Consider the following 130081-nt stretch of genomic DNA (forward strand, 5'->3'; position numbering starts at 1 on the left):
ACTGACCAGTAGTGTTATACTGCCCCCTGCTGCTGCTGCTGGTATAACTGTACACTGACCAGTATGTGTTATACTGCCCCCTGCTGCTGCTGCTGGTATACTGTACACTGACCAGTAGTGTTATACTGCCCCCTGCTGCTGGTATAACTGTACACTGACCAGTAGTGTTATACTGCCCCCTGCTGCTGCTGGCTGGTATAACTGTACACTGACCAGTAGTGTTATACTGCCCCCTGCTGCTGCTGGTATAACTGTACACTGACCAGTAGTGTTATACTGCCCCCTGCTGCTGCTGCTGGTATAACTGTACACTGACCAGTAGTGTTATACTGCCCCCTGCTGCTGCTGCTGGTATAACTGTACACTGACCAGTAGTGTTATACTGCCCCCTGCTGCTGCTGCTGGTATAACTGTACACTGACCAGTAGTGTTATACTGCCCCCTGCTGCTGCTGCTGGTATAACTGTACACTGACCAGTAGTGTTATACTGCCCCCTGCTGCTGCTGCTGGTATAACTGTACACTGACCAGTAGTGTTATACTGCCCCCTGCTGCTGCTGGTATAACTGTACACTGACCAGTAGTGTTATACTGCCCCTGCTGCTGGTATAACTGTACACTGACCAGTAGTGTTATACTGCCCCCTGCTGCTGGTATAACTGTACACTGACCAGTAGTGTTATACTGCCCCTGCTGCTGCTGCTGGTATAACTGTACACTGACCAGTAGTGTTATACTGCCCCCTGCTGCTGCTGGTATAACTGTACACTGACCAGTAGTGTTATACTGCCCCCTGCTGCTGCTGGTATAACTGTACACTGACCAGTAGTGTTATACTGCCCCCTGCTGCTGCTGCTGGTATAACTGTACACTGACCAGTAGTGTTATACTGCCCCCTGCTGCTGCTGGTATAACTGTACACTGACCAGTAGTGTTATACTGCCCCCTGCTGCTGCTGGTATAACTGTACACTGACCAGTAGTGTTATACTGCCCCCTGGCTGCTGGTATAACTGTGCACTGACCAGTAGTGTTATACTGCCCCCTGCTGCTGCTGGTATAACTGTACACTGACCAGTAGTGTTATACTGCCCCCTGCTGCTGGTATAACTGTACACTGACCAGTAGTGTTATACTGCCCCCCTGCTGCTGCTGGTATAACTGTACACTGACCAGTAGTGTTATACTGCCCCCTGCTGCTGCTGGTATAACTGTACACTGACCAGTAGTGTTATACTGCCCCCTGCTGCTGCTGGTATAACTGTACTGCCCCTGCTGCTGCTGCTGGTATAACTGTACACTGACCAGTAGTGTTATACTGCCCCCTGCTGCTGCTGGTATAACTGTACACTGACCAGTAGTGTTATACTGCCCCCTGCTGCTGCTGCTGGTATAACTGTACACTGACCAGTAGTGTTATACTGCCCCCTGCTGCTGCGTATAACTGTACACTGACCAGTAGTGTTATACTGCCCCCTGCTGCGCTGCTGGTATAACTGTACACTGACCAGTAGTGTTATACTGCCCCCTGCTGCTGCTGCTGGTATAACTGTACACTGACCAGTAGTGTTATACTGCCCCCTGCTGCTGCTGGTATAACTGTACACTGACCAGTAGTGTTATACTGCCCCCTGCTGCTGCTGCTGGTATAACTGTACACTGACCAGTAGTGTTATACTGCCCCCTGCTGCTGCTGGTATAACTGTACACTGACCAGTAGTGTTATACTGCCCCTGCTGCTGGCTGCTGGTATAACTGTACACTGACCAGTAGTGTTATACTGCCCCCTGCTGCTGCTGGTATAACTGTACACTGACCAGTAGTGTTATACTGCCCCCTGCTGCTGCTGCTGGTATAACTGTACACTGACCAGTAGTGTTATACTGCCCCCTGCTGCTGCTGCTGGTATAACTGTACACTGACCAGTAGTGTTATACTGCCCCCTGCTGCTGCTGCTGGTATAACTGTACACTGACCAGTAGTGTTATACTGCCCCCTGCTGCTGCTGCTGGTATAACTGTACACTGACCAGTAGTGTTATACTGCCCCCTGGCTGCTGCTGGTATAACTGTACACTGACCAGTAGTGTTATACTGCCCCTGCTGCTGCTGGTATAACTGTACACTGACCAGTAGTGTTATACTGCCCCTGCTGCTGCTGGTATAACTGTACACTGACCAGTAGTGTTATACTGCCCCCTGCTGCTGCTGGTATAACTGTACACTGACCAGTAGTGTTATACTGCCCCCTGCTGCTGCTGCTGGTATAACTGTACACTGACCAGTAGTGTTATACTGCCCCCTGCTGCTGCTGCTGGTATAACTGTACACTGACCAGTAGTGTTATACTGCCCCCTGCTGCTGCTGCTGGTATAACTGTACACTGACCAGTAGTGTTATACTGCCCCCTGCTGCTGCTGGTATAACTGTACACTGACCAGTAGTGTTATACTGCCCCGCTGCTGCTGCTGGTATAACTGTACACTGACCAGTAGTGTTATACTGCCCCCTGCTGCTCCTGGTATAACTGTACACTGACCAGTAGTGTTATACTGCCCCCTGCTGCTGCTGGTATAACTGTACACTGACCAGTAGTGTTATACTGCCCCCTGCTGCTGCTGCTGGTATAACTGTACACTGACCAGTAGTGTTATACTGCCCCCTGCTGCTGCTGCTGGTATAACTGTACACTGACCAGTAGTGTTATACTGCCCCCTGCTGCTGCTGCTGGTATAACTGTACACTGACCAGTAGTGTTATACTGCCCCCTGCTGCTGCTGGTATAACTGTACACTGACCAGTAGTGTTATACTGCCCCCTGCTGCTGCTGGTATAACTGTACACTGACCAGTAGTGTTATACTGCCCCCTGCTGCTGCTGGTATAACTGTACACTGACCAGTAGTGTTATACTGCCCCCTGCTGCTGGTATAACTGTACACTGACCAGTAGTGTTATACTGCCCCCTGCTGCTGCTGCTGGTATAACTGTACACTGACCAGTAGTGTTATACTGCCCCCTGCTGCTGGGTATAACTGTACACTGACCAGTAGTGTTATACTGCCCCCTGCTGCTGCTGCTGGTATAACTGTACACTGACCAGTAGTGTTATACTGCCCCCTGCTGCTGCTGGTATAACTGTACACTGACCAGTAGTGTTATACTGCCCCTCTGCTGCTGGTATAACTGTACACTGACCAGTAGTGTTATACTGCCCCCTGCTGCTGCTGGTATAACTGTACACTGACCAGTAGTGTTATACTGCCCCTGCTGCTGCTGGTATAACTGTACACTGACCAGTAGTGTTATACTGCCCCCTGCTGCTGCTGCTGGTATAACTGTACACTGACCAGTAGTGTTATACTGCCCCCTGTTGCTGCTGCTGGTATAACTGTACACTGACCAGTAGTGTTATACTGCCCCCTGCTGCTGCTGCTGGTATAACTGTACACTGACCAGTAGTGTTATACTGCCCCCTGCTGCTGCTGGTATAACTGTACACTGACCAGTAGTGTTATACTGCCCCTGCTGCTGCTGGTATAACTGTACACTGACCAGTAGTGTTATACTGCCCCCTGCTGCTGCTGCAGCTTGGTATAACTGTACACTGACCAGTAGTGTTATACTGCCCCCTGCTGCTGCTGGTATAACTGTACACTGACCAGTAGTGTTATACTGCCCCCTGCTGCTGCTGGTATAACTGTACACTGACCAGTAGTGTTATACTGCCCCCTGCTGCTGCTGGTATAACTGTACACTGACCAGTAGTGTTATACTGCCCCCGCTGCTGCTGGTATAACTGTACACTGACCAGTAGTGTTATACTGCCCCCTGCTGCTGCTGCTGGTATAACTGTACACTGACCAGTAGTGTTATACTGCCCCCTGCTGCTGGTATAACTGTACACTGACCAGTAGTGTTATACTGCCCCCTGCTGCTGCTGCTGGTATAACTGTACACTGACCAGTAGTGTTATACTGCCCCCTGCTGCGCTGCTGGTATAACTGTACACTGACCAGTAGTGTTATACTGCCCCCTGCTGCTGCTGCTGGTATAACTGTACACTGACCAGTAGTGTTATACTGCCCCCTGCTGCTGCTGCTGCTGGTATAACTGTACACTGACCAGTAGTGTTATACTGCCCCCTGCTGCTGCTGCTGGTATAACTGTACACTGACCAGTAGTGTTATACTGCCCCCTGCTGCTGCTGCTGGTATAACTGTACACTGACCAGTAGTGTTATACTGCCCCCTGGCTGCTGCTGGTATAACTGTACACTGACCAGTAGTGTTATACTGCCCCCTGCTGCTGCTGCTGGTATAACTGTACACTGACCAGTAGTGTTATACTGCCCCCTGCTGCTGGTATAACTGTACACTGACCAGTAGTGTTATACTGCCCCCTGCTGCTGCTGGTATAACTGTACACTGACCAGTAGTGTTATACTGCCCCCTGCTGCTGCTGCTGGTATAACTGTACACTGACCAGTAGTGTTATACTGCCCCCTGTGCTGCTGCTGGTATAACTGTACACTGACCAGTAGTGTTATACTGCCCCCTGCTGCTGCTGCTGGTATAACTGTACACTGACCAGTAGTGTTATACTGCCCCCTGCTGCTGGTATAACTGTACACTGACCAGTAGTGTTATACTGCCCCCTGCTGCTGCCTGCTGGTATAACTGTACACTGACCAGTAGTGTTATACTGCCCCCTGCTGCTGCTGTATAACTGTACACTGACCAGTAGTGTTATACTGCCCCCTGCTGCTGCTGCTGGTATAACTGTACACTGACCAGTAGTGTTATACTGCCCCCTGCTGCTTGCTGGTATAACTGTACACTGACCAGTAGTGTTATACTGCCCCCTGCTGCTGCTGGTATAACTGTACACTGACCAGTAGTGTTATACTGCCCCCTGCTGCTGCTGGTATAACTGTACACTGACCAGTAGTGTTATACTGCCCTGCTGCTGCTGCTGGTATAACTGTACACTGACCAGTAGTGTTATACTGCCCCTGCTGCTGCTGCTGGTATAACTGTACACTGACCAGTAGTGTTATACTGCCCCGCTGCTGGTATAACTGTACACTGACCAGTAGTGTTATACTGCCCCCTGCTGCTGCTGCTGGTATAACTGTACACTGACCAGTAGTGTTATACTGCCCCCTGCTGCTGCTGGTATAACTGTACACTGACCAGTAGTGTTATACTGCCCCCTGCTGCTGCTGCTGGTATAACTGTACACTGACCAGTAGTGTTATACTGCCCCCTGCTGCTGCTGCTGGTATAACTGTACACTGACCAGTAGTGTTATACTGCCCCCTTGCTGCTGCTGGTATAACTGTACACTGACCAGTAGTGTTATACTGCCCCTGCTGCGCTGGTATAACTGTACACTGACCAGTAGTGTTATACTGCCCCCTGCTGCTGCTGCTGGTATAACTGTACACTGACCAGTAGTGTTATACTGCCCCCTGCTGTGCTGGTATAACTGTACACTGACCAGTAGTGTTATACTGCCCCCTGCTGCTGCTGCTGGTATAACTGTACACTGACCAGTAGTGTTATACTGCCCCCTGCTGCTGCTGGTATAACTGTACACTGACCAGTAGTGTTATACTGCCCCCTGCTGCTGCTGCTGGTATAACTGTACACTGACCAGTAGTGTTATACTGCCCCCTGCTGCTGCTGCTGGTATAACTGTACACTGACCAGTAGTGTTATACTGCCCCCTGCTGCTGGTATAACTGTACACTGACCAGTAGTGTTATACTGCCCCCTGCTGCTGCTGCTGGTATAACTGTACACTGACCAGTAGTGTTATACTGCCCCGCTGCTGCTGCTGGTATAACTGTACACTGACCAGTAGTGTTATACTGCCCCCTGCTGCTGCTGCTGGTATAACTGTACACTGACCAGTAGTGTTATACTGCCCCCTGCTGCTGGCTATAACTGTACACTGACCAGTAGTGTTATACTGCCCCCTGCTGCTGCTGCTGGTATAACTGTACACTGACCAGTAGTGTTATACTGCCCCCTGCTGCTGCTGCTGGTATAACTGTACACTGACCAGTAGTGTTATACTGCCCCCTGCTGCTGCTGGTATAACTGTACACTGACCAGTAGTGTTATACTGCCCCCTGCTGCTGCTGCTGGTATAACTGTACACTGACCAGTAGTGTTATACTGCCCCCTGCTGCTGGTATAACTGTACACTGACCAGTAGTGTTATACTGCCCCCTGCTGCTGCTGGTATAACTGTACACTGACCAGTAGTGTTATACTGCCCCCTGCTGCTGGTATAACTGTACACTGACCAGTAGTGTTATACTGCCCCCTGCTGCTGCTGCTGGTATAACTGTACACTGACCAGTAGTGTTATACTGCCCCCTGCTGCTGGTATAACTGTACACTGACCAGTAGTGTTATACTGCCCCCTGCTGCTGGTATAACTGTACACTGACCAGTAGTGTTATACTGCCCCCTGCTGCTGCTGCTGGTATAACTGTACACTGACCAGTAGTGTTATACTGCCCCCTGCTGCTGCTGGTATAACTGTACACTGACCAGTAGTGTTATACTGCCCCCTGCTGCTGGTATAACTGTACACTGACCAGTAGTGTTATACTGCCCCCTGCTGCTGCTGCTGGTATAACTGTACACTGACCAGTAGTGTTATACTGCCCCCTGCTGCTGCTGGTATAACTGTACACTGACCAGTAGTGTTATACTGCCCCCTGCTGCTGCTGCTGGTATAACTGTACACTGACCAGTAGTGTTATACTGCCCCCTGCTGCTGCTGCTGGTATAACTGTACACTGACCAGTAGTGTTATACTGCCCCCTGCTGCTGCTGCTGGTATAACTGTACACTGACCAGTAGTGTTATACTGCCCCCTGCTGCTGCTGGTATAACTGTACACTGACCAGTAGTGTTATACTGCCCCCTGCTGCTGCTGGTATAACCTGTACACTGACCAGTAGTGTTATACTGCCCCCTGCTGCTGCTGCTGGTATAACTGTACACTGACCAGTAGTGTTATACTGCCCCCTGCTGCTGGTATAACTGTACACTGACCAGTAGTGTTATACTGCCCCCTGCTGCTGCTGCTGGTATAACTGTACACTGACCAGTAGTGTTATACTGCCCCCTGCTGCTGCTGCTGGTATAACTGTACACTGACCAGTAGTGTTATACTGCCCCCTGCCTGCTGCTGGTATAACTGTACACTGACCAGTAGTGTTATACTGCCCCTGCTGCTGCTGGTATAACTGTACACTGACCAGTAGTGTTATACTGCCCCCTGCTGCTGCTGCTGGTATAACTGTACACTGACCAGTAGTGTTATACTGCCCCCTGCTGCTGCTGGTATAACTGTACACTGACCAGTAGTGTTATACTGCCCCTGCTGCCTGCTGCTGGTATAACTGTACACTGACCAGTAGTGTTATACTGCCCCCTGCTGCTGCTGCTGGTATAACTGTACACTGACCAGTAGTGTTATACTGCCCCCTGCTGCTGCTGCTGGTATAACTGTACACTGACCAGTAGTGTTATACTGCCCCCTGCTGCTGCTGCTGGTATAACTGTACACTGACCAGTAGTGTTATACTGCCCCCTGCTGCTGCTGCTGGTATAACTGTACACTGACCAGTAGTGTTATACTGCCCCTGCTGCTGCTGCTGGTATAACTGTACACTGACCAGTAGTGTTATACTGCCCCCTGCTGCTGGTATAACTGTACACTGACCAGTAGTGTTATACTGCCCCCGTGCTGCTGGTATAACTGTACACTGACCAGTAGTGTTATACTGCCCCCTGCTGCTGCTGCTGGTATAACTGTACACTGACCAGTAGTGTTATACTGCCCCCTGCTGCTGCTGCTGGTATAACTGTACACTGACCAGTAGTGTTATACTGCCCCCTGCTGCTGGTATAACTGTACACTGACCAGTAGTGTTATACTGCCCCCTGCTGCTGCTGCTGGTATAACTGTACACTGACCAGTAGTGTTATACTGCCCCTGCTGCTGCTGGTATAACTGTACACTGACCAGTAGTGTTATACTGCCCCCTGCTGCTGCTGCTGGTATAACTGTACACTGACCAGTAGTGTTATACTGCCCCCTGCTGCTGCTGCTGGTATAACTGTACACTGACCAGTAGTGTTATACTGCCCCCTGCTGCTGCTGCTGGTATAACTGTACACTGACCAGTAGTGTTATACTGCCCCCTGCTGCTGCTGCTGGTATAACTGTACACTGACCAGTAGTGTTATACTGCCCCCTGCTGCTGGTATAACTGTACACTGACCAGTAGTGTTATACTGCCCCCTGCTGCTGGTATAACTGTACACTGACCAGTAGTGTTATACTGCCCCCTGCTGCTGCTGCTGGTATAACTGTACACTGACCAGTAGTGTTATACTGCCCCTGCTGCTGGTATAACTGTACACTGACCAGTAGTGTTATACTGCCCCCTGCTGCTGCTGGTATAACTGTACACTGACCAGTAGTGTTATACTGCCCCCTGCTGCTGCTGGTATAACTGTACACTGACCAGTAGTGTTATACTGCCCCCTGCTGCTGCTGGTATAACTGTGCACTGACCAGTAGTGTTATACTGCCCCCTGCTGCTGGTATAACTGTACACTGACCAGTAGTGTTATACTGCCCCCTGCTGCTGCTGCTGGTATAACTGTACACTGACCAGTAGTGTTATACTGCCCCCTGCTGCTGCTGCTGCTGGTATAACTGTACACTGACCAGTAGTGTTATACTGCCCCCTGCTGCTGCTGCTGGTATAACTGTACACTGACCAGTAGTGTTATACTGCCCCCTGCTGCTGCTGCTGGTATAACTGTACACTGACCAGTAGTGTTATACTGCCCCCTGCTGCTGCTGCTGGTATAACTGTACACTGACCAGTAGTGTTATACTGCCCCCTGCTGCTGGTATAACTGTACACTGACCAGTAGTGTTATACTGCCCCCTGCTGCTGCTGGTATAACTGTACACTGACCAGTAGTGTTATACTGCCCCCTGCTGCTGGTATAACTGTACACTGACCAGTAGTGTTATACTGCCCCCTGCTGCTGGTATAACTGTACACTGACCAGTAGTGTTATACTGCCCCCTGCTGCTGGTATAACTGTACACTGACCAGTAGTGTTATACTGCCCCCTGCTGCTGCTGCTGGTATAACTGTACACTGACCAGTAGTGTTATACTGCCCCCTGCTGCTGGTATAACTGTACACTGACCAGTAGTGTTATACTGCCCCCTGCTGCTGCTGCTGCTGGTATAACTGTGCACTGACCAGTAGTGTTATACTGCCCCCTGCTGCTGGTATAACTGTACACTGACCAGTAGTGTTATACTGCCCCCTGCTGCTGCTGCTGGTATAACTGTACACTGACCAGTAGTGTTATACTGCCCCCTGCTGCTGCTGCTGGTATAACTGTACACTGACCAGTAGTGTTATACTGCCCCCTGCTGCTGCTGCTGGTATAACTGTACACTGACCAGTAGTGTTATACTGCCCCCTGCTGCTGCTGCTGGTATAACTGTACACTGACCAGTAGTGTTATACTGCCCCCTGCTGCTGCTGCTGGTATAACTGTACACTGACCAGTAGTGTTATACTGCCCCCTGCTGCTGGTATAACTGTACACTGACCAGTAGTGTTATACTGCCCCCTGCTGCTGCTGCTGGTATAACTGTGCACTGACCAGTAGTGTTATACTGCCCCCTGCTGCTGGTATAACTGTACACTGACCAGTAGTGTTATACTGCCCCCTGCTGCTGCTGCTGGTATAACTGTACACTGACCAGTAGTGTTATACTGCCCCCTGCTGCTGCTGCTGGTATAACTGTGCACTGACCAGTAGTGTTATACTGCCCCCTGCTGCTGCTGCTGGTATAACTGTACACTGACCAGTAGTGTTATACTGCCCCCTGCTGCTGCTGCTGGTATAACTGTACACTGACCAGTAGTGTTATACTGCCCCCTGCTGCTGCTGCTGGTATAACTGTACACTGACCAGTAGTGTTATACTGCCCCCTGCTGCTGCTGCTGGTATAACTGTACACTGACCAGTAGTGTTATACTGCCCCCTCCTGCTGGTATAACTGTGCACTGACCAGTAGTGTTATACTGCCCCCTGCTGCTGCTGCTGCTGGTATAACTGTACACTGACCAGTAGTGTTATACTGCCCCCTGCTGCTGCTGCTGGTATAACTGTACACTGACCAGTAGTGTTATACTGCCCCCTGCTGCTGCTGCTGGTATAACTGTACACTGACCAGTAGTGTTATACTGCCCCCTGCTGCTGCTGCTGGTATAACTGTACACTGACCAGTAGTGTTATACTGCCCCCTGCTGCTGCTGCTGCTGGTATAACTGTACACTGACCAGTAGTGTTATACTGCCCCCTGCTGCTGCTGCTGCTGGTATAACTGTACACTGACCAGTAGTGTTATACTGCCCCCTGCTGCTGGTATAACTGTGCACTGACCAGTAGTGTTATACTGCCCCCTGCTGCTGGTATAACTGTACACTGACCACTAGTGTTATACTGCCCCCTGCTGCTGCTGGTATAACTGTACACTGACCAGTAGTGTTATACTGCCCCCTGCTGCTGCTGCTGGTATAACTGTACACTGACCAGTAGTGTTATACTGCCCCCTGCTGCTGCTGGTATAACTGTACACTGACCAGTAGTGTTATACTGCCCCCTGCTGCTGGTATAACTGTACACTGACCAGTAGTGTTATACTGCCCCCTGCTGCTGCTGCTGGTATAACTGTACACTGACCAGTAGTGTTATACTGCCCCCTGCTGCTGCTGCTGGTATAACTGTACACTGACCAGTAGTGTTATACTGCCCCCTGCTGCTGCTGCTGCTGGTATAACTGTACACTGACCAGTAGTGTTATACTGCCCCCTGCTGCTGGTATAACTGTACACTGACCAGTAGTGTTATACTGCCCCCTGCTGCTGCTGCTGGTATAACTGTACACTGACCAGTAGTGTTATACTGCCCCCTGCTGCTGGTATAACTGTACACTGACCAGTAGTGTTATACTGCCCCCTGCTGCTGGTATAACTGTACACTGACCAGTAGTGTTATACTGCCCCCTGCTGCTGCTGCTATAACTGTACACTGACCAGTAGTGTTATACTGCCCCCTGCTGCTGCTGCTGGTATAACTGTACACTGACCAGTAGTGTTATACTGCCCCCTGCTGCTGCTGCTGGTATAACTGTACACTGACCAGTAGTGTTATACTGCCCCCTGCTGCTGCTGCTATAACTGTACACTGACCAGTAGTGTTATACTGCCCCCTGCTGCTGCTGCTGGTATAACTGTACACTGACCAGTAGTGTTATACTGCCCCCTGCTGCTGCTGCTGGTATAACTGTACACTGACCAGTAGTGTTATACTGCCCCCTGCTGCTGGTATAACTGTACACTGACCAGTAGTGTTATACTGCCCCCTGCTGCTGGTATAACTGTACACTGACCAGTAGTGTTATACTGCCCCCTGCTGCTGCTGCTGCTATAACTGTACACTGACCAGTAGTGTTATACTGCCCCCTGCTGCTGCTGCTGGTATAACTGTACACTGACCAGTAGTGTTATACTGCCCCCTGCTGCTGGTATAACTGTACACTGACCAGTAGTGTTATACTGCCCCCTGCTGCTGCTGGTATAACTGTACACTGACCAGTAGTGTTATACTGCCCCCTGCTGCTGCTGCTGGTATAACTGTACACTGACCAGTAGTGTTATACTGCCCCCTGCTGCTGCTGCTGGTATAACTGTACACTGACCAGTAGTGTTATACTGCCCCCTGCTGCTGGTATAACTGTACACTGACCAGTAGTGTTATACTGCCCCCTGCTGCTGCTGCTGGTATAACTGTACACTGACCAGTAGTGTTATACTGCCCCCTGCTGCTGGTATAACTGTACACTGACCAGTAGTGTTATACTGCCCCCTGCTGCTGGTATAACTGTACACTGACCAGTAGTGTTATACTGCCCCCTGCTGCTGCTGCTGGTATAACTGTACACTGACCAGTAGTGTTATACTGCCCCCTGCTGCTGCTGCTGGTATAACTGTACACTGACCAGTAGTGTTATACTGCCCCCTGCTGCTGCTGCTGGTATAACTGTACACTGACCAGTAGTGTTATACTGCCCCCTGCTGCTGCTGCTGGTATAACTGTACACTGACCAGTAGTGTTATACTGCCCCCTGCTGCTGCTGCTGGTATAACTGTACACTGACCAGTAGTGTTATACTGCCCCCTGCTGCTGCTGCTGGTATAACTGTACACTGACCAGTAGTGTTATACTGCCCCCTGCTGCTGCTGCTGGTATAACTGTACACTGACCAGTAGTGTTATACTGCCCCCTGCTGCTGCTGCTGGTATAACTGTACACTGACCAGTAGTGTTATACTGCCCCCTGCTGCTGCTGCTGGTATAACTGTACACTGACCAGTAGTGTTATACTGCCCCCTGCTGCTGCTATAACTGTACACTGACCAGTAGTGTTATACTGCCCCCTGCTGCTGCTGCTGGTATAACTGTACACTGACCAGTAGTGTTATACTGCCCCCTGCTGCTGCTGCTGGTATAACTGTACACTGACCAGTAGTGTTATACTGCCCCCTGCTGCTGCTGCTGGTATAACTGTACACTGACCAGTAGTGTTATACTGCCCCCTGCTGCTGCTGCTGGTATAACTGTACACTGACCAGTAGTGTTATACTGCCCCCTGCTGCTGCTGCTGGTATAACTGTACACTGACCAGTAGTGTTATACTGCCCCCTGCTGCTGCTGGTATAACTGTACACTGACCAGTAGTGTTATACTGCCCCCTGCTGCTGGTATAACTGTACACTGACCAGTAGTGTTATACTGCCCCCTGCTGCTGCTGCTGGTATAACTGTACACTGACCTGTAGTGTTATACTGCCCCCTGCTGCTGCTGCTGGTATAACTGTACACTGACCAGTAGTGTTATACTGCCCCCTGCTGCTGCTGCTGGTATAACTGTACACTGACCAGTAGTGTTATACTGCCCCCTGCTGCTGCTGCTGGTATAACTGTACACTGACCAGTAGTGTTATACTGCCCCCTGCTGCTGCTGGTATAACTGTACACTGACCAGTAGTGTTATACTGCCCCCTGCTGCTGGTATAACTGTACACTGACCAGTAGTGTTATACTGCCCCCTGCTGCTGCTGGTATAACTGTACACTGACCAGTAGTGTTATACTGCCCCCTGCTGCTGCTGCTGGTATAACTGTACACTGACCAGTAGTGTTATACTGCCCCCTGCTGCTGCTGCTGGTATAACTGTACACTGACCAGTAGTGTTATACTGCCCCCTGCTGCTGGTATAACTGTACACTGACCAGTAGTGTTATACTGCCCCCTGCTGCTGCTGGTATAACTGTACACTGACCAGTAGTGTTATACTGCCCCCTGCTGCTGCTGGTATAACTGTACACTGACCAGTAGTGTTATACTGCCCCCTGCTGCTGGTATAACTGTACACTGACCAGTAGTGTTATACTGCCCCCTGCTGCTGCTGCTGGTATAACTGTACACTGACCAGTAGTGTTATACTGCCCCCTGCTGCTGCTGCTGGTATAACTGTACACTGACCAGTAGTGTTATACTGCCCCCTGCTGCTGCTGGTATAACTGTACACTGACCAGTAGTGTTATACTGCCCCCTGCTGCTGCTGCTGGTATAACTGTACACTGACCAGTAGTGTTATACTGCCCCCTGCTGCTGCTGGTATAACTGTACACTGACCAGTAGTGTTATACTGCCCCCTGCTGCTGCTGGTATAACTGTACACTGACCAGTAGTGTTATACTGCCCCCTGCTGCTGGTATAACTGTACACTGACCAGTAGTGTTATACTGCCCCCTGCTGCTGCTGCTGGTATAACTGTGCACTGACCAGTAGTGTTATACTGCCCCCTGCTGCTGGTATAACTGTACACTGACCAGTAGTGTTATACTGCCCCCTGCTGCTGGTATAACTGTACACTGACCAGTAGTGTTATACTGCCCCCTGCTGCTGCTATAACTGTACACTGACCAGTAGTGTTATACTGCCCCCTGCTGCTGCTGCTGGTATAACTGTACACTGACCAGTAGTGTTATACTGCCCCCTGCTGCTGCTGGTATAACTGTACACTGACCAGTAGTGTTATACTGCCCCCTGCTGCTGCTGCTGGTATAACTGTACACTGACCAGTAGTGTTATACTGCCCCCTGCTGCTGCTGCTGGTATAACTGTGCACTGACCAGTAGTGTTATACTGCCCCCTGCTGCTGCTGCTGGTATAACTGTACACTGACCAGTAGTGTTATACTGCCCCCTGCTGCTGGTATAACTGTGCACTGACCAGTAGTGTTATACTGCCCCCTGCTGCTGCTGCTGGTATAACTGTACACTGACCAGTAGTGTTATACTGCCCCCTGCTGCTGGTATAACTGTACACTGACCAGTAGTGTTATACTGCCCCCTGCTGCTGGTATAACTGTACACTGACTAGTAGTGTTATACTGCCCCCTGCTGCTGCTGGTATAACTGTACACTGACCAGTAGTGTTATACTGCCCCCTGCTGCTGCTGGTATAACTGTACACTGACCAGTAGTGTTATACTGCCCCCTGCTGCTGCTGGTATAACTGTACACTGACCAGTAGTGTTATACTGCCCCCTGCTGCTGCTGCTGGTATAACTGTACACTGACCAGTAGTGTTATACTGCCCCCTGCTGCTGCTGCTGGTATAACTGTACACTGACCAGTAGTGTTATACTGCCCCCTGCTGCTGCTGCTGGTATAACTGTACACTGACCAGTAGTGTTATACTGCCCCCTGCTGCTGCTGCTGGTATAACTGTACACTGACTAGTAGTGTTATACTGCCCCCTGCTGCTGCTGCTGGTATAACTGTACACTGACCAGTAGTGTTATACTGCCCCCTGCTGCTGCTGCTGGTATAACTGTACACTGACCAGTAGTGTTATACTGCCCCCTGCTGCTGCTGCTGGTATAACTGTGCACTGACCAGTAGTGTTATACTGCCCCCTGCTGCTGCTGCTGGTATAACTGTACACTGACCAGTAGTGTTATACTGCCCCCTGCTGCTGCTGCTGGTATAACTGTACACTGACTAGTAGTGTTATACTGCCCCCTGCTGCTGCTGCTGGTATAACTGTACACTGACCAGTAGTGTTATACTGCCCCCTGCTGCTGCTGCTGGTATAACTGTACACTGACCAGTAGTGTTATACTGCCCCCTGCTGCTGGTATAACTGTACACTGACCAGTAGTGTTATACTGCCCCCTGCTGCTGGTATAACTGTACACTGACCAGTAGTGTTATACTGCCCCCTGCTGCTGCTGCTGGTATAACTGTACACTGACCAGTAGTGTTATACTGCCCCCTGCTGCTGCTGCTGGTATAACTGTACACTGACCAGTAGTGTTATACTGCCCCCTGCTGCTGCTGCTGGTATAACTGTACACTGACCAGTAGTGTTATACTGCCCCCTGCTGCTGCTGCTGGTATAACTGTACACTGACCAGTAGTGTTATACTGCCCCCTGCTGCTGGTATAACTGTACACTGACCAGTAGTGTTATACTGCCCCCTGCTGCTGCTGCTGGTATAACTGTACACTGACCAGTAGTGTTATACTGCCCCCTGCTGCTGGTATAACTGTACACTGACCAGTAGTGTTATACTGCCCCCTGCTGCTGCTGGTATAACTGTACACTGACCAGTAGTGTTATACTGCCCCCTGCTGCTGCTGGTATAACTGTGCACTGACCAGTAGTGTTATACTGCCCCCTGCTGCTGCTGGTATAACTGTGCACTGACCAGTAGTGTTATACTGCCCCCTGCTGCTGGTATAACTGTGCACTGACCAGTAGTGTTATACTGCCCCCTGCTGCTGCTGCTGGTATAACTGTACACTGACCAGTAGTGTTATACTGCCCCCTGCTGCTGCTGCTGGTATAACTGTACACTGACCAGTAATGTTATACTGCCCCCTGCTGCTGGTATAACTGTACACTGACCAGTAGTGTTATACTGCCCCCTGCTGCTGCTGCTGGTATAACTGTACACTGACCAGTAGTGTTATACTGCCCCCTGCTGCTGCTGCTGGTATAACTGTACACTGACCAGTAGTGTTATACTGCCCCCTGCTGCTGCTGGTATAACTGTACACTGACCAGTAGTGTTATACTGCCCCCTGCTGCTGGTATAACTGTACACTGACCAGTAGTGTTATACTGCCCCCTGCTGCTGCTGCTGGTGTAACTGTACACTGACCAGTAGTGTTATACTGCCCCCTGCTGCTGCTGCTGGTATAACTGTACACTGACCAGTAGTGTTATACTGCCCCCTGCTGCTGGTATAACTGTACACTGACCAGTAGTGTTATACTGCCCCCTGCTGCTGGTATAACTGTACACTGACCAGTAGTGTTATACTGCCCCCTGCTGCTGGTATAACTGTACACTGACCAGTAGTGTTATACTGCCCCCTGCTGCTGCTGGTATAACTGTACACTGACCAGTAGTGTTATACTGCCCCCTGCTGCTGCTGCTGGTATAACTGTACACTGACCAGTAGTGTTATACTGCCCCCTGCTGCTGCTGCTGGTATAACTGTACACTGACCAGTAGTGTTATACTGCCCCCTGCTGCTGCTGCTGGTATAACTGTACACTGACCAGTAGTGTTATACTGCCCCCTGCTGCTGCTGCTGGTATAACTGTACACTGACCAGTAGTGTTATACTGCCCCCTGCTGCTGCTGCTGGTATAACTGTACACTGACCAGTAGTGTTATACTGCCCCCTGCTGCTGCTGCTGGTATAACTGTACACTGACCAGTAGTGTTATACTGCCCCCTGCTGCTGGTATAACTGTACACTGACCAGTAGTGTTATACTGCCCCCTGCTGCTGGTATAACTGTACACTGACCAGTAGTGTTATACTGCCCCCTGCTGCTGGTATAACTGTACACTGACCAGTAGTGTTATACTGCCCCCTGCTGCTGGTATAACTGTACACTGACCAGTAGTGTTATACTGCCCCCTGCTGCTGCTGCTGGTATAACTGTACACTGACCAGTAGTGTTATACTGCCCCCTGCTGCTGCTGCTGGTATAACTGTACACTGACCAGTAGTGTTATACTGCCCCCTGCTGCTGCTGCTGGTATAACTGTACACTGACCAGTAGTGTTATACTGCCCCCTGCTGCTGCTGCTGGTATAACTGTACACTGACCAGTAGTGTTATACTGCCCCCTGCTGCTGCTGGTATAACTGTGCACTGACCAGTAGTGTTATACTGCCCCCTGCTGCTGCTGCTGGTATAACTGTACACTGACCAGTAGTGTTATACTGCCCCCTGCTGCTGCTGCTGGTATAACTGTGCACTGACCAGTAGTGTTATACTGCCCCATGCTGTGAGGAGGAGGGGCTAATTCTTCTGGGGGTGGAGTCACACATACGGTGTGGGTGGGGATTGGTCTTTGGTTTGTAATTATTCTTCATTATTTTCTTCTTTCATTTTGTGCTGCAGCGACGATTCCCCAGACGCCAAAATAATTAACTTTACAAAGAAATCTGGTAACCGGGGGTCATCCTACGACACAGGGACCCCCAGACGCATTGCACACATCATATCATTACTCAAGTCACCTCCAGAGCTGCAGGCACATATCACATTACTCCAGTCACCCCCAGAGCTGCAGGCACATATCACATCATTACTCCAGTCACCCCCAGAGCTGCAGGCACATATCCTATCATTACTCCAGTCACCCCTAGAGCTGCAGACACATATCACATTACTCCAGTCACCCCCAGAGCTGCAGGCACATATCACATCATTACTCCAGTCACCCCCAGAGCTGCAGGCACATATCACATCATTACTCCAGTCACCCCCAGAGCTGCAGGCACATATCACATTACTCCAGTCACCCCCAGAGCTGCAGGCACATATCACATCATTACTCCAGTCACCCCCAGAGCTGCAGGCACATATCACATCATTACTCCAGTCACCCCCAGAGCTGCAGGCACATATCACATCATTACTCCAGTCACCCCTAGAGCTGCAGACACATATCCTATCACTACCTCAACACACATCACACTGGTGACACCGGACAGAGCGGAGTCGAGGACCTCCAGGAATTGTTACATTTTGTCATTTCTGAAACTATTAAAGAAACATATAAATTACCTGAATATTATATGTCACTTTGTATTACTGTATTTTGCTTGTGGAACTTGTGGTAAGCTGGGTTAATATTTCTTCAGAGTCTATCTACAATGGGCCCTCGGGCCATTTGTTAACCCTTTAATGCTTGTTAAAATATAACTTTTAATTTCTCATCTAAAATTAGATAAATTGTGTGCTCTTTCTTTGACTCAGTGTCTATTTTAAAATTATCAGGGATCCGTGGTCAGTCCTCTTATTTTTCCTCTGTCAGTTCTAGCTGTATTTCTTAGTGCTATCCACTATTGTTCAATTTTAACCTATAGTTGCACATTCAGCAATCTGACATAGGATATTTATAGGGTTGGGGAAGATTTAGGATTGGGGTAGGGTAACTCTCATCATTCATTCCATCAATTCATTCATTCCCTTCACCTCCTCTATTCCCTTTGAAAGGTCTATTTTTCCTTCTAGTCCTCTTTGTCTTGAACTAGACTGATTCACTGATCGGCTGATCTCGTTCCCTGTTCTAAAATCCTAGCGTCGCCCCCCCGACATGTTTCGCCACCTAACGTGGCGTCCTCAGGGGTTCGGGGAGAAACTCATATCCAAGGATGAATTCAAATATCTTCTAAACCCAAAACCAACCATCGCAACGTTCTATGCCGTACCGAAAGTACACAAACAAACAACTCCAATTCCAGGTAGACCGATAGTTTCCGGGACTAACAATCTTAATCAGGGTATTAGTGAGTATACCGACATAATACTTAGACCATTTGTCACAGCCCTACCCTCTTATCTAAAAGACACAAAGGATGTAATATCCAAACTACAAGATGTGACAGTAACATCACATACCTACCTGGCGAGCCTTGACGTCGAATCACTATACAGCAACATCAAACACGAACTTGGAATCCAAGCAGTGGAATACTATTTGAACACGAAAAGCACACAATACTGTAAACACAATCAGTTCACCATAGCACTACTACGGTTCTTGCTTACACACAACTATTTTCTGTTTGACGGTGCCTTTTACCAGCAGGTAAAGGGCACCGCCATGGGCACAAATTGTGCACCCACATACGCAAACTTATTCCTAGGGTGGTGGGAAGAGACTACAGTTTTCACCGAAAAAAATGCACATTTCACCAACAAGATACTATATTGGGGAAGATTTATAGACGACGTCCTCATCCTGTGGGAGGGAGATGAGGACGTCTTCCACCAATTCGTCAGGGAACTAAATCAAAACCAGATAGGCACGAGATTCACACCCGAGATACACAAAAATCATATCTGCTTTCTGGATCTTAAGATACAAGTAGACACAGATGGCCACCTCCAAACAACCATATACAGAAAGGAAACATCAACCAACAGCCTCTTAGACTGGCGAAGCTGGCACCCCGAACCCCTCAAAAGAGGAATACCGGTAGGCCAATACCTTCGCGCGAGAAGGAACTGCTCCAACGAGGAAGAATTCACCAAAGAATGCGAATTACTGTACACACGATTTATAAAGAGAGGATACCCTAAAAAAGTCCTACATAGGGCATACAATAGGGCAAAATCAACCAATAGGGAGAAACTCCTGTGTAACCAGCCATCCCGACCGGAAAAAAACCTAATAAGATGCATTGGAACGTTTGACGGACAAACTGAACAAGTACAAGATATTTTCAAAAAATACTGGCCCCTACTAACAACGGATGAAGATATCAAAGAAATAATAACACCACATCCCAGTATAACATACAGGAGAGGGAGAAATCTTAAAGAAATGCTAGTACATAGCCACTTTCAAGAGAGAAGTGTGACTAATCCAAACAAAATCCAACCCAAAACTACCGGATCATACCCATGTGGAAGCTGCACACTATGCCAATACATGTTAAAGAAAAAAACATTCACAGATACAGAGGGACAAAACACCTACGAGATAAGGAAATATATAAACTGTAAATCAACAGGAGTAATATACATAGCGCAATGCAAATGTCCGAAACTTTACGTGGGAAAAACCGTACAAGAACTACGTAAAAGAATTTCATCTCACCTCAGTACCATACGCACTGACAAAGAAACGACACTAACAAAACACATGAAATTGGCACATAATGGTGACCTAAGACAACTCAAATTCTGGGTTATTGATCAACTCAAGACAGGTCCAACACGAGGGAATATAGACAACCAACTAAAACAAATAGAAGCCCGTTGGATCCATCGACTCCACACACTCAGCCCAAAAGGCTTAAACGAGGGTTTCACCTTCGCACCTTTTCTATAAACCAAAACAGACTAAATATCAAGAAAGTTGCTATCCAACTAAAAATTAGAAACATGCCATAAGGGACACACCAACAAACCCCTAAAAGAATAAAAAGAAGAGATAGGAAATCCTGGAGATAAGTAAAAGAAGTATGAAAATAAGAAAATCAAAATAATGACTCAGTGCCAATGCAATACTCGGCTGTCCAAATTTTTAAAAAAACACAACAACAACCATTATGACTACAAAAATATAAACAACCGAAATCAATAACATGCGCATAATCCAAAAGGAAATATGAGACACAAAAGGGGAGATATAAAATACCTCCCAAATCCGCCCTATAAACCAATACAATACAAAGAGTTTACCCCCCTTGAGAACAGATCCACCCACCTATGAACTGAGAAAAAGATCTGACCAATTCACAATAGCATAAAACAGATGGAGATAAGTCCTACACCGGCAAAAAAGTACTTACAACGCATCTACGCATGCGCACACAGAGATAAAGCAGTAAGCGCGACAATACGAGAGGACGATTCACTCCAAGAATGAGCGCATGGAAATCTGGAACGCGCATGCGCAGAAAATCAGAGATGACGCATGCGCAGTGTATCAAAATCCAACTACACATCGGAACCAATAGAAAAGAGGGGGAGGTATACAACCAAAGACAGGGATTGGCGGAGAGACACACACCCACAGGATAACGTCATCAGAAAACCACTTAAAAGGCGCGCAGACGGCAACCGAGACTGCTATTGCCCCGAACCCCTGAGGACGCCACGTTAGGTGGCGAAACATGTCGGGGGGGCGACGCTAGGATTTTAGAACAGGGAACGAGATCAGCCGATCAGTGAATCAGTCTAGTTCAAGACAAAGAGGACTAGAAGGAAAAATAGACCTTTCAAAGGGAATAGAGGAGGTGAAGGGAATGAATGAATTGATGGAATGAATGATGAGAGTTACCCTACCCCAATCCTAAATCTTCCCCAACCCTATAAATATCCTATGTCAGATTGCTGAATGTGCAACTATAGGTTAAAATTGAACAATAGTGGATAGCACTAAGAAATACAGCTAGAACTGACAGAGGAAAAATAAGAGGACTGACCACGGATCCCTGATAATTTTAAAATAGACACTGAGTCAAAGAAAGAGCACACAATTTATCTAATTTTAGATGAGAAATTAAAAGTTATATTTTAACAAGCATTAAAGGGTTAACAAATGGCCCGAGGGCCCATTGTAGATAGACTTTGTATTACTGAGCGTCACCTGCCTGTCATACAGGGGGAGGGGAGCAGCACCCCCATCATACACAGTGTATCACCCCCATCATCACAATCTAATCTCCCATCACACAGTGGGGCTTATTTACTAAGGCTCGCGGATCGCACTTTCGTAGGACTGTTCGCCTTTTTGGTGGATTTGCGCAGCTTTCACTATTGTGCCGCATGCAATTAGTTTTTGGCGAAGCTTCTTCCATGTGACACTAATGGGGGCGCGACCCGACTGATTCACACTGAGCATCCAATGCACTTACATGCACCAGGAGGAAGAAGATGAACTCCTCAGACCGGGTAAGTAATGTATCACTCCCATCATCCCTGACCCCTAGAGCTCACTACATACAGATTATACACCACCACTAGGAGGAGATCACTACATACAGATTATACACCACCACTAGGGGGAGATCACTACATACACATTATACACCACCACTAGGAGGAGATCACTACATACACATTATACACCACCACTAGGAGGAGATCACTACATACACATTATACACCACCACTAGGGGGAGATCACTACATACACATTATACACCACCACTAGGAGGAGATCACTACATACACATTATACACCACCACTAGGAGGAGATCACTACACACACATTATACACCACCACTAGGAGGAGATCACTACATACACATTATACACCACCACTAGGGGGAGATCACTACATACACATTATACACCACCACTAGGGGGAGATCACTACATACACATTATACACCACCACTAGGGGGAGATCACTACATACACATTATACACCACCACTAGGAGGAGCTCACTACATACACATTATACACCACCACTAGGAGGAGCTCACTACATACACATTATACACCACCACTAGGAGGAGATCACTACATACACATTATACACCACCACTAGGAGGAGATCACTACATACACATTATACACCACCACTAGGGGGAGATCACTACATACACATTATACACCACCACTAGGAGGAGATCACTACATACAGATTATACACCACCACTAGGGGGAGATCACTACATACACATTATACACCACCACTAGGAGGAGATCACTACATACACATTATACACCACCACTAGGAGGAGCTCACTACATACACATTATACACCACCACTAGGAGGAGATCACTACATACAGATTATACACCACCACTAGGAGGAGATCACTACATACACATTATACACCACCACTAGGAGGAGCTCACTACATACACATTATACACCACCACTAGGAGGAGCTCACTACATACACATTATACACCACCACTAGGAGGAGATCACTACATACAGATTATACACCACCACTAGGAGGAGCTCACTACATACACATTATACACCACCACTAGGAGGAGCTCACTACATACACATTATACACCACCACTAGGAGGAGATCACTACATACACATTATACACCACCACTAGGAGGAGATCACTACATACACATTATACACCACCACTAGGGGGAGATCACTACATACAGATTATACACCAACACTAGGGGGAGATCACTACATACACATTATACACCACCACTAGGGGGTGATCACTACATACAGATTATACACCACCACTAGGGGGAGATCACTACATACACATTATACACCACCACTAGGAGGAGATCACTACATACACATTATACACCACCACTAGGAGGAGATCACTACATACACATTATACACCACCACTAGGAGGAGATCACTACATACAGATTATACACCACCACTAGGGGGAGATCCCTACATACACATTATACACCACCACTAGGAGGAGATCACTACATACACATTATACACCACCACTAGGAGGAGATCACTACATACACATTATACACCACCACTAGGAGGAGATCACTACATACACATTATACACCACCACTAGGAGGAGATCACTACATACACATTATACACCACCACTAGGAGGAGATCACTACATACAGAATATGCACCACCACTAGGGGAAGATCACTACATACACATTATACACCACCACTAGGAGGAGCTCACTACATACACATTATACACCACCACTAGGAGGAGATCACTACATACAGATTATACACCACCACTAGGAGGAGATCACTACATACACATTATACACCACCACTAGGGGGAGATCACTACATACACATTATACACCACCACTAGGGGGAGATCACTACATACAGATTATACACCACCACTAGGAGGAGATCACTACATACACATTATACACCACCACTAGGAGGAGATCACTACATACACATTATACACCACCACTAGGGGGAGATCACTACATACAGATTATACACCACCACTAGGGGGAGATCACTACATACACATTATACACCACCACTAGGGGGAGATCACTGCATACACATTATACACCACCACTAGGAGGAGATCACTACATACACATTATACACCACCACTAGGAGGAGATCACTACATACACATTATACACCACCACTAGGAGGAGATCACTACATACACATTATACACCACCACTAGGGGGAGATCACTACATACACATTATACACCACCACTAGGAGGAGATCACTACATACACATTATACACCACCACTAGGAGGAGATCACTACATACAGATTATACACCACCACTAGGGGGAGATCACTACATACACATTATACACCACCACTAGGGGGAGATCACTACATACAGATTATACACCACCACTAGGGGGAGATCACTACATACACATTATACACCACCACTAGGGGGAGATCACTACATACACATTATACACCACCACTAGGAGGAGATCACTACATACACATTATACACCACCACTAGGGGGAGATCACTACATACACATTATACACCACCACTAGGAGGAGATCACTACATACACATTATACACCACCACTAGGAGGAGATCACTACATACACATTATACACCACCACTAGGGGGAGATCACTACATACACATTATACACCACCACTAGGGGGATATCACTACATACAGATTATACACCACCACTAGGGGGAGATCACTACATACACATTATACACCACCACTAGGGGGAGATCACTACATACATATTATACATCACCACTAGGGGGAGATCACTACATACACATTATACACCACCACTAGGAGGAGATCACTACATACAGATTATACACCACCACTAGGGGGAGATCACTACATACACATTATACACCACCACTAGGGGGAGATCACTACATACACATTATACACCACCACTAGGGGGAGATCACTACATACACATTATACACCACCACTAGGAGGAGATCACTACATACACATTATACACCACCACTAGGGGGAGATCACTACATACACATTATACACCACCACTAGGAGGAGATCACTACATACACATTATACACCACCACTAGGAGGAGATCACTACATACACATTATACACCACCACTAGGGGGAGATCACTACATACAGATTATACACCAACACTAGGGGGAGATCACTACATACAGATTATACACCACCACTAGGGGGAGATCACTACATACACATTATACACCACCACTAGGGGGAGATCACTACATACACATTATACACCACCACTAGGGGGAGATCACTACATACACATTATACACCACCACTAGGGGGAGATCACTACATACACATTATACACCACCACTAGGAGGAGATCACTACATACACATTATACACCACCACTAGGGGGAGATCACTACATACAGATTATACACCAACACTAGGGGGAGATCACTACATACACATTATACACCACCACTAGGGGGTGATCACTACATACACATTATACACCACCACTAGGAGGAGATCACTACATACACATTATACACCACCACTAGGGGAGATCACTACATACACATTATACACCACCACTAGGGGGAGATCACTACATACACATTATACACCACCACTAGGAGGAGATCACTACATACACATTATACACCACCACTAGGGGGAGCTCACTACATACACATTATACACCACCACTAGGAGGAGATCACTACATACACATTATACACCACCACTAGGGGGAGATCACTACATACACATTATACACCACCACTAGGGGGATATCACTACATACAGATTATACACCACCACTAGGGGGAGATCACTACATACTTATTATACACCACCACTAGGGGGAGATCACTACATACACATTATACACCACCACTAGGAGGAGATCACTACATACAGATTATACACCACCACTAGGGGGAGATCACTACATACACATTATACACCACCACTAGGGGGAGATCACTACATACAGATTATACACTACCACTAGGGGGAGATCACTACATACACATTATACACCACCACTAGGAAGAGATCACTACATACACATTATACACCACCACTAGGGGGAGATCACTACATACACATTATACACCACCACTAGGAGGAGATCACTACATACACATTATACACCACCACTAGGAGGAGATCACTACATACACATTATACACCACCACTAGGGGGAGCTCCCTGCATACACATTATACACCACCACTAGGAGGAGATCACTACATACACATTATACACCACCACTAGGAGGAGATCACTACATACACATTATACACCACCACTAGGAGGAGATCACTACATACACATTATACACCACCACTAGGAGGAGATCACTACATACACATTATACACCACCACTAGGGGGAGATCACTACATACACATTATACACCACCACTAGGAGGAGATCACTACATACACATTATACACCACCACTAGGGGGAGATCACTACATACACATTATACACCACCACTAGGAGGAGATCACTACATACAGATTATACACCACCACTAGGAGGAGATCACTACATACACATTATACACCACCACTAGGGGGAGATCACTACATACAGATTATACACCACCACTAGGAGGAGATCACTACATACACATTATACACCACCACTAGGAGGAGACCACTACATACACATTATACACCACCACTAGGGGGAGATCACTACATACACATTATACACCACCACTAGGAGGAGATCACTACATACACATTATACACCACCACTAGGAGGAGATCACTACATACACATTATACACCACCACTAGGGGGAGATCACTACATACACATTATACACCACCACTAGGGGGAGATCACTACATACACATTATACACCACCACTAGGGGGAGATCACTACATACAGATTATACACCACCACTAGGAGGAGATCACTACATACACATTATACACCACCACTAGGGGGAGATCACTACATACACATTATACACCACCACTAGGGGGAGATCACTACATACACATTATACACCACCACTAGGAGGAGATCACTACATACACATTATACACCACCACTAGGGGGAGAGCACTACATACACATTATACACCACCACTAGGGGGAGATTACTACATACACATTATACACCACCACTAGGGGGAGATCACTACATACAGATTATACACCACCACTAGGAGGAGATCACTACATACACATTATACACCACCACTAGGGGGAGATCACTACATACACATTATACACCACCACTAGGGGGAGATCACTACATACACATTATACACCACCACTAGGGGGAGATCACTACATACAGATTATACACCACCACTAGGGGGAGATCACTACATACAGATTATACACCACCACTAGGAGGAGATCACTACATACACATTATACACCACCACTAGGGGGAGATCACTACATACAGATTATACACCACCACTAGAGGGAGATCACTACATACACATTATACACCACCACTAGGAGGAGATCACTACATACACATTATACACCACCACTAGGGGGAGATCACTACATACACATTATACACCACCACTAGGAGGAGATCACTACATACAGATTATACACCACCACTAGGAGGAGATCACTACATACACATTATACACCACCACTAGGGGGAGATCACTACATACACATTATACACCACCACTAGGGGGAGATCACTACATACAGATTATACACCACCACTAGGGGGAGCTCACTACATACAGATTATACACCACCACTAGGAGGAGATCACTACATACACATTATACACCACCACTAGGGGGAGATCACTACATACACATTATACACCACCACTAGGGGGAGATCACTACATACAGATTATACACCACCACTAGGAGGAGATCACTACATACACATTATACACCACCACTAGGGGGAGATCACTACATACAGATTATACACCACCACTAGGAGGAGATCACTACATACACATTATACACCACCACTAGGGGGAGATCACTACATACACATTATACACCACCACTAGGGGGAGATCACTACATACACATTATACACCACCACTAGGAGGAGCTCACTACATACACATTATACACCACCACTAGGAGGAGCTCACTACATACACATTATACACCACCACTAGGGGGAGATCACTACATACACATTATACACCACCACTAGGAGGAGATCACTACATACACCACCACTAGGAGGAGATCACTACATACACATTATACACCACCACTAGGAGGAGATCACTACATACACATTATACACCACCACTAGGAGGAGATCACTACATACACATTATACACCACCACTAGGGGGAGATCACTACATACACATTATACACCACCACTAGGGGGAGATCACTACATACACATTATACACCACCACTAGGAGGAGATCACTACATACAGATTATACACCACCACTAGGAGGAGATCACTACATACACATTATACACCACCACTAGGGGGAGATCACTACATACACATTATACACCACCACTAGGGGGAGATCACTACATACACATTATACACCACCACTAGGGGGAGATCACTACATACACATTATACACCACCACTAGGAGGAGATCACTACATACACATTATACACCACCACTAGGGGGAGATCACTACATACACATTATACACCACCACTAGGAGGAGATCACTACATACACATTATACACCACCACTAGGAGGAGATCACTACATACACATTATACACCACCACTAGGGGGAGATCACTACATACAGATTATACACCACCACTAGGAGGAGATCACTACATACACATTATACACCACCACTAGGGGGAGATCACTACATACACATTATACACCACCACTAGGGGGCCCCGTTAATGATTTCCAGCTCTTCTCTCACTGGACCCCATTTCGTCCGCCCTTGTTTATTGGCTATTGATCGTCCCGTCGCTCTCACGTTTGTACATTTCAAGGTCTGTGTTCTGGCTGAGGTCCAGGGAGGATTTGGGTGCTGACTGTGCAGCGACCTCTGATCGGCTTGTGGGGGGGATCTGTCCACTTAGCGTCCATGTAGGATTTGGTTGTGTGTGTAATGCGCGGTGTCAGCTCTAAGCCCCGGATTATCCTGGAAGGGGACTCTCCTCAATCTCTTATGTCTTAGAAAGCCCAGACCCCGCAGGACACCATGCCGCTCAGCAGGTCCCTCTCCGTCACCTCCCTCAATGGCCTCCCCCAGTGGGACGAGGAGGGTCTCCCCATAGAAGACCTCCTGCTCTTCGAGATCGCATGGGAAGTCACCAACAAAGGTAAGTAACCACAAAACACAGAGGGGCAAGGGTTAAAGGGGCGCTCCACCTAAAATCAACATCAGGAGGCTCCAAGCACTGGAGAAACAGAGGGGGCAGGGACAGTATAACACAACCTATCACTCCCTATCAGCCCCCCACCCCCCGGGTGTAATGGCTGAAAACAGAGAGTAATAGATTGTATCCCCCCCTGTACAGTCTCCTCTCCCCGGGATGTAATGGCTGATAACAGAGAGTAATAGATTGTATCCCCCCCTGTACAGTCTCCTCTCCCCGGGATGTAATGGCTGATAACAGAGAGTAATAGATTGTATCCCCCTGTACAGTCTCCTCTCCCCGGGGTGTAATGGCTGATAACAGAGAGTAATAGATTGTATCCCCCTGTACAGTCTCCTCTCCCCGGGATGTAATGGCTGATAACAGAGAGTAATAGATTGTATCCCCCCTGTACAGTCTCCTCTCCCCGGGGTGTAATGGCTGATAACAGAGAGTAATAGATTGTATCCCCCCTGTACAGTCTCCTCTCCCCGGGGTGTAATGGCTGATAACAGAGAGTAATAGATTGTATCCCCCCTGTACAGTCTCCTCTCCCCGGGGTGTAATGGCTGATAACAGAGAGTAATAGATTGTATCCCCCCTGTACAGTCTCCTCTCCCCGGGGTGTAATGGCTGATAACAGAGAGTAATAGATTGTATCCCCCCTGTACAGTCTCCTCTCCCCGGGTGTAATGGCTGATAACAGAGAGTAATAGATTGTATCCCCCCCTGTACAGTCTCCTCCCCCCGGGGTGTAATGGCTGATAACAGAGAGTAATAGATTGTATCCCCCCTGTACAGTCTCCTCTCCCCGGGGTGTAATGGCTGATAACAGAGAGTAATAGATTGTATCCCCCTGTACGGTCTCCTCTCCCCGGGATGTAATGGCTGATAACAGAGAGTAATAGATTGTATCCCCCCCTGTACAGTCTCCTCTCCCCAGGATGTAATGGCTGATAACAGAGAGTAATAGATTGTATCCCCCTGTACAGTCTCCTCTCCCCAGGATGTAATGGCTGATAACAGAGAGTAATAGATTGTATCCCCCCTGTACAGTCTCCTCTCCCCGGGGTGTAATGGCTGATAACAGAGAGTAATAGATTGTATCCCCCCCCTGTACAGTCTCCTCTCCCCGGGATGTAATGGCTGATAACAGAGAGTAATAGATTGTATCCCCCTGTACAGTCTCCTCTCCCCGGGGTGTAATGGCTGATAACAGAGAGTAATAGATTGTATCCCCCCTGTACAGTCTCCTCTCCCCGGGATGTAATGGCTGATAACAGAGAGTAATAGATTGTATCCCCCTGTACAGTCTCCTCTCCCCGGGGTGTAATGGCTGATAACAGAGAGTAATAGATTGTATCCCCCCCCTGTACAGTCTCCTCTCCCCGGGATGTAATGGCTGATAACAGAGAGTAATAGATTGTATCCCCCCCTGTACAGTCTCCTCTCCCCGGGATGTAATGGCTGATAACAGAGAGTAATAGATTGTATCCCCCTGTACAGTCTCCTCTCCCCGGGCTGCAGTGGCTGATAACAGAGAGTGTGAACTCTTGTGTCCCCCTGCAGGCTGTATACACAGTGGGTGCCCTCCTCCTCCTCCGGGGGGCAGTAGTGGTTAATGATTGGCAGATGTGAATATTTACAGAATAGATGAAGAGAAGGATAGGAAAAAAAGAGAAAACAGGAGGTGACACGGGGGTCAGGGGTCAGGGTCAGGGTCGGGGCTTTGCTCCTCTGATGAGTATTCTAGTCCCGTACACTAGGTGGCGCAGCACTGTGTAAGTGTAGAGATTGTAACCATGTAATAAGTAACTATGAATCTCTGTGCATCCACCTCTCTCGCTGATATACCGGGGGTCAGGGGTCAGTGGTAGATGATGCCCCTATATTTCCTATAGGTCCTGTCACACCGGTCACTGCTGCCCCCCCCCCCCCCCCCCCTAAGACTTCGAGGAATAGACAATCCCCGGATGACTCCCTCCTGTACGGACACAACTGCTGAGGAAGCTGTTACTCCATAAATCCTGTGATTAGGTCACAACCGACATCTGCCCGAGCGCAAGGTGACAACCACTGAGAAGACATGGGCAGCTGCCACCACTAGGGGCAAACACAGGGCGGCAACCACCAGAACTACAACCACCAGGGGCAAACACAGGGCTACAACCACAGAGGGGCAACCACAGGGCTACAACCACCAGAACGGCAACCACCAGAACGGCAACCACCAGAACGGCAACCACAGAGGGACAAAACCCAGGGCTACAACCACAGAGGGACAAAACCCAGGGCTACAACCACAGAGGGACAAAACCCAGGGCTACAACCACAGAGGGACAAAACCCAGGGCTACAACCACAGAGGGACAAAACCCAGGGCTACAACCACCAGAACTACAGCCACAGAGGGACAAAACACAAGGCTACAACCACCAGGAGATGATCACTACCAGAACTACAACCACAGAGGCACAGCCATGTGGCTTTGACCACCAGGTGATGAACCCCTACAAGAACTGCAACAAAAGTGGAACAATCATGGGGCTACAACCCCCCAGGTGATAACCTCCTAGAAATGCAAAGTCACTGAGGGACAACCATGCTAGCCGCAGCCATGGGGATACGATAGCCAGGTGATGACCTCCTACAAGGGCTACAATCTCTACAAGCACCAGCTGATCACCCACCAAAATATCCCAGCCATCAGAGGGACAACCACAGGGCTAAAACCCACAGATGATGACCTCCTACAAAAACTAAAGCCCAAATGGGCAACCATAGGGTGATGACCCAATACTATGGGGAAGATTTACTTACCCGGCCTATTCGCGATCCAGCGGCGCGTTCTCTGTGGTGGATTTGGGTCCCGCCGGGATTTATTAAGGTAGTTCCTCCGCCGTCCACCAGGTGGCGCTGCACTGAAAAGCATCGGAACGCACTGGAGTTCACCGAGCCGGGCTGAGTGAAGGTAAGTGCAAGCTCCGCGACACATTTTTCTTTTCAAAATGCGGCGGTTTTTCTGATTCCGTCGGGTTTTCGTTCGGCCACGCCCCCCGATTTCCATCGCGTGCGGAAATCGGCGCAAATCCGAAATATTCGGGTAACACGTCGGGAAAACGCGAATCGGCCCTTACTAAATGACCCCCAATGTCTTCAACCACAGAGGGACAAATATGGAGCTACGACCAACTACGACGTCTTAAACCCAAGATGGACATCTACAGGAATTCGACCACTATAATCACAGAGGGTAAAAAAAGAAAGCTATGGGGATATCATCAGGTGATGCTCACTACAACATATTCAACTTCTGAGGGCTGTGACCACTAGATAATGACCCCATACAAGATCTGAGGGCCAGCACCGGGATCACAGGACGGGGGGGGGGGGGCCATGAGGGCCAGCGCCGGGATCACAGGACGGGGGGGGGGGGGTTCGGGCGATGAGGGCCAGCGCCGGGATCACAGGAGGGGGGGGCCATGAGGGCCAGCGCCGGGATCACAGGACGGGGGGGGGGGGGGGGCGATGAGGGCCAGCGCCAGGATCACAGGGCGGGGGGGCGATGAGGGCCAGCGCCGGGATCACAGGACGAGGGGGTTCGGACGATGAGGGCCAGCGCCGGGATCACAGGAGGAGGGGGGGGGCGATGAGGGCCAGCGCCGGGATCACAGGACGGGGGGGGGGGGGGGGGTCGGCGATGAGGACCAGCGCCGGGATCACAGGAAGGGGGGTGGGGGTGGGGTTCGGGCGATGAGGGCCAGCGCCGGGATCACAGGAGGGGGGGTGCATGAGGGGCAGCGCCGGGATCACAGGAGGGGGGGGGGGCGATGAGGGCCAGCGATGGGATCGCAGAGGGGGGGGGGGCAGCGATGGGATCGCAGAGGGGGGGGGGGCGATGAGGGGCAGGGAATGAGCTGCTGATGTGGTATTTTTCTTTTCCGCGCAGTCGGGGGCATCTATACAGTTATACAAACCAAAGCGAAGATCACGGTGGATGAATGGGGGGAGAACTACTTCATGATGGGTCCGTACTACGAGCAGAATGTGCGGACGCAGGTGGAGATCTGTGACCCCCCGCTGGGGGCGCTGCGGAGGGCCATGGACACGCTGCAGGCTCAGGGATGTCAGGTAATCTCATCGTCTCCGGGGATTAACACTTTGAGACCTCTTTTTATTTTCAGCAGGTAAATGAAATCAAGTGGCGGCAGATCCTATTAGAGATCCTGAAACCTCTGACAAGTATCCAATTACCGGGGGCAGCCGCCGGGTATCCGAGCTACAGCTTAAAGGGGCCACGTGCTGGTGCTAGTGTTCACCCTGCGATGGACAGACTGTGCAGCAATACTGCTCTGCTGCTTGCTGTCAGTGACTGGAAACCCTTTCCAGTGTAGAAAGTCCTTGATCACTTCATGTAACAGCTGCACCAATCTCTCCTGTGCTGATCTGAGGCTCTTACTTGTGCTGATACATTGTAACAAACAAATAAGGATGCAGCATGACAAACAAATAGGGATATTTGGCAGTTTGACCTCACCTGTGATTGGCTCCCCCCCAGGTTTACTTTGGCCGGTGGCTGATTGAGGGTAGTCCGTACGTCCTGCTCTTTGACATTGGCTCCGCTGCTTGGAACCTGGACCGGTGGAAAGGAGAATTCTGGGAGGCCTGTAACGTGGGGATCCCCTTCCATGATCGGGAGGCTAACGATGCCTTACTCTTTGGGTCTCTGTGCTCCTGGTTCCTGAAAGAGGTAGGTCCTGATGATGTCATTGACACACTACAACCCCCAACACCCCACAACTACTATCCCCACCAGTACAGAAACAGCTATGAAATTGTCGCCATTACCTTTATCAACCAATCACAGAGTAGCTTTCATTTTACAAGAGTAGAATATGAAATGAAACCTGCACTGTGATTAGTTGCTATCGGCAGCGGCGATGGATCTCATCTCTAGTATTGTATCACTGTGTACATCTCCACGGTATATGGTAGCGTTATACAATCATCAGAACCTGCTGAAACACTGTAACGAGTTCTGCATCTGTGATGACATTTATACCTGTGGCGTTCCCTCCAGCTGACCGACCAGTTCCAGGACAAGCCCAATGTCATCGCACACTTCCACGAGTGGCAGGCCGGCGCCGGCCTCATCCTGTCCAGGTTCCGGAAGCTTCCTGTGGCCACCATATTCACCACCCACGCCACCCTACTGGGGCGATACCTGTGTGCCGCCAGCGTAGACTTCTACAACAGGTTGGACCAGGTGAGACTGACCAGCTACATCTCCCACAGTGCTATGCAACATAACTGCCCCAGCAGGGGGCAACACTGAGCTACAAACCCCTGCAGCCTGAGAGACTGACATCCTATAAATAAAGTTTATTGAAAGGGACACTTTATACTAGGCCTTGAGTAGTGCACATCTGCAGCCAATCAGATTAATGCTTTGTTTTTCAAGCCTTCACTATTGAAATGAAAGGTGGAACCTAATTGGTTGCCATAGGTGACTCTTCAATAAACTTTGTTTAAATTGTTAAAGATGGTACATACAATATAAAATATATATTTATCTCCATATTTGTCCCCAGGGGGTGGGTTTGTGTAAATGTGTCACAACATGGAGGTACAATTTCCCTTTTCGTGTCTGCGTTTGTCTCCATCACTGTTAAATTTATAAATAAAGCTAATTGAAGGCCTCCATTATACCAGGGCTCTGTGGAGCTTCAGCCAATCCGATTACTGGTGCAAATGAAAGCTATGGATGATGCTTCAATAAACTTTATGTGTAAATTGTCACAGATGACACCTTGTAATGTGTAATAAAGTATTTATTGTCGCATGTATACCATCCTGCGGGGGGTGGGGAAATGCAAATGTGTCGCAAAACGGGGGCGGGACTAAAAGTTTCCCATAAATCGGGGTTCAGAAGTTGCGTCTCCGTTCATGGGTTATCATTGTGGACACCGCTGTCCGTGGGTGGATCATCTTCACAAACGTGAAATTATTCTGATCCGAAATGAGAGGTTTCTGCCCTTTGTAGGATTTCAGCCTGTAAAGGTTACATCGGGAGCAGGCGGGGAGGCGGGGCACGCCTCGTGCCTCGCAGATGACTTGTCTGACCTTCGCCGTGTAGACCTCCTATCACTCAGCCGCTCCGGCCGCAGCGCTTGCTCCCTCCATGCCCTTTGGGCTGCGCTGACCTTTCCGCCGCCCCGGACGCCCCTCATTAGGACATCTAATCGCTGAGGAAATGTTAACATCTGTCAGAAAGTTACCTGACAAATAGAGGAACATGGAGCGTCCGGCATCACCGCGCGTATTACTGCTCCGCAAATGTCAGGAGTATTGTAAGGGATGAGGGAGACACTTGTTTTACTATCGATCCCCAGTGAGCGAGGCACGAGGGACCCTGCGCCTCACTGATGTCTCCCGCCTCATCGTCCGTAGATGTTGTGTCAAGTTGTGTTGTCTTTTAGTTTGATATAGATAAAGAAGCCGGAGAACGTCAGATTTACCACCGCTACTGCATGGAGCGCGCCGCCGCCCACTGCGCCCACGTCTTCACCACCGTCTCACAGATCACCGGCATCGAGGCCGAGCACATGCTGAAGAGGAAGGCTGGTAGGACGCACGCCATGACACCAGGATCACAACACCATAGGACACAGTGATGTCATACAAATGTGTGACCAATGATGTCATCTCATGACCTATGGGGGGGGAGGATGGTAATGTAATAGTATGCATAGTATGGGGTAGATGATAATGACAGTGATGATGGTGAAGATGATTATAAGACTCATGGAAATGGTGATGATGATGATGGCATGGGAGGAAGTAGATGGGGCTGATCATAGATATGATGATGGGAGTGATGGTGATGATAGATACGATGGGGGCGATGATGATAATTATAAATCTGATGGTGTGGTTGATGATGAGATGATGATGATGGTGGGGGTGATGATATGTATGATGATGGGGGTGATGGTGATGATAGATATGATGATGGGGGCGATGATGATAATTATAAATCTGATGGTGTGGTTGATGATGAGATGATGATGGTGGGGGTGATGATATGTATGATGATGGGGGAGATGGTGATGATATGTATGATGATGAGGTGATGAGGGGTGATTATTACCCATTCCTTATCTCTTACAGATGTCATTACACCGAATGGTTTGAATATTAAGAAGTTCTCGGCGATGCACGAGTTCCAGAACCTTCACTCTCTGTACAAGTCTAGGATCCAGGAATTTGTCCGCGGCCATTTCTACGGGTACCATGAAACCCAACTCCATAATTCTATTGTAGAATACTCCAGTCACAGACAAAGCTGCATGTGTTATGCTCTAGTCACAGCCTGAGCTGCATCGCAGTGGCTGTATGTGAAGTCCCTTAACTCCTTCTTGTCATCCCCTCATGTAGACACCTCGACTTCAACCTGGACAAGACTCTCTTCTTCTTCATTGCCGGCCGCTATGAGTATTCCAATAAAGGGGCAGACATATTCCTGGAGTCACTGTCCAGACTGAACTTCCTGCTCCGGGTATGTATGTCACTATAACACTGACTACACGGGTCATAGTATATCAGGGAACTCACCGGCAGGAGGCGGAGCTGTGACTACCTCTCACACAGGATATACAGGCAGGGGGCTGGGCTGTGACTACCTCTCACACAGGATATACAGGCAGGGGGCGGGGCTGTGACTACCTCTCACACATGATATACAGGCAGGGGGCGGGGCATCACACAGGATATACAGGCAGGGGGCGGGGCTGTGACTACCTCTCACACAGGATATACAGGCAGGGGGCGGGGCTGTGACTACCTCTCACACAGGATATACAGGCAGGGGGCGGGCTGTGACTACCTCTCACACAGGATATACAGGCAGGGGGCGGGGCTGTGACTACCTCTCACACAGGATACACAGGCAGGGGGCGGGGCTGTGGCTACCTCTCACACAGGATACACAGGCTGGTATAATAAGTGGTGATACATTATGGTTGGAGTCCCCCTTTATAACGTCCTGTACATTATAACGCCTGCAGGTCCATCGCAGTGATGTCACAGTCGTCGTGTTCTTCATTATGCCGGCAAAGACCAATAACTTTAATGTGGAGACGCTGAAGGGTCAGGCGGTGAGGAAGCAGCTGTGGTGAGGACACATCTCTGCAGGGGGGACCGGGGGGTGACTGTATTATGACATATTATAAGACGTCTTCTGTTGCTCCAGGGACACGGCTCACACGGTGAAGGAGAAGTTTGGAAAGAAGTTGTATGAAGGGTTGTTGAGGTGAGACGCCATGAGTCACCCTATCCGTGCCAGGGAAAGCTGGGTGATTGCTAATATGACCATCACCTCTGATTCACCACTGGTGCTGATATATAATATCCCATAATACATCTCTCATCAGAGGGGAGATCCCTGATCTGAACAAGATCCTGGACCGGGATGACCTGACCATCATGAAGAGGGCCATATTCTCCACACAGGTAGAGATATACAGTATATAAGATCACCGCCTCATACTAGCGCCATATAACGCTCACATACAGCAGGTGAAATCAGTAAGAGAGGAGATAAAGGTGCGGAGTCAGTAACATCAGATCCACAGACGGGAAATCCCCAGAGATGTCCATAACTGATGTGTAATAATGAGGAAGGGAGAAGGATGGAGCAGCAAAAACCCCTCGGAAGTCATGACACCCGATGAAATGTATCAGTAATCAGGAAGCAATCCTGACACAAAGTGATACAAAGTATCTGCTGCCTCACCTGATGCCTCACCTGACTATAAAGAGGTGACATCTCATGATCTCTAACACCGGGGAGATGTCTCCAGACCTTCACAACATTATACTGACCCGAACCCGGAGGTGGAAAGAATATCATTCACCATAAACCGGACACGACCAGGGGCTCACGCAAGATTTCACACAGAAGACTGAAAAGACTGAGCAGGAGCCAGGGACCGGGAGCCAGGGACCAGGGACGAGGAGCCAAGGACCAGGAGCCAAGGACCAGGAGCCAAGGACCAGGAGCCAGGGACCAGGAGCCAGGGACCAGGAGCCAGGGACCAGGGACCAGGAGCCAGGGACCAGGAGCCAGGGACCATGAGCCAAGGACCAGGAGCCAAGGACCAGGAGCCAAGGACCAGGAGCCAGGGACCAGGAGCCAGGGACCATGAGCCAGGGACCATGAGCCAGGGACCATGAGCCAAGGACGAAGAGCCAGAGACGAAGAGCCAGAGACGAGGAGCCAGGAGCCAGGGACGAGGAGCCAGGGACCAGGAGCCAGGGACCATGAGCCAAGGACTCCAGAATGTCTGAGGCAATGACTGGACCTGCATGTAGAGAAAATCTATGGAAGGAACTAGAAACCTTCAGAATTTGGAGAACGGACCAGAATCCCCCCAGAACAATGCAGGACCCTGGTGTCTCCATGCAGGAGGCGTCTTCTCCCTGTACAGTGCTGATATAACATTAGAGAATCTGAGTGTTTCCTTGTTGCTTCTCCCCAGCGTCAGTCTCTCCCTCCGGTCACCACACACAACATGGTGGACGACTCCGCCGATCCCATCCTCAGCACCGTGCGCAGGATCGGACTCTTCAACAGTCGCACAGACAGAGTGAAGGTCAGTGTCCTCATACAGTATTGATGACAATGTGGGGGCGCATGCAGTGAGCTCTGCTATGTCTCACAGGTGATCCTGCCCCCCGAGTATTGATGACAATGTGGGGGCGCATGCAGTGAGCTCTGCTATGTCTCACAGGTGATCCTGCACCCCGAGTATTGATGACAATGTGGGGCTGCATGCAGTGAGCTCTATGTCCCACAGGTGATCCTGCACCCCGAGTATTGATGACAATGTGGGGGCGCATGCAGTGAGCTCTGCTATGTCTCACAGGTGATCCTGCACCCCGAGTATTAATGACAATGTGGGGGCGCATGCAGTGAGCTCTGCTATGTCTCACAGGTGATCCTGCACCCCGAGTATTAATGACAATGTGGGGGCGCATGCAGTGAGCTCTGCTATGTCTCACAGGTGATCCTGCACCCCGAGTATTGATGACAATGTGGGGGCGCATGCAGTGAGCTCTGCTATGTCTCACAGGTGATCCTGCACCCCGAGTATTAATGACAATGTGGGGGCGCATGCAGTGAGCTCTGCTATGTCTCACAGGTGATCCTGCACCCCGAGTATTGATGACAATGTGGGGGCGCATGCAGTGAGCTCTGCTATGTCTCACAGGTGATCCTGCACCCCGAGTATTGATGACAATGTGGGGGCGCATGCAGTGAGCTCTGCTATGTCTCACAGGTGATCCTGCACCCCGAGTATTGATGACAATGTGGGGGCGCATGCAGTGAGCTCTGCTATGTCTCACAGGTGATCCTGCACCCCGAGTATTGATGACAATGTGGGGGCGCATGCAGTGAGCTCTGCTATGTCTCACAGGTGATCCTGCACCCCGAGTATTGATGACAATGTGGGGGCGCATGCAGTGAGCTCTATGTCCCACAGGTGATCCTGCACCCCGAGTATTGATGACAATGTGGGGGCGCATGCAGTGAGCTCTGCTATGTCTCACAGGTGATCCTGCACCCCGAGTATTGATGAAAATGTGGGGGTGCATGCAGTGAGCTCTGCTATGTCTCACAGGTGATCCTGCACCCCGAGTATTGATGACAATGTGGGGGCGCATGCAGTGAGCTCTGCTATGTCTCACAGGTGATCCTGCACCCCGAGTATTGATGACAATGTGGGGGCGCATGCAGTGAGCTCTGCTATGTCTCACAGGTGATCCTGCACCCCGAGTATTGATGACAATGTGGGGGTGCATGCAGTGAGCTCTGCTATGTCTCACAGGTGATCCTGCACCCCGAGTATTGATGACAATGTGGGGGTGCATGCAGTGAGCTCTGCTATGTCTCACAGGTGATCCTGCACCCCGAGTATTGATGACAATGTGGGGGCGCATGCAGTGAGCTCTGCTATGTCTCACAGGTGATCCTGCACCCCGAGTATTGATGACAATGTGGGGGTGCATGCAGTGAGCTCTGCTATGTCTCACAGGTGATCCTGCACCCCGAGTATTGATGACAATGTGGGGGCGCATGCAGTGAGCTCTGCTTTGTCTCACAGGTGATCCTGCACCCCGAGTATTGATGACAATGTGGGGGCACATGCAGTGAGCTCTGCTATGTCTCACAGGTGATCCTGCACCCCGAGTATTGATGACAATGTGGGGGCGCATGCAGTGAGCTCTGCTATGTCTCACAGGTGATCCTGCACCCCGAGTATTGATGACAATGTGGGGGCGCATGCAGTGAGCTCTGCTATGTCTCACAGGTGATCCTGCACCCCGAGTATTGATGACAATGTGGGGGCGCATGCAGTGAGCTCTGCTATGTCTCACAGGTGATCCTGCACCCCGAGTATTGATGACAATGTGGGGGCGCATGCAGTGAGCTCTGCTATGTCTCACAGGTGATCCTGCACCCCGAGTATTGATGACAATGTGGGGGCGCATGCAGTGAGCTCTGCTATGTCTCACAGGTGATCCTGCACCCCGAGTATTGATGACAATGTGGGGGCGCATGCAGTGAGCTCTGCTATGTCTCACAGGTGATCCTGCACCCCGATTATTGATGACAATGTGGGGGCGCATGCAGTGAGCTCTGCTATGTCTCACAGGTGATCCTGCACCCCGAGTATTGATGACAATGTGGGGGCGCATGCAGTGAGCTCTGCTATGTCTCACAGGTGATCCTGCACCCCGAGTATTGATGACAATGTGGGGGCGCATGCAGTGAGCTCTGCTATGTCTCACAGGTGATCCTGCACCCCGAGTATTGATGACAATGTGGGGGCGCATGCAGTGAGCTCTGCTATGTCTCACAGGTGATCCTGCACCCCGAGTATTGATGACAATGTGGGGGCGCATGCAGTGAGCTCTGCTATGTCTCACAGGTGATCCTGCACCCCGAGTATTGATGACAATGTGGGGGCGCATGCAGTGAGCTCTGCTATGTCTCACAGGTGATCCTGCACCCCGAGTATTGATGACAATGTGGGGGCGCATGCAGTGAGCTCTGCTATGTCTCACAGGTGATCCTGCACCCCGAGTATTGATGACAATGTGGGGGCGCATGCAGTGAGCTCTGCTATGTCTCACAGGTGATCCTGCACCCCGAGTATTGATGACAATGTGGGGGCGCATGCAGTGAGCTCTGCTATGTCTCACAGGTGATCCTGCACCCCGAGTATTGATGACAATGTGGGGGCGCATGCAGTGAGCTCTGCTATGTCTCACAGGTGATCCTGCACCCCGAGTATTGATGACAATGTGGGGGCGCATGCAGTGAGCTCTGCTATGTCTCACAGGTGATCCTGCACCCCGAGTATTGATGACAATGTGGGGGCGCATGCAGTGAGCTCTGCTATGTCTCACAGGTGATCCTGCCCCCCGAGTATTGATGACAATGTGGGGGCGCATGCAGTGAGCTCTGCTATGTCTCACAGGTGATCCTGCACCCCGAGTATTGATGACAATGTGGGGGCGCATGCAGTGAGCTCTGCTATGTCTCACAGGTGATCCTGCACCCCGAGTATTGATGACAATGTGGGGGCGCATGCAGTGAGCTCTGCTATGTCTCACAGGTGATCCTGCACCCCGAGTTCCTCTCCTCCACCAGTCCTCTGCTCCCCCTTGACTACGAAGAGTTTGTACGAGGATGTCACCTGGGAGTCTTTCCATCGTACTATGAGCCCTGGGGGTACACGCCTGGTGAGTGCGGGTCCTGGGGGTACACGCCTGGTGAGTGGTGGTCCTGGGGGTAAACGCCTGGTGAGTGGTGGTCCTGGGGGTACACGCCTGGTGAGTGGTGGTCCTGGGGGTACACGCCTGGTGAGTGGTGGTCCTGGGGGTACACGCCTGGTGAGTGGTGGTCCTGGGGGTACACGCCTGGTGAGTGGAGGTCCTGGGGGTACACGCCTGGTGAGTGGTGGTCCTGGGGGTACACGCCTGGTGAGTGGGGGTCCTGGGGGTACACGCCTGTTGAGTGGGGGTCCTGGGGGTACACGCCTGTTGAGTGGGGGTCCTGGGGGTACACGCCTGTTGAGTGGGGGTCCTGGGGGTACACACCTGGTGAGTGGGGGTCCTGGGGGTACACACCTGGTGAGTGGGGGTCCTGGGGGTACACGCCTGGTGAGTGGGGATCCTGGGGGTACACGCCTGGTGAGTGGGGGTCCTGGGGGTACACGCCTGGTGAGTGGGGATCCTGGGGGTACACGCCTGGTGAGTGGTGGTCCTGGGGGTACACGCCTGTTGAGTGGTGGTCCTGGGGGTACACGCCTGGTGAGTGGGGGTCCTGGGGGTACACGCCTGATGAGTGGAGGTCCTGGGGGTACACGCCTGGTGAGTGGGGGCCCTGGGGGTACACGCCTGGTGAGTGGTGGTCCTGGGGGTACACGCCTGGTGAGTGGTGGTCCTGGGGGTACACGCCTGGTGAGTGGGGGTCCTGGGGGTACACGCCTGGTGAGTGGGGGTCCTGGGGTTACACGCCTGGTGAGTGGGGGTCCTGGGGGTACACGCCTGGTGAGTGGAGGTCCTGGGGGTACACGCCTGGTGAGTGGGGGTCCTGGGGGTACACGCCTGGTGAGTGGGGATCCTGGGGGTACACGCCTGGTGAGTGGGGGTCCTGGGGGTACACGCCTGGTGAGTGGGGGTCCTGGGAGTACACGCCTGGTGAGTGGTGGTCCTGGGAGTACACGCCTGGTGAGTGGGGGTCCTGGGGGTACACGCCTGGTCAGTGGGGATCCTGGGGGTACACGCCTGGTGAGTGGGGGTCCTGGGGGTACACGCCTGGTGAGTGGGGGTCCTGGGAGTACACGCCTGGTGAGTGGTGGTCCTGGGGGTACACGCCTGGTGAGTGGGGGTCCTGGGGGTACACACTTGGTGAGTGGTGGTCCTGGGGGTACACGCCTGGTGAGTGGTCCTTACTGTACATAACTGATCAGTGGTGGTCCTGGAGATAGACACCGGCTGACTGGTGTTCCTGTATGGTGGGTTATAGGGTCCTGTGACCTCTTTAGCATGTGCTGGGGTCATAGGTCGTGTGATCAGTCACAGGTTATTGTATCTATGACATTATTGATCGCTGCTCTTTCCTGCACTATTAATTAACCCCGTGTTTAATAGATTTAACACCCACATGATAATCAAAGTGACAAATTCCCAACGATGAGCAAATAACTGCAGACCCATCTGTCACGTCACAGTCACCACCAAAGCTGCAACTCACCAGGAAGACTGTATACTATCTGTGTGCTGTGTGCAGAGTCTCCAGTGTATCCTATGAGATGTGACATCACACTGCCTGTCTATACTATCTGTGTGCTGTGTGCAGAGTCTCCAGTGTATCCTATGAGATGTAACATCACACTGCCTGTCTATACTATCTGTGTGCTGTGTGCAGGGTCTCCAGTGTATCCTATGAGATGTGACATCACACTGCCTGTCTATACTATCTGTGTGCTGTGTGCAGAGTCTCCAGTGTATCCTATGAGATGTAACATCACACTGCCTGTCTATACTATCTGTGTGCTGTGTGCAGGGTCTCCAGTGTATCCTATGAGATGTGACATCACACTGCCTGTCTATACTATCTGTGTGCTGTGTGCAGAGTCTCCAGTGTATCCTATGAGATGTGACATCACACTGCCTGTCTATACTATCTGTGTGCTGTGTGCAGAGTCTCCAGTGTATCCTATGAGATGTGACATCACACTGCCTGTCTATACTATCTGTGTGCTGTGTGCAGGGTCTCCAGTGTATCCTATGACATGTAACATCACACTGCCTGTCTATACTATCTGTGTGCTGTGTGCAGAGTCTCCAGTGTATCCTATGAGATGTGACATCACACTGCCTGTCTATACTATCTGTGTGCTGTGTGCAGAGTCTCCAGTGTATCCTATGAGATGTGACATCACACTGCCTGTCTATACTATCTGTGTGCTGTGTGCAGGGTCTCCAGTGTATCCTATGACATGTAACATCACACTGCCTGTCTATACTATCTGTGTGCTGTGTGCAGAGTCTCCAGTGTATCCTATGAGATGTGACATCACACTGCCTGTCTATACTATCTGTGTGCTGTGTGCAGAGTCTCCAGTGTATCCTATGAGATGTGACATCACACTGCCTGTCTATACTATCTGTGTGCTGTGTGCAGAGTCTCCAGTGTATCCTATGAGATGTAACATCACACTGCCTGTCTATACTATCTGTGTGCTGTGTGCAGGGTCTCCAGTGTATCCTATGAGATGTGACATCACACTGCCTGTCTATACTATCTGTGTGCTTTGTGCAGAGTCTCCAGTGTATCCTATGAGATGTGACATCACACTGCCTGTCTATACTATCTGTGTGCTGTGTGCAGAGTCTCCAGTGTATCCTATGAGATGTGACATCACACTGCCTGTCTATACTATCTGTGTGCTGTGTGCAGGGTCTCCAGTGTATCCTATGACATGTAACATCACACTGCCTGTCTATACTATGTGTGTGCTGTGTGCAGGGTCTCCAGTGTATCCTATGAGATGTGACATCACACTGCCTGTCTATACTATCTGTGTGTGCTGTGTGCAGGGTCTCCAGTGTATCCTATGACATGTAACATCACACTGCCTGTCTATACTATCTGTGTGCTGTGTGCAGAGTCTCCAGTGTATCCTATGAGATATAACATCACACTGCCTGTCTATACTATCTGTGTGCTGTGTGCAGGGTCTCCAGTGTATCCTATGAGATGTAACATCACACTGCCTGTCTATACTATCTGTGTGCTGTGTGCAGGGTCTCCAGTGTATCCTATGAGATGTGACATCACACTGCCTGTCTATACTATCTGTGTGCTGTGTGCAGGGTCTCCAGTGTATCCTATGAGATGTGACATCACACTGCCTGTCTATACTATCTGTGTGCTGTGTGCAGAGTCTCCAGTGTATCCTATGAGATGTGACATCACACTGCCTGTCTATACTATCTGTGTGCTGTGTGCAGGGTCTCCAGTGTATCCTATGAGATGTGACATCACACTGCCTGTCTATACTATCTGTGTGCTGTGTGCAGAGTCTCCAGTGTATCCTATGAGATGTGACATCACACTGCCTGTCTATACTATCTGTGTGCTGTGTGCAGAGTCTCCAGTGTATCCTATGAGATGTGACATCACACTGCCTGTCTATACTATCTGTATGCTGTGTGCAGAGTCTCCAGTGTATCCTATGAGATGTGACATCACACTGCCTGTATATACTATCTGTGTGCTGTGTGCAGAGTCTCCAGTGTATCCTATGAGATGTGACATCACACTGCCTGTCTATACTATCTGTGTGCTGTGTGCAGAGTCTCCAGTGTATCCTATGAGATGTGACATCACACTGCCTGTCTATACTATCTGTGTGCTGTGTGCAGGGTCTCCAGTGTATCCTATGAGATGTGACATCACACTGTCTGTCTATACTATCTGTGTGTGCTGTGTGCAGGGTCTCCAGTGTATCCTATGAGATGTGACATCACACTGCCTGTATATACTATCTGTGTGCTGTGTGCAGAGCCTCCAGTGTATCCTATGAGATGTGACATCACACTGCCTGTCTATACTATCTGTGTGCTGTGTGCAGGGTCTCCAGTGTATCCTATGAGATGTGACATCACACTGTCTGTCTATACTATCTGTGTGTGCTGTGTGCAGGGTCTCCAGTGTATCCTATGAGATGTGACATCACACTGCCTGTATATACTATCTGTGTGCTGTGTGCAGGGTCTCCAGTGTATCCTATGAGATGTGACATCACACTGCCTGTATATACTATCTGTGTGCTGTGTGCAGAGCCTCCAGTGTATCCTATGAGATGTGACATCACACTGCCTGTCTATACTATCTGTGTGCTGTGTGCAGGGTCTCCAGTGTATCCTATGAGATGTAACATCACACTGCCTGTCTATACTATCTGTGTGCTGTGTGCAGGGTCTCCAGTGTATCCTATGAGATGTAACATCACACTGCCTGTCTATACTATCTGTGTGCTGTGTGCAGGGTCTCCAGTGTATCCTATGAGATGTAATATCACACTGCCTGTCTATACTATCTGTGTGCTGTGTGCAGAGTCTCCAGTGTATCCTATGAGATGTGACATCACACTGCCTGTCTATACTATCTGTGTGTGCTGTGTGCAGAGTCTCCAGTGTATCCTATGAGATGTAACATCACACTGCCTGTCTATACTATCTGTGTGCTGTGTGCAGGGTCTCCAGTGTATCCTATGAGATGTGACATCACACTGCCTGTCTATACTATCTGTGTGCTGTGTGCAGGGTCTCCAGTGTATCCTATGAGATGTGACATCACACTGCCTGTATATACTATCTGTGTGTGCTGTGTGCAGAGTCTCCAGTGTATCCTATGAGATGTGACATCACACTGCCTGTATATACTATCTGTGTGCTGTGTGCAGAGTCTCCAGTGTATCCTATGAGATGTGACATCACACTGCCTGTCTATACTATCTGTGTGCTGTGTGCAGGGTCTCCAGTGTATCCTATGAGATGTAACATCACACTGCCTGTCTATACTATCTGTGTGTGCTGTGTGCAGAGTCTCCAGTGTATCCTATGAGATGTGACATCACACTGCCTGTCTATACTATATGTGTGCTGCGTGCAGGGTCTCCAGTGTATCCTATGAGATGTGACATCACACTGCCTGTCTGTACTATCTGTGTGCTGTGTGCAGGGTCTCCAGTGTATCCTATGAGATGTGACATCACACTGCCTGTCTATACTATCTGTGTGCTGTGTGCAGGGTCTCCAGTGTATCCTATGAGATGTGACATCACACTGCCTGTCTATACTATCTGTGTGCTGTGTGCAGAGTCTCCAGTGTATCCTATGAGATGTAACATCACACTGCCTGTCTGTACTAACTGTGTGCTGTGTGCAGGGTCTCCAGTGTATCCTATGAGATGTGACATCACACTGCCTGTCTATACTATCTGTGTGCTGTGTGCAGGGTCTCCAGTGTATCCTATGAGATGTGACATCACACTGCCTGTCTATACTATCTGTGTGCTGTGTGCAGGGTCTCCAGTGTATCCTATGAGACGTGACATCACACTGCCTGTCTATACTATCTGTGTGCTGTGTGCAGAGTCTCCAGTGTATCCTATGAGATGTGACATCACACTGCCTGTCTATACTATCTGTGTGTGCTGTGTGCAGAGTCTCCAGTGTATCCTATGAGATGTGACATCACACTGCCTGTCTATACTATCTGTGTGCTGTGTGCAGAGTCTCCAGTGTATCCTATGAGATGTGACATCACACTGCCTGTCTATACTATCTGTGTGTGCTGTGTGCAGGGTCTCCAGTGTATCCTATGAGATGTAACATCACACTGCCTGTCTATACTATCTGTGTGCTGTGTGCAGAGTCTCCAGTGTATCCTATGAGATGTGACATCACACTGCCTGTCTATACTATCTGTGTGTGCTGTGTGCAGGGTCTCCAGTGTATCCTATGAGATGTAACATCACACTGCCTGTCTATACTATCTGTGTGCTGTGTGCAGAGTCTCCAGTGTATCCTATGAGATGTGACATCACACTGCCTGTCTATACTATCTGTGTGCTGTGTGCAGGGTCTCCAGTGTATCCTATGAGATGTGACATCACACTGCCTGTCTATACTATCTGTGTGCTGTGTGCAGGGTCTCCAGTGTATCCTATGAGATGTAATATCACACTGCCTGTCTATACTATCTGTGTGTGCTGTGTGCAGAGTCTCCAGTGTATCCTATGAGATGTGACATCACACTGCCTGTCTATACTATCTGTGTGCTGTGTGCAGGGCCTCCAGTGTATCCTATGAGATGTGACATCACACTGCCTGTCTATACTATCTGTGTGCTGTGTGCAGGGTCTCCAGTGTATCCTATGAGATGTGACATCACACTGCCTGTCTATACTATCTGTGTGCTGTGTGCAGAGTCTCCAGTGTATCCTATGAGATGTGACATCACACTGCCTGTCTATACTATCTGTGTGCTGTGTGCAGGGTCTCCAGTGTATCCTATGAGATGTGACATCACACTGCCTGTCTATACTATCTGTGTGTGCTGTGTGCAGAGTCTCCAGTGTATCCTATGAGATGTGACATCACACTGCCTGTCTATACTATCTGTGTGCTGTGTGCAGAGTCTCCAGTGTATCCTATGAGATGTGACATCACACTGCCTGTCTATACTATCTGTGTGTGCTGTGTGCAGAGTCTCCAGTGTATCCTATGAGATGTGACATCACACTGCCTGTCTATACTATCTGTGTGCTGTGTGCAGAGTCTCCAGTGTATCCTATGAGATGTAATATCACACTGCCTGTCTATACTATCTGTGTGCTGTGTGCAGGGTCTCCAGTGTATCCTATGAGATGTGACATCACACTGCCTGTCTATACTATCTGTGTGCTGTGTGCAGGGTCTCCAGTGTATCCTATGAGATGTGACATCACACTGCCTGTATATACTATCTGTGTGCTGTGTGCAGAGTCTCCAGTGTATCCTATGAGATGTGACATCACACTGCCTGTCTATACTATCTGTGTGCTGTGTGCAGAGTCTCCAGTGTATCCTATGAGATGTAATATCACACTGCCTGTCTATACGATCTGTGTGCTGTGTGCAGGGTCTCCAGTGTATCCTATGAGATGTAACATCACACTGCCTGTCTATACTATCTGTGTGCTGTGTGCCGAGTCTCCAGTGTATCCTATGAGATGTGACATCACACTGCCTGTCTATACTATCTGTGTGCTGTGTGCAGAGTCTCCAGTGTATCCTATGAGATGTGACATCACACTGCCTGTCTATACTATCTGTGTGCTGTGTGCAGAGTCTCCAGTGTATCCTAGGAGATGTGACATCACACTGCCTGTCTATACTATCTGTGTGCTGTGTGCAGGGTCTCCAGTGTATCCTATGAGATGTGACATCACACTGCCTGTCTATACTATCTGTGTGCTGTGTGCAGGGTCTCCAGTGTATCCTATGAGATGTGACATCACACTGCCTGTCTATACTATCTGTGTGTGCTGTGTGCAGAGTCTCCAGTGTATCCTATGAGATGTGACATCACACTGCCTGTCTATACTATCTGTGTGCTGTGTGCAGAGTCTCCAGTGTATCCTATGAGATGTGACATCACACTGCCTGTCTATACTATCTGTGTGCTGTGTGCAGGGTCTCCAGTGTATCCTATGAGATGTGACATCACACTGCCTGTCTATACTATCTGTGTGCTGTGTGCAGAGTCTCCAGTGTATCCTATGAGATGTGACATCACACTGCCTGTATATACTATCTGTGTGCTGTGTGCAGAGTCTCCAGTGTATCCTATGAGATGTGACATCACACTGCCTGTCTATACTATCTGTGTGCTGTGTGCAGAGTCTCCAGTGTATCCTATGAGATGTGACATCACACTGCCTGTCTATACTATCTGTGTGCTGTGTGCAGAGTCTCCAGTGTATCCTATGAGATGTGACATCACACTGCCTGTCTATACTATCTGTGTGTGCTGTGTGCAGTCTCCAGTGTATCCTATGAGATGTAACATCACACTGCCTGTCTATACTATCTGTGTGTGCTGTGTGCAGGGTCTCCAGTGTATCCTATGAGATGTAACATCACACTGCCTGTCTATACTATCTGTGTGCTGTGTGCAGGGTCTCCAGTGTATCCTATGAGATGTGACATCACACTGCCTGTCTATACTATCTGTGTGCTGTGTGCAGGGTCTCCAGTGTATCCTATGAGATGTGACATCACACTGCCTGTCTATACGATCTGTGTGCTGTAGACTCCTGTGATTTGGACCGGTATCGCTTCCTCTGTTAGTGATGATTCAGTGCTTGCAGGTTGAGTAGTGACTAGAGCATGTGAGCCATGGACATCAGTGACTCGGGTCGTATTGATCTCTTCCAGCTGAGTGCACGGTGATGGGAATCCCGAGCGTCACAACCAACCTCTCCGGATTCGGCTGCTTCATGCAGGAACACGTGGCGGATCCAGCTGCCTATGGTACCAGAACCGGTCCTGCTCCAACCCTCTGTGCTGCTTTGGACCCGGCTTATTCATCACTTGTGTGTTGTAGGGATTTACATTGTGGATCGCAGGTTCCGCTCTCCGGATGAATCGTGTAACCAGCTGACCCAGATCCTCTACTCATTCTGCCAACAATCCCGGCGCCAGCGGATCATCCAGCGCAACCGGACCGAGCGACTGTCAGACCTACTGGACTGGAGATACCTGGGACGTGTAAGAAACTGCCCTGTATATAGCGCAGCACCGCTTCCCTGTATATAGGGTCTGTGTAGGGTTATGGTCAGGTTCTCCTCCTTCTTCTCTGGGCTTTCTTCTGGGTGGTATAACTTCCCTCCTGGTGGGGTCTGTGTAGGGTTATGGTCAGGTTCTCCTCCTTCTTCTCTGGGCTTTCTTCTGGGTGGTATAACTTCCCTCCTGGTGGGGTCTGTGTAGGGTTATGGTCAGGTTCTCCTCCTTCTTCTCTGGGCTTTCTTCTGGGTGGTATAACTTCCCTCCTGGTGGGGTCTGTGTAGGGTTATGGTAAGGTTCTTCTCCTTCTTCTCTGGGCTTTCTTCTGGGTGGTATAACTTCCCTCCTGGTGGGGTCTGTGTAGGGTTATGGTCAGGTTCTTCTCTGGGCTTTCTTCTGGGTGGTATTACTTTCCTCCTGGTGGGGTCTGTGTAGGGTTATGGTCCGGTTCTTCTCCTTCTTCTCTGGGCTTTCTTCTGGGTGGTATAACTTCCCTCCTGGTGTGGTCTGTGTAGGGTTATGGTCCGGTTCTTCTCCTTCTTCTCTGGGCTTTCTTCTGGGTGGTATAACTTCCCTCCTGGTGGGGTCTGTGTAGGGTTATGGTCAGGTTCTTCTCCTTCTCTTGGCTTTCTTCTGTGTGGTATAACTTCCCTCCTGGTGGGGTCTGTGTAGGGTTATGGTCAGGTTCTCCTCCTTCTTCTCTGGGCTTTCCTCTGTGTGGTATAACTTCCCTCCTGGTGGGGTCTGTATAGGGTTATGGTCCGGTTCTTCTCCTTCTTCTCTGGGCTTTCCTCTGGGTGGTATAGCTTCCCTCCTGGTGGGGTCAGTGTAGGGTTATGGTCAGGTTCTCCTCCTTCTTCTCTGGGCTTTCCTCTGGGTGGTATAACTTCCCTCCTGGTGGGGTCTGTGTAGGGTTATGGTCAGGTTCTTCTCCTTCTTCTCTGGGCTTTCCTCTGGGTGGTATAACTTCCCTCCTGGTGGGGTCTGTGTAGGGTTATGGTCAGGTTCTCCTTCTTCTCTGGGCTTTCTTCTGGGTGGTATAACTTCCCTCCTGGTGTGGTCTGTGTAGGGTTATGGTCCGGTTCTTCTCCTTCTTCTCTGGGATTTCTTCTGTGTGGTATAACTTCCCTCCTGGTGGGGTCTGTGTAGGGTTATGGTCAGGTTCTCCTCCTTCTTCTCTGGGCTTTCTTCTGGGTGGTATAACTTCCCTCCTGGTGGGGTCTGTGTAGGGTTATGGTCAGGTTCTCCTCCTTCTTCTCTGGGCTTTCTTCTGGGTGGTATAACTTCCCTCCTGGTGGGGTCTGTGTAGGGTAATGGTCAGGTTCTCCTCCTTCTTCTGTGTGGTATAACTTCCCTCCTGGTGGGGTCTGTGTAGGGTTATGGTCAGGTTCTCCTTCTTCTCTGGGCTTTCTTCTGTGTGGTATAACTTCCCTCCTGGTGGGGTCTGTGTAGGGTTATGGTCCGGTTCTCCTCCTTCTTCTCTGGGCTTTCTTCTGGGTGGTATAACTTCCCTCCTGGTGGGGTCTGTGTGGGGTTATGGTCAGGTTCTTCTCCTTCTTCTCTGGGCTCTCTTCTGGGTGGTATAACTTCCCTCCTGGTGGGGTCTGTGTAGGGTTATGGTCAGGTTCTCCTCCTTCTCTGGGCTTTCTTCTGGGTGGTATAACTTCCCTCCTGGTGGGGTCTGTGTGGGGTTATGGTCAGGTTCTCCTCCTTCTCTGGGCTTTCCTCTGGGTGGTATAACTTCCCTCCTGGTGGGGTCTGTGTAGGGTTATGGTCAGGTTCTTCTCTGGGCTTTCTTCTGGGTGGTATAACTTCCCTCCTGGTGGGGTCTGTGTAGGGTTATGGTCCGGTTCTCCTCCTTCTTCTCTGGGCTTTCCTCTGTGTGGTATAACTTCCCTCCTGGTGGGGTCTGTGTAGGGTTATGGTCAGGTTCTTCTCCCTCTCTGGGCTTTCTTCTGGGTGGTATAACTTCCCTCCTGGTGGGGTCTGTGTAGGGTTATGGTCAGGTTCTTCTCTGGGCTTTCTTCTGGGAGGTATAACTTCCCTCCTGGTGGGGTCTGTGTAGGGTTATGGTCCGGTTCTCCTCCTTCTTCTCTGGGCTTTCCTCTGGGTGGTATAACTTCCCTCCTGGTGGGGTCTGTGTAGGGTTATGGTCAGGTTCTCCTCCTCCTTCTCTGGGCTTTCTTCTGGGTGGTATAACTTCCCTCCTGGTGGGGTCTGTGTAGGGTTATGGTCAGGTTCTCCGCCTTCTTCTCTGGGCTTTCCTCTGGGTGGTATAACTTCCCTCCTGGTGGGGTCTGTGTAGGGTTATGGTCAGGTTCTCCTTCTTCTCTGGGCTTTCCTCTGTGTGGTATAACTTCCCTCCTGGTGGGGTCTGTGTAGGGTTATGGTCAGGTTCTTCTCCTTCTTCTCTGGGCTTTCTTCTGGGTGGTATAACTTCCCTCCTGGTGGGGTCTGTGTAGGGTTATGGTCAGGTTCTCCTCCTTCTTCTCTGGGCTTTCCTCTGTGTGGTATAACTTCCCTCCTGGTGGGGTCTGTGTAGGGTTATGATCAGGTTCTCCTTCTTCTCTGGGCTTTCTTCTGTGTGGTATAACTTCCCTCCTGGTGGGGTCTGTGTAGGGTTATGGTCAGGTTCTCCTTCTTCTCTGGGCTTTCCTCTGGGTGGTATAACTTCCCTCCTGGTGGGGTCTGTGTAGGGTTATGGTCAGGTTCTTCTCCTTCTTCTCTGGGCTTTCCTCTGGGTGGTATAACTTCCCTCCTGGTGGGGTCTGTGTGGGGTTATGGTCAGGTTCTTCTCCTTCTTCTCTGGGCTTTCTTCTGGGTGGTATAACTTCCCTTCTGGTGGGGTCTGTGTAGGGTTATGGTCCGGTTCTTCTCCTTCTCTGGGCTTTCTTCTGTGTGGTATAACTTTCCTCCTGGTGGGGTCTGTGTAGGGTTATGGTCCGGTTCTTCTCCTTCTCTGGGCTTTCTTCTGTGTGGTATAACTTTCCTCCTGGTGGGGTCTGTGTGGGGTTATGGTCAGGTTCTTCTCCTTCTTCTCTGGGCTTTCTTCTGGGTGGTATAACTTCCCTCCTGGTGGGGTCTGTATAGGGTTATGGTCAGGTTCTCCTCCTTCTTCTCTGGGCTTTCTTCTGGGTGGTATAACTTCCCTCCTGGTGGGGTCTGTGTAGGGTTATGGTCAGGTTCTTCTCCTTCTCTGGGCTTTCCTCTGTGTGGTATAACTTCCCTCCTGGTGGGGTCTGTGTAGGGTTATGGTCAGGTTCTTCTCCTTCTTCTCTGGGCTTTCTTCTGGGTGGTATAACTTCCCTCCTGGTGGGGTCTGTGTAGGGTTATGGTCAGCTTCTTCTCCTTCTTCTCTGGGCTTTCCTCTGGGTGGTATAACTTCCCTCCTGGTGGGGTCTGTGTGGGGTTATGGTCAGGTTCTTCTCCTTCTTCTCTGGGCTTTCTTCTGGGTGGTATAACTTCCCTTCTGGTGGGGTCTGTGTAGGGTTATGGTCCGGTTCTTCTCCTTCTCTGGGCTTTCTTCTGTGTGGTATAACTTTCCTCCTGGTGGGGTCTGTGTGGGGTTATGGTCAGGTTCTTCTCCTTCTTCTCTGGGCTTTCTTCTGGGTGGTATAACTTCCCTCCTGGTGGGGTCTGTGTGGGGTTATGGTCAGGTTCTTCTCCTTCTTCTCTGGGCTTTCCTCTGTGCGGTATAACTTCCCTCCTGGTGGGGTCTGTGTAGGGTTATGGTCAGGTTCTTCTCCTTCTTCTCTGGGCTTTCTTCTGGGTGGTGTAACTTCCCTCCTGGTGGGGTCTGTGTAGGGTTATGGTCAGGTTCTCCTCCTTCTTCTCTGGGCTTTCTTCTGGGTGGTATAACTTCCCTCCTGGTGGGGTCTGTGTAGGGTTATGGTCAGGTTCTCCTCCTTCTTCTCTGGGCTTTCCTCTGGGTGGTATAACTTCCCTCCTGGTGGGGTCTGTGTAGGGTTATGGTCCGGTTCTCCTCCTTCTTCTCTGGGCTTTCCTCTGGGTGGTATAACTTCCCTCCTGGTGGGGTCTGTGTAGGGTTATGGTCCGGTTCTCCTCCTTCTTCTCTGGGCTTTCTTCTGTGTGGTATAACTTCCCTCCTGGTGGGGTCTGTGTAGGGTTATGGTCAGGTTCTTCTCTGGGCTTTCCTCTGGGTGGTATAACTTCCCTCCTGGTGGGGTCTGTGTAAGGGTTATGATCAGGTTCTCCTCCTTCTCTGGGCTTTCTTCTGTGTGGTATAACTTCCCTCCTGGTGGGGTCTGTGTAGGGTTATGGTCAGGTTCTTCTCCTTCTTCTCTGGGCTTTCCTCTGGGTGGTATAACTTCCCTCCTGGTGGGGTCTGTGTAAGGGTTATGATCAGGTTCTCCTCCTTCTCTGGGCTTTCTTCTGTGTGGTATAACTTCCCTCCTGGTGGGGTCTGTGTAGGGTTATGGTCAGGTTCTCCTTCTCCTTCTCTGGGCTTTCTTCTGGGTGGTATAACTTCCCGCCTGGTGGGGTCTGTGTAGGGTTATGGTCAGGTTCTCCTCCTTCTTCTCTGGGCTTTCTTCTGGGTGGTGTAACTTCCCTCCTGGTGGGGTCTGTATAGGGTTATGGTCAGGTTCTTCCCCTTCTTCTCTGGGCTTTCCTCTGGGTGGTATAACTTCCCTCCTGGTGGGGTCTGTGTAGGGTTATGGTCAGGTTCTCCTCCTTCTTCTCTGGGCTTTCTTCTGGGTGGTGTAACTTCCCTCCTGGTGGGGTCTGTGTAGGGTTATGGTCAGGTTCTCCTCCTTCTTCTCTGGGCTTTCCTCTGGGTGGTATAACTTCCCTCCTGGTGGGGTCTGTGTAGGGTTATGGTCAGGTTTTTCTCCTTCTCTGGGCTTTCCTCTGTGTGGTATAACTTCCCTCCTCGTGGGGTCTGTGTAGGGTTATGGTCAGGTTCTTCTCTGGGCTTTCCTCTGGGTGGTATAACTTCCCTCCTGGTGGGGTCTGTGTAGGGTTATGGTCCGGTTCTCCTCCTTCTTCTCTGGGCTTTCTTCTGGGTGGTATAACGTTCCTCCTGGTGGGGTCTGTGTAGGGTTATGGTCAGGTTCTTCTCCTTCTTCTCTGGGCTTTCCTCTGGGTGGTATAACTTCCCTCCTGGTGGGGTCTGTGTAGGGTTATGGTCAGGTTCTTCTCCTTCTTCTCTGGGCTTTCTTCTGTGTGGTATAACTTCCCTCCTGGTGGGGTCTGTGTAGGGTTATGGTCAGGTTCTCCTCCTTCTTCTCTGGGCTTTCTTCTGTGTGGTATAACTTCCCTCCTGGTGGGGTCTGTGTAGGGTTATGGTCAGGTTCTCCTCCTTCTTCTCTGGGCTTTCTTCTGTGTGGTAGAACTTCCCTCCTGGTGGGGTCTGTGTAGGGTTATGGTCAGGTTCTTCTCTGGGCTTTCTTCTGGGTGGTATTACTTCCCTCCTGGTGGGGTCTGTGTAGGGTTATGATCAGGTTCTTCTCCTTCTTCTCTGGGCTTTCTTCTGGGTGGTATAACTTCCCTCCTGGTGGGGTCTGTGTAGGGTTATGGTCAGGTTCTCCTCCTTCTTCTCTGGGCTTTCCTCTGGGTGGTATAACTTCCCTCCTGGTGGGGTCTGTGTAGGGTTATGGTCCGGTTCTTCTCCTTCTTCTCTGGGCTTTCTTCTGGGTGGTATAACTTCCCTCCTGGTGGGGTCTGTGTAGGGTTATGGTCAGGTTCTTCTCTGGGCTTTCTTCTGTGTGGTATAACTTCCCTCCTGGTGGGGTCTGTGTAGGGTTATGGTCAGGTTCTTCTCTGGGCTTTCTTCTGTTTGGTATAACTTCCCTCCTGGTGGGGTATGTGTAGGGTTATGGTCCGGTTCTTCTCCTTCTTCTCTGGGCTTTCTTCTGTGTGGTATAACTTCCCTCCTGGTGGGGTCTGTGTAGGGTTATGGTCAGGTTCTTCTCCTTCTTCTCTGGGCTTTCTTCTGGGTGGTATAACTTCCCTCCTGGTGGGGTATGTGTAGGGTTATGGTCCGGTTCTTCTCCTTCTTCTCTGGGCTTTCTTCTGTGTGGTATAACTTCCCTCCTGGTGGGGTCTGTGTAGGGTTATGGTCAGGTTCTCCTCCTTCTCTGGGCCTTCCTCTGGGTGGTATAACTTCCCTCCTGGTGGGGTCTGTGTAGGGTTATGGTCAGGTTCTCCTCCTTCTTCTCTGGGCTTTCTTCTGGGTGGTATAACTTCCCTCCTGGTGGGGTCTGTGTAGGGTTATGGTCAGGTTCTTCTCCTTCTTCTCTGGGCTTTCCTCTGGGTGGTATAACTTCCCTCCTGGTGGGGTCTGTGTAGGGTTATGGTCAGGTTCTTCTCCTTCTTCTCTGGGCTTTCTTCTGGGTGGTATAACTTCCCTCCTGGTGGGGTCTGTGTAGGGTTATGGTCCGGTTCTCCTCCTTCTTCTCTGGGCTTTCCTCTGGGTGGTATAACTTCCCTCCTGGTGGGGTCTGTGTAGGGTTATGGTCAGGTTCTTCTCCTTCTTCTCTGGGCTTTCTTCTGGGTGGTATAACTTCCCTCCTGGTGGGGTCTGTGTAGGGTTATGGTCCGGTTCTCCTCCTTCTTCTCTGGGCTTTCCTCTGGGTGGTATAACTTCCCTCCTGGTGGGGTCTGTTTAGGGTTATGGTCAGGTTCTTCTCCTTCTTCTCTGGGCTTTCCTCTGTGTGGTATAACTTCCCTCCTGGTGGGGTCTGTTTAGGGTTATGGTCAGGTTTTTCTCCTTCTCTGGGCTTTCCTCTGTGTGGTATAACTTCCCTCCTGGTGGGGTCCTTGTAGGGTTATGGTCAGGTTCTTCTCCTTCTTCTCTGGGCCTTCCTCTGGGTGGTATAACTTCCCTCCTGGTGGGGTCTGTGTAGGGTTATGGTCAGGTTTTTCTCCTTCTCTGGGCTTTCCTCTGTGTGGTATAACTTCCCTCCTGGTGGGGTCTGTGTAGGGTTATGGTCAGGTTCTTCTCCTTCTTCTCTGGGCCTTCCTCTGGGTGGTATAGCTTCCCTCCTGGTGGGGTCTGTGTAGGGTTATGGTCAGGTTCTTCTCCTTCTTCTCTGGGCTTTCTTCTGGGTGGTATAACTTCCCTCCTGGTGGGGTCTGTGTAGGGTTATGGTCAGGTTCTTCTCCTTCTTCTCTGGGCTTTCTTCTGGGTGGTATTACTTCCCGACTGGTGGGGTCTGTGTAGGGTTATGGTCAGGTTCTTCTCCTTCTTCTCTGGGCTTTCTTCTGGGTGGTCTAACTTCCCTCCTGGTGGGGTCTGTGTAGGGTTATGGTCAGGTTCTCCTCCTTCTCTGGGCTTCCTTCTGGGTGGTATAACTTCCCGCCTGGTGGGGTCTGTGTAGGGTTATGGTCAGGTTCTTCTCCTTCTTCTCTGGGCTTTCTTCTGGGTGGTATAACTTCCCTCCTGGTGGGGTCTGTGTAGGGTTATGGTCCGGTTCTCCTCCTTCTTCTCTGGGCTTTCCTCTGGGTGGTATAACTTCCCTCCTGGTGGGGTCTGTGTAGGGTTATGGTCAGGTTCTTCTCCTTCTTCTCTGGGCTTTCCTCTGTGTGGTATAACTTCCCTCCTGGTGGGGTCTGTGTAGGGTTATGGTCAGGTTTTTCTCCTTCTCTGGGCTTTCCTCTGTGTGGTATAACTTCCCTCCTGGTGGGGTCTGTGTAGGGTTATGGTCAGGTTCTTCTCCTTCTTCTCTGGGCCTTCCTCTGGGTGGTATAACTTCCCTCCTGGTGGGGTCTGTGTAGGGTTATGGTCAGGTTTTTCTCCTTCTCTGGGCTTTCCTCTGTGTGGTATAACTTCCCTCCTGGTGGGGTCTGTGTAGGGTTATGGTCAGGTTCTTCTCCTTCTTCTCTGGGCCTTCCTCTGGGTGGTATAACTTCCCTCCTGGTGGGGTCTGTGTAGGGTTATGGTCAGGTTCTTCTCCTTCTTCTCTGGGCTTTCTTCTGGGTGGTATAACTTCCCTCCTGGTGGGGTCTGTGTAGGGTTATGGTCAGGTTCTTCTCCTTCTTCTCTGGGCTTTCTTCTGGGTGGTATTACTTCCCGACTGGTGGGGTCTGTGTAGGGTTATGGTCAGGTTCTTCTCCTTCTTCTCTGGGCTTTCTTCTGGGTGGTATAACTTCCCTCCTGGTGGGGTCAGTGTAGGGTTATGGTCAGGTTCTTCTCCTTCTTCTCTGGGCTTTCTTCTGGGTGGTATAACTTCCCTCCTGGTGGGGTCTGTGTAGGGTTATGGTCAGGTTCTTCTCCTTCTTCTCTGGGCTTTCTTCTGGGTGGTATAACTTCCCTCCTGGTGGGGTCTGTGTAGGGTTATGGTCAGGTTCTCCTCCTTCTTCTCTGGGCTTTCCTCTGTGTGGTATAACTTCCCTCCTGGTGGGGTCTGTATAGGGTTATGGTCAGGTTCTTCTCCTTCTTCTCTGGGCTTTCTTCTGGGTGGTATAACTTCCCTCCTGGTGGGGTCTGTGTAGGGTTATGGTCAGATTCTTCTCCTCCTTCTCTGGGCTTTCTTCTGGGTGGTATTACTTCCCGACTGGTCGGGTCTGTGTAGGGTTATGGTCAGGTTCTTCTCCTTCTCTGGGCTTTCCTCTGTGTGGTATAACTTCCCTCCTGGTGGGTTCTGTGTAGGGTTATGGTCAGGTTCTTCTCCTTCTCTGGGCTTTCCTCTGGGTGGTATAACTTCCCTCCTGGTGGGGTCTGTGTGGGGTTATGGTCAGGTTCTCCTCCTTCTTCTCTGGGCTTTCTTCTGGGTGGTAAAACTTCCCTCCTGGTGGGGTCTGTGTAGGGTTATGGTCAGGTTCTTCTCCTTCTTCTCTGGGCTTTCTTCTGGGTGGTATAACTTCCCTCCTGGTGGGGTCTGTGTAGGGTTATGGTCCGGTTCTCCTCCTTCTTCTCTGGGCTTTCTTCTGGGTGGTATAACTTCCCTTCTGGTGGGGTCTGTGTAGGGTTATGGTCAGGTTCTTCTCCTTCTTCTCTGGGCTTTCTTCTGGGTGGTATAACTTCCCTCCTGGTGGGGTCTGTGTAGGGTTATGGTCCGGTTCTTCTCCTTCTTCTCTGGGCTTTCTTCTGGGTGGTATAACTTCCCTCCTGGTGGGGTCTGTGTAGGGTTATGGTCAGGTTCTCCTCCTCCTTCTCTGGGCTTTCCTCTGGGTGGTATAACTTCCCGCCTGGTGGGGTCTGTGTAGGGTTATGGTCAGGTTCTTCTCCTTCTTCTCTGGGCTTTCCTCTGGGTGGTATAACTTCCCTCCTGGTGGGGTCTGTGTAGGGTTATGGTCAGGTTCTTCTCTGGGCTTTCTTCTGGGTGGTATAACTTCCCTCCTGGTGGGGTCTGTGTAGGGTTATGGTCAGGTTCTTCTCCTTCTCTGGGCTTTCCTCTGTGTGGTATAACTTCCCGCCTGGTGGGGTCTGTGTAGGGTTATGATCAGGTTCTTCTCCTTCTTCTCTGGGTGGTATAACTTCCCTCCTGGTGGGGTCTGTGTAGGGTTATGGTCAGGTTCTCCTTCTTCTCTGGGCTTTCTTCTGGGTGGTATAACTTCCCTCCTGGTGGGGTCTGTGTAGGGTTATGGTCAGGTTCTTCTCCTTCTTCTCTGGGCTTTCCTCTGGGTGGTATAACTTCCCTCCTGGTTGGGTCTGTGTAGGGTTATGGTCAGGTTCTTCTCCTTCTTCTCTGGGCTTTCCTCTGGGTGGTATAACTTCCCTCCTGGTGGGGTCAGTGTAGGGTTATGGTCAGGTTCTTCTCCTTCTTCTCTGGGCTTTCCTCTGGGTGGTATAACTTCCCTCCTGGTGGGGTCTGTGTAGGGTTATGGTCAGGTTCTTCTCTGGGCTTTCCTCTGTGTGGTATAACTTCCCTCCTGGTGGGGTCTGTGTAGGGTTATGGTCAGGTTCTCCTCCTTCTTCTCTGGGCTTTCCTCTGTGTGGTATAACTTCCCTCCTGGTGGGGTCTGTGTAGGGTTATGGTCAGGTTCTCCTCCTTCTTCTCTGGGCTTTCTTCTGGGTGGTATAACTTCCCTCCTGGTGGGGTCTGTGTAGGGTTATGGTCAGGTTCTCCTCCTTCTTCTCTGGGCTTTCTTCTGGGTGGTATAACTTCCCTCCTGGTGGGGTCTGTGTAGGGTTATGGTCAGGTTCTCCTCCTTCTTCTCTGGGCTTTCTTCTGGGTGGTATAACTTCCCTCCTGGTGGGGTCTGTGTAGGGTTATGGTCAGGTTCTCCTCCTTCTTCTCTGGGCTTTCTTCTGGGTGGTATAACTTCCCTCCTGGTGGGGTCTGTGTAGGGTTATGGTCAGGTTCTTCTTCTTCTCTGGGCTTTCCTCTGGGTGGTATAACTTCCCTCCTGGTGGGGTCTGTGTAGGGTTATGGTCAGGTTCTCCTCCTTCTTCTCTGGGCTTTCTTCTGGGTGGTATAACTTCCCTCCTGGTGGGGTCTGTGTAGGGTTATGGTCAGGTTCTTCTCCTTCTTCTCTGGGCTTTCCTCTGTGTGGTATAACTTCCCTCCTGGTGGGGTCTGTGTAGGGTTATGGTCAGGTTCTTCTCCTTCTTCTCTGGGCTTTCCTCTGGGTGGTATAACTTCCCTCCTGGTGGGGTCTGTGTAGGGTTATGGTCAGGTTCTCCTTCTTCTCTGGGCTTTCTTCTGGGTGGTATAACTTCCCTCCTGGTGGGGTCTGTGTAGGGTTATGGTCCGGTTCTTCTCCTTCTTCTCTGGGCTTTCTTCTGGGTGGTATAACTTCCCTCCTGGTGGGGTCTGTATAGGGTTATGGTCAGGTTCTTCTCTGGGCTTTCCTCTGGGTGGTATAACTTCCCTCCTGGTGGGGTCTGTGTAGGGTTATGGTCAGGTTCTCCTCCTTCTTCTCTGGGCTTTCTTCTGTGTGGTATAACTTCCCTCCTGGTGGGGGTCTGTGTAGGGTTATGGTCAGGTTCTTCTCCTTCTCTGGGCTTTCTTCTGGGTGGTATAACTTCCCTCCTGGTGGGGTCTGTGTAGGGTTATGGTCCGGTTCTCCTCCTTCTTCTCTGGGCTTTCTTCTGTGTGGTATAACTTCCCTCCTGGTGGGGTCTGTGTAGGGTTATGGTCAGGTTCTCCTCCTTCTTCTCTGGGCTTTCTTCTGTGTGGTATAACTTCCCTCCTGGTGGGGTCTGTGTAGGGTTATGGTCAGGTTCTTCTCCTTCTCTGGGCTTTCCTCTGGGTGGTATAACTTCCCTCCTGGTGGGGGTCTGTGTAGGGTTATGGTCCGGTTCTTCTCCTTCTTCTCTGGGCTTTCCTCTGGGTGGTATAACTTCCCTCCTGGTGGGGTCTGTGTAGGGTTATGATCAGGTTCTCCTTCTTCTCTGGGCTTTCTTCTGGGTGGTATAACTTCCCTCCTGGTGGGGTCTTTGTAGGGTTATGGTCAGGTTCTCCTTCTTCTCTGGGCTTTCCTCTGTGTGGTATAACTTTCCTCCTGGTGGGGTCTGTGTAGGGTTATGGTCAGGTTCTCCTCCTTCTTCTCTGGGCTTTCTTCTGTGTGGTATAACTTCCCTCCTGGTGGGGTCTGTGTAGGGTTATGGTCCGGTTCTTCTCCTTCTTCTCTGGGCTTTCCTCTGGGTGGTATAACTTCCCTCCTGGTGGGGTCTGTGTAGGGTTATGGTCCGGTTCTTCTCCTTCTTCTCTGGGCTTTCCTCTGGGTGGTATAACTTTCCTCCTGGTGGGGTCTGTGTAGGGTTATGGTCAGGTTCTTCTCCTCCTTCTCTGGGCTTTCCTCTGGGTGGTATTACTTCCCTCCTGGTGGGGTCTGTGTAGGGTTATGGTCCGGTTCTCCTCCTTCTTCTCTGGGCTTTCCTCTGTGTGGTACAACTTCCCTCCTGGTGGGGTCTGTGTAGGGTTATGATCAGGTTCTCCTTCTTCTCTGGGCTTTCCTCTGGGTGGTATAACTTCCCTCCTGGTGGGGTCTTTGTAGGGTTATGGTCAGGTTCTCCTTCTTCTCTGGGCTTTCTTCTGGGTGGTATAACTTCCCTCCTGGTGGGGTCTGTGTAGGGTTATGGTCCGGTTCTTCTCCTTCTGCTGTGGGCTTTCCTCTGGGTGGTATAACTTCCCTCCTGGTGGGGTCTGTGTAGGGTTATGGTCAGGTTCTCCTCCTTCTTCTCTGGGCTTTCCTCTGGGTGGTATAACTTCCCTCCTGGTGGGGTCTGTGTAGGGTTATGGTCAGGTTCTTCTCCTTCTTCTCTGGGCTTTCCTCTGGGTGGTATAACTTCCCTCCTGGTGGGGTCTGTGTAGGGTTATGGTCCGGTTCTCCTCCTTCTTCTCTGGGCTTTCCTCTGGGTGGTATAGCTTCCCTCCTGGTGGGGTCTGTGTAGGGCTATGGTCAGGTTCTTCTCCTTCTTCTCTGGGCTTTCCTCTGGGTGGTATAACTTCCCTCCTGGTGGGGTCTGTGTAGGGTTATGGTCAGGTTCTTCTCCTTCTTCTCTGGGCTTTCCTCTGGGTGGTATAACTTCCCTCCTGGTGGGGTCTGTATAGGGTTATGGTTAGGTTCTCCTCCTTCTTCTCTGGGCTTTCCTCTGGGTGGTGTAACTTCCCTCCTGGTGGGGTCTGTGTAGGGTTATGGTCAGGTTCTCCTTCTTCTCTGGGCTTTTCTCTGGGTGGTATAACTTCCCTCCTGGTGGGGTCTGTGTAGGGTTATGGTCAGGTTCTTCTTCTCTGGGCTTTCTTCTGGGTGGTATAACTTCCCTCCTGGTGGGGTCTGTGTAGGGTTATGGTCAGGTTCTTCTCCTTCTTCTCTGGGCTTTCCTCTGTGTGGTATAACTTCCCTCCTGGTGGGGTCTGTGTAGGGTTATGGTCAGGTTCTTCTCCTTCTTCTCTGGGCTTTCTTCTGGGTGGTATAACTTCCCTCCTGGTGGGGTCTGTGTAGGGTTATGGTCAGGTTCTTCTCCTTCTTCTCTGGGCTTTCTTCTGTGTGGTATAACTTCCCGCCTGGTGGGGTCTGTGTGGGGTTATGGTCAGGTTCTCCTTCTTCTCTGGGCTTTCCTCTGTGTGGTATAACTTCCCGCCTGGTGGGGTCTGTGTAGGGTTATGGTCAGGTTCTTCTCCTTCTTCTCTGGGCTTTCCTCTGGGTGGTATAACTTCCCTCCTGGTGGGGTCTGTGTAGGGTTATGGTCCGGTTCTTCTCCTTCTCTGGGCTTTCTTCTGGGTGGTATAACTTCCCTCCTGGTGGGGTCTGTGTAGGGTTATGGTCAGGTTCTCCTTCTCCTTCTCTGGGCTTTCCTCTGGGTGGTATAACTTCCCGCCTGGTGGGGTCTGTGTAGGGTTATGGTCAGGTTCTCCTTCTCCTTCTCTGGGCTTTCCTCTGGGTGGTATAACTTCCCGCCTGGTGGGGTCTGTGTAGGGTTATGGTCAGGTTCTCCTTCTCCTTCTCTGGGCTTTCCTCTGGGTGGTATAACTTCCCGCCTGGTGGGGTCTGTGTAGGGTTATGGTCAGGTTCTCCTTCTCCTTCTCTGGGCTTTCCTCTGTGTGGTATAACTTCCCTCCTGGTGGGGTCTGTGTAGGGTTATGGTCCGGTTCTTCTCTGGGCTTTCTTCTGTGTGGTAGAACTTCCCTCCTGGTGGGGTCTGTGTAGGGTTATGGTCAGGTTCTTCTCTGGGCTTTCTTCTGGGTGGTATAACTTCCCTCCTGGTGGGGTCTGTGTAGGGTTCTGGTCAGGTTTTTCTTCTTCTTCTCTGGGCTTTTTTCTGGGTGGTATAACTTCCCTCCTGGTGGGGTCTGTGTAGGGTTATGGTCAGGTTTTTCTTCTTCTTCTCTGGGCTTTTTTCTGGGTGGTATAACTTCCCTCCTGGTGGGGTCTGTGTAGGGTTATGGTCAGGTTCTCCTTCTTCTCTGGGCTTTCCTCTGGGTGGTATAACTTCCCTCCTGGTGGGGTCTGTGTAGGGTTATGATCAGGTTCTTCTTCTTCTTCTCTGGGCTTTCTTCTGGGTGGTATAACTTCCCTCCTGGTGGGGTCTGTGTAGGGTTATGGTCAGGTTCTTCTCCTTCTTCTCTGGGCTTTCTTCTATGTGGTATAACTTCCCTCCTGGTGGGGTCTGTGTAGGGTTATGGTCAGGTTCTCCTTCTTCTCTCAGCTTTCTTCTGGGTGGTATAACTTCCCTCCTGGTGGGGTCTGTGTAGGGTTATGGTCCGGTTCTTCTCCTTCTTCTCTGGGCTTTCCTCTGGGTGGTATAACTTCCCTCCTGGTGGGGTCTGTGTAGGGTTATGGTCAGGTTCTCCTCCTTCTTCTCTGGGTTTTCCTCTGGGTGGTATAACTTCCCGCCTGGTGGGGTCTGTGTAGGGTTATGGTCCGGTTCTTCTCCTTCTTCTCTGGGCTTTCCTCTGGGCGGTATACCTTTCCTCCTGGTGGGGTCTGTGTAGGGTTATGGTCAGGTTCTCCTCCTTCTTCTCTGGGCTTTCCTCTGGGTGGTATAACTTCCCTCCTGGTGGGGTCTGTGTAGGGTTATGGTCAGGTTCTCCTTCTTCTCTGGGCTTTCCTCTGGGTGGTATAACTTCCCTCCTGGTGGGGTCTGTGTAGGGTTATGGTCCGGTTCTTCTCTGGGCTTTCTTCTGTGTGGTAGAACTTCCCTCCTGGTGGGGTCTGTGTAGGGTTATGGTCAGGTTTTTCTTCTTCTTCTCTGGGCTTTTTTCTGGGTGGTATAACTTTCCTCCTGGTGGGGTCTGTGTAGGGTTATGGTCAGGTCCTCCTTCTTCTCTGGGCTTTCTTCTGGGTGGTATAACTTCCCTCCTGGTGGGGTCTGTGTAGGGTTATGGTCAGGTTCTCCTCCTTCTTCTCAGGGCTTTCTTCTGGGTGGTATAACTTCCCTCCTGGTGGGGTCTGTGTAGGGTTATGCTCAGGTTCTTCTACTTCTTCTCTGGGCTTTCTTCTGGGTGGTATAACTTCCCTCCTGGTGGGGTCTGTGTAGGGTTTTGGTCCGGTTCTTCTCCTTCTTCTCTGGGCTTTCTTCTGTGTGGTATAACTTCCCTCCTGGTGGGGTCTGTATAGGGTTATGGTCAGGTTCTCCTCCTTCTTCTCTGGGCTTTCTTCTGGGTGGTATAACTTTCCTCCTGGTGGGGTCTGTGTAGGGTTATGGTCAGGTTCTTCTCCTTCTTCTCTGGGCTTTCCTCTGGGTGGTATAACTTCCCTCCTGGTGGGGTCTGTGTAGGGTTATGGTCAGGTTCTCCTTCTTCTCTGGGCTTTCCTCTGGGTGGTATAACTTCCCTCCTGGTCGGGTCTGTGTAGGGTTATGGTCAGGTTCTTCTTCTCTGGGCTTTCTTCTGGGTGGTATAACTTCCCTCCTGGTGGGGTCTGTGTAGGGTTATGGTCCGGTTCTTCTTCTTCTTCTCTGGGCGTTCCTCTGGGTGGTATAACTTCCCTCCTGGTGGGGTCTGTGTAGGGTTATGGTCCGGTTCTTCTCCTTCTTCTCTGGGCTTTCTTCTGGGTGGTATAACTTCCCGCCTGGTGGGGTCTGTGTAGGGTTATGGTCAGGTTCTTCTCCTTCTTCTCTGGGCTTTCTTCTGTGTGGTATAACTTCCCTCCTGGTGGGGTCTGTGTAGGGTTATGGTCAGGTTCTTCTCCTCCTTCTCTGGGCTTTCCTCTGGGTGGTATAACTTCCCTCCTGGTGGGGTCTGTGTGGGGTTATGGTCAGGTTCTCCTTCTTCTCTGGGCTTTCTTCTGGGTGGTATAACTTCCCCCCTGGTGGGGTCTGTGTAGGGTTATGGTCAGGTTCTTCTCCTTCTTCTCTGGGCTTTCTTCTGGGTGGTATAACTTCCCTCCTGGTGGGGTCTGTGTAGGGTTATGGTCAGGTTCTCCTCCTTCTTCTCTGGGCTTTCCTCTGTGTGGTATAACTTCCCTCCTGGTGGGGTCTGTGTAGGGTTATGGTCCGGTTCTCCTCCTTCTTCTCTGGGCTTTCCTCTGTGTGGTATAACTTCCCTCCTGGTGGGGTCTGTGTAGGGTTATGGTCAGGTTCTCCTTCTTCTCTGGGCTTTCTTCTGGGTGGTATAACTTCCCTCCTGGTGGGGTCTGTGTAGGGTTATGGTCAGGTTCTCCTCCTTCTTCTCCGGGCTTTCTTCTGTGTGGTATAACTTCCCTCCTGGTGGGGTCTGTGTAGGGTTATGATCAGGTTCTCCTCCTTCTTCTCTGGGCTTTCTTCTGGGTGGTATAACTTCCCTCCTGGTGGGGTCTGTGTAGGGTTATGGTCAGGTTCTTCTCTGGGCTTTCTTCTGGGTGGTATAACTTTCCTCCTGGTGGGGTCTGTGTAGGGTTATGAACAGGTTCTCCTCCTTCTTCTCTGGGCTTTCTTCTGGGTGGTATAACTTCCCTCCTGGTGGGGTCTGTGCAGGGTTATGGTCAGGTTCTTCTCTGGGCTTTCTTCTGTGTGGTATAACTTCCCTCCTGGTGGGGTCTGTGTAGGGTTATGGTCAGGTTCTTCTCCTTCTCTGGGCTTTCCTCTGGGTGGTATAACTTCCCTTCTGGTGGGGTCTGTGTAGGGTTATGGTCAGGTTCTTCTCCTTCTCTGGGCTTTCTTCTTTGTGGTATAACTTCCCTCCTGGTGGGGTCTGTGTAGGGCTATGGTCAGGTTCTTCTCTGGGCTTTCTTCTGGGTGGTATTACTTTCCTCCTGGTGGGGTCTGTGTAGGGTTATGGTCAGGTTCTTCTCTGGGCTTTCTTCTGGGTGGTATTACTTTCCTCCTGGTGGGGTCTGTGTGGGGTTATGGTCAGGTTCTTCTCCTTCTTCTCTGGGCTTTCTTCTGGGTGGTATTACTTCCCTCCTGGTGGGGTCTGTGTAGGGTTATGGTCAGGTTCTTCTCCTTCTTCTCTGGGCTTTCTTCTGGGTGGTATTACTTCCCTCCTGGTGGGGTCTGTGTAGGGTTATGGTCAGGTTCTTCTACTTCTTTTCTGGGCTTTCCTCTGGGTGGTATAACTTCCCGCCTGGTGGGGTCTGTGTGGGGTTATGGTCCGGTTCTTCTCCTTCTTCTCTGGGCTTTCTTCTGGGTGGTATAACTTCCCTCCTGGTGGGGTCTGTGTAGGGTTATGGTCAGGTTCTTCTCCTTCTCTGGGCTTTCCTCTGGGTGGTATAACTTCCCTCCTGGTGGGGTCTGTGTAAGGGTTATGATCAGGTTCTCCTCCTTCTCTGGGCTTTCTTCTGTGTGGTATAACTTCCCTCCTGGTGGGGTCTGTGTAGGGTTATGGTCAGGTTCTTCTCCTTCTTCTCTGGGCTTTCTTCTGGGTGGTATAACTTCCCTCCTGGTGGGGTCTGTGTAGGGTTATGGTCAGGTTCTCCTCCTTCTCTGGGCCTTCCTCTGGGTGGTGTAACTTCCCTCCTGGTGGGGTCTGTGTAGGGTTATGGTCAGGTTCTTCTCCTTCTTCTCTGGGCTTTCTTCTGGGTGGTATAACTTCCCTCCTGGTGGGGTCTGTATAGGGTTATGGTCAGGTTCTTCTCCTTCTTCTCTGGGCTTTCTTCTGGGTGGTATAACGTTCCTCCTGGTGGGGTCTGTGTAGGGTTATGGTCAGGTTCTTCTCCTTCTTCTCTGGGCTTTCTTCTGGGTGGTACAACTTCCCTCCTGGTGGGGTCTGTGTAGGGTTATGGTCAGGTTCTCCTCCTTCTTCTCTGGGCTTTCCTCTGGGTGGTATAACTTCCCTCCTGGTGGGGTCTGTGTAGGGTTATGGTCAGGTTCTTCTCTGGGCTTTCTTCTGGGTGGTATAACTTCCCTCCTGGTGGGGTCTGTGTAGGGTTATGGTCAGGTTCTTCTCCTTCTTCTCTGGGCTTTCTTATGGGTGGTGTAACTTCCCTCCTGGTGGGGTCTGTGTAGGGTTATGGTCAGGTTCTTCTCCTTCTCTTGGCTTTCTTCTGTGTGGTATAACTTCCCTCCTGGTGGGGTCTGTGTAGGGTTATGGTCAGGTTCTCCTCCTTCTTCTCTGGGCTTTCCTCTGTGTGGTATAACTTCCCTCCTGGTGGGGTCTGTGTAGGGTTATGGTCAGGTTCTTCTCCTTCTTCTCTGGGCTTTCCTCTGGGTGGTATAACTTCCCTCCTGGTGGGGTCTGTGTAGGGTTATGGTCAGGTTCTTCTCCTTCTTCTCTGGGATTTCTTATGGGTGGTATAACTTCCCGCCTGGTGGGGTCTGTGTAGGGTTATGGTCAGGTTCTTCTCCTTCTCTTGGCTTTCTTCTGTGTGGTATAACTTCCCTCCTGGTGGGGTCTGTGTAGGGTTATGGTCAGGTTCTTCTCCTTCTCTTGGCTTTCTTCTGTGTGGTATAACTTCCCTCCTGGTGGGGTCTGTGTAGGGTTATGGTCAGGTTCTCCTCCTTCTTCTCTGGGCTTTCCTCTGTGTGGTATAACTTCCCTCCTGGTGGGGTCTGTGTAGGGTTATGGTCAGGTTCTTCTCCTTCTTCTCTGGGCTTTCCTCTGGGTGGTATAACTTCCCTCCTGGTGGGGTCTGTGTAGGGTTATGGTCAGGTTCTTCTCCTTCTTCTCTGGGCTTTCCTCTGGGTGGTATAACTTCCCTCCTGGTGGGGTCTGTGTAGGGTTATGGTCAGGTTCTCCTTCTTCTCTGGGCTTTCTTCTGGGTGGTATAACTTCCCTCCTGGTGGGGTCTGTGTAGGGTTATGGTCAGGTTCTTCTCCTTCTTCTCTTGGCTTTCTTCTGTGTGGTATAACTTCCCTCCTGGTGGGGTCTGTGTAGGGTTATGGTCAGGTTCTCCTCCTTCTTCTCTGGGCTTTCCTCTGTGTGGTATAACTTCCCTCCTGGTGGGGTCTGTGTAGGGTTATGGTCAGGTTCTTCTCCTTCTTCTCTGGGCTTTCCTCTGGGTGGTATAACTTCCCTCCTGGTGGGGTCTGTGTAGGGTTATGGTCAGGTTCTTCTCCTTCTTCTCTGGGCTTTCCTCTGGGTGGTATAACTTCCCTCCTGGTGGGGTCTGTGTAGGGTTATGGTCAGGTTCTCCTTCTTCTCTGGGCTTTCTTCTGGGTGGTATAACTTCCCTCCTGGTGGGGTCTGTGTAGGGTTATGGTCAGGTTCTTCTCCTTCTTCTCTGGGCTTTCTTCTGGGTGTTATAACTTCCCTCCTGGTGGGGTCTGTGTAGGGTTATGGTCGGGTTCTTCTCCTTCTTCTCTGGGCTTTCTTCTGGGTGGTATAACTTCCCTCCTGGTGGGGTCTGTGTAGGGTTATGGTCAGGTTCTTCTCTGGGCTTTCTTCTGTGTGGTATAACTTCCCTCCTGGTGGGGTCTGTGTAGGGTTATGGTCAGGTTCTCCTTCTTCTCTGGGCTTTCTTCTGGGTGGTATAACTTCCCTCCTGGTGGGGTCTGTGTAGGGTTATGGTCAGGTTCTTCTCCTTCTTCTCTGGGCTTTCTTCTGGGTGGTATAACGTTCCTCCTGGTGGGGTCTGTGTAGGGTTATGGTCAGGTTCTCCTCCTTCTTCTCTGGGCTTTCTTCTGGGTGGTGTAACTTCCCTCCTGGTGGGGTCTGAGTAGGGTTATGGTCAGGTTCTTCTCCTTCTCCGTGCCTTCCTCTGGGTGGTATAACTTCCCTCCTGGTGGGGTCTGTGTAGGGTTATGGTCAGGTTCTCCTCCTTCTTCTCTGGGCTTTCTTCTGTGTGGTATAACTTCCCTCCTGGTGGGGTCTGTGTAGGGTTATGGTTCGGTTCTTCTCCTTCTTCTCTGGGCTTTCTTCTGGGTGGTCTAACTTCCCTCCTGGGGGGTCTGTGTAGGGTTATGGTCCGGTTCTCCTCCTTCTTCTCTGAGCTTTCCTCTGTGTCGTATAACTTCCCTCCTGGTGGGTCTGTGTAGGGTTATGGTCCGGTTCTTCTCCTTCTTCTCTGGGCTTTCTTCTGTGTGGTATAACTTCCCTCCTGGTGGGGTCTGTGTAGGGTTATGGTCAGGTTCTTCTCCTTCTTCTCTGGGCTTTCCTCTGTGTGGTATAACTTCCCTCCTGGTGGGGTCTGTGTAGGGTTATGGTCAGGTTCTTCTCCTTCTTCTCTGGGCTTTCTTCTGTGTGGTATAACTTCCCTCCTGGTGGGGTCTGTGTAGGGTTATGGTCAGGTTCTTCTCCTTCTTCTCTGGGCTTTCTTCTGTGTGGTATAACTTCCCGCCTGGTGGGGTCTGTGTGGGGTTATGGTCAGGTTCTCCTTCTTCTTCTCTGGGCTTTCTTCTGTGTGGTATAACTTCCCTCCTGGTGGGGTCTGTGTAGGGTTATGGTCAGGTTCTTCTCCTTCTTCTCTGGGCTTTCTTCTGGGTGGACTAACTTCCCTCCTGGGGGGTCTGTGTAGGGTTATGGTCAGGTTCTTCTCCTCCTTCTCTGGGCTTTCTTCTGTGTCGTATAACTTCCCTCCTGGTGGGGTCTGTGTAGGGTTATGGTCAGGTTCTTCTCCTTCTTCTCTGGGCTTTCTTCTGTGTGGTATAACTTCCCGCCTGGTGGGGTCTGTGTGGGGTTATGGTCAGGTTCTCCTTCTTCTCTGGGCTTTCCTCTGTGTGGTATAACTTCCCGCCTGGTGGGGTCTGTGTAGGGTTATGGTCAGGTTCTTCTCCTTCTTCTCTGGGCTTTCCTCTGGGTGGTATAACTTCCCTCCTGGTGGGGTCTGTGTAGGGTTATGGTCCGGTTCTTCTCCTTCTCTGGGCTTTCTTCTGGGTGGTATAACTTCCCTCCTGGTGGGGTCTGTGTAGGGTTATGGTCAGGTTCTCCTTCTCCTTCTCTGGGCTTTCCTCTGGGTGGTATAACTTCCCGCCTGGTGGGGTCTGTGTAGGGTTATGGTCAGGTTCTCCTTCTCCTTCTCTGGGCTTTCCTCTGGGTGGTATAACTTCCCGCCTGGTGGGGTCTGTGTAGGGTTATGGTCAGGTTCTCCTTCTCCTTCTCTGGGCTTTCCTCTGGGTGGTATAACTTCCCGCCTGGTGGGGTCTGTGTAGGGTTATGGTCAGGTTCTCCTTCTCCTTCTCTGGGCTTTCCTCTGTGTGGTATAACTTCCCTCCTGGTGGGGTCTGTGTAGGGTTATGGTCCGGTTCTTCTCTGGGCTTTCTTCTGTGTGGTAGAACTTCCCTCCTGGTGGGGTCTGTGTAGGGTTATGGTCAGGTTCTTCTCTGGGCTTTCTTCTGGGTGGTATAACTTCCCTCCTGGTGGGGTCTGTGTAGGGTTATTGTCAGGTTCTCCTCCTTCTTCTCTGGGCTTTCTTCTGGGTGGTATAACTTCCCTCCTGGTGGGGTCTGTGTAGGGTTATGGTCAGGTTTTTCTTCTTCTTCTCTGGGCTTTTTTCTGGGTGGTATAACTTCCCGCCTGGTGGGGTCTGTGTAGGGTTATGATCAGGTTCTTCTTCTTCTTCTCTGGGCTTTCTTCTGGGTGGTATAACTTCCCGCCTGGTGGGGTCTGTGTAGGGTTATGGTCAGGTTCTTCTTCTTCTTCTCTGGGCTTTCTTCTGGGTGGTATAACTTCCCTCCTGGTGGGGTCTGTGTAGGGTTATGGTCAGGTTCTTCTCCTTCTTCTCTGGGCTTTCTTCTATGTGGTATAACTTCCCTCCTGGTGGGGTCTGTGTAGGGTTATGGTCAGGTTCTCCTTCTTCTCTCAGCTTTCTTCTGGGTGGTATAACTTCCCTCCTGGTGGGGTCTGTGTAGGGTTATGGTCCGGTTCTTCTCCTTCTTCTCTGGGCTTTCCTCTGGGTGGTATAACTTCCCTCCTGGTGGGGTCTGTGTAGGGTTATGGTCAGGTTCTTCTCCTTCTTCTCTGGGCTTTCCTCTGGGTGGTATAACTTCCCGCCTGGTGGGGTCTGTGTAGGGTTATGGTCCGGTTCTTCTCCTTCTTCTCTGGGCTTTCCTCTGGGCGGTATAACTTTCCTCCTGGTGGGGTCTGTGTAGGGTTATGGTCAGGTTCTTCTCTGGGCTTTCTTCTGGGTGGTATAACTTCCCTCCTGGTGGGGTCTGTGTAGGGTTATGGTCAGGTTCTCCTCCTTCTTCTCTGGGCTTTCTTCTGTGTGGTATAACTTCCCTCCTGGTGGGGTCTGTGTAGGGTTTTGGTCCGGTTCTTCTCCTTCTTCTCTGGGCTTTCTTCTGTGTGGTATAACTTCCCTCCTGGTGGGGTCTGTGTAGGGTTATGGTCCGGTTCTTCTCTGGGCTTTCTTCTGTGTGGTAGAACTTCCCTCCTGGTGGGGTCTGTGTAGGGTTATGGTCAGGTTCTTCTCTGGGCTTTCTTCTGGGTGGTATAACTTCCCTCCTGGTGGGGTCTGTGTAGGGATATGGTCAGGTTTTTCTTCTTCTTCTCTGGGCTTTTTTCTGGGTGGTATAACTTCCCTCCTGGTGTGGTCTGTGTAGGGTTATGATCAGGTTCTTCTTCTTCTTCTCTGGGCTTTCTTCTGGGTGGTATAACTTCCCGCCTGGTGGGGTCTGTGTAGGGTTATGGTCAGGTTCTTCTTCTTCTTCTCTGGGCTTTCTTCTGGGTGGTATAACTTCCCTCCTGGTGGGGTCTGTGTAGGGTTATGGTCAGGTTCTTCTCTGGGCTTTCTTCTGTGTGGTATAACTTCCCTCCTGGTGGGGTCTGTGTAGGGTTATGGTCAGGTTCTCCTTCTTCTCTCAGCTTTCTTCTGGGTGGTATAACTTCCCTCCTGGTGGGGTCTGTGTAAGGTTATGGTCAGGTTCTTCTCCTTCTTCTCTGGGCTTTCCTCTGGGTGGTATAACTTCCCGCCTGGTGGGGTCTGTGTAGGGTTATGGTCCGGTTCTTCTCCTTCTTCTCTGGGCTTTCCTCTGGGCGGTATAACTTTCCTCCTGGTGGGGTCTGTGTAGGGTTATGGTCAGGTCCTCCTTCTTCTCTGGGCTTTCTTCTGGGTGGTATAACTTCCCTCCTGGTGGGGTCTGTGTAGGGTTATGGTCAGGTTCTCCTCCTTCTTCTCTGGGCTTTCTTCTGGGTGGTATAACTTCCCTCCTGGTGGGGTCTGTGTAGGGTTATGCTCAGGTTCTTCTCCTTCTTCTCTGGGCTTTCTTCTGGGTGGTATAACTTCCCTCCTGGTGGGGTCTGTGTAGGGTTTTGGTCCGGTTCTTCTCCTTCTTCTCTGGGCTTTCTTCTGTGTGGTATAACTTCCCTCCTGGTGGGGTCTGTATAGGGTTATGGTCAGGTTCTCCTCCTTCTTCTCTGGGCTTTCTTCTGGGTGGTATAACTTTCCTCCTGGTGGGGTCTGTGTAGGGTTATGGTCAGGTTCTTCTCCTTCTTCTCTGGGCTTTCCTCTGGGTGGTATAACTTCCCTCCTGGTCGGGTCTGTGTAGGGTTATGGTCAGGTTCTTCTTCTCTGGGCTTTCTTCTGGGTGGTATAACTTCCCTCCTGGTGGGGTCTGTGTAGGGTTATGGTCAGGTTCTTCTCCTTCTTCTCTGGGCTTTCCTCTGGGTGGTATAACTTCCCTCCTGGTGGGGTCTGTGTAGGGTTATGGTCAGGTTCTTCTCCTTCTCTGTGCTTTCTTCTGGGTGGTATAACTTCCCTCCTGGTGGGGTCTGTGTAGGGTTATGGTCCGGTTCTTCTTCTTCTTCTCTGGGCGTTCCTCTGGGTGGTATAACTTCCCTCCTGGTGGGGTCTGTGTAGGGTTATGGTCCGGTTCTTCTCCTTCTTCTCTGGGCTTTCTTCTGGGTGGTATAACTTCCCGCCTGGTGGGGTCTGTGTAGGGTTATGGTCAGGTTCTTCTCCTTCTTCTCTGGGCTTTCTTCTGTGTGGTATAACTTCCCTCCTGGTGGGGTCTGTGTAGGGTTATGGTCAGGTTCTTCTCCTCCTTCTCTGGGCTTTCCTCTGGGTGGTATAACTTCCCTCCTGGTGGGGTCTGTGTGGGGTTATGGTCAGGTTATCCTTCTTCTCTGGGCTTTCTTCTGGGTGGTATAACTTCCCCCCTGGTGGGGTCTGTGTAGGGTTATGGTCAGGTTCTTCTCCTTCTTCTCTGGGCTTTCTTCTGGGTGGTATAACTTCCCTCCTGGTGGGGTCTGTGTAGGGTTATGGTCAGGTTCTCCTCCTTCTTCTCTGGGCTTTCCTCTGTGTGGTATAACTTCCCTCCTGGTGGGGTCTGTGTAGGGTTATGGTCAGGTTCTCCTCCTTCTTCTCCGGGCTTTCTTCTGTGTGGTATAACTTCCCTCCTGGTGGGGTCTGTGTAGGGTTATGGTCAGGTTCTCCTCCTTCTTCTCTGGGCTTTCTTCTGGGTGGTATAACTTCCCTCCTGGTGGGGTCTGTGTAGGGTTATGGTCAGGTTCTTCTCTGGGCTTTCTTCTGGGTGGTATAACTTTCCTCCTGGTGGGGTCTGTGTAGGGTTATGATCAGGTTCTCCTCCTTCTTCTCTGGGCTTTCTTCTGGGTGGTATAACTTCCCTCCTGGTGGGGTCTGTGCAGGGTTATGGTCAGGTTCTTCTCTGGGCTTTCTTCTGTGTGGTATAACTTCCCTCCTGGTGGGGTCTGTGTAGGGTTATGGTCAGGTTCTTCTCCTTCTCTGGGCTTTCTTCTGTGTAGTATAACTTCCCTCCTGGTGGGGTCTGTGTAGGGTTATGGTCAGGTTCTTCTCCTTCTTCTCTGGGCTTTCTTCTGGGTGGTATTACTTCCCTCCTGGTGGGGTCTGTGTAGGGTTATGGTCAGGTTCTTCTACTTCTTTTCTGGGCTTTCCTCTGGGTGGTATAACTTCCCGCCTGGTGGGGTCTGTGTGGGGTTATGGTCCGGTTCTTCTCCTTCTTCTCTGGGCTTTCTTCTGGGTGGTATAACTTCCCTCCTGGTGGGGTCTGTGTAGGGTTATGGTCAGGTTCTTCTCCTTCTCTGGGCTTTCCTCTGGGTGGTAGAACTTCCCTCCTGGTGGGGTCTGTGTAGGGTTATGATCAGGTTCTCCTCCTTCTCTGGGCTTTCTTCTGTGTGGTATAACTTCCCTCCTGGTGGGGTCTGTGTAGGGTTATGGTCAGGTTCTCCTCCTTCTCTGGGCCTTCCTCTGGGTGGTGTAACTTCCCTCCTGGTGGGGTCTGTGTAGGGTTATGGTCAGGTTCTTCTCCTTCTTCTCTGGGCTTTCTTCTGGGTGGTATAACTTCCCTCCTGGTGGGGTCTGTGTAGGGTTATGGTCCGGTTCTTCTCCTTCTTCTCTGGGCTTTCTTCTGGGTGGTATAACGTTCCTCCTGGTGTGGTCTGTGTAGGGTTATGCTCAGGTTCTTCTCCTTCTTCTCTGGGCTTTCTTCTGGGTGGTATAACTTCCCTCCTGGTGGGGTCTGTGTAGGGTTATGGTCAGGTTCTTCTCTGGGCTTTCTTCTGGGTGGTATTACTTTCCTCCTGGTGGGGTCTGTGTAGGGTTATGGTCCGGTTCTTCTCCTTCTTCTCTGGGCTTTCTTCTGGGTGGTATAACTTCCCTCCTGGTGTGGTCTGTGTAGGGTTATGGTCCGGTTCTTCTCCTTCTTCTCTGGGATTTCTTATGGGTGGTGTAACTTCCCTCCTGGTGGGGTCTGTGTAGGGTTATGGTCAGGTTCTTCTCCTTCTCTTGGCTTTCTTCTGTGTGGTATAACTTCCCTCCTGGTGGGGTCTGTGTAGGGTTATGGTCAGGTTCTCCTCCTTCTTCTCTGGGCTTTCCTCTGTGTGGTATAACTTCCCTCCTGGTGGGGTCTGTATAGGGTTATGGTCAGGTTCTCCTCCTTCTTCTCTGGGCGTTCCTCTGGGTGGTATAACTTCCCTCCTGGTGGGGTCTGTGTAGGGTTATGGTCAGGTTCTTCTCCTTCTTCTCTGGGCTTTCCTCTGGGTGGTATAACTTCCCTCCTGGTGGGGTCTGTGTAGGGTTATGGTCAGGTTCTTCTCCTTCTTCTCTGGGCTTTCCTCTGGGTGGTATAGCTTCCCTCCTGGTGGGGTCAGTGTAGGGTTATGGTCAGGTTCTCCTCCTTCTTCTCTGGGCTTTCCTCTGGGTGGTATAACTTCCCTCCTGGTGGGGTCTGTGTAGGGTTATGGTCAGGTTCTTCTCCTTCTTCTCTGGGCTTTCCTCTGGGTGGTATAACTTCCCTCCTGGTGGGGTCTGTGTAGGGTTATGGTCAGGTTCTCCTTCTTCTCTCAGCTTTCTTCTGGGTGGTATAACTTCCCTCCTGGTGTGGTCTGTGTAGGGTTATGGTCCGGTTCTTCTCCTTCTTCTCTGGGATTTCTTCTGTGTGGTATAACTTCCCTCCTGGTGGGGTCTGTGTAGGGTTTTGGTCCGGTTCTTCTCCTTCTTCTCTGGGCTTTCTTCTGTGTGGTATAACTTCCCTCCTGGTGGGGTCTGTGTAGGGTTATGGTCCGGTTCTTCTCTGGGCTTTCTTCTGGGTGGTATAACTTCCCTCCTGGTGGGGTCTGTGTAGGGTTATGCTCAGGTTCTTCTACTTCTTCTCTGGGCTTTCTTCTGGGTGGTATAACTTCCCTCCTGGTGGGGTCTGTGTAGGGTTTTGGTCCGGTTCTTCTCCTTCTTCTCTGGGCTTTCTTCTGTGTGGTATAACTTCCCTCCTGGTGGGGTCTGTATAGGGTTATGGTCAGGTTCTCCTCCTTCTTCTCTGGGCTTTCTTCTGGGTGGTATAACTTTCCTCCTGGTGGGGTCTGTGTAGGGTTATGGTCAGGTTCTTCTCCTTCTTCTCTGGGCTTTCCTCTGGGTGGTATAACTTCCCTCCTGGTGGGGTCTGTGTAGGGTTATGGTCAGGTTCTCCTTCTTCTCTGGGCTTTCCTCTGGGTGGTATAACTTCCCTCCTGGTCGGGTCTGTGTAGGGTTATGGTCAGGTTCTTCTTCTCTGGGCTTTCTTCTGGGTGGTATAACTTCCCTCCTGGTGGGGTCTGTGTAGGGTTATGGTCAGGTTCTTCTCCTTCTCTGTGCTTTCTTCTGGGTGGTATAACTTCCCTCCTGGTGGGGTCTGTGTAGGGTTATGGTCCGGTTCTTCTCCTTCTTCTCTGGGCTTTCTTCTGGGTGGTATAACTTCCCGCCTGGTGGGGTCTGTGTAGGGTTATGGTCAGGTTCTTCTCCTTCTTCTCTGGGCTTTCTTCTGTGTGGTATAACTTCCCTCCTGGTGGGGTCTGTGTAGGGTTATGGTCAGGTTCTTCTCCTCCTTCTCTGGGCTTTCCTCTGGGTGGTATAACTTCCCTCCTGGTGGGGTCTGTGTGGGGTTATGGTCAGGTTCTCCTTCTTCTCTGGGCTTTCTTCTGGGTGGTATAACTTCCCCCCTGGTGGGGTCTGTGTAGGGTTATGGTCAGGTTCTTCTCCTTCTTCTCTGGGCTTTCTTCTGGGTGGTATAACTTCCCTCCTGGTGGGGTCTGTGTAGGGTTATGGTCAGGTTCTCCTCCTTCTTCTCTGGGCTTTCCTCTGTGTGGTATAACTTCCCTCCTGGTGGGGTCTGTGTAGGGTTATGGTCAGGTTCTCCTCCTTCTTCTCCGGGCTTTCTTCTGTGTGGTATAACTTCCCTCCTGGTGGGGTCTGTGTAGGGTTATGATCAGGTTCTCCTCCTTCTTCTCTGGGCTTTCTTCTGGGTGGTATAACTTCCCTCCTGGTGGGGTCTGTGTAGGGTTATGGTCAGGTTCTTCTCTGGGCTTTCTTCTGGGTGGTATAACTTTCCTCCTGGTGGGGTCTGTGTAGGGTTATGATCAGGTTCTCCTCCTTCTTCTCTGGGCTTTCTTCTGGGTGGTATAACTTCCCTCCTGGTGGGGTCTGTGCAGGGTTATGGTCAGGTTCTTCTCTGGGCTTTCTTCTGTGTGGTATAACTTCCCTCCTGGTGGGGTCTGTGTAGGATTATGGTCAGGTTCTTCTCCTTCTCTGGGCTTTCCTCTGGGTGGTATAACTTCCCTCCTGGTGGGGTCTGTGTAGGGTTATGGTCAGGTTCTTCTCCTTCTCTGGGCTTTCTTCTGTGTGGTATAACTTCCCTCCTGGTGGGGTCTGTGTAGGGCTATGGTCAGGTTCTTCTCTGGGCTTTCTTCTGGGTGGTATTACTTTCCTCCTGGTGGGGTCTGTGTAGGGTTATGGTCAGGTTCTTCTCTGGGCTTTCTTCTGGGTGGTATTACTTTCCTCCTGGTGGGGTCTGTGTAGGGTTATGGTCAGGTTCTTCTCCTTCTTCTCTGGGCTTTCTTCTGGGTGGTATTACTTCCCTCCTGGTGGGGTCTGTGTAGGGTTATGGTCAGGTTCTTCTCCTTCTTCTCTGGGCTTTCTTCTGGGTGGTATTACTTCCCTCCTGGTGGGGTCTGTGTAGGGTTATGGTCAGGTTCTTCTACTTCTTTTCTGGGCTTTCCTCTGGGTGGTATAACTTCCCGCCTGGTGGGGTCTGTGTGGGGTTATGGTCCGGTTCTTCTCCTTCTTCTCTGGGCTTTCTTCTGGGTGGTATAACTTCCCTCCTGGTGGGGTCTGTGTAGGGTTATGGTCAGGTTCTTCTCCTTCTCTGGGCTTTCCTCTGGGTGGTATAACTTCCCTCCTGGTGGGGTCTGTGTAAGGGTTATGATCAGGTTCTCCTCCTTCTCTGGGCTTTCTTCTGTGTGGTATAACTTCCCTCCTGGTGGGGTCTGTGTAGGGTTATGGTCAGGTTCTTCTCCTTCTTCTCTGGGCTTTCTTCTGGGTGGTATAACTTCCCTCCTGGTGGGGTCTGTGTAGGGTTATGGTCAGGTTCTCCTCCTTCTCTGGGCCTTCCTCTGGGTGGTGTAACTTCCCTCCTGGTGGGGTCTGTGTAGGGTTATGGTCAGGTTCTTCTCCTTCTTCTCTGGGCTTTCTTCTGGGTGGTATAACTTCCCTCCTGGTGGGGTCTGTATAGGGTTATGGTCAGGTTCTTCTCCTTCTTCTCTGGGCTTTCTTCTGGGTGGTATAACGTTCCTCCTGGTGGGGTCTGTGTAGGGTTATGGTCAGGTTCTTCTCCTTCTTCTCTGGGCTTTCTTCTGGGTGGTATAACTTCCCTCCTGGTGGGGTCTGTGTAGGGTTATGGTCAGGTTCTCCTCCTTCTTCTCTGGGCTTTCCTCTGGGTGGTATAACTTCCCTCCTGGTGGGGTCTGTGTAGGGTTATGGTCAGGTTCTTCTCTGGGCTTTCTTCTGGGTGGTATAACTTCCCTCCTGGTGGGGTCTGTGTAGGGTTATGGTCAGGTTCTTCTCCTTCTTCTCTGGGCTTTCTTATGGGTGGTGTAACTTCCCTCCTGGTGGGGTCTGTGTAGGGTTATGGTCAGGTTCTTCTCCTTCTCTTGGCTTTCTTCTGTGTGGTATAACTTCCCTCCTGGTGGGGTCTGTGTAGGGTTATGGTCAGGTTCTCCTCCTTCTTCTCTGGGCTTTCCTCTGTGTGGTATAACTTCCCTCCTGGTGGGGTCTGTGTAGGGTTATGGTCAGGTTCTTCTCCTTCTTCTCTGGGCTTTCCTCTGGGTGGTATAACTTCCCTCCTGGTGGGGTCTGTGTAGGGTTATGGTCAGGTTCTTCTCCTTCTTCTCTGGGATTTCTTATGGGTGGTGTAACTTCCCTCCTGGTGGGGTCTGTGTAGGGTTATGGTCAGGTTCTTCTCCTTCTCTTGGCTTTCTTCTGTGTGGTATAACTTCCCTCCTGGTGGGGTCTGTGTAGGGTTATGGTCAGGTTCTCCTCCTTCTTCTCTGGGCTTTCCTCTGTGTGGTATAACTTCCCTCCTGGTGGGGTCTGTGTAGGGTTATGGTCAGGTTCTTCTCCTTCTTCTCTGGGCTTTCCTCTGGGTGGTATAACTTCCCTCCTGGTGGGGTCTGTGTAGGGTTATGGTCAGGTTCTTCTCCTTCTTCTCTGGGCTTTCCTCTGGGTGGTATAACTTCCCTCCTGGTGGGGTCTGTGTAGGGTTATGGTCAGGTTCTCCTTCTTCTCTGGGCTTTCTTCTGGGTGGTATAACTTCCCTCCTGGTGGGGTCTGTGTAGGGTTATGGTCAGGTTCTTCTCCTTCTTCTCTGGGCTTTCTTCTGGGTGGTATAACTTCCCTCCTGGTGGGGTCTGTGTAGGGTTATGGTCGGGTTCTTCTCCTTCTTCTCTGGGCTTTCTTCTGGGTGGTATAACTTCCCTCCTGGTGGGGTCTGTGTAGGGTTATGGTCAGGTTCTTCTCTGGGCTTTCTTCTGTGTGGTATAACTTCCCTCCTGGTGGGGTCTGTGTAGGGTTATGGTCAGGTTCTCCTTCTTCTCTGGGCTTTCTTCTGGGTGGTATACCTTCCCTCCTGGTGGGGTCTGTGTAGGGTTATGGTCAGGTTCTTCTCCTTCTTCTCTGGGCTTTCTTCTGGGTGGTATAACGTTCCTCCTGGTGGGGTCTGTGTAGGGTTATGGTCAGGTTCTCCTCCTTCTTCTCTGGGCTTTCTTCTGGGTGGTGTAACTTCCCTCCTGGTGGGGTCTGAGTAGGGTTATGGTCAGGTTCTTCTCCTTCTCCGTGCCTTCCTCTGGGTGGTATAACTTCCCTCCTGGTGGGGTCTGTGTAGGGTTATGGTCAGGTTCTCCTCCTTCTTCTCTGGGCTTTCTTCTGTGTGGTATAACTTCCCTCCTGGTGGGGTCTGTGTAGGGTTATGGTTCGGTTCTTCTCCTTCTTCTCTGGGCTTTCTTCTGGGTGGTCTAACTTCCCTCCTGGGGGGTCTGTGTAGGGTTATGGTCCGGTTCTCCTCCTTCTTCTCTGAGCTTTCCTCTGTGTCGTATAACTTCCCTCCTGGTGGGTCTGTGTAGGGTTATGGTCCGGTTCTTCTCCTTCTTCTCTGGGCTTTCTTCTGTGTGGTATAACTTCCCTCCTGGTGGGGTCTGTGTAGGGTTATGGTCAGGTTCTTCTCCTTCTTCTCTGGGCTTTCTTCTGTGTGGTATAACTTCCCTCCTGGTGGGGTCTGTGTAGGGTTATGGTCAGGTTCTTCTCCTTCTTCTCTGGGCTTTCTTCTGTGTGGTATAACTTCCCGCCTGGTGGGGTCTGTGTGGGGTTATGGTCAGGTTCTCCTTCTTCTTCTCTGGGCTTTCTTCTGTGTGGTATAACTTCCCTCCTGGTGGGGTCTGTGTAGGGTTATGGTCAGGTTCTTCTCCTTCTTCTCTGGGCTTTCTTCTGGGTGGTCTAACTTCCCTCCTGGGGGGTCTGTGTAGGGTTATGGTCAGGTTCTTCTCCTCCTTCTCTGGGCTTTCTTCTGTGTCGTATAACTTCCCTCCTGGTGGGGTCTGTGTAGGGTTATGGTCAGGTTCTTCTCCTTCTTCTCTGGGCTTTCTTCTGTGTGGTATAACTTCCCGCCTGGTGGGGTCTGTGTGGGGTTATGGTCAGGTTCTCCTTCTTCTCTGGGCTTTCCTCTGTGTGGTATAACTTCCCGCCTGGTGGGGTCTGTGTAGGGTTATGGTCAGGTTCTTCTCCTTCTTCTCTGGGCTTTCCTCTGGGTGGTATAACTTCCCTCCTGGTGGGGTCTGTGTAGGGTTATGGTCCGGTTCTTCTCCTTCTCTGGGCTTTCTTCTGGGTGGTATAACTTCCCTCCTGGTGGGGTCTGTGTAGGGTTATGGTCAGGTTCTCCTTCTCCTTCTCTGGGCTTTCCTCTGGGTGGTATAACTTCCCGCCTGGTGGGGTCTGTGTAGGGTTATGGTCAGGTTCTCCTTCTCCTTCTCTGGGCTTTCCTCTGGGTGGTATAACTTCCCGCCTGGTGGGGTCTGTGTAGGGTTATGGTCAGGTTCTCCTTCTCCTTCTCTGGGCTTTCCTCTGGGTGGTATAACTTCCCGCCTGGTGGGGTCTGTGTAGGGTTATGGTCAGGTTCTCCTTCTCCTTCTCTGGGCTTTCCTCTGTGTGGTATAACTTCCCTCCTGGTGGGGTCTGTGTAGGGTTATGGTCCGGTTCTTCTCTGGGCTTTCTTCTGTGTGGTAGAACTTCCCTCCTGGTGGGGTCTGTGTAGGGTTATGGTCAGGTTCTTCTCTGGGCTTTCTTCTGGGTGGTATAACTTCCCTCCTGGTGGGGTCTGTGTAGGGTTATTGTCAGGTTCTCCTCCTTCTTCTCTGGGCTTTCTTCTGGGTGGTATAACTTCCCTCCTGGTGGGGTCTGTGTAGGGTTATGGTCAGGTTTTTCTTCTTCTTCTCTGGGCTTTTTTCTGGGTGGTATAACTTCCCGCCTGGTGGGGTCTGTGTAGGGTTATGATCAGGTTCTTCTTCTTCTTCTCTGGGCTTTCTTCTGGGTGGTATAACTTCCCACCTGGTGGGGTCTGTGTAGGGTTATGGTCAGGTTCTTCTTCTTCTTCTCTGGGCTTTCTTCTGGGTGGTATAACTTCCCTCCTGGTGGGGTCTGTGTAGGGTTATGGTCAGGTTCTTCTCCTTCTTCTCTGGGCTTTCTTCTATGTGGTATAACTTCCCTCCTGGTGGGGTCTGTGTAGGGTTATGGTCAGGTTCTCCTTCTTCTCTCAGCTTTCTTCTGGGTGGTATAACTTCCCTCCTGGTGGGGTCTGTGTAGGGTTATGGTCCGGTTCTTCTCCTTCTTCTCTGGGCTTTCCTCTGGGTGGTATAACTTCCCTCCTGGTGGGGTCTGTGTAGGGTTATGGTCAGGTTCTTCTCCTTCTTCTCTGGGCTTTCCTCTGGGTGGTATAACTTCCCGCCTGGTGGGGTCTGTGTAGGGTTATGGTCCGGTTCTTCTCCTTCTTCTCTGGGCTTTCCTCTGGGCGGTATAACTTTCCTCCTGGTGGGGTCTGTGTAGGGTTATGGTCAGGTTCTTCTCTGGGCTTTCTTCTGGGTGGTATAACTTCCCTCCTGGTGGGGTCTGTGTAGGGTTATGGTCAGGTTCTCCTCCTTCTTCTCTGGGCTTTCTTCTGTGTGGTATAACTTCCCTCCTGGTGGGGTCTGTGTAGGGTTTTGGTCCGGTTCTTCTCCTTCTTCTCTGGGCTTTCTTCTGTGTGGTATAACTTCCCTCCTGGTGGGGTCTGTGTAGGGTTATGGTCAGGTTCTTCTCTGGGCTTTCTTCTGGGTGGTATAACTTCCCTCCTGGTGGGGTCTGTGTAGGGTTATGGTCAGGTTTTTCTTCTTCTTCTCTGGGCTTTTTTCTGGGTGGTATAACTTCCCTCCTGGTGTGGTCTGTGTAGGGTTATGATCAGGTTCTTCTTCTTCTTCTCTGGGCTTTCTTCTGGGTGGTATAACTTCCCGCCTGGTGGGGTCTGTGTAGGGTTATGGTCAGGTTCTTCTTCTTCTTCTCTGGGCTTTCTTCTGGGTGGTATAACTTCCCTCCTGGTGGGGTCTGTGTAGGGTTATGGTCAGGTTCTTCTCTGGGCTTTCTTCTGTGTGGTATAACTTCCCTCCTGGTGGGGTCTGTGTAGGGTTATGGTCAGGTTCTCCTTCTTCTCTCAGCTTTCTTCTGGGTGGTATAACTTCCCTCCTGGTGGGGTCTGTGTAGGGTTATGGTCCGGTTCTTCTCCTTCTTCTCTGGGCTTTCCTCTGGGTGGTATAACTTCCCTCCTGGTGGGGTCTGTGTAGGGTTATGGTCAGGTTCTTCTCCTTCTTCTCTGGGCTTTCCTCTGGGTGGTATAACTTCCCGCCTGGTGGGGTCTGTGTAGGGTTATGGTCCGGTTCTTCTCCTTCTTCTCTGGGCTTTCCTCTGGGCGGTATAACTTTCCTCCTGGTGGGGTCTGTGTAGGGTTATGGTCAGGTCCTCCTTCTTCTCTGGGCTTTCTTCTGGGTGGTATAACTTCCCTCCTGGTGGGGTCTGTGTAGGGTTATGGTCAGGTTCTCCTCCTTCTTCTCTGGGCTTTCTTCTGGGTGGTATAACTTCCCTCCTGGTGGGGTCTGTGTAGGGTTATGCTCAGGTTCTTCTCCTTCTTCTCTGGGCTTTCTTCTGGGTGGTATAACTTCCCTCCTGGTGGGGTCTGTGTAGGGTTTTGGTCCGGTTCTTCTCCTTCTTCTCTGGGCTTTCTTCTGTGTGGTATAACTTCCCTCCTGGTGGGGTCTGTATAGGGTTATGGTCAGGTTCTCCTCCTTCTTCTCTGGGCTTTCTTCTGGGTGGTATAACTTTCCTCCTGGTGGGGTCTGTGTAGGGTTATGGTCAGGTTCTTCTCCTTCTTCTCTGGGCTTTCCTCTGGGTGGTATAACTTCCCTCCTGGTCGGGTCTGTGTAGGGTTATGGTCAGGTTCTTCTTCTCTGGGCTTTCTTCTGGGTGGTATAACTTCCCTCCTGGTGGGGTCTGTGTAGGGTTATGGTCAGGTTCTTCTCCTTCTTCTCTGGGCTTTCCTCTGGGTGGTATAACTTCCCTCCTGGTGGGGTCTGTGTAGGGTTATGGTCAGGTTCTTCTCCTTCTCTGTGCTTTCTTCTGGGTGGTATAACTTCCCTCCTGGTGGGGTCTGTGTAGGGTTATGGTCCGGTTCTTCTTCTTCTTCTCTGGGCGTTCCTCTGGGTGGTATAACTTCCCTCCTGGTGGGGTCTGTGTAGGGTTATGGTCAGGTTCTTCTCCTTCTTCTCTGGGCTTTCTTCTGGGTGGTATAACTTCCCGCCTGGTGGGGTCTGTGTAGGGTTATGGTCAGGTTCTTCTCCTTCTTCTCTGGGCTTTCTTCTGTGTGGTATAACTTCCCTCCTGGTGGGGTCTGTGTAGGGTTATGGTCAGGTTCTTCTCCTCCTTCTCTGGGCTTTCCTCTGGGTGGTATAACTTCCCTCCTGGTGGGGTCTGTGTGGGGTTATGGTCAGGTTCTCCTTCTTCTCTGGGCTTTCTTCTGGGTGGTATAACTTCCCCCCTGGTGGGGTCTGTGTAGGGTTATGGTCAGGTTCTTCTCCTTCTTCTCTGGGCTTTCTTCTGGGTGGTATAACTTCCCTCCTGGTGGGGTCTGTGTAGGGTTATGGTCAGGTTCTCCTCCTTCTTCTCTGGGCTTTCCTCTGTGTGGTATAACTTCCCTCCTGGTGGGGTCTGTGTAGGGTTATGGTCAGGTTCTCCTCCTTCTTCTCCGGGCTTTCTTCTGTGTGGTATAACTTCCCTCCTGGTGGGGTCTGTGTAGGGTTATGGTCAGGTTCTCCTCCTTCTTCTCTGGGCTTTCTTCTGGGTGGTATAACTTCCCTCCTGGTGGGGTCTGTGTAGGGTTATGGTCAGGTTCTCCTTCTTCTCTCAGCTTTCTTCTGGGTGGTATAACTTCCCTCCTGGTGTGGTCTGTGTAGGGTTATGGTCCGGTTCTTCTCCTTCTTCTCTGGGATTTCTTCTGTGTGGTATAACTTCCCTCCTGGTGGGGTCTGTGTAGGGTTTTGGTCCGGTTCTTCTCCTTCTTCTCTGGGCTTTCTTCTGTGTGGTATAACTTCCCTCCTGGTGGGGTCTGTGTAGGGTTATGGTCCGGTTCTTCTCTGGGCTTTCTTCTGGGTGGTATAACTTCCCTCCTGGTGGGGTCTGTGTAGGGTTATGCTCAGGTTCTTCTACTTCTTCTCTGGGCTTTCTTCTGGGTGGTATAACTTCCCTCCTGGTGGGGTCTGTGTAGGGTTTTGGTCCGGTTCTTCTCCTTCTTCTCTGGGCTTTCTTCTGTGTGGTATAACTTCCCTCCTGGTGGGGTCTGTATAGGGTTATGGTCAGGTTCTCCTCCTTCTTCTCTGGGCTTTCTTCTGGGTGGTATAACTTTCCTCCTGGTGGGGTCTGTGTAGGGTTATGGTCAGGTTCTTCTCCTTCTTCTCTGGGCTTTCCTCTGGGTGGTATAACTTCCCTCCTGGTGGGGTCTGTGTAGGGTTATGGTCAGGTTCTCCTTCTTCTCTGGGCTTTCCTCTGGGTGGTATAACTTCCCTCCTGGTCGGGTCTGTGTAGGGTTATGGTCAGGTTCTTCTTCTCTGGGCTTTCTTCTGGGTGGTATAACTTCCCTCCTGGTGGGGTCTGTGTAGGGTTATGGTCAGGTTCTTCTCCTTCTCTGTGCTTTCTTCTGGGTGGTATAACTTCCCTCCTGGTGGGGTCTGTGTAGGGTTATGGTCCGGTTCTTCTCCTTCTTCTCTGGGCTTTCTTCTGGGTGGTATAACTTCCCGCCTGGTGGGGTCTGTGTAGGGTTATGGTCAGGTTCTTCTCCTTCTTCTCTGGGCTTTCTTCTGTGTGGTATAACTTCCCTCCTGGTGGGGTCTGTGTAGGGTTATGGTCAGGTTCTTCTCCTCCTTCTCTGGGCTTTCCTCTGGGTGGTATAACTTCCCTCCTGGTGGGGTCTGTGTGGGGTTATGGTCAGGTTCTCCTTCTTCTCTGGGCTTTCTTCTGGGTGGTATAACTTCCCCCCTGGTGGGGTCTGTGTAGGGTTATGGTCAGGTTCTTCTCCTTCTTCTCTGGGCTTTCTTCTGGGTGGTATAACTTCCCTCCTGGTGGGGTCTGTGTAGGGTTATGGTCAGGTTCTCCTCCTTCTTCTCTGGGCTTTCCTCTGTGTGGTATAACTTCCCTCCTGGTGGGGTCTGTGTAGGGTTATGGTCAGGTTCTCCTCCTTCTTCTCCGGGCTTTCTTCTGTGTGGTATAACTTCCCTCCTGGTGGGGTCTGTGTAGGGTTATGATCAGGTTCTCCTCCTTCTTCTCTGGGCTTTCTTCTGGGTGGTATAACTTCCCTCCTGGTGGGGTCTGTGTAGGGTTATGGTCAGGTTCTTCTCTGGGCTTTCTTCTGGGTGGTATAACTTTCCTCCTGGTGGGGTCTGTGTAGGGTTATGATCAGGTTCTCCTCCTTCTTCTCTGGGCTTTCTTCTGGGTGGTATAACTTCCCTCCTGGTGGGGTCTGTGCAGGGTTATGGTCAGGTTCTTCTCTGGGCTTTCTTCTGTGTGGTATAACTTCCCTCCTGGTGGGGTCTGTGTAGGGTTATGGTCAGGTTCTTCTCCTTCTCTGGGCTTTCCTCTGGGTGGTATAACTTCCCTCCTGGTGGGGTCTGTGTAGGGTTATGGTCAGGTTCTTCTCCTTCTCTGGGCTTTCTTCTGTGTGGTATAACTTCCCTCCTGGTGGGGTCTGTGTAGGGCTATGGTCAGGTTCTTCTCTGGGCTTTCTTCTGGGTGGTATTACTTTCCTCCTGGTGGGGTCTGTGTAGGGTTATGGTCAGGTTCTTCTCTGGGCTTTCTTCTGGGTGGTATTACTTTCCTCCTGGTGGGGTCTGTGTGGGGTTATGGTCAGGTTCTTCTCCTTCTTCTCTGGGCTTTCTTCTGGGTGGTATTACTTCCCTCCTGGTGGGGTCTGTGTAGGGTTATGGTCAGGTTCTTCTCTTTCTTCTCTGGGCTTTCTTCTGGGTGGTATTACTTCCCTCCTGGTGGGGTCTGTGTAGGGTTATGGTCAGGTTCTTCTACTTCTTTTCTGGGCTTTCCTCTGGGTGGTATAACTTCCCGCCTGGTGGGGTCTGTGTGGGGTTATGGTCCGGTTCTTCTCCTTCTTCTCTGGGCTTTCTTCTGGGTGGTATAACTTCCCTCCTGGTGGGGTCTGTGTAGGGTTATGGTCAGGTTCTTCTCCTTCTCTGGGCTTTCCTCTGGGTGGTATAACTTCCCTCCTGGTGGGGTCTGTGTAAGGGTTATGATCAGGTTCTCCTCCTTCTCTGGGCTTTCTTCTGTGTGGTATAACTTCCCTCCTGGTGGGGTCTGTGTAGGGTTATGGTCAGGTTCTTCTCCTTCTTCTCTGGGCTTTCTTCTGGGTGGTATAACTTCCCTCCTGGTGGGGTCTGTGTAGGGTTATGGTCAGGTTCTCCTCCTTCTCTGGGCCTTCCTCTGGGTGGTGTAACTTCCCTCCTGGTGGGGTCTGTGTAGGGTTATGGTCAGGTTCTTCTCCTTCTTCTCTGGGCTTTCTTCTGGGTGGTATAACTTCCCTCCTGGTGGGGTCTGTATAGGGTTATGGTCAGGTTCTTCTCCTTCTTCTCTGGGCTTTCTTCTGGGTGGTATAACGTTCCTCCTGGTGGGGTCTGTGTAGGGTTATGGTCAGGTTCTTCTCCTTCTTCTCTGGGCTTTCTTCTGGGTGGTATAACTTCCCTCCTGGTGGGGTCTGTGTAGGGTTATGGTCAGGTTCTCCTCCTTCTTCTCTGGGCTTTCCTCTGGGTGGTATAACTTCCCTCCTGGTGGGGTCTGTGTAGGGTTATGGTCAGGTTCTTCTCTGGGCTTTCTTCTGGGTGGTATAACTTCCCTCCTGGTGGGGTCTGTGTAGGGTTATGGTCAGGTTCTTCTCCTTCTTCTCTGGGCTTTCTTATGGGTGGTGTAACTTCCCTCCTGGTGGGGTCTGTGTAGGGTTATGGTCAGGTTCTTCTCCTTCTCTTGGCTTTCTTCTGTGTGGTATAACTTCCCTCCTGGTGGGGTCTGTGTAGGGTTATGGTCAGGTTCTCCTCCTTCTTCTCTGGGCTTTCCTCTGTGTGGTATAACTTCCCTCCTGGTGGGGTCTGTGTAGGGTTATGGTCAGGTTCTTCTCCTTCTTCTCTGGGCTTTCCTCTGGGTGGTATAACTTCCCTCCTGGTGGGGTCTGTGTAGGGTTATGGTCAGGTTCTTCTCCTTCTTCTCTGGGATTTCTTATGGGTGGTGTAACTTCCCTCCTGGTGGGGTCTGTGTAGGGTTATGGTCAGGTTCTTCTCCTTCTCTTGGCTTTCTTCTGTGTGGTATAACTTCCCTCCTGGTGGGGTCTGTGTAGGGTTATGGTCAGGTTCTCCTCCTTCTTCTCTGGGCTTTCCTCTGTGTGGTATAACTTCCCTCCTGGTGGGGTCTGTGTAGGGTTATGGTCAGGTTCTTCTCCTTCTTCTCTGGGCTTTCCTCTGGGTGGTATAACTTCCCTCCTGGTGGGGTCTGTGTAGGGTTATGGTCAGGTTCTTCTCCTTCTTCTCTGGGCTTTCCTCTGGGTGGTATAACTTCCCTCCTGGTGGGGTCTGTGTAGGGTTATGGTCAGGTTCTCCTTCTTCTCTGGGCTTTCTTCTGGGTGGTATAACTTCCCTCCTGGTGGGGTCTGTGTAGGGTTATGGTCAGGTTCTTCTCCTTCTTCTCTGGGCTTTCTTCTGGGTGGTATAACTTCCCTCCTGGTGGGGTCTGTGTAGGGTTATGGTCGGGTTCTTCTCCTTCTTCTCTGGGCTTTCTTCTGGGTGGTATAACTTCCCTCCTGGTGGGGTCTGTGTAGGGTTATGGTCAGGTTCTTCTCTGGGCTTTCTTCTGTGTGGTATAACTTCCCTCCTGGTGGGGTCTGTGTAGGGTTATGGTCAGGTTCTCCTTCTTCTCTGGGCTTTCTTCTGGGTGGTATACCTTCCCTCCTGGTGGGGTCTGTGTAGGGTTATGGTCAGGTTCTTCTCCTTCTTCTCTGGGCTTTCTTCTGGGTGGTATAACGTTCCTCCTGGTGGGGTCTGTGTAGGGTTATGGTCAGGTTCTCCTCCTTCTTCTCTGGGCTTTCTTCTGGGTGGTGTAACTTCCCTCCTGGTGGGGTCTGAGTAGGGTTATGGTCAGGTTCTTCTCCTTCTCCGTGCCTTCCTCTGGGTGGTATAACTTCCCTCCTGGTGGGGTCTGTGTAGGGTTATGGTCAGGTTCTCCTCCTTCTTCTCTGGGCTTTCTTCTGTGTGGTATAACTTCCCTCCTGGTGGGGTCTGTGTAGGGTTATGGTTCGGTTCTTCTCCTTCTTCTCTGGGCTTTCTTCTGGGTGGTCTAACTTCCCTCCTGGGGGGTCTGTGTAGGGTTATGGTCCGGTTCTCCTCCTTCTTCTCTGAGCTTTCCTCTGTGTCGTATAACTTCCCTCCTGGTGGGTCTGTGTAGGGTTATGGTCCGGTTCTTCTCCTTCTTCTCTGGGCTTTCTTCTGTGTGGTATAACTTCCCTCCTGGTGGGGTCTGTGTAGGGTTATGGTCAGGTTCTTCTCCTTCTTCTCTGGGCTTTCTTCTGTGTGGTATAACTTCCCTCCTGGTGGGGTCTGTGTAGGGTTATGGTCAGGTTCTTCTCCTTCTTCTCTGGGCTTTCTTCTGTGTGGTATAACTTCCCGCCTGGTGGGGTCTGTGTGGGGTTATGGTCAGGTTCTCCTTCTTCTTCTCTGGGCTTTCTTCTGTGTGGTATAACTTCCCTCCTGGTGGGGTCTGTGTAGGGTTATGGTCAGGTTCTTCTCCTTCTTCTCTGGGCTTTCTTCTGGGTGGTCTAACTTCCCTCCTGGGGGGTCTGTGTAGGGTTATGGTCAGGTTCTTCTCCTCCTTCTCTGGGCTTTCTTCTGTGTCGTATAACTTCCCTCCTGGTGGGGTCTGTGTAGGGTTATGGTCAGGTTCTTCTCCTTCTTCTCTGGGCTTTCTTCTGTGTGGTATAACTTCCCGCCTGGTGGGGTCTGTGTGGGGTTATGGTCAGGTTCTCCTTCTTCTCTGGGCTTTCCTCTGTGTGGTATAACTTCCCGCCTGGTGGGGTCTGTGTAGGGTTATGGTCAGGTTCTTCTCCTTCTTCTCTGGGCTTTCCTCTGGGTGGTATAACTTCCCTCCTGGTGGGGTCTGTGTAGGGTTATGGTCCGGTTCTTCTCCTTCTCTGGGCTTTCTTCTGGGTGGTATAACTTCCCTCCTGGTGGGGTCTGTGTAGGGTTATGGTCAGGTTCTCCTTCTCCTTCTCTGGGCTTTCCTCTGGGTGGTATAACTTCCCTCCTGGTGGGGTCTGTGTAGGGTTATGGTCAGGTTCTTCTCCTTCTTCTCTGGGCTTTCCTCTGTGTGGTATAACTTCCCGCCTGGTGGGGTCTGTGTAGGGTTATGGTCAGGTTCTCCTTCTCCTTCTCTGGGCTTTCCTCTGGGTGGTATAACTTCCCGCCTGGTGGGGTCTGTGTAGGGTTATGGTCAGGTTCTCCTTCTCCTTCTCTGGGCTTTCCTCTGGGTGGTATAACTTCCCGCCTGGTGGGGTCTGTGTAGGGTTATGGTCAGGTTCTCCTTCTCCTTCTCTGGGCTTTCCTCTGTGTGGTATAACTTCCCTCCTGGTGGGGTCTGTGTAGGGTTATGGTCCGGTTCTTCTCTGGGCTTTCTTCTGTGTGGTAGAACTTCCCTCCTGGTGGGGTCTGTGTAGGGTTATGGTCAGGTTCTTCTCTGGGCTTTCTTCTGGGTGGTATAACTTCCCTCCTGGTGGGGTCTGTGTAGGGTTATTGTCAGGTTCTCCTCCTTCTTCTCTGGGCTTTCTTCTGGGTGGTATAACTTCCCTCCTGGTGGGGTCTGTGTAGGGTTATGGTCAGGTTTTTCTTCTTCTTCTCTGGGCTTTTTTCTGGGTGGTATAACTTCCCGCCTGGTGGGGTCTGTGTAGGGTTATGATCAGGTTCTTCTTCTTCTTCTCTGGGCTTTCTTCTGGGTGGTATAACTTCCCACCTGGTGGGGTCTGTGTAGGGTTATGGTCAGGTTCTTCTTCTTCTTCTCTGGGCTTTCTTCTGGGTGGTATAACTTCCCTCCTGGTGGGGTCTGTGTAGGGTTATGGTCAGGTTCTTCTCCTTCTTCTCTGGGCTTTCTTCTATGTGGTATAACTTCCCTCCTGGTGGGGTCTGTGTAGGGTTATGGTCAGGTTCTCCTTCTTCTCTCAGCTTTCTTCTGGGTGGTATAACTTCCCTCCTGGTGGGGTCTGTGTAGGGTTATGGTCCGGTTCTTCTCCTTCTTCTCTGGGCTTTCCTCTGGGTGGTATAACTTCCCTCCTGGTGGGGTCTGTGTAGGGTTATGGTCAGGTTCTTCTCCTTCTTCTCTGGGCTTTCCTCTGGGTGGTATAACTTCCCGCCTGGTGGGGTCTGTGTAGGGTTATGGTCCGGTTCTTCTCCTTCTTCTCTGGGCTTTCCTCTGGGCGGTATAACTTTCCTCCTGGTGGGGTCTGTGTAGGGTTATGGTCAGGTTCTTCTCTGGGCTTTCTTCTGGGTGGTATAACTTCCCTCCTGGTGGGGTCTGTGTAGGGTTATGGTCAGGTTCTCCTCCTTCTTCTCTGGGCTTTCTTCTGTGTGGTATAACTTCCCTCCTGGTGGGGTCTGTGTAGGGTTTTGGTCCGGTTCTTCTCCTTCTTCTCTGGGCTTTCTTCTGTGTGGTATAACTTCCCTCCTGGTGGGGTCTGTGTAGGGTTATGGTCAGGTTCTTCTCTGGGCTTTCTTCTGGGTGGTATAACTTCCCTCCTGGTGGGGTCTGTGTAGGGTTATGGTCAGGTTTTTCTTCTTCTTCTCTGGGCTTTTTTCTGGGTGGTATAACTTCCCTCCTGGTGTGGTCTGTGTAGGGTTATGATCAGGTTCTTCTTCTTCTTCTCTGGGCTTTCTTCTGGGTGGTATAACTTCCCGCCTGGTGGGGTCTGTGTAGGGTTATGGTCAGGTTCTTCTTCTTCTTCTCTGGGCTTTCTTCTGGGTGGTATAACTTCCCTCCTGGTGGGGTCTGTGTAGGGTTATGGTCAGGTTCTTCTCTGGGCTTTCTTCTGTGTGGTATAACTTCCCTCCTGGTGGGGTCTGTGTAGGGTTATGGTCAGGTTCTCCTTCTTCTCTCAGCTTTCTTCTGGGTGGTATAACTTCCCTCCTGGTGGGGTCTGTGTAGGGTTATGGTCCGGTTCTTCTCCTTCTTCTCTGGGCTTTCCTCTGGGTGGTATAACTTCCCTCCTGGTGGGGTCTGTGTAGGGTTATGGTCAGGTTCTTCTCCTTCTTCTCTGGGCTTTCCTCTGGGTGGTATAACTTCCCGCCTGGTGGGGTCTGTGTAGGGTTATGGTCCGGTTCTTCTCCTTCTTCTCTGGGCTTTCCTCTGGGCGGTATAACTTTCCTCCTGGTGGGGTCTGTGTAGGGTTATGGTCAGGTCCTCCTTCTTCTCTGGGCTTTCTTCTGGGTGGTATAACTTCCCTCCTGGTGGGGTCTGTGTAGGGTTATGGTCAGGTTCTCCTCCTTCTTCTCTGGGCTTTCTTCTGGGTGGTATAACTTCCCTCCTGGTGGGGTCTGTGTAGGGTTATGCTCAGGTTCTTCTCCTTCTTCTCTGGGCTTTCTTCTGGGTGGTATAACTTCCCTCCTGGTGGGGTCTGTGTAGGGTTTTGGTCCGGTTCTTCTCCTTCTTCTCTGGGCTTTCTTCTGTGTGGTATAACTTCCCTCCTGGTGGGGTCTGTATAGGGTTATGGTCAGGTTCTCCTCCTTCTTCTCTGGGCTTTCTTCTGGGTGGTATAACTTTCCTCCTGGTGGGGTCTGTGTAGGGTTATGGTCAGGTTCTTCTCCTTCTTCTCTGGGCTTTCCTCTGGGTGGTATAACTTCCCTCCTGGTCGGGTCTGTGTAGGGTTATGGTCAGGTTCTTCTTCTCTGGGCTTTCTTCTGGGTGGTATAACTTCCCTCCTGGTGGGGTCTGTGTAGGGTTATGGTCAGGTTCTTCTCCTTCTTCTCTGGGCTTTCCTCTGGGTGGTATAACTTCCCTCCTGGTGGGGTCTGTGTAGGGTTATGGTCAGGTTCTTCTCCTTCTCTGTGCTTTCTTCTGGGTGGTATAACTTCCCTCCTGGTGGGGTCTGTGTAGGGTTATGGTCCGGTTCTTCTTCTTCTTCTCTGGGCGTTCCTCTGTGTGGTATAACTTCCCTCCTGGTGGGGTCTGTGTAGGGTTATGGTCAGGTTCTCCTCCTTCTTCTCCGGGCTTTCTTCTGTGTGGTATAACTTCCCTCCTGGTGGGGTCTGTGTAGGGTTATGGTCAGGTTCTCCTCCTTCTTCTCTGGGCTTTCTTCTGGGTGGTATAACTTCCCTCCTGGTGGGGTCTGTGTAGGGCTATGGTCAGGTTCTTCTCTGGGCTTTCTTCTGGGTGGTATAACTTTCCTCCTGGTGGGGTCTGTGTAGGGTTATGATCAGGTTCTCCTCCTTCTTCTCTGGGCTTTCTTCTGGGTGGTATAACTTCCCTCCTGGTGGGGTCTGTGCAGGGTTATGGTCAGGTTCTTCTCTGGGCTTTCTTCTGTGTGGTATAACTTCCCTCCTGGTGGGGTCTGTGTAGGGTTATGGTCAGGTTCTTCTCCTTCTCTGGGCTTTCTTCTGTGTGGTATAACTTCCCTCCTGGTGGGGTCTGTGTAGGGTTATGGTCAGGTTCTTCTCCTTCTTCTCTGGGCTTTCTTCTGGGTGGTATTACTTCCCTCCTGGTGGGGTCTGTGTAGGGTTATGGTCAGGTTCTTCTACTTCTTTTCTGGGCTTTCCTCTGGGTGGTATAACTTCCCGCCTGGTGGGGTCTGTGTGGGGTTATGGTCCGGTTCTTCTCCTTCTTCTCTGGGCTTTCTTCTGGGTGGTATAACTTCCCTCCTGGTGGGGTCTGTGTAGGGTTATGGTCAGGTTCTTCTCCTTCTCTGGGCTTTCCTCTGGGTGGTATAACTTCCCTCCTGGTGGGGTCTGTGTAGGGTTATGATCAGGTTCTCCTCCTTCTCTGGGCTTTCTTCTGTGTGGTATAACTTCCCTCCTGGTGGGGTCTGTGTAGGGTTATGGTCAGGTTCTCCTCCTTCTCTGGGCCTTCCTCTGGGTGGTGTAACTTCCCTCCTGGTGGGGTCTGTGTAGGGTTATGGTCAGGTTCTTCTCCTTCTTCTCTGGGCTTTCTTCTGGGTGGTATAACTTCCCTCCTGGTGGGGTCTGTGTAGGGTTATGGTCCGGTTCTTCTCCTTCTTCTCTGGGCTTTCTTCTGGGTGGTATAACGTTCCTCCTGGTGGGGTCTGTGTAGGGTTATGGTCAGGTTCTTCTCCTTCTTCTCTGGGCTTTCTTCTGGGTGGTATAACTTCCCTCCTGGTGGGGTCTGTGTAGGGTTATGGTCAGGTTCTCCTCCTTCTTCTCTGGGCTTTCTTCTGGGTGGTATAACTTCCCTCCTGGTGGGGTCTGTGTAGGGTTATGGTCAGGTTCTTCTCTGGGCTTTCTTCTGGGTGGTATTACTTTCCTCCTGGTGGGGTCTGTGTAGGGTTATGGTCCGGTTCTTCTCCTTCTTCTCTGGGCTTTCTTCTGGGTGGTATAACTTCCCTCCTGGTGTGGTCTGTGTAGGGTTATGGTCCGGTTCTTCTCCTTCTTCTCTGGGATTTCTTATGGGTGGTGTAACTTCCCTCCTGGTGGGGTCTGTGTAGGGTTATGGTCAGGTTATTCTCTGGGCTTTCTTCTGGGTGGTATAACTTCCCTCCTGGTGGGGTCTGTGTAGGGTTATGGTCAGGTTCTCCTCCTTCTTCTCTGGGCTTTCCTCTGTGTGGTATAACTTCCCTCCTGGTGGGGTCTGTATAGGGTTATGGTCAGGTTCTCCTCCTTCTTCTCTGGGCGTTCCTCTGGGTGGTATAACTTCCCTCCTGGTGGGGTCTGTGTAGGGTTATGGTCAGGTTCTTCTCCTTCTTCTCTGGGCTTTCCTCTGGGTGGTATAACTTCCCTCCTGGTGGGGTCTGTGTAGGGTTATGGTCAGGTTCTTCTCCTTCTTCTCTGGGCTTTCCTCTGGGTGGTATAGCTTCCCTCCTGGTGGGGTCAGTGTAGGGTTATGGTCAGGTTCTCCTCCTTCTTCTCTGGGCTTTCCTCTGGGTGGTATAACTTCCCTCCTGGTGGGGTCTGTGTAGGGTTATGGTCAGGTTCTTCTCCTTCTTCTCTGGGCTTTCCTCTGGGTGGTATAACTTCCCTCCTGGTGGGGTCTGTGTAGGGTTATGGTCAGGTTCTCCTTCTTCTCTGGGCTTTCTTCTGGGTGGTATAACTTCCCTCCTGGTGTGGTCTGTGTAGGGTTATGGTCCGGTTCTTCTCCTTCTTCTCTGGGATTTCTTCTGTGTGGTATAACTTCCCTCCTGGTGGGGTCTGTGTAGGGTTATGGTCAGGTTCTTCTCCTTCTCTTGGCTTTCTTCTGTGTGGTATAACTTCCCTCCTGGTGGGGTCTGTGTAGGGTTATGGTCAGGTTCTCCTCCTTCTTCTCTGGGCTTTCCTCTGTGTGGTATAACTTCCCTCCTGGTGGGGTCTGTATAGGGTTATGGTCAGGTTCTCCTCCTTCTTCTCTGGGCGTTCCTCTGGGTGGTATAACTTCCCTCCTGGTGGGGTCTGTGTAGGGTTATGGTCAGGTTCTTCTCCTTCTTCTCTGGGCTTTCCTCTGGGTGGTATAACTTCCCTCCTGGTGGGGTCTGTGTAGGGTTATGGTCAGGTTCTTCTCTGGGCTTTCCTCTGGGTGGTATAACTTCCCTCCTGGTGGGGTCTGTGTAGGGTTATGGTCAGGTTCTTCTCCTTCTTCTCTGGGCTTTCCTCTGGGTGGTATAGCTTCCCTCCTGGTGGGGTCAGTGTAGGGTTATGGTCAGGTTCTCCTCCTTCTTCTCTGGGCTTTCCTCTGGGTGGTATAACTTCCCTCCTGGTGGGGTCTGTGTAGGGTTATGGTCAGGTTCTTCTCCTTCTTCTCTGGGCTTTCCTCTGGGTGGTATAACTTCCCTCCTGGTGGGGTCTGTGTAGGGTTATGGTCAGGTTCTCCTTCTTCTCTGGGCTTTCCTCTGGGTGGTATAACTTCCCTCCTGGTGGGGTCTGTGTAGGGTTATGGTCAGGTTCTTCTCCTTCTTCTCTGGGCTTTCCTCTGGGTGGTATAACTTCCCTCCTGGTGGGGTCTGTGTAGGGTTATGGTCAGGTTCTTCTCCTTCTTCTCTGGGCTTTCCTCTGGGTGGTATAGCTTCCCTCCTGGTGGGGTCAGTGTAGGGTTATGGTCAGGTTCTCCTCCTTCTTCTCTGGGCTTTCCTCTGGGTGGTATAACTTCCCTCCTGGTGGGGTCTGTGTAGGGTTATGGTCAGGTTCTCCTTCTTCTCTGGGCTTTCCTCTGGGTGGTATAACTTCCCTCCTGGTGGGGTCTGTGTAGGGTTATGGTCAGGTTCTTCTCTGGGCTTTCTTCTGGGTGGTATAACTTCCCTCCTGGTGGGGTCTGTGTAGGGTTATGGTCAGGTTCTTCTCCTTCTTCTCTGGGCTTTCTTCTGGGTGGTATAACTTCCCTCCTTTTGGGGTCTGTGTAGGGTTATGGTCCGGTTCTCCTCCTTCTTCTCTGGGCTTTCTTCTGGGTGGTATAACTTCCCTCCTGGTGGGGTCTGTGTAGGGTTATGGTCAGGTTCTTCTCCTTCTTCTCTGGGCTTTCTTCTGGGTGGTATAACGTTCCTCCTGGTGGGGTCTGTGTAGGGTTATGGTCAGGTTCTCCTCCTTCTTCTCTGGGCTTTCCTCTGGGTGGTATAACTTCCCTCCTGGTGGGGTCTGTGTAGGGTTATGGTCAGGTTCTTCTCCTTCTCCGTGCCTTCCTCTGGGTGGTATAACTTCCCTCCTGGTGGGGTCTGTGTAGGGTTATGGTCCGGTTCTTCTCCTTCTTCTCTGGGCTTTCTTCTGGGTGGTATAACTTCCCGCCTGGTGGGGTCTTTGTAGGGTTATGGTCAGGTTCTCCTCCTTCTTCTCTGGGCTTTCTTCTGTGTGGTATAACTTCCCTCCTGGTGGGGTCTGTGTAGGGTTATGGTTCGGTTCTTCTCCTTCTTCTCTGGGCTTTCTTCTGGGTGGTCTAACTTCCCTCCTGGGGGGTCTGTGTAGGGTTATGGTCCGGTTCTCCTCCTTCTTCTCTGGGCCTTCCTCTGGGTGGTATAACTTCCCGCCTGGTGGGGTCTGTGTAGGGTTATGGTCAGGTTCTTCTTCTTCTTCTCTGGGCTTTCCTCTGTGTCGTATAACTTCCCTCCTGGTGGGTCTGTGTAGGGTTATGGTCCGGTTCTTCTCCTTCTTCTCTGGGCTTTCTTCTGTGTGGTATAACTTCCCTCCTGGTGGGGTCTGTGTAGGGTTATGGTCAGGTTTTTCTCCTTCTTCTCTGGGCTTTCTTCTGGGTGGTATAACTTCCCTCCTGGTGGGGTCTGTGTAGGGTTATGGTCAGGTTCTTCTCCTTCTTCTCTGGGCTTTCTTCTGTGTCGTATAACTTCCCTCCTGGTGGGGTCTGTGTAGGGTTATGGTCAGGTTCTTCTCCTTCTTCTCCGGGCTTTCTTCTGTGTGGTATAACTTCCCGCCTGGTGGGGTCTGTGTGGGGTTATGGTCAGGTTCTCCTTCTTCTCTGGGCCTTCCTCTGGGTGGTATAACTTCCCTCCTGGTGGGGTCTGTGTGGGGTTATGGTCAGGTTCTCCTCCTTCTTCTCTGGGCTTTCTTCTGGGTGGTATAACTTCCCTCCTGGTGGGGTCTGTGTGGGGTTATGGTCAGGTTCTCCTCCTTCTTCTCTGGGCTTTCCTCTGGGTGGTATAACTTCCCTCCTGGTGGGGTCTGTGTGGGGTTATGGTCAGGTTCTTCTCCTTCTTCTCTGGGCTTTCTTCTGGGTGGTATAACTTCCCTCCTGGTGGGGTCTGTGTAGGGTTATGGTCAGGTTCTTCTCCTTCTTCTCTGGGCTTTCTTCTGGGTGGTATAACTTCCCTCCTGGTGGGGTCTGTGTAGGGTTATGGTCAGGTTCTTCTCCTTCTCTGGGCTTTCTTCTGGGTGGTATAACTTCCCTCCTGGTGGGGTCTGTGTGGGGTTATGGTCAGGTTCTCCTCCTTCTTCTCTGAGCTTTCCTCTGTGTGGTATAACTTCCCTCCTGGTGGGGTCTGTGTAGGGTTATGGTCCGGTTCTCCTCCTTCTTCTCTGGGCTTTCCTCTGGGTGGTATAGCTTCCCTCCTGGTGGGGTCTATGTAGGGTTATGGTCCGGTTCTTCTCCTTCTCTGGGCTTTCTTCTGGGTGGTATAACTTCCCTCCTGGTGGGGTCAGTGTAGGGTTATGGTCAGGTTCTTCTCCTTCTTCTCTGGGCTTTCCTCTGTGTGGTATAACTTCCCTCCTGGTGGGGTCTGTGTAGGGTTATGGTCAGGTTCTTCTCCTTCTTCTCTGGGCTTTCTTCTGGGTGGTATAACTTCCCGCCTGGTGGGGTCTGTGTAGGGTTATGGTCCGGTTCTTCTCCTCCTTCTCTGGGCTTTCTTCTGGGTGGTATAACTTCCCTCCTGGTGGGGTCTGTGTAGGGTTATGGTCAGGTTCTCCTTCTTCTCTGAGCTTTCCTCTGTGTGGTATAACTTCCCTCCTGGTGGGGTCTGTGTAGGGTTATGGTCAGGTTCTCCTCCTTCTTCTCTGGGCTTTCTTCTGGGTGGTATAACTTCCCTCCTGGTGGGGTCTGTGTAGGGTTATGGTCAGGTTCTTCTCTGGGCTTTCTTCTGGGTGGTATAACTTCCCTCCTGGTGGGGTCTGTGTAGGGTTATGGTCAGGTTCTCCTCCTTCTTCTCTGGGCTTTCTTCTGGGTGGTATAACTTCCCTCCTGGTGGGGTCTGTGTATGACAATCCCCTCTCTCTGTTTTCTCCTCCACAGTTCTACATGCACGGCCGGCACCTGGCTCTTTCTAGAATGTTCCCGGACAAGTTTGAGATGGAGCCCAGCGCACCTCCAAAGGTGAGAATAGCTGACCCCATTCCTAGTAGATTCTCCACCGCTGTTCATCCTCAGCCTCCTGGTCCATTAAACTGCTGCTCAGATTGTGTTGGATGTTGTGATGGCCATCAATGGATGTTATTGTGCGGAAGACCCTCAAAAAGATCATGATCCTAGGGTCATCCCTGGTCCCTGTATCTGGAGATGGCTCATGGGCTTTTCTGGGATCCATTGGTCTTGGGGTCATCCTTAGTCTCTACAGATTGAGATGATTTAGGAGTAGTGATGTTCTGGTCTATACCGAATTTGGCGGGTTTGGCACCACTGATGCCACTGTTCAGACTTTGGGATTGTGTCTGGAAAAAGCGCCAAACTGCTTGATTGACTACTGAGCAGCCAATCAAGCAGCTTCCAGCCCCTTAGCAACCATAGGCCTGTCCTAAGTAGGCATGCCTGTGATTGGCCGGGCTGGACATGTGACTCTGCAGTACAAGAGCAGGGTCCCGTGTCCAGAAGCCATTACACACAGGAGGTTGCTGCTCGTCATAGGGTCAGTCAGGCTCCTCAACAGCAATTATCCTTCACAGGGGACATAGGTAGAGACAGGAGGCTCCTGATATTAGAGACAGGTGAAAATAATTGCCCTTGTAAGGGCACCCTGAAGATCATTCACTGCTACAGTGCAGGTACTGTCAGCATTTACTACATCATCCAGAAGTATCTTAAAGACAAAGTCTCAGTATAATTTGCTTTTCAATCAAAATCAAAATTGTGGTGTTCACACCCTGGTGCTCGCCCATCTGCAATGCAGACCTGCCCACCCACCGCTTCAGGTGAGTACCAACTAGGTGAATTCGGCTTTACATATGCTGGAAAGGGTGTGTGAGCCGCAGCAGGCAATTGCAGAATTTCATCTCCAGAACATCCAGGTGAGTGAGAGTAGTGACCAACAGCACTTCACCACCAATGACTGGACCTCCATGAGGAATATTGGTTCAGTGCTGCTTCCAATATGGTCACCACAGATGACTTCATCCTCAGCTCCACCATTCATCCTCAGCTCCACAGCTTGTCCTTGCCTCCGGGCAGCCTGACCAGGATACTCATCAGTACCGGAGGAGGAGGAAATTGTCAATGCAACACGGAGTGTGAGCATGGCCACAATGTGGAACAACATGTTTAAACCTCCTCCACCACCATCAGATATGGACGGAGTACCAGGAGTCAGAATGTGACTCCTATGGTGGAGGATTATCTGTCCACACGTCTGGGTGGGAAAATTGTCCTGAGCTTTCCCTCTATGCTTTGCAGGTGGTGTCCTGCCCTGCGGCCGGTGCGCTGTTAGAGGGCGGGTTCAGCACCACCGGTCGTGTCATCACCGACAAGGGAATCTGCCTCTCTACAGACAACATGGACATCCTAACATTTATTAAGATGAACCAGGCATCGGTCCCAAGGATAAGTTAGTAGAGAGTCAAGCACTGCATTACATGAATTTTTACTTCAAATGGTCAAATTCTGCAGCAGCTGGATTATAGCCGCAGTGAGTGGAAGGGTGATTGGGTCAGAACACCCAGAGCACCTTTAAGCTTTTTGGTCATGGTAGCACCGATTGTCACCACAGTTGGAAATGATCCGGGGTTCCTCATGGATTCTTTGGTCTTTAGAGCATTGATTGTCTCAGAGTTGTTGGTGACTCATGGACTTCTTGGGGATTCCATGGTCTCGAGGCAGTGCTTGGTCTCCACAGCTGGTTTTTGTGGGGATTCCTTGGTCTTAGGCGATTCATGGGCTTCTTGGGCTTCTTTGGTCGTGAGGTTGTCCTTGATCTTCACAGCTACAGATAACCCAGGGCCTTCTCAGGAATTTATCGTTCTTGGTAGCACCTATTGACTAAGCAATTGTAGATTATTCAGTCGTAGGCTTCTCTTCAGTTCTTGATCTTAGGGTCATTCTTTGGGATTGCTTGATCTTGTCACCAGAGATGGAGATGACTCTAGGATTCCCTGATCTTGCTGCTTTTACTGGGCTGCTAACAACAGAGGAGTGTGAGGTCCTCTCCTACGCCATTGATAGGAGCAGAGCCCATATGCGTTTGCAGAATAGGTCCTGCTCTGAGTTTTTGGGCTCACAGATGGAGCCATAGAAACAATTGCAATGTGTGTGGGCCCACAGAGTTACATGGGGACATCTGTTTGCCATTGCTAATGCATCCAAAAATATGTCAAGAGGCCTTAGGAGCATTGTCTGTCTGCACCGTTCTAGGAGACTGTGGGGCTTCGCAGGGATTCCGTGGTCTTGGTAGCACCGATTGTCACCACAGTTGGAGAGGACTCAGGGTTTCCCAGGGATTCCTGAGTTTTGAAAGTGTTGATTGTCTCTGCAGTTGTAGGTGATGCAAGGGCTTCTCTTTGGTCTTGAGGTTGTCCTTGGCTGTCACAGCACGATCCAGGGCATTCTCATGGATTCCTTAGTTTTGATAGCATCTATTCATGGTTAGACATGGAGTCATCCTTGTAGCTGGAAATGACTCATGGACTTCTCAGGGATTCCTTGGTCCTTGAGTTCCATCACTTGAGATGACTCTGGGTTTCCTTGATGTTAGGGACCTCCTTGTTCTCTATGACTAGTGATGACTCAAGCTGGAGATGGCTGAGGTTGTCCTGGGACTTCTTGGGGATTCCTTTATGCTGAGGTTGTCCTGGGACTTCTTGGGGATTCCTTGGTCTTGAGGTTGTCCTGGGTCTCTACAGCTGGAGATGACTCAGGACTTCATGGGGAAAGGTCTTTAGCTCATCCTGGGACTTTTTTGGAGATTCCATGGTTGTGACTTTTTCCTGGAGCTTCTTAGGGATTCCTTTGTTTCGACAGTTGGAGATGACTCGGGGTTTCTTAGGGATTCCTTGGAGATGGAGATGACTCGGGGTTTCTTAGGGATTCCTTGGTCTCCGGAGCATCTGTTGTGTCCACAGCTAGAGATGACTCATGGAGTTGTCGGGGATTCCATGGTCTTGAGGGATCCATCATCTCCGCTTGGATTCTCCTTGTAGTAATTAACATTTTATTACTTCAGATCAATAATATCATAAAATCTTTGCTGAATGTGTCGTTGGCCCCGGCCATAACTCACGAGATATCCGCTCTATATGTGATAAATGGTGGCAACGGTGACCGGGCTGCTGCGTCACCACCTCATAGTCACCACTATCCCATCCATCCTGATTACTATCAATGACAAAGCATCTGCCATCTGCCCAAACTAACATCTATTACTCTCTGTTATCAGCCATTACCTCCCGGGGAGAGGAGACTGTACAGGGGGATACAATCTATTACTCTCTGTTATCAGCCATTACACCCCGGGGAGAAGAGACTGTACAAGGGGATACAATCTATTACTCTCTGTTATCAGCCATTATATCCCGGGGAGAGGAGACTGTACAGGGGGGGATACAATCTATTACTCTCTGTTATCAGCCATTACACCCCGGGGAGAGGAGACTGTACAGGGGGGATACAATCTATTACTCTCTGTTATCAGCCATTACCTCCCGGGGAGAGGAGACTGTACAGGGGGGATACAATCTATTACTCTCTGTTATCAGCCATTACACCCCGGGGAGAGGAGACTGTACAGGGGGGGGATACAATCTATTACTCTCTGTTATCAGCCATTACACCCCGGGGAGAGGAGACTGTACAGGGGGGGATACAATCTATTACTCTCTGTTATCAGCCATTACACCCCGGGGAGAGGAGACTGCACAGGGGGGGGATACAATCTATTACTCTCTGTTATCAGCCATTACACCCCGGGGAGAGGAGACTGTACAGGGGGGGATACAATCTATTACTCTCTGTTATCAGCCATTACATCCCGGGGAGAGGAGACTGTACAGGGGGGGATACAATCTATTACTCTCTGTTATCAGCCATTACATCCCGGGGAGAGGAGACTGTACAGGGGGGGATACAATCTATTACTCTCTGTTATCAGCCATTACATCCCGGGGAGAGGAGACTGTACAGGGGGGGATACAATCTATTACTCTCTGTTATCAGCCATTACACCCCGGGGAGAGGAGACTGTACAGGGGGATACAATCTATTACTCTCTGTTATCAGGCATTACATCCCGGGGAGAGGAGACTGTACAGGGAGGATACAATCTATTACTCTCTGTTATCAGCCATTACATCCCGGGGAGAGGAGACTGTACAGGGGGGGATACAATCTATTACTCTCTGTTATCAGCCATTACATCCCGGGGAGAGGAGACTGTACAGGGGGGGATACAATCTATTACTCTCTGTTATCAGCCATTACATCCCGGGGAGAGGAGACTGTACAGGGGGGATACAATCTATTACTCTCTGTTATCAGCCATTACACCCCGGGGAGAGGAGACTGTACAGGGGAGGATACAATCTATTACTCTCTGTTATCAGCCATTACACCCCGGGGAGAGGAGACTGTACAGGGGGGATACAATCTATTACTCTCTGTTATCAGCCATTACACCCCGGGGAGAGGAGACTGTACAGGGGGGATACAATCTATTACTCTCTGTTATCAGCCATTACACCCCGGGGAGAGGAGACTGTACAGGGGGATACAATCTATTACTCTCTGTTATCAGCCATTACATCCCGGGGAGAGGAGACTGTACAGGGGGGGATACAATCTATTACTCTCTGTTATCAGCCATTACACCCCGGGGAGAGGAGACTGTACAGGGAGGATACAATCTATTACTCTCTGTTATCAGCCATTACATCCCGGGGAGAGGAGACTGTACAGGGGGATACAATCTATTACTCTCTGTTATCAGCCATTACACCCCGGGGAGAGGAGACTGTACAGGGGGATACAATCTATTACTCTCTGTTATCAGCCATTACATCCCGGGGAGAGGAGACTGTACAGGGGGGGATACAATCTATTACTCTCTGTTATCAGCCATTACACCCCGGGGAGAGGAGACTGTACAGGGGGGGATACAATCTATTACTCTCTGTTATCAGCCATTACACCCCGGGGAGAGGAGACTGTACAGGGGGATACAATCTATTACTCTCTGTTATCAGCCATTACACCCCGGGGAGAGGAGACTGTACAGGGGGGTACAATCTATTACTCTCTGTTATCAGCCATTACACCCCGGGGAGAGGAGACTGTACAGGGGGGATACAATCTATTACTCTCTGTTATCAGCCATTACACCCCGGGGAGAGGAGACTGTACAGGGGGGATACAATCTATTACTCTCTGTTATCAGCCATTACACCCCGGGGAGAGGAGACTGTACAGGGGGGGATACAATCTGTTACTCTCTGTTATCAGCCATTACACCCCGGGGAGAGGAGACTGTACAGGGGGGGGGATACAATCTATTACTCTCTGTTATCAGCCATTACACCCCGGGGAGAGGAGACTGTACAGGGGGGGATACAATCTATTACTCTCTGTTATCAGCCATTACATCCCGGGGAGAGGAGACTGTACAGGGGGGGGGGGATACAATCTATTACTCTCTGTTATCAGCCATTACACCCCGGGGAGAGGAGACTGTACAGGGGGGATACAATCTATTACTCTCTGTTATCAGCCATTACATCCCGGGGAGAGGAGACTGTACAGGGGGATACAATCTATTACTCTCTGTTATCAGCCATTACATCCCGGGGAGAGGAGACTGTACAGGGGGGATACAATCTATTACTCTCTGTTATCAGCCATTACATCCCGGGGAGAGGAGACTGTACAGGGGGATACAATCTATTACTCTCTGTTATCAGCCATTACATCCCGGGGAGAGGAGACTGTACAGGGGGGATACAATCTATTACTCTCTGTTATCAGCCATTACATCCCGGGGAGAGGAGACTGTACAGGGGAATACAATCTATTACTCTCTGTTATCAGCCATTACACCCCGGGGAGAGGAGACTGTACAGGGGGATACAATCTATTACTCTCTGTTATCAGCCATTACATCCCGGGGAGAGGAGACTGTACAGGGGGGATACAATCTATTACTCTCTGTTATCAGCCATTACACCCCGGGGAGAGGAGACTGTACAGGGGGGATACAATCTATTACTCTCTGTTATCAGCCATTACACCCCGGGGAGAGGAGACTGTACAGGGGGGATACAATCTATTACTCTCTGTTATCAGCCATTACATCCCGGGGAGAGGAGACTGTACAGGGGGATACAATCTATTACTCTCTGTTATCAGCCATTACATCCCGGGGAGAGGAGACTGTACAGGGGGGGGATACAATCTATTACTCTCTGTTATCAGCCATTACACCCCGGGGAGAGGAGACTGTACAGGGGGATACAATCTATTACTCTCTGTTATCAGCCATTACATCCCGGGGAGAGGAGACTGTACAGGGGGATACAATCTATTACTCTCTGTTATCAGCCATTACATCCCGGGGAGAGGAGACTGTACAGGGGGGGGGGGATACAATCTATTACTCTCTGTTATCAGCCATTACATCCCGGGGAGAGGAGACTGTACAGGGGGGGATACAATCTATTACTCTCTGTTATCAGCCATTACATCCCGGGGAGAGGAGACTGTACAGGGGGATACAATCTATTACTCTCTGTTATCAGCCATTACATCCCGGGGAGAGGAGACTGTACAGGGGGGGGGGATACAATCTATTACTCTCTGTTATCAGCCATTACACCCCGGGGAGAGGAGACTGTACAGGGGGATACAATCTATTACTCTCTGTTATCAGCCATTACATCCCGGGGAGAGGAGACTGTACAGGGGGATACAATCTATTACTCTCTGTTATCAGCCATTACATCCCGGGGAGAGGAGACTGTACAGGGGGGATACAATCTATTACTCTCTGTTATCAGCCATTACATCCCGGGGAGAGGAGACTGTACAGGGGGATACAATCTATTACTCTCTGTTATCAGCCATTACATCCCGGGGAGAGGAGACTGTACAGGGGGGATACAATCTATTACTCTCTGTTATCAGCCATTACATCCCGGGGAGAGGAGACTGTACAGGGGGGATACAATCTATTACTCTCTGTTATCAGCCATTACACCCCGGGGAGAGGAGACTGTACAGGGGGGGATACAATCTATTACTCTCTGTTATCAGCCATTACACCCCGGGGAGAGGAGACTGTACAGGGGGATACAATCTATTACTCTCTGTTATCAGCCATTACATCCCGGGGAGAGGAGACTGTACAGGGGGGATACAATCTATTACTCTCTGTTATCAGCCATTACACCCCGGGGAGAGGAGACTGTACAGGGGGGATACAATCTATTACTCTCTGTTATCAGCCATTACACCCCGGGGAGAGGAGACTGTACAGGGGGGGATACAATCTATTACTCTCTGTTATCAGCCATTACATCCCGGGGAGAGGACACTGTACAGGGGGGGATACAATCTATTACTCTCTGTTATCAGCCATTACACCCCGGGGAGAGGAGACTGTACAGGGAGGGATACAATCTATTACTCTCTGTTATCAGCCATTACACCCCGGGGAGAGGAGACTGTACAGGGGGGGGGGGATACAATCTATTACTCTCTGTTATCAGCCATTACACCCCGGGGAGAGGAGACTGTACAGGGGGGATACAATCTATTACTCTCTGTTATCAGCCATTACATCCCGGGGAGAGGAGACTGTACAGGGGGGATACAATCTATTACTCTCTGTTATCAGCCATTACACCCCGGGGAGAGGAGACTGTACAGGGGGATACAATCTATTACTCTCTGTTATCAGCCATTACACCCCGGGGAGAGGAGACTGTACAGGGGGATACAATCTATTACTCTCTGTTATCAGCCATTACATCCCGGGGAGAGGAGACTGTACAGGGGGGATACAATCTATTACTCTCTGTTATCAGCCATTACATCCCGGGGAGAGGAGACTGTACAGGGGGGATACAATCTATTACTCTCTGTTATCAGCCATTACATCCCGGGGAGAGGAGACTGTACAGGGGGATACAATCTATTACTCTCTGTTATCAGCCATTACATCCCGGGGAGAGGAGACTGTACAGGAGGGATACAATCTATTACTCTCTGTTATCAGCCATTACATCCCGGGGAGAGGAGACTGTACAGGGGGGATACAATCTATTACTCTCTGTTATCAGCCATTACACCCGGGGGGGAGAGGAGACTGCACAGGGGGGATACAATCTATTACTCTCTGTTATCAGCCATTACATCCCGGGGAGAGGAGACTGTACAGGGGGGATACAATCTATTACTCTCTGTTATCAGCCATTACATCCCGGGGAGAGGAGACTGTACAGGGGGATACAATCTATTACTCTCTGTTATCAGCCATTACACCCCGGGGAGAGGAGACTGTACAGGGGGGATACAATCTATTACTCTCTGTTATCAGCCATTACATCCCGGGGAGAGGAGACTGTACAGGGGGATACAATCTATTACTCTCTGTTATCAGCCATTACATCCCGGGGAGAGGAGACTGTACAGGGGGATACAATCTATTACTCTCTGTTATCAGCCATTACATCCCGGGGAGAGGAGACTGTACAGGGGGGGGGGGATACAATCTATTACTCTCTGTTATCAGCCATTACACCCCGGGGAGAGGAGACTGTACAGGGGGGATACAATCTATTACTCTCTGTTATCAGCCATTACACCCCGGGGGAGAGGAGACTGTACAGGGGGGGATACAATCTATTACTCTCTGTTATCAGCCATTACACCCCGGGGAGAGGAGACTGTACAGGGGGGGATACAATCTATTACTCTCTGTTATCAGCCATTACATCCACTTTAAACCAACTCTTTGCCACGGTGTCATGTCCTGTAATCCACTCCTTGCACCAAGGCCTGAAAATCTGTCCGAAGACACGTCACCTAGGTGGCATAAATGATACGTATAGTACATATGGTATACCTGTGGTCTGATGGTCTTACCCTAGTGAACACCCCCGGTTCCTTAAAGACCCACGATTAAGAGGCCACACAATTACGGAGCTCCGATTTCAGCCGTAAGCCTGCGGTCAGGATTTGACAAATACAAAGACGGTCCGACACAGTCCACATAGCTGCAAAGCCTAATAAGAAGGTCACATGCAGCATGGTGACTCTTGGTAGCGAGATAGCGATGTCCATTTCCTGGGAAGAAAGGCATTAAGTGCAAAAATAATAAACTTTTTCCTTGGAGTAACCGACCAGAAGTCTCTCAGAGACTCCTGCAGGGACAGTCTATCCTCTGGGCACAGTCCTTCATGTAGGAAAAAGGATCGCAAAAACAAAGGGTCTCCCCTTCAGATGAGGGCCACAGTCCCTTGGTGAGGAGCTCTGCGTCCGCTATCATAGCACAACTGGGGGAGAGTTTTTGACTTCTAATACTTTAGATGAGAGTCTGTGGCTCTATAGGAGGGGTAGGTGGGCCCAGCCCAACGGGGAGACAGAAATATATACAAGGCAGAAAAGTACCTGATTGTCGACTTCAGCCCATCAGGGGATTACTCACTGTCAGAGTCAGGGCTGCAGCCGGCTGGGGGCACCCGCTGGTGGGATTCATCGCCTGGACAGCTCTGGTGGTGGAAAATGGATCTGCAGAGGTAGGTGCAGAAGCAGCAGGGGTGGGATCTGGCGCAGCTGTAGCAGGGTCGCAGGGCGCGGGAACAGGTCCTACAGCAGGAACAGATGATGCTGGAACACGTTCCGATGCAGCTGGAGGATCAACCTGTGCAACAGAAACTCTCAGCACCCGGAGATCGTCCGCTAGCAGGAACCTCAGGAGCGCTGGTGGCTCTGGAACTGCTGACATGGGACACCCAGAAGCTGGAACAGCCGGGAGGTCATCTTCAGCCCTTCAGCACTTCTCTGACCTCCAGTAGCTGGGGGCGCTGTGGAGTGCATGATGATGGCCGCAGGAGCCATAGATTCTTCTCCATTGCTGAGAGATAGAGGAGTGTCATGCTCAGACTGACCTGCAGCTGTTGGGGGCGCTGTAGAGCACATGATGGTGGCCACGGGAGCCATAGATTCTTCTCCATTGCTGAGAGATAGAGGAGTGTCATTCTCAGACTGACCTGCAGCTGTTGGGGGCGCTGTTGAGCTGGTGGTAGAAACCTCTGTAGCTGGCAGGACGTTCTCACCACACAGCATGGGCCTCTTACCAGGTGGTCTTGGATACTCCACGGGCCGGTCAGCGGTGGCTACTGGAGTGTTGGGCTCCTTTAGGATAGCCTCCAGAGTGAGGGAGCCCAGGGGATACCGGTTTCCCTGCCGCTTGGACTGGCTGCAGCAGATTCCACAATCAAAAACGGAAACCCTCTGGAGCGTACGGAACCAGGACACCGATAGTGGAGAGGAACCTCTGCAGGGGTGGAACCGGAGAGGATGGATTCGGAGCAGGTGGAGAGCCACACTCCACCCCAGACTTGAGGTAGGTGTCCACGAGGGAGGCCCGAGTCGTACCTCAATGCAGCCGGTGAGCAGCAAATGGCCTCCGGATGGGATGCGCTGCCGCGATGATCAGAGTCTCAAAGGCTTCGAGGAGCTCCGGTTCCTCATTGAGAGGTAAAGGCCTCGCTGTATGCGCAGGGGGCGGAGCTTAGCCCGCGCAGACCGTGGCTTCACGCCAGTGACTTTTGGCGGGCTGGAATTACTTGATGCGTAGCACAGAGGTTGCAGCGGTTAACCCCTTCAGTGCTGCAGCAATGGCTCTTTCAGCAGATGTAGCAGAGCTGACACAGTTCTTTGCAGGGATTAACCTCATAGGTGCTGGAGAAGAGCTCTGGGTAATGGATGGGGGAGCCCGTGGTGGTAACAGCCGTATCCAGGGATCAGACGGAGGCAACGTAGTGCAAATCACCTTACAGATCTTTATTGAACAACAGCAGGCAACGGGCCTAAACGGTCACACAGCAGATCTGGATTCTGGTACTGGAGTGGTCATGGAGAGGGTCCTCAGAAATAGTGCACCAGCCTGGTAGTAGATGCTGGGATAATTGAGGTGGGGCTGAGTCCAGCGTGGAAGCTGCAGCTCTGGATTGGAGGCTCCTGACTCTGTGTCAGCACTGTTGGTCTCCTGTCCACTGTCTCTCTGGTCACTCTGTCCATGTGGTCTGGACTGATAACAGAATCTGAAGGACCATGTGCTCCCCCTGCATCGGGGGTTTTATACTCCCCCTGGTCAGGTGGTAGCTCCTTTCCAATCACACTCCAGCTTACAATACAGCCACATGATTGGATAACATCTTACACCCATTTAACTATTGCCTGTCCAGGCAGAGGCTACAGCTGCTATAAAATAATCTCCCAGAGCTAGAAACTTCCTAGAGGGTTCATGACTCCCTAGACAGCTCCTGACCTGGAGAGGGCGCTATTCACACTTTTCAGTCCACCTATGCTTTGGCAGGGGTGTTGCACATATATCACATACAGGGGTGTAACTCGGAGAGACAGGGCCCCATAGACTTCTGATTATATATACACAGTTCCTTACTCACACATGTATATACATCACAGATCTGTTATATACATATTATACACCTCCTCCATTCTTCAGATGCCGGGGCCCCTGACACTGCGGGCCCCATAGCGGCTGCTCCCTCTGTAGTTGGGCCCCTGAACACATATCTCCAGTGACTTTCATGTGTATATATATATATGTATATCGCTCCCGCACTATTAATCCTGTATGTTATGTCCCTTTTATAGACAGATGGGTTCCGCTTCCCCCGTCCGTCCTCGGTGCCCCCTTCTCCATCAGTGTCTCAGCCCTCCAGCCCCCGTGAAAGTGAAGATGAAGAAGAGGAGGAGGAGGAGGAGCGCTATGACGAGGATGAGGAGGCCGAGAGGGATCGGCACAACATCAAGTCCACGTTTGCCCTCGGCCCGGTGTCTCGTGGCAAGAAGAAGAAACATGGAGAATACAGGAACTGATCTGATACATTGCACCAGCACCGCCCCTGTGGCAGGACGAGCAGTGTCCCTACTGCTTATAGATGTGGCTCTTATCTGTGTGGTAGTCAAATAGTTAAACCTTCATTGCTTTCACGGCTATTTGTGGCTTTATGATATTTTGGGGGACCGTACCCCTCCATATCACATCCTGATCCTGAGTGTCTTCTTCTCTAGTCACATCCAGAGCTGCATCCACAGAAGGTTCCTTATACTCAGAGCCACTTACCTGTCACATGCAGCTACAGTGCGTGACAAAGTTTCTGGTTTTAGATACAAAACCAATGGCAGATCTTCATTAGGGCGTAATGGGCGACTGCCCGGGGCCCCTGGGTTCTGAGGGGCCCATCTCCATCCAGGTTGCTGCAGATATATGACACATGAGAGGCAGATCTATCATCACCAACTCCTGAAGAGCAGAAGGGGAAGCTCCGAGGGTCACGTGAATCATCTTCCTCCACTTCCTGTCTGTCGGGTCCTGCGAGAGGGGGAGGGTTCACAGAACACAGGAGGAAGTGCCCCAAACTGTGTTACCCTCTCCCCTCCCTGTGCTAGGATCTGCTGCTTATGATGCCCTTGTGTATGATGTATGTGTGTTAGTAAAGTATATATGTATACAGTATATGTGTAGACTGAGTGCATGCTGTGTGTATGTATGTATGTAAAGCGTCACACAGGACTCCTTGCTGGGGGCTAAAGGGGTCACATTTTCATTTACACAATAACTCGTAACATGAACATAAGGCACCAGAAATAACTCGCTCAGCCAAACTCCCAGCTGGAAAGTCGTCCAGCCGAACATCAAAAGCCAAAAATTCAACGTAACTCCCCTTTGAGTGCCGCAACTAAAAGAGGACAACACGATGAGGTCAGAAAAAAAGGGAGGGGTAAGCCAACCAAAATCCATGGCCACTCCCCCTTCATTAAAGTACCAAACACCCTTTATGTAAGTAAACCCTTGGTGACCTCACCCTACAGCCACCAGTCTGTAATGTGTAATGTCCCATAAATCAGGCACTTGGAATAAAATCACACATTACTGAGCTCTAGAAGCTGAAGGCCTGGACTCCCAGCTGGCAAGTCGGCCAACCGAGCAACTACCATCTCACATCTCCCACCATTCCACCTGCTGTAACTGGAAATTAACTATAAAATACAAAGGTAAAACATTACAAAAAACATAACATCTCAATAACATAGGGAGGGGGGGGGGGCTTCAGAGTCATAGGAGAGGAGGGCATCATGAGGTAACAGGGGAGGGGGGGACACAGATCACCAACGCTATTAAAGTGCAATAGTACCCAAACTTCTATAACGCCAGCCCCCAGTCTAGGGGAACCTTCCTTACACAGTCAGGTGCACCCCAAACCTCGGAAGCCACAATCCCCCAGACATCATAGGAGAAGCATCAGCCATTATCACAGACGCTGGATATCTAGAGGATTTCCCTCTGCCCCCGTGTAATCTAGCAGCAGCAGGGGGAGACATGTTCTGCTCATTGTAACAGCCTGTGAATCTGCAGCACAGAGGGGCTCTAGTAACACCCCCAGAGCCCTTCAGGCTCATTGCAATAATTATAAAAGACTATTATAGACAGATGGAGGCCACGGATAACACGTATAAGAAGATACCACAGTCCTGGGGCCTGGATCTATGAGTAATGCCCCTGGTTTAGCGGGATGGTTTACTTAAAGGGCATCTTCCACCAGGATGAAGGTGCTTAGGTGCTAATGGAGCATGGAGCCCCTCAGGCTTATTTTCCTACAGTCTTTCATCCTGGTGGTAGATGCCCTGTAAATAATAAAGATCTTCATTTATAATATGCATTTTGTGTTACCTACCTAACATAAAGAAATCAGGGCGGAGTTATATACTTCCTCTATGTGTTCAGTGTATGACAAAGCAGCAGCTTGATGTACGATAAGGATAGACCTGGCCAGAGACATGCTGCTCCCCCTCCCCTCTGACTACGGAAACTGCTAAAGCAGGAAACACAGGAAGTGAGTCATGAGGAGGAGGAGCCGGTGACCGAATCAGCCGACCAATGACAGGAAGACTAGGAGATGTCAGAGACTGCAGCTGCTGAACCTCTTCTCTCCACCCACAGCAGTAGAGGCAAACTGATGAGACACTATGAGGGGGACCTCTGCAAGCTGAGCCCCCCTAACAATCCTCATGCTGGCCGAGCCTACATCATGTCAGGTGCTCCCCCTACTCATCTGAGGAAAGGTTATACACAGTGTATACCAGTACAGAGGAAAAGGAGAACAAAAAGGTCTGGAGGAGGAGGAGGACAGAGGAGTCTGGAGGAGGTGGAGGACAGAGGAGTCTGGAGGAGGAGGAGGACAGAGGAGTCTGGAGGAGGAGGAGGACAGAGGAGTCTGGAGGAGGAGGAGGAGGACAGAGGAGTCTGGAGGAGGAGGAGGAGGACAGAGGAGTCTGGAGGAGGAGGACAGAGGAGTCTGGAGGAGGAGGAGCAGGACAGAGGAGCCTGGAGGAGGAGGACAGAGGAGTCTGGGTGAGGCAGTGGAGGACAGAAGAGTCTGGAGGAGGAGAACAGAGAAGTCTGGAGGAGGACAGAGGGGTCTGGAGGAGGAGGAGGAGGACAGAGGGGTCTGGAGGAGGAGGACAGAGGAGCCTGGAGGAGGAGGACAGAGGAGTCTGGGTGAGGCAGAGGAGGACAGAGGAGTCTGGGTGAGGCAGAGGAGGACAGAGGAGTCTGGGTGAGGCAGAGGAGGACAGAGGAGTCTGGAGGAGGAGGAGGGCAGAGGAGTCTGGAGGAGGAGGAGGACAGAGGAGTCTGGAGGAGGAGGAGGAGGACAGAGGAGTCTGGAGGAGGAGGAGGAGAACAGAGAAGTCTGGAGGAGGAGAACAGAGAAGTCTGGAGGAGGACAGAGGGGTCTGGAGGAGGAGGAGGAGGACAGAGGGGTCTGGAGGAGGAGGAGGAGGACAGAGTAGTCTGGAGGAGGAGGACAGAGTAGTCTGGAGGAGGAGGAGGACAGAGTAGTCTGGAGGAGGAGGAGGACAGAGTAGTCTGGAGGAGGAGGAGGACAGAGTAGTCTGGAGGAGGACAGAGTAGTCTGGAGGAGGAGGAGGACAGAGTAGTCTGGAGGAGGAGGAGGACAGAGGAGTCTGGAGGAGGAGGAGGACAGAGGAGTCTGGAGGAGGAGGAGGACAGAGGAGTCTGGAGGAGGAGGAGGACAGAGGAGTCTGGAGGAGGAGGAGGACAGAGGAGTCTGGAGGAGGAGGAGCACAGTAGTCTGGAGGAGGAGGAGCACAGTGGACTCTGGAGGAGGAGGAGCACAGTGGACTCTGGAGGAGGAGGAGCACAGTGGACTCTGGAGGAGGAGGAGCACAGTGGACTCTGGAGGAGGAGGAGCACAGTGGACTCTGGAGGAGGAGGAGCACAGTGGACTCTGGAGGAGGAGGAGCACAGTGGACTCTGGAGGAGGAGGAGCACAGTGGACTCTGGAGGAGGAGGAGCACAGTGGACTCTGGAGGAGGAGGAGCACAGTGGACTCTGGAGGAGGAGGAGCACAGTGGACTCTGGAGGAGGAGGAGCACAGTGGACTCTGGAGGAGGAGGAGCACAGTGGACTCTGGAGGAGGAGGAGCACAGTGGACTCTGGAGGAGGAGGAGCACAGTGGACTCTGGAGGAGGAGGAGCACAGTGGACTCTGGAGGAGGAGGAGCACAGTGGACTCTGGAGGAGGAGGAGCACAGTGGACTCTGGAGGAGGAGGAGCACAGTGGACTCTGGAGGAGGAGGAGCACAGTGGAGTCTGGAGGAGGAGGAGCACAGTGGAGTCTGGAGGAGGAGGAGCACAGTGGAGTCTGGAGGAGGAGGAGCACAGTGGAGTCTGGAGGAGGAGGAGCACAGTGGAGTCTGGAGGAGGAGGAGCACAGTGGAGTCTGGAGGAGGAGGAGCACAGTGGAGTCTGGAGGAGGAGGAGCACAGTGGAGTCTGGAGGAGGAGGAGCACAGAGGAGTCTGGAGGAGGAGGAGCACAGAGGAGTCTGGAGGAGGAGGAGGACAGAGGAGTTTGGAGGAGGAGGACAGAGGAGTCTGGAGGAGGAGGAGGACAGAGGAGTCTGGAGGAGGAGGAGGACAGAGGAGTCTGGAGGAGGAGGAGGACAGAGGAGTCTGGAGGAGGAGGAGGAGGACAGAGGAGTCTGGAGGAGGAGGAGGAGGACAGAGGGGTCTGGAAGAGGAGGAGGACAGAGGGGTCTGTAGGAGGAGGAGCACAGTGGACTCTGGAGGAGGAGCAGAGAGGAGTCTGGAGGAGGAGGAGCACAGAGGAGTCTGGAGGAGGAGGAGGAGTTAGGAGGAGGAGGAGGACAGAGGAGTCTGGAGGAGGAGTGAGGAGGAGGACAGAGGAGTCTGGAGGAGGAGGAGGAGGACAGAGGAGTCTGGAGGAGGAGGAGGACAGAGGAGTTTGGAGGAGGAGGACAGAGGAGTCTGGAGGAGGAGGAGGACAGAGGAGTCTGGAGGAGGAGGAGGACAGAGGAGTTTGGAGGAGGAGGACAGGGGAGTTTGGAGAAGGAGGACAGAGGAGTTTGGAGGAGGAGGACAGAGGAGTCTGGAGGAGGAGGACAGAGGAGTCTGGAGGAGGAGGACAGAGGAGTCTGGAGGAGGAGGACAGAGGAGTCTGGAGGAGGAGGACAAAGGGGTCTGGAGGAGGAGGAGGACAGAGTAGTCTGGAGGAGGAGGAGGACAGAGGAGTCTGGAGGAGGAGGAGTACAGAGGAGTCTGGGAGGAGGAGGAGTACAGAGGAGTCTGGAGGAGGAGGAGGACAGAGTAGTCTGGAGGAGGAGGAGGAGGACAGAGGAGTCTGGAGGAGGAGGAGGAGGAGGACAGAGGAGTCTGGAGGAGGAGGAGGAGGACAGAGGAGTCTGGAGGAGGAGGAGGAGGACAGAGGAGTTGGAGGAGGAGGAGGAGGACAGAGGAGTCTGGAGGAGGAGGAGCACAGTGGAGTCTGGAGGAGGAGGAGCACAGTGGAGTCTGGAGGAGGAGGAGCACAGTGGAGTCTGGAGGAGGAGGAGCACAGTGGAGTCTGGAGGAGGAGGAGCACAGAGGAGTCTGGAGGAGGAGGAGCACAGAGGAGTCTGGAGGAGGAGGAGGACAGAGGAGTTTGGAGGAGGAGGACAGAGGAGTCTGGAGGAGGAGGAGGACAGAGGAGTCTGGAGGAGGAGGAGGACAGAGGAGTCTGGAGGAGGAGGAGGACAGAGGAGTCTGGAGGAGGAGGAGGAGGACAGAGGAGTCTGGAGGAGGAGGAGGAGGACAGAGGGGTCTGGAAGAGGAGGAGGACAGAGGGGTCTGTAGGAGGAGGAGCACAGTGGACTCTGGAGGAGGAGCAGAGAGGAGTCTGGAGGAGGAGGAGCACAGAGAGTCTGGAGGAGGAGGAGGAGTTAGGAGGAGGAGGAGGACAGAGGAGTCTGGAGGAGGAGTGAGGAGGAGGACAGAGGAGTCTGGAGGAGGAGGAGGAGGACAGAGGAGTCTGGAGGAGGAGGAGGACAGAGGAGTTTGGAGGAGGAGGACAGAGGAGTCTGGAGGAGGAGGAGGACAGAGGAGTCTGGAGGAGGAGGAGGACAGAGGAGTTTGGGAGGAGGAGGACAGGGGAGTTTGGAGAAGGAGGACAGAGGAGTTTGGAGGAGGAGGACAGAGGAGTCTGGAGGAGGAGGACAGAGGAGTCTGGAGGAGGAGGACAGAGGAGTCTGGAGGAGGAGGACAGAGGAGTCTGGAGGAGGAGGACAAAGGGGTCTGGAGGAGGAGGAGGACAGAGTAGTCTGGAGGAGGAGGACAGAGGAGAGTCTGGAGGAGGAGGAGTACAGAGGAGTCTGGAGGAGGAGGAGTACAGAGGAGTCTGGAGGAGGAGGAGGACAGAGTAGTCTGGAGGAGGAGGAGGAGGACAGAGGAGTCTGGAGGAGGAGGAGGAGGAGGACAGAGGAGTCTGGAGGAGGAGGAGGAGGACAGAGGAGTCTGGAGGAGGAGGAGGAGGACAGAGGAGTCTGGAGGAGGAGGAGGAGGACAGAGGAGTCTGGAGGAGGAGGAGGAGGACAGAGGAGTCTGGAGGAGGAGGACAGAGGAGTCTGGAGGAGGAGGGAGGAGGACAGAGGAGTCTGGAGGAGGAGGAGGACAGAGGAGTCTGGAGGAGGAGGACAGGAGTCTGGAGGAGGAGGAGTCTGGAGGAGGAGGAGGACAGAGGAGTCTGGAGGAGGAGGAGGAGGAGGACAGAGGAGTCTGGAGGAGGAGGAGGAGTGAGGAGGAGGAGTCTGGAGGAGGAGGAGGACAGAGGAGTCTGGAGGAGGAGGAGTCTGGAGGAGGAGGAGTCTGGAGGAGGAGGAGTCTGGAGGAGGAGGAAGAGGAGTCTGGAGGAGGAGGAGGAGCGGGGAGGAGGAGGAGGAGGAGGAGTCTGGAGGAGGAGGAGGACAGAGCAGTCTGTAGGAGGAGGAGGAGGAGGAGTCTGGAGGAGGAGGAGGAGGAGTCTGGAGGAGGAGGAGGAGGACTGTGTAGTCTATGTTCGGCTATTATACACATTAGTAACAATCGGAGACTTTATGTTGTAACCAAAATACGTGACATTTTCTTTATTCTGTGACATTTTCTTTATTCTGTGACATTTTCTTTATTCTGTGACATTTTCTTTATTCTGTGACATTTTCTTTATTCTGTGACATTTGTCCATAGAAATCCTGACACAGATAATTGTCCGGGTCGTTGCTGATCTGCAGAGAAGGTAATGAGGAAGCGAAGCGTCGGTGCACCCGCTGGTCACATGATCACATCGGAGCGTCACCCGGGCCCAGGATACAGCTGATAGATAACACACGGGAACCACACAAGGACAAGTCACCAGCTGAAGATCGGACCCGGGAGGAACCCGTCCTGATCCAGAGCTCCGTCCTCCGCTGCAACACAGAGATACATCAAGAGCATTGTACACACAGCAGCAGAATAGTGAGCGCAGCTCTGGAGCTCGTCAGCAGAGGGTGTGTGGGGTGTGCAGCTGCTCTGTGCTTGTGCTCCTGAGCTCCTGGAGGAAGATCCACAGGCAGTCCCCTACTTAAGAACACCTGACTTACATACAAACGGACCTCTGGATATTGGTAATTTATTGTACTCAGCTGTAACAGTTACCACAGGCGCCTGTAAGGGCAAGTGAAGGATCTCCGCACACCGCATGGGCATCTTCCGGCTTACGCTACCCCGGTTCTGAAGGTGATTCGCCGGTGGGGTCTGGGAATGTGGGAGATCAGGACCATGTCGAGGAAAGTCCTTGACAAGAGGGTTCTGTTGACCCATTTCCAGAAGCCTCTGGCCCTCAGGGATTGCCCAAGTCGGGTGTTCTTGGGGTGGGTTTGAGTTTATTGAATTCCATCAGGATCCCCTTGAAGTTTTGGGACGTGACTTGGCGCTGCTTCCATGGAAAGCTGTGTGTGAGGGACAATCTGAAGTGTAGGAGCTCTGAGGAAAGGGGTTGTCCTCGGGAGGAGTGCGGTGGTCTGCTGGAGAGCATGGACCACTTCCTGCTTCAGTGCCCCTTTAACACAGAGGTGTACAACCGGGTGGGCGCTTCCATCCATTGGCCCGGGTTGGCCGGTCTCTCCTATGCGGAGTGGGCCTATGGAGCATTCAGAGGTCTGGGTGGCCGGGACCGCTGCACGTTATTCCTAGTTAGCCTAGTGGTCAGGGAAGGTGAGCTAAGCATGAAGTTTATTTTGTGGCCATTTTCTACAGGGGACTGACGGCTAAATTCTGCTGGGGGCTGTATACTACAGGGGCTCAGGCAGGCTATATACTACAGGGGGGCTGGCAGGCTGTATACTACAGGGGGGCTGGCAGGCTGTATACTACATGGGGCTGGCTGTATTCTTCAGGGGGCTTGCAGGCTGTATACTACTGGGGGCTGGCAGGCTGTATACTACTGGGGGCTGGCAAGCTGTATACTACTGGGGGCTGGCAGGCTGTATACTACTGGGGGCTGGCAAGCTGTATACTACTGGGGGCTGGCAAGCTGTATACTACTGGGGGCTGGCAGGCTATATACTACAGGGGGTCAGGCAGGCTATATACTACAGGGGGTCAGGCAGGCTGTATACTACAGGGGGTCAGGCAGGCTGTATACTACAGGGGGTCAGGCAGGCTGTATACTACAGGGGGTCAGGCAAGCTGCATACTACAGGGGGTCAGGCAGGCTGCATACTACAGGGGGTCAGGCAGGCTGTATACTACAGGGGGTCAGGCAGGCTGTATACTACAGGGGGTCAGGCAGGCTGTATACTACAGGGGGTCAGGCAGGCTGTATACTACAGGGGGTCAGGCAGGCTGTATACTACAGGGGGCTGGCAGGCTATATACTACAGGGGGTCAGGCAAGCTATATACTACAGGGGGTCAGGCAGGCTATATACTACAGGGGGTCAGGCAGGCTATATACTACAGGGGGTCAGGCAGGCTGTATACTACAGGGGGTCAGGCAGGCTGTATACTACAGGGGGTCAGGCAGGCTATATACTACAGGGGGTCAGGCAAGCTATATACTACAGGGGGTCAGGCAGGCTATATACTACAGGGGGTCAGGCAGGCTATATACTACAGGGGGTCAGGCAGGCTGTATACTACAGGGGTCAGGCAGGCTGTATACTACAGGAGTCAGGCAGGCTATATACTACAGGGGGGCTGGCAGGCTGCATACTACAGGGGGCTGGCAGGCTATATACTACAGGGGGGCTGGCAGGCTGTATACTACAGGGGGTCAGGCAGGCTGTATACTACAGGGGGTCTGGCAGGCTATATACTACAGGGGGGCTGGCAGGCTATATACTACAGGGGGGCTGGCAGGCTATATACTACAGGGGGGCTGGCAGGCTATATACTACAGGGGGGCTGGCAGGCTATATACTACAGGGGGGCTGGCAGGCTATATACTACAGGGGGGCTGGCAGGCTATATACTACAGGGGGGCTGACAGGCTATATACTACAGGGGGGCTGGCAGGCTGTATACTACAGGGGTCTTTTAGGCTATATACTACAGGGGGGCTGACAGGCTATATACTACAGGGGGTCAGACAGGCTGTATACTACTGGGGGCTGGCAGGCTGTATACTACAAGGGGTCAGGCAGGCTGTATACTACAAGGGGTCAGGCAGGCTGTATACTACAAGGGGTCAGGCAGGCTGTATACTACAGGGGGGATGGCAGGCTATATACTACAGGGGGGCTGGCAGGCTATATACTACAGGGGGCTGGGCAGGCTATATACTACAGGGGGCTGGCAGGCTGTATACTACAGGGGGTCAGGCAGGCTGTATACTACAGGGGGCTGGCAGGTTATATACTACAGGGGGCTGGCAGGCTATATACTACAGGGGGCTGGCAGGCTGCATACTACAGGGGGCTGGCAGGCTATATACTACAGGGGGTCAGGCAGGCTGTATACTACAGGGGGTCAGGCAGGCTGTATACTACAGGGGGTCAGGCAGGCTGTATACTACAGGGGGTCAGGCAGGCTGTATACTACAGGGGGTCAGGCAGGCTATATACTACAGGGGGTCAGGCAAGCTATATACTACAGGGGGTCAGGCAGGCTATATACTACAGGGGGTCAGGCAGGCTATATACTACAGGGGGTCAGGCAGGCTATATACTACAGGGGGGCTGGCAGGCTATATACTACAGGGGGTCAGGCAGGCTGTATACTACAGGGGGTCAGGCAGGCTGTATACTACAGGGGGTCAGGCAGGCTGTATACTACAGGGGGTCAGGCAGGCTGTATACTACAGGGGGTCAGGCAGGCTGTATACTACAGGGGGTCAGGCAGGCTATATACTACAGGGGGTCAGGCAAGCTATATACTACAGGGGGTCAGGCAGGCTATATACTACAGGGGGTCAGGCAGGCTATATACTACAGGGGGTCAGGCAGGCTATATACTACAGGGGGTCAGGCAGGCTGTATACTACAGGGGTCAGGCAGGCTATATACTACAGGGGGTCAGGCAGGCTGTATACTACAGGAGTCAGGCAGGCTATATACTACAGGGGGTCAGGCAGGCTGCATACTACAGGGGGCTGGCAGGCTATATACTACAGCGGGGCTGGCAGACTGTATACTACAGGGGGTCAGGCAGGCTGTATACTACAGGGGGTCTGGCAGGCTATATACTACAGGGGGTCTGGCAGGCTATATACTACAGGGGGGCTGGCAGGCTATATACTACAGGGGGGCTGGCAGGCTATATACTACAGGGGGGCTGGCAGGCTATATACTACAGGGGGGCTGGCAGGCTATATACTACAGGGGGGCTGGCAGGCTATATACTACAGGGGGGCTGGCAGGCTATATACTACAGGGGGGCTGACAGGCTATATACTACAGGGGGGCTGGCAGGCTGTATACTACAGGGGTCTTTTAGGCTATATACTACTGGGGGCTAGCAGGCTGTATACTACAAGGGGTCAGGCAGGCTGTGTACTATAAGGGGTCAGGCAGGCTGTATACTACAAGGGGTCAGGCAGGCTGTATACTACAAGGGGTCAGGCAGGCTGTATACTACAGGGGGTCAGGCAGGCTGTATACTACAGGGGGCTGGCAGGTTATATACTACAGGGGGCTGGCAGGCTATATACTACAGGGGGCTGGCAAACTATATACTACAGGGGGCTGGCAGGCTATATACTACAGGGGTCAGGCAGACTATATACTACAGGGGGTCAGGCAGGCTATATACTACTGGGGGCTGGCAGGCTGTATACTACAGGGGGCTGGCAGGCTGTATACTACAGGGTGGCTGGCAGGCTATATACTACAGGGGGCTGGCAGGCTATATACTACAGGGGGTCAGGCAGGCTGTATACTACAGGGGGTCAGGCAGGCTATATACTACAGGGGGGCTGGCAGGCTATATACTACAGGGGGCTGGCAGGCTATATACTACAGGGGGTCAGGCAGGCTGTATACTACAGGGGGTCAGGCAGGCTATATACTACAGGGGGGCTGGCAGGCTATATACTACAGGGGGCTGGCAGGCTATATACTACAGGGGGGCTGGCAGGCTATATACTACAGGGGGGCTGGCAGGCTGTATACTACAGGGGTCTGGCAGGCTATATACTACAGGGGGGCTGGCAGGCTATATACTACAGGGGGGCTGGCAGGCTATATACTACAGGGGGTCAGGCAGGCTGTATACTACAGGGGGTCAGGCAGGCTATATACTACAGGGGGGCTGGCAGGCTATATACTACAGGGGGCTGGCAGGCTATATACTACAGGGGGCTGGCAGGCTATATACTACTGGGGGATAGCAGGCTGTATACTACAAGGGGTCAGGCAGGCTGTATACTACAAGGGGTCAGGCAGGCTGTATACTACAAGGGGTCAGGCAGGCTGTATACTACAGGGGGTCAGGCAGGCTGTATACTACAGGGGGCTGGCAGGTTATATACTACAGGGGGCTGGCAGGCTATATACTACAGGGGGCTGGCAGGCTGTATACTACAGGGGGTCAGGCAGGATATATACTACAGGGGGGCTGGCAGGCTATATACTACAGGGGGTCAGGCAGGCTGTATACTACAGGGGGTCAGGCAGGATATATACTACAGGGGGGCTGGCAGGCTATATACTACAGGGGGTCAGGCAGGCTGTATACTACAGGGGGTCAGGCAGGATATATACTACAGGGGGGCTGGCAGGCTATATACTACAGGGGGTCAGGCAGGATATATACTACAGGGGGCTGGCAGGCTATATACTACAGGGGGCTGGCAGGCTGTATACTACAGGGGGTCAGGCAGGCTGTATACTACAGGGGTCTGGTAGGCTATATACTACAGGGGGCTGGCAGGCTGTATACTTCCAAAAACATTGTTGGAAGGGCCCCCACCATCCTTAGTCAGGCCCTGAGTGTGTTTGTAGTAAGTGAATGTGGTGTGTAGTGAGTGTAGTGTGTGGGTGTAGTAGTAGTATAAGATGAGGCGGAGCTTGTACCTTCCTCCTGGGCTTTCTGCAGGGAGCTGAGGAACATGGCGGCCGCCTCTGATATGGAGATGGGGCTGGAGTTTCGGCTTCGTGTTTCTGGAAGACAATTTTGGTAATGAATGTGCAAAGAAAGACATTAGTGATGATGGGGGTTACAGTCTTATGTGTCCCGGGATCTGTTACCTGTCCCGTGATCTGTTACCTGTCCCGGGATCTGCTACCTGTCCTGTGATCTGTTACCTGTCCCGGGATCTGTTACCTGTCCCGGGATCTGTTACCTGTCCCGGGATCTGTTACCTGTCCCGGGATCTGCTACCTGTCCCGGGATCTGCTACCTGTCCCGTGATCTGCTCCCTGTCCCGTGATCTGTCACCTGTCCCGGGATCTGTCACCTGTCCCGGGATCTGTCACCTGTCCTGGAATCTGTTACCTGTCCCGTGATCTGTTACCTGTCCCGGGATCTGCTACCTGTCCTGTGATCTGTTACCTGTCCCGGGATCTGTTACCTGTCCCGGGATCTGTTACCTGTCCCGGGATCTGTTACCTGTCCCGGGATCTGCTACCTGTCCCGGGATCTGCTACCTGTCCCGTGATCTGCTCCCTGTCCCGTGATCTGCTACCTGTCCCGTGATCTGCTCCCTGTCCCGTGATCTGCTACCTGTCCCGTGATCTGTTACCTGTACCGTGATCTGTTACGTATCCTGTGATCTGTCACCTGTCCCGGGATCTGTTATGTGTCCTGTGATCTGTTACCTGTCCCGGGATCTGTTACGTGTCCTGTGATCTGTTACGTGTCCTGTGATCTGTTACCTGTCCCGTGATCTGCTACCTGTCCCGTGATCTGTTACATGTCCCGTGATCTGTTACCTGTACCGTGATCTGTCACCTGTCCCGGAATCTGTCACCTGTCCCGGAATCTGTCACCTGTCCCGGGATCTGTCACCTGTCCCGGAATCTGTCACCTGTCCCGGAATCTGTCACCTGTCCCGGGATCTGTCACCTGTCCCGGGATCTGTCACCTGTCCCGGGATCTGTTACCTGTCCCGGGATCTGTTACCTGTCCCGGGATCTGTTACCTGTCCCGGGATCTGTTACCTGTCCCGGGATCTGTTACCTGTCCCGGGATCTGTTACCTGTCCCGGGATCTGTTACCTGTCCCGGGATCTGTTACCTGTCCTGGGATCTGTTACCTGTCCTGGGATCTGTTACCTGTCCCGTGAACTGTTACCTGTCCCGTGATCTGTCACCTGTCCTGTGATCTGTTACGTATCCTGTGATCTGTTACGTATCCTGTGATCTGTTACCTGTCCCGGGATCTGTTACGTGTCCTGTGATCTGTTACCTGTCCCGGGATCTGTTACGTGTCCTGTGATCTGTTACGTGTCCTGTGATCTGTTACGTGTCCTGTGATCTGTTACGTGTCCTGTGATCTGTTACCTGTCCCGTGATCTGTCACCTGTCCCGTGATCTGTTACGTATCCTGTGATCTGTTACGTATCCTGTGATCTGTTACCTGTCCCGTGATCTGTTACCTGTACCGTGATCTGTTACCTGTACCGTGATCTGTTACCTGTACCGTGATCTGTCACCTGTCCCGGGATCTGTTACCTGTCCCGGGATCTGTTACCTGTCCCGGGATCTGTTACCTGTCCTGGGATCTGTTACCTGTCCTGTGATCTGTTACCTGTCCCGTGAACTGTTACCTGTCCCGTGATCTGTCACCTGTCCTGTGATCTGTTACGTATCCTGTGATCTGTTACGTATCCTGTGATCTGTTACCTGTCCCGGGATCTGTTATGTGTCCTGTGATCTGTTACCTGTCCCGGGATCTGTTACGTGTCCTGTGATCTGTTACCTGTCCCGTGATCTGTCACCTGTCCTGTGATCTGTTACGTATCCTGTGATCTGTTACCTGTCCCGGGATCTGTTATGTGTCCTGTGATCTGTTACCTGTCCCGGGATCTGTTACGTGTCCTGTGATCTGTTACCTGTCCCGGGATCTGTCACCTGTCCTGGGATCTGTCACCTGTCCTGGGATCTGTCACCTGTCTCGGGATCTGTTACCTGTCCCGGGATCTGTTACCTGTCCCGGGATCTGTTACCTGTCCCGGGATCTGTTACCTGTCCTGGGATCTGTTACCTGTCCTGGGATCTGTTACCTGTCCTGTGATCTGTTACATGTCCTGTGATCTGTTACCTGTCCCGTGAACTGTTACCTGTCCCGTGATCTGTTACGTATCCTGTGATCTGTTACCTGTCCCGGGATCTGTTACCTGTCCCGGGATCTGTTACCTGTCCCGGGATCTGTCACCTGTCCTGTGATCTGTTACCTGTCCTGTGATCTGTTACGTATCCTGTGATCTGTTACGTATCCTGTGATCTGTTACGTATCCTGTGATCTGTTACGTATCCTGTGATCTGTCACCTGTCCCGGGATCTGTTATGTGTCCTGTGATCTGTTACCTGTCCCGGGATCTGTTACCTGTCCCGTGAACTGTTACCTGTCCTGTGATCTGTTACCTGTCCTGTGATCTGTTACGTGTCCTGTGATCTGTTACCTGTCCCGTGATCTGTTACCTGTTCCGGGATCTGTTACCTGTCCCGGGATCTGTTACATGTTACACATAGTATATGATACATTATACAGGACAGAGGAGGAGTCTGCTCTCACCTTCGCATTCACAGAGTTTTCTGCATTTTCCTGACTATAATAATTGTAGATTCGCACTGAGGCTTCAGCACTGACTTATCACATGTGGAATTATAGAGCAAACAGTGTAAGACCCGGAGAATCTCTTGTACTCCAGGACCATGTGCTTTGATCGCTGCTCTGCACAGTCTGGGCTTCTCTCCACAGATACAAGAGGTAGTCACCTAGAGAGGTACAAGAGGTGGTCACCTGGAGAGTTACAAGAGGTAGTCACCTGGAGAGTTACAAGAGGTAGTCACCTGGAGAGATACAAGAGGTAGTCACCTGGAGAGTTACAAGAGGTAGTCACCTGGAGAGATACAAGAGGTAGTCACCTGGAGAGTTACAAGAGGTAGTCACCTGGAGAGATACAAGAGGTAGTCACCTGGAGAGGTACAAGAGGTAGCCACCTGGAGTTACAAGAGGTAGTCACCAGGAGAGATACAAGAGGTAGTCACCTGGAGAGATACAAGAGGTAGTCACCTGGAGAGATACAAGAGGTAGTCACCTGGAGAGTTACAAGAGGTAGTCACCTGGAGAGTTACAAGAGGTAGTCACCTGGAGAGATACAAGAGGTTGTCAACTGGAGAGGTACAAGAGGTAGTCACCTGGAGAGGTACAAGAGGTAGTCACCTGGAGAGGTACAAGAGGTAGTCACCTGGAGAGGTACAAGAGGTAGTCACCTGGAGAGGTTCTCATGCTGGTGACACGGTTGGGTGTGATGGTGTAGGGGGGCTGTGCTGGTGACACTGTTGGGTGTGATGGTGTAGGCGGGCTGTGCTGGTGACACTGTTGGGTGTGATGGTGTAGGCGGGCTGTGCTGGTGACACTGTTGGGTGTGATGGTGTAGGGGGGCTGTGCTGGTGACACTGTTGGGTGTGATGGTGTGGGGGGGCTGTGCTGGTGACACTGTTGGGTGTGATGGTGTGGGGGGCTGTGCTGGTGACACTGTTGGGTGTGATGGTGATGGGGTTATGCTGGTGACACTGTTGGGTGTGATGGTGTGGGGGGCTGTGCTGGTGACACTGTTGGGTGTGAGGGTGTGGGGGGCTGTGCTGGTGATACTGTTGGGTGTGATGGTGTGGGTGGGCTGTGCTGGTGACAATGTTGGGTGTGATGGTGTGGGGGGGCTGTGCTGGTGACACTGTTGGGTGTGATGGTGTGGGGGGGGCTGTGCTGGTGACACTTTTGGGTGTGATGGTGTGGGGGGCTGTACGGGTGACACTGTTGGGTGTGATGTCTGTGGGGGGCTGTGCTGGGGACACTGTTGGGTGTGATGGTGTGGGGGGGCTGTGCTGGTGACACTGTTGGGTGTGATGGTGTGGGGGGGCTGTGCTGGTGACACTGTTGGGTGTTATGGTGTGGGGGGCTCTGATGGTGACACTGTTGGGTGTGATGGTGTGGGGGGCTGTGCTGGTGACACTGTTGGGTGTGTTGGTGTAGGGGGGCTCTGATGGTGAAACTGTTGGGTGTGATGGTGTGGGGGGCTGTGCTGGTGACACTGTTGGGTGAGATGGTGTGGGGGGCTGTGCTGGTGTTACTGTTGGGTGTGATGGTGTGGGGGGCTGTGCTGGTGACACTGTTGGGTGTGATGGTGATGGGGTTATGCTGGTGACACTGTTGGGTGTGATGGTGTGGGGGGCTGTGCTGGTGACACTGTTGGGTGTGAGGGTGTGGGGGGCTGTGCTGGTGACACTGTTGGGTGTGATGGTGTGGGTGGGCTGTGCTGGTGACACTGTTGGGTGTGATGGTGTGGGGGGAGCTGTGCTGGTGACACTTTTGGGTGTGATGGTGTGGGGGCTGTACGGGTGACACTGTTGGGTGTGATGGTCTGTGGGGGGCTGTGCTGGGACACTGTTGGGTGTGATGGTGTGGGGGGGCTGTGCTGGTGACACTGTTGGGTGTGATGGTGTGGGGGGGCTGTGCTGGTGACACTGTGGGTGTGATGGTGTGGGGGGCTCTGATGGTGACACTGTTGGGTGTGATGGTGTGGGGGGCTGTGCTGGTGACACTGTTGGGTGTGTTGGTGTAGGGGGGCTCTGATGGTGACACTGTTGGGTGTGATGGTGTGGGGGCTGTGCTGGTGACACTGTTGGGTGAGATGGTGTGGGGGGGCTGTGCTGGTGTTACTGTTGGGTGTAATGGTGTGGGGGGCTGTGTTGGTGACACTGTTGGGTGTGATGGTGTGGGGGGCTCTGCTGGTGTTACTGTTGGGTGTGATGGTGTGAGGGGCTGTGCTGGTGACACTGTTTGGTGTGATGGTGTGGGGGGCTGTGCTGGTGACACTGTTGGGTGTGATGGTGTGGGGGCTGTGCTGGTGACACTGTTGGGTGTGATGGTGTGGGGGGCTGTGCTGGTGACACTGTTGGGTGTGTTGGTGTGGGGGGCTGTGCTGGTGACACTGTTGGGGTGATGGTGTGGGGGGGGGGGGGGGAACTGTGCTGGTGACACTGTTGGGTGTGATGGTGTGGGGGGCTTTGGTGGTGACACTGTTGGGTGTGATGGGGGGGCTGTGCTGGTGACACTGTTGGGTGTGATGGTGTGGGGGCTCTGCTGGTGACACTGTTGGGTGTGATGGTGTGGGGGCCTGTGCTGGTGACACTGTTGGGTGTGATGGTGTGGGGGCTGTGCTGGTGACACTGTGGGTGTGATGGTGTGGGGGGCTGTGCTGGTGACACTGTTGGGTGAGATGGTGTGGGGGGCTGTGCTGGTGTTACTGTTGGGTGTAATGGTGTGGGGGCTGTGTTGGTGACACTGTTGGGTGTGATGGTGTGGGGGGCTCTGCTGGTGTTACTGTTGGGTGTGATGGTGTGAGGGGCTGTGCTGGTGACACTGTTGGGTGTGATGGTGTGGGGGGGCTGTGCTGGTGACACTGTTGGGTGTGATGGTGTGGGGGACTGTGCTGGTGACACTGTTTGTTGTGATGGTGTGGGGGCTGTGCTGGTGACACTGTTGGGTGTGATGGTGTGGGGGGCTGTGCTGGTGACACTGTTGGGTGTGATGGTGTGGGGGGCTGTGCTGGTGACACTGTTGGGTGTGATGGTGTGGGGGGCTGTGCTGGTGACACTTTTGGGTGTGCTGGTGTGGGGGGGGGCTGTGCTGGTGACACTGTTGGGTGTGATGGTGTGGGGGGGCTTTGGTGGTGACACTGTTGGGTGTGATGGTGTGGGGGGGCTTTGGTGGTGACACTGTTGGGTGTGATGGTGTGGGGGGCTGTGCTGGTGACACTGTTGGGTGTGATGGTGTGGGGGCCTGTGCTGGTGACACTGTTGGGTGTGATGGTGTGGGGGCTGTGCTGGTGACACTGTTGGGTGTGTTGGTGTGGGGGGCTGTGCTGGTGACACTGTTGGGTGTGATGGTGTGGGGGGGGGCTGTGCTGGTGACACTGTTGGGTGTGATGGTGTGGGGGGGCTTTGGTGGTGACACTGTTGGGTGTGATGGGGGGCTGTGCTGGTGACACTGTTGGGTGTGATGGTGTGGGGGGCTCTGCTGGTGACACTGTTGGGTGTGATGGTGTGGGGGCCTGTGCTGGTGACACTGTTGGGTGTGATGGTGTGGGGGCTGTGCTGGTGACACT

General features: G+C 51.3%; 2 protein-coding genes across 3 annotated transcripts in view; one reads left to right on the forward strand and one right to left on the reverse strand.

The window, feature by feature from the left end:
* The first annotated feature begins 29130 nt into the window (after positions 1-29130).
* LOC140125875 (glycogen [starch] synthase, liver-like) lies at positions 29131-111936 on the forward strand. Of its 2 annotated transcripts, none has more exons than XM_072144751.1 (16): positions 29131-29404; positions 33389-33570; positions 33998-34189; positions 34520-34705; positions 35919-36063; positions 36610-36727; positions 36877-36997; positions 37506-37612; positions 37691-37750; positions 37872-37950; positions 38979-39092; positions 42123-42249; positions 50506-50601; positions 50675-50838; positions 99793-99873; positions 111592-111936. In XM_072144751.1, exons 1-16 carry the CDS (start codon positions 29284-29286, stop codon positions 111814-111816), a joined length of 2118 nt encoding a protein of 705 aa, XP_072000852.1. In that variant the 5' UTR covers positions 29131-29283; the 3' UTR covers positions 111817-111936. The 2 variants fall into 2 exon arrangements, with proteins under 2 accessions (XP_072000852.1, XP_072000853.1); XM_072144752.1 differs by lacking the exon at positions 29131-29404 and adding an exon at positions 31434-31506.
* Positions 111937-118488: 6552 nt separating this feature from the next.
* LOC140128825 (spexin prohormone 1-like) overlaps positions 118489-130081 on the reverse strand; it is a 22479-nt gene continuing 10886 nt past the window's right edge. The window contains exons 5-6 of the mRNA XM_072150528.1: positions 123825-123911; positions 118489-118740 (exon numbers count right to left, since the gene is read on the reverse strand). Coding sequence (XP_072006629.1) covers positions 118682-118740; positions 123825-123911 — 146 coding nt within the window. The 3' untranslated portion in view covers positions 118489-118681. The remainder of the gene's footprint in view (positions 118741-123824; positions 123912-130081) is intronic.

The sequence above is a fragment of the Engystomops pustulosus genome, chromosome 4 (genome assembly GCF_040894005.1).
Source record: "Engystomops pustulosus chromosome 4, aEngPut4.maternal, whole genome shotgun sequence".
Taxonomy (NCBI): domain Eukaryota; kingdom Metazoa; phylum Chordata; class Amphibia; order Anura; family Leptodactylidae; genus Engystomops; species Engystomops pustulosus.

What these genes read in the sequence shown, in the direction of transcription:
- LOC140125875 (XM_072144751.1), top strand. Translation starts at nt 29,284, where the DNA reads ATGCCGCTCAGCAGGTCCCTCTCCGTCACCTCCCTCAATGGCCTCCCC. An exon ending in GTCCGCGGCCATTTCTACGG is followed by an intron (nt 36,728 to 36,876) that starts GTACCATGAAAC and finishes CCCCTCATGTAG; the next exon opens with ACACCTCGACTTCAACCTGG. An exon ending in AGCCCAGCGCACCTCCAAAG is followed by an intron (nt 99,874 to 111,591) that starts GTGAGAATAGCT and finishes TCCCTTTTATAG; the next exon opens with ACAGATGGGTTCCGCTTCCC.